The sequence below is a fragment of the Lampetra planeri genome, chromosome 44 (assembly GCF_965212315.1).
Source record: "Lampetra planeri chromosome 44, kcLamPlan1.2.h2, whole genome shotgun sequence".
Lineage (NCBI taxonomy): Eukaryota > Metazoa > Chordata > Hyperoartia > Petromyzontiformes > Petromyzontidae > Lampetra > Lampetra planeri.
In genome coordinates this window covers 9136790-9278374 of record NC_136150.1, presented here as the reverse complement: position 1 = coordinate 9278374, position 141585 = coordinate 9136790, and the positions used below count along the sequence as shown (strand labels likewise).

The following is a 141585-nucleotide window of genomic DNA, read 5'->3' as shown; positions in this document are numbered from 1 at the left end:
ATCATCATCTTTAATTCAAATGTGTAAACATCATAACGGGAAATTCAATGCACACCTCTTGCGTGCTGTTAAATCTCTCATCATCATCTTCACAGCCCCAACTTACAGCGTCTGCCATTCTCGGGCAGTTCCCCCATCGAAGCACCCAACCGGGTTTTCCACTCAGCTTAGCTGTCGACGTCCAATGGCTGAGATCTAGAGCGTGTTCAGGCGCAAACTGGCCACAGGACTTCGGTGTTCGTGACGTCCCCCCAGTGTGAGGGTGGCCTGGGACCGCGACGGAGAAAATGGGTTCACGGCCGCGTGACCCCGAGTACGTGCCGCCCCGGCGTGTCTCGTCATGCACTAAAAAACACGGCGGCCGCCCACTCCCCCTCCTCCTGTGAGACGCGAGACCGCGGGACGTGTCCCACCGCTATCATGGCACCACCCCGACGCGTGTCCCGGGCCACTGCCAATGGCTGGGTGGGGTCGAGTCTCGCTCCCGAACGGACGGCACATCCAGGCGCGCTCGTCAGCACGTAAACAGCACGTTCTGACAGCGTCATGATCACTGAAAGTGGCTAAATGTCGGCTCTGAGAATTAAAACACCTCCGCTGTGATTAGAGGCGATGATGGCCAGTGGCAAATAACTCCCAATGGAGTGGCACCCAAGGGAACTGGAAACGTCTCTGAGAGGACGTCCACAAGAGGGTGGTTTCATTCCGGGGTCGTGAGAGATGGCGACGTTAGGGGGAGGCCTTAATGCAGCAGGGGATTGATCATGACGCATCATAGTGATTATAATGATGGTGGTGGTGGGTTGCAATGCACACTCTTTGCAGGGACATTTGGAAGGTTGTGCCCAGTCTGGATACGAAGGCCTCAGAAAATAGTCACGTGACTTCACCTTCCGGGGCGAACACAAGGAGGTGGACCGCTAGGTACAGGAGAGGACATTCTGTCGTTTATTCACGTCATGTCGCCGTTAGCACGATTGCAATATAATTAGAAGGTATTGACAGCTCAACCACAACACGTATTTACTCCAAGATCCCAGATATTTCCATGGACATGAATTCCCCCGGCTTTGATGAACAGCAAGGGTTCGTTTACCGTTGTTCCCCAGTGCGCATGATTACCGTTAAGCCGCTTATTAACTTCTCTCCTGCATGGATAACTGCATGGCCAGCGACCTTAAATATTAAAAAAAACACACGTTCGGCCACGTTTGCATTATCCCGTCTCCATCTGAATTTCCCAAATTGTCACCTCATGAATGCTGCTGCGGTGTAATGAGCATCGCACTGAACTTGCAATCCAGGGGTCTTCAGTTCGATCTCCCGAGGCGCCAGGTTACATGATGGAAAAGCTTATCGAGCACCCACCACCCCCATCACTCCCACCACCCCAGCACCCCCATCACCACCCCCACCACCCCCACCACTCCCACCACCCCAGCACCCCCATCACCACCCCCACCACTCCCACCACCCCCAGCACCCCCAGCACCCCCACCACAACGCTCTGTCTACCCAATGGGTGCAGCACCACTCTGATTCGATCGGCTGTTCAGGTGTGGTGTGGAATAGTGTGCGGCCTCTCACGTCTTCCACGACGTCTGGCCAGTAGGCCACGCTGGCTCCTCCTAAAAGGATCTCTCTCTCTCTCGAGAGAGAGAGAGCTCCCTCCAGTGTAGGTCCTTCCGCCAGCAGTGTCTTCAGCGAGCAATTGCAGGGCTGCCCCTTTACCTTTATGCCAACGACACAAACGAGGACAGAGGTAAGGTAGTTTTGCAGCCGGCCGCGTTTATGTTTTAACGAGATGTGGTCCACATTGTTACATTTCACCTGCTCCCTCCCATGATGTAAAGTGGGAAGAAAAATCGTGCATAGGCAAAGTTATTCTGTCACGCTTTTCGAACACGCGCTTAGATGTCCTCAGAAGTCTTTAATTTAGTGACAGTAACGTTGGCGTTCGCGCCAGGCGCGTAGCAAGCAACGTGTGCGAGCTAAACATCGAGTCCAGACGTGACATTTCAGGCTGTAAAATGAGATGACTGCACGGTGCGTGAGCTGTCAAGTCACGTGGCGCTTCCCCCTCCATGCAACCAGGTGAGAACAACCCAAGAGGCCAGGGGGAGTCTCATTTGCAAGAGGTGACCCGGGGCATTAGTCTGCCAGTAGGGGGCGTTGCTTGCTTCCTACATAGTCCCAATTGAGAAAACGAGACTGGATGTGAATGCGCTTTTGACCGGGATAATGAGAGGTACTGGAGAGGCCAGAGAACACGGCGAAGTAAAAGCAATGTGAACAAAGTCCTGGAGTGACATCATGGACAGCGACAGTGAGGGAAAAAAGTATTTGATCCCCTGCTGATTTTGTACGTTTGCCCACTGATAAAGAAATGATCAGTCTATAATTTTAATGGTAGGTTTATTTGAACATTGAGAGACAGAATAACAACAACAAAAATCCAGAAAAACGCATGTCAAAAATGTTATAAATTGATTTGCATTTTAATGAGGGAAATAAGTATTTGACCCCCTCTCAATCAGAAAGATTTCTGGCTCCCAGGTGTCTTTTATACAGGTAACGAGCTGAGATTAGGAGCACACTCTTAAAGAAAGTGCTCCTAATCTCAGATTGTTACCTATGTAGGGCTGTTACGGGAGGGCTGTAAGTGCATACGATCCAATGGGTAACAAACACAGTGGGCGGAGTTACGGGAGTACACGGGGGGGGTGCCCGCAGCGACGTCCGCATCAGGCAGCCTGGGGGGTTGTGATCCTGTTGGGGGGTATAAAGGGGGAGGACAAAGAGAGCTCGGGGCTCAGTCTGGGAACGAAGGAGGAAGAGTGAAGATCCTCTAGCTAGAGCCCTGGACTCCCCTCGACGCCGCCCTTGTCAGGGCTGCAGAGGAGCGAGCCAGAGGCGTGGTTCCGTGAACCAGGGTTAGACCCTGGGACTCCGGAGACCGTAGCCCGACTCACCAGTGTCGGGCCAGTTAGCCTCCCCTAGCTCGTTAGAGGAGGACTTGGGGATAGGTGAGATTAGCTAGGGGGTATCCCCAGTTATCCGGGTGAGGGGGCCGCTACCCCCTCTAGTGTTGTCCTGTACCGATAAGCTGAAAATAAATATACGTGTGCCTCAACCTGGGTGTCCAGCGTCTTCACCGGTACTTCATCTGGTGTCAGAAGTACTACGGACATGGAAACACGTCAGACAGCTCGAGCCAGAGTACCGGAGGAGGACACTGCTGAAGTCGTTGAGCCCGAGGCGGCTCACCAAGACATGGCGCAGCCGGGGGCCGACGCCTTCCTACCGGGGCATCGGCATGAAGAGGGGCCGCAGCCAGACGCGCTACGGCTGGCTCACGAGAGACTGGCGGAGCTACTGTACGCCGCTGCCGCCACGCTGGAAAACATCACGCGGCTGGGGGCTGGTGGTCCACCACGGGGCGAGGGGAGTCGTCAACCTGAGCGCCTTCCCGCCATTTCTGAAAACTCAAACTTTGAATTTCCCGCCATCGTCACGGCAGCTGCGGAGGGCGTGGCCGGGCTCAACCTTGGGTCCGACACCGCTCTCGCTGGGACAGCTGCGTCATCTCCAGCGGAGGGAGCGTCATCACATCCGCGACAGGCGATTCCATCTGCCATTCGCGCCGACGCACAGCCGAGTCCCGGGGATAGCAGCCTACAGACGTCCAAGGCGAACGCTGCGCTACAACAACGGCTGCCTCCGCTGAAAGAATTTGTTGGTGCAGAGGGCGACTGGGGCGGCTTCCAGCGACGCTTCATCGCCCACCAAGAAATGGCAAGGTGGTCCGACGATGAAGCCCTCTGCGCGCTGCCGGCGCTCCTCGACGCAGACGCGCTCGCCGCCCTCACATCGGCGCCGAAAGAGAAGCGGTCTACTCTGCCGAAGGCACTACAGCTGCTGGCCGGGGTCTATGGACCTTCAGCGGAATGCAGAGAGCGGTTCTACGAGCGCAAGCGGGGTGAGAAGGAGTCGCCCCTGGCATACAGGACGAGCCTCCTAGCGCTGGCTAAGACGGCTTTTCCCCGTATGGACGACGATGGCGTGGACGCGATGGTCACGGAGAAAATACTCCTCCTGGCAGACGACCTGGACATCGCTGTCGTCGCACAGGAGGACGCCGAGATGACCTCCCTTCAGGCGGCGCGCCTCCTTCACGCCAACCTTCTGTCCCTGCGGCGGAAAGCCAGCAGGGCATCGGCAGGGCGTGCGGTGGCTGCAGCCACCCTTCCGACGGAGGAGCTCTTCGCCGTCGACCATCGACGGCAACAGGCGCAAGAAGTACGGTCGGCCCGGGACGGGTCAAGCCGTTTCAACCGCCCGTCGTCTCCACCGGGGCTCCCGCGGTGTTTCAACTGCGGCGTCCGGGGCCACGTCGCCTCGGGGTGCCGCTCTCCTCGACAGCGCGGGACGACGGCTCGACGGGACGCCGGGCCTCCTCCTCCCAAGCTCCAGCAACATGACCCGGCGAGTCGCGGCACCACACATGTTTGGCCAAAGCACCTACCCGTTGCACGCTCTCGCACCACAACAAACGGGGGGCCGATGTCGCGTTGCGTGGGGCCAACGCGGATCACTGCGGGGACTCAAATCGAGCCCAAACAGTGGTCCGTGTTGGCCCATCGCGTGGTAGCCGCGTCGTCAGGGTCGTCGGCCGTAGTCGGACACATTGACGGGGTAGAAGTACGCATCTTGGTCGATACGGGGGCATCGGCGACAATCATTTCGGAATTAATTTACAATATTCTGCCCGTACAAAGCCGGCCTTTACTGCCGGTTAACGTCCCATTCTATGCCGCTAACGGGGGCTCTCTCGGCATCATGGGACAGATTCGAGCGCAAATTTCTATTGGGGACATCAAATTGTCGGGGCCGATTTTCGTTTCCTCCTCGCTGGCGGTTCCGTGCCTGCTGGGGACGGATTTCTTAGGTAAAATGCCCATTCGTATTTTGATCGACCAAGGATGCATTGAGCTTCCATCGGGGCGGCGCATGGCGTTCCTGCCATCCCCTGCGGCGGCTCGGTCGGCGTTCGCGACGGTACCGGCGTTCGTCGTTGAAACTGTTCGTGTGCCGCCGGGAGCTCAAATGCTAGTGCCTCTCAAACTTCGTAAGCCCTTCGCTAAGGGCATAGGGGATCAGGGTGTTTTGCTGGGACCGTCTAGGGCCGGGGTTAATGGGCCTCATTTGATTCCGGCCCAGACCGTCGTAAGAGGGGACGGGGACCCTTTCATCGCGGTCCTAAATGTGGGATCGCAGACGGTGGTGGTTCCTCAAGGGACGGTGCTCGCTCACGCGACGCCAGTGCCCTGCGAGGAACCTGTCGCGAACCACGTTGGCACTGCTTCCCGGATGCTCCCACATTCGGACAGCGATGAAGGGTGGATCGACGCGCTTTGTGCGGGATCGACGGACCTGACAAATTCAGAGCGCCAACAGCTTAGAACGCTACTGAGGGAATTTTCCGACGTTTTCAGTCGTGATAAATATGATTTGGGTTGCACTCACCTGCTGCGTCACCATATTGACACGGGTGACAGCGCGCCAATTCGCCAAAATCCGTTTCGGTTAAGTCCCGCCGAAAAGGACCATGTCAAATCGGCTGTTGATGACATGTTAGCCGCCGACATCATTTCTCCCTCCACCAGCCCGTGGGGAGCGCCGATCGTCCTGGTTAAAAAGCAGGACGGCTCGTTGCGGTTTTGCGTGGATTTTCGGCGCCTTAATAAAATTTCGGTTGCCGACGCATACCCGCTCCCACGGATGGACGAATCGCTGGACGCTTTGGCGGGAGCGCGATTCTTCTCCACACTAGATTTACTTTCGGGATTCTGGCAGCTTCCTCTGGACGATGATTCTAAACCTAAAACTGCTTTCCGTACACCGCACGGCCTGTTCCAATTCAACCGGTTGCCGATGGGCTTACACTCAGCGCCGGCAACTTTCCAGCGATTGATGGAATTGGTTTTGGCTGGATTGCAATGGGAATCGTGCCTGATTTATTTGGATGACGTTATTGTCTTTGGTAAAACTTTTGATGAACATCTCCAGAGGTTGCGGGCGGTTTTCCTAAAGATGCGGGCTGCTAATTTGAAATTTAAGCCCCAAAAATGCCATTTGTTACGCGAGTCGGTGCGTTATTTAGGGCACATCGTAGGGCGCTCGGGTATTGCTACCGATCCCGCCAAAACGCAGTGTGTCAGCTCCTGGCCGACTCCCACCTCGGTGGGAGAGGTCAGGAGTTTTATTGGCTTCGCATCATATTACCGACGCTTCGTCGCTAATTTTGCAACAATTGCCAAACCCCTACACGCGTTAACTTCTAAAGGGGTTCGGTTCCACTGGGGTCAGGATGAGGAAGCTGCTTTCTGCTCCCTTCGGGACGCGCTGGTGAAGGCTCCTCCCTTGATTTACCCAGATTTTTCGAGGCCGTTTTTGCTCGACACCGACGCGAGCAACACGGGTATTGGAGGCGTGCTTTCCCAGGTGGTTGACGGCGTGGAACGGGTGGTCGCGTACGGCAGTCGGGTGTTGTCTCCAACGGAGCAAAGATATTGTGTCACCCGTAGGGAACTGTTGGCAATTGTCTATTTCATCCAACAGTATCGCCCATATCTGTACGGTCGGCATTTCACCGTCCGCACAGATCATGCGGCACTGCAGTACGCCCTGAAGGTTCAACAGCCATCGGGACAATTGTCCCGATGGCTGGAGGTCCTCCAGGATTTCAGTTTTGAAACCACTTATCGTAAGGGCGTTCGCCACACCAACGCTGACGCTCTGTCACGGATGCCAACCGCCTCCGAATGCGCATGTCTCCTGGGGTCGGGGCGTTGCAAGCCAGTGGGGGACGTGATGGTTCCGGTCCTGGCGGCGGCCGCCGACGATGAAACGGTAGTCCCCATTGATATCGCCGAACAGGGGAGAGATTCCCTGCTTGGATTGCCCGTTGATGAATGGGGGCGCCTCCAGTTGGAGGATGCCTCCCTCCTCGCGTTGCGTCGTCGCGCCGGGGAGAGGGGGCGTGTGACGGGTCATGCCGACGCATGGGAAACCCATGCGGGCTTGCTTATGCATTGGGACGGGAAATCCCAGCGTCACCGGCTGGTGGTCCCTTCTGGCCTACGAGGTAAGGTGGTGTGGGCTGCTCATGAGCGCCTCCTCCACCTAGGTACCCAGAAAACACTCGCCTTGCTTCAGCTGAATTTTTTTTGGCCGGGTATGACAAGGGATGTCGCTGATCTGTTGGCGGCATGCCCTCAGTGTGCGCAGCGCAAACCACCGGCACGGGAGTCGAACCCGCCCTTACAATCCATCCAGGTCTCCAGAATAAATGAACTGGTCGCACTGGATATTCTGGGGCCATTCCCCGCCACCTCCAGGGGAAATAAATATTTGCTTACTGGGGTCGAATATTTTACGCGCTGGCCTATGGCCTGGCCCCTGGCGAATCAGTCGGCAGCAGCCATCGTCGACGCCTTTGTCCAAGGTTATGTCATGGACAAAGGTGCCCCGGAGCGGTTGTTGACCGACCAGGGTAGAAATTTTTCGGGGAAACTCCTAAAACAAGTCTGTGATCTCCTGGGAACGAAAAAAATTCGAACCTCCCCCTATCACCCGCAAACGGACGGGATGGTCGAGCGTCTGCATCGCACCATCACGTCTATGTTGTCGCAGCAAGTTTCGGACTCACAGGCTGATTGGGACTTACAAATTCAAGGGGTTCTAGCGGCATACAGATTGGCTCCCCATGCTGCGACGGGGTTTTCACCTTTCTTTCTTATGTATGGCCGCGAACCCGACCCACCTGTTCGGGCACAGTTGCAGATCCCCGTGCCGCTGGGCAAATCTAAATTGGACGATCACGTAAAATTTAACCTTGACAAACTGACTGAGGCGCGGGATGCGGCGAGGCTAAATTCTGACAGGCGTCAGAAGGCGAACGAGCGCCTCAGACTGGCTCGCGCGCACGTGCTGCAGTGGAAGCCGGGGGACAGGGCATGGCTGCACTGTCCCCAGGTACCACTCGCGACCTCCTCTAAACTCGTACGCCCGTGGCGGGGCCCCGTCGAGGTTATTGAGGTTTTGAGGCCTCAGTGCGTTCGAATCCAATGGGGGAGGCGCCGGTGGTTTGTACACCCCTCTAGGCTGAAGCCGTTTGTTGCGGTGCGGGGGCCCACGCCACGCACGCGAGGCCAAGCATGTGGGGGGTCGACCGACTCGGAGGGTCCGTCGCTGCTCTCGCCTGATGTGTTGCCGGCTGTCCCACCCACAGGTGCACCGGGAATGACGGGCTCACGCCCTGGAACCCCCACAGGTGATGCCGACAGTCGCGCGACTTCAATCGCGACCTCACCTCGCATGGGACAGCCGCCACCGGATGGTCCGCCGTCCGGGGTTGCCCCGTGTGACGGGCCTGCGGCAAGGACGCGCGCTAAAATGCGCAGACTCTTATAATATACAGCAGGAAGAAAAAGAAAAAAATTTATTTTCCTTCACGTGTCATGGTTACTGTATGCTGCGTCGGTGGTGTGCTCCTTGCACACTGAGTGTGTTGTGTTGTGTGGGCGCGGTGTGTGTGTTGTGGGTGCGTTGTGTGTCGTGGGTGTGCTGTGTGTGATGGGGGAGTTCCTGGCTAGTTGTACATACGTGCTTACGGATTTCGTATTTATGCGGGGGGGGGGTGCGTCGGACATTCCCTTCGGGGGTATGGTTGTTGTTCTTGTTGTTGTTCTTCTATTTGCATTTTGTTGAAAAAAAATGAGGCACACACGGGGTCGAGGGGTAATTGTTCCTTTATTTGGAATTGTTGCAGCCGGGACGGCTGCGAGCTGTAATGGGGGGGGTGATGTAGGGCTGTTACGGGAGGGCTGTAAGTGCATACGATCCAATGGGTAACAAACACAGTGGGCGGAGTTACGGGAGTACACGGGGGGGGTGCCCGCAGCGACGTCCGCATCAGGCAGCCTGGGGGGTTGTGATCCTGTTGGGGGGTATAAAGGGGGAGGACAAAGAGAGCTCGGGGCTCAGTCTGGGAACGAAGGAGGAAGAGTGAAGATCCTCTAGCTAGAGCCCTGGACTCCCCTCGACGCCGCCCTTGTCAGGGCTGCAGAGGAGCGAGCCAGAGGCGTGGTTCCGTGAACCAGGGTTAGACCCTGGGACTCCGGAGACCGTAGCCCGACTCACCAGTGTCGGGCCAGTTAGCCTCCCCTAGCTCGTTAGAGGAGGACTTGGGGATAGGTGAGATTAGCTAGGGGGTATCCCCAGTTATCCGGGTGAGGGGGCCGCTACCCCCTCTAGTGTTGTCCTGTACCGATAAGCTGAAAATAAATATACGTGTGCCTCAACCTGGGTGTCCAGCGTCTTCACCGGTACTTCACCTATATAAAAGACACCTGTTCACAAAAGCAATCAATCAATCAGATTCCAAACTCTCCACCATGGCCAAGACCAAAGAGCTCTCCAAGGATGTCAGGGACAAGATTGTAGACCTACACAATGCTGGAATGGGCTACAAGAGTCGCTACGCGGCTCTTGATGCAAAAACACTCTTCGTCACATTGGATCGGCTTTTTCTTGTTTACGAGAATCATCGCGGCTTTCACTCCGTTTTACAAGGACGGACGGAGCAAAATCACGAACGCGGTCAACCTTAGCTCGAGGTGGCGACAGAAAATGTTAACCGCGGACGAAAAAAAATCCTTTCTGGAACATAACAGCGTTGATATTAAATGTTGATTCTACAAGAGAGTGAACTGTACGCCAACGATGCGAAGGAAAAAAAAACCTCTGACAAGATTAAACACGTCCTTGTGATGTTGTTTGGCTTGCAACATAGCATAATATTTTAAGAAATCGTGCACAGAGGCGTGCGTGGTCCGAGAGAATGTGCAGACCGTGTTTATATAACGCGGCGATAGCGAGGGAGTACGCGTGCGTGAGTTGGTTGGGAAGGCGACCGACCCAAAAACAATACCATCTCGCATGCAGAAGAATCAACACTGTGGTGGGGGCACTGAAGCGATGGGCTACACTGGAACGCTGGCGTCGAAGGGAGCAGGTGACATTGATTAAAATAAAAAAAACAACAACACACACAACTGCAGTTCAGACACACCTATGGATAATTTGAAGGTTGAAATTGAAACATCCACATGAATACCGTGCGGCTGGTTCAAACGAAAGTAAAGATACCGCCACTTGGAATTGCGTGCGCACGCCGCTGCTGAGCAGAAGGGTCTCCACTAGAGGGAGCTCGAGAGAGCATCTCTAGCAGGCGCTTCGGTCCACTTATTCCACGCTGGCCAATCGGTGGGAGTAGCCATACTGCACCCCACTGCATGCCGATCAGCTGACCGGTGTACAGACTGAATGTAACCCCGTTGTGAAAGCCGCCGTCTCGGGGAAGAGAAGTCGAACGAGCGACCGCTGGATTGCCAGCCCAGTGGGCCAACCATGACAACCCCCATTGCCAGCCGTGTTCTATCCACTGCTGGATGGAAAGCCTTCCGATGCCATGTTGGTCGTGGTGGTTGTTTGACCATACTTCACCACACTGGTCAATGTGAGTTGGTGAAGGTAGGGGAACTCAGGATCGATGCATATGATATTTAGCGTGACTGTGAATCAAACTCAGATTCCTTGGTTGGTAGCGCAGTGCGCGAACCTCGAATACCCCGCTCCTCAAAGACCAAGATCCCCCGTGAGGGCCGGCATGGCACACGAGGGGATGGGTGGCCAACACTACGCCCGGCCGCCTTTGTATCCCTGGTAGCGATGTTTACACACCGTACCAGGTACTTATTTAATGCTAAGTCGACCTAGGGGAGCCCCAGAACCGGTTCAGATAGTCGTCACCGGTGCTGATCGTGAGCGGGAATCGAACTCGGGATAGCGCTAATCATTGCGCCACTGCTCCCCGTAACAATACAAAGATCCTCCATATATCCTTCAAAAGACTGTTGGGGCAAAAGTGCCGTTCGCTCACCATAAGCACACACACGCACACACGCACGCAGAGAGTGCAATGCTGCAGCTTTGACTGCGGGGAGAGGAACACACGAAGGTCAAAATGTAGCCGGTAGTGTGGCAGGTGCACACCGCCTCTATTTATAACCGCGGCTGGAGCCACAATGCGGCCGAGCCACTTGCCGCTCGCTGAAGGCCACGAGACCCGCCACACAAAAGGCATCATCGGATATGAGCCGACACCGAGCACCAAGCCCCCAACACGGACGTTAAACCGCGGCGTAATGTAACACGCACTATTTTATTCATGCTACAATTATATCCATCATTACACTTGCATGACACATTAAAGGGGCGTTGGAGAACTTTGCAGCGGAGACTGTTGGCGCGCTCTGTGTACTTTGCGTGCCTATTGTCTTCGTTATTGTCCGAATCAGAATATTTATTTGTACCGGAGGAATCCGATGAGCTGTAAAGCTCTTTTTGACAGATGGCCAGTGTTGTGGCGGGAGTGGCAGCGAAAGCGGTTAGCGCGTTCACGGCCAACATCAGACGACGGTTATCCTAACAGATCTGGGCCTCCTCTGGGTCGACTCAGCCTCAAATTAGTACCTGGTGCAGTGTGTGCCAACATCGCCAGCAACTTCATAGCTGCTCGCTAATAGCACTTGCCCCAAAAGTCTGTTATGACTATAAAGGGGATCTTTGTCTTTGTTATAGGTGGACTAAACGAGTATCTGGTGTTGTGTGTCAATACCATCAATGGGGAAACAAAGGCAGGCGGTCGTAGTGCTGGCCACCCACCTCCTCGTGTGCCATGTCGACAATCACAAGGCGCCTACTACCAGCCCTTGCCCCAACAGTCTGGTAAAGGCTACGCGGGGGGTTTTCGTTTTGGTTGTGTCATAGATGCTCGCTAGCAGCACTTGCCAAAACACGAGGGGGCCTTTGTCTTTATCTGTGTGTGCGTGTCTTTGCATGAGCGTGCACCGTGACAGTTCGTAAATAGATTTCGAACACTGCACGTTTGCCGATCACAAAGGATGTGGAAATCGCACCGATGGATTTGCGTAACTGCAGTACATCATCTGCGTTTAAAATACAGCACCGCTCGAGCCAGCCTGGTTGCAAACTGAACATATTGAGGGTAATAATGTTGCAGGGATGCAAGGCCGTAGCCATGGAGTCAACATTGGGGGGGACCAAATCTTCCAGGGTGTCTGGGGGTAAATTCACCTCTTTTAATTAACATTTTTTTTAATAGTAAAATGCATTCACGGCCACTTTGCAGTGTTGAAGAAGAAATGACTTTTGGAGCATTGGAGAGGCAGCCAAAGGCGCGGGGGTGAAGTTGTCAGCGTAAAAATGAGACCACCAAAGATTCACTGGGGTTTTTTTTGTGTTGCATGGCTGCTGATAAGGCTTTAAAAGAGGCATGATACAGGGTTTTGTGTTACAAAAGAGGAGGCTTAGTCGGTACCCCAACACAAAGTTTAAACAATAAAAGGGCGAAGGCTTGGAGGGAAGGGAGGAGATTAGGAAGAGGTAATTACAGATGGAACCAGAGACGCCATTGTTGTGTCCGGTCAGACGCCTCCCCCGAAGCAGGGCACTGCTTTTGAAGGGTGACCGAAATGGGGCACCCACACACAAACAACAAAGGCAAAAACCCCCCGTGTAGCCTTAACAAACTTTGGGGGCAAGTGCTGCGAGCGCACACCTATGAAGACACACCCACGCACGCACGCACGCACACGCACGCACACAGGCGCACACACGTAAAGGTGGCCCACATTCAGAATTACAACTCACCCTGTAGCCTGTACACCCTACCGACTACAGTCCTGCGAACCACTACACCCCCACACACTTTCCACACCCAACCTCCCACGCCCCTTCTCCCACTAAGCCGTCCAAAATTAGCCACCGGTCATCAGCTTCGGAAGCAGCGCAACAGCTCAAACCCCAATTTCTTTTTTCCTTTGACGTAAAAAAAAGTGTTATTTTAACAAGGACACGGCAGAGCCAGTTTCTTGTGGGGGGAAGTGGGGGGGCAGCTTCCTCGCTTGCCCAAAGTGTGCCGCAGATGCTGAGTGGCAGCGGCGGCCGCATCTCAGGAGGAGCTCTGGGTGACGCATGCGACTCCCCCGCCGCACCCGTACCAGGTTCCTGTCGAGCCCCGACCTTCATTTCATTCTCTCGCTCGCTGGCACCGTCGGTAAAAAAAAAAGACACGGGTGGATTTTTCTTTTGTTTTACACACACAGTACAGTAGACTCATCGATTATCCGCGCCAACGATGGGGAGGATGGTCGCGAATCATCCAAAATTGCGGATAATAAAAAAAAAATTCGGCGGACGTCTATGCCAAAATTAACGATCGACCAATCGATGCGCGTGCTCAGCGATCACACTTTGCTGCTCCCGCACAGACGACTCGGCCCACTAAGCGGACAGCAGAGACACGCCATCAATATCAATCAATCTCCGCCCCACTGTTGTAAATAAATGCAACTACTGTACTGTAGAGGCGATCACGTGGATTTCGGATGAACCGGAGCAACGTATGTGTTCAGTTTAAGCATGGACCTTTGAGTAAACATTTCTAAGAATAACAAAGATTATTAATTTGGACTGAAGGGAAAATCCATGCGTTATAAATGTATGTCAAAATATCAGGTGCACGGTTAAGCCACATATCAGATCAAACGCACGCGGATAATCAAGAATCTACTGTAAAAATAAAACAATCGTGGTTTGCTAAGCACACAGGCTCCAAAAACACCAAGCGGCCAGCAGCAAGCAAGAACGATGCAAGATGTAAGAGATAAAAAGTGTAAGACGTTTCTCAACTTGAGCGAGGTTATTATTTTTGTTACTGAGAACTTGGGGGAAAATAGGCGATGGTGCGGAATTTCGCAGTGGAGCGGTGCGAGGAAGAAGCAGAAAGAGAAGCAAGGTGACCCTGCAGTGTGGTGAGTGAGTGGGTGGGTGGGTGAGTGGGTGGGTGAGTGGATGGGTGAGTGGGTGGGTGAGTGGATGGGTGGGTGAGTGGATGGGTGGGTGAGTGGGTTGGCGGGTGAGTGGGTGAGTAAGTGGGTGGGTGAGTGGGTGGGTGAGTGGGTGGGGGAGTGGCTGGGCGGGTGAGCGGGTGAGTGGGTGGGTGGGTGAGTGGGTGGGTGGATAGGTGGATAGGTAGGTGAGTAGGTGGGTGGGTGAGTGGGTGAGTGAATGGGTGGGTGGGTAAATGAGTGAGTGGGTGAGTGGGTGGGTGGGCGGGTGAGTGGGTGGGTGGGTGAGTGAGTGGGTGGGGTGAGTGGGTGGGTGGGTGGGTGGGTGGATGGGTGAGTGGGTGGGTGGATGGGTGGGTGGGTGGATGGGTGGGTGAGTAGGTGGGTGAGTGGGTGAGTGGGTGAGTAGGTGGGTGAATGGGTGGGTGAGTGGGTGGGTGGGTGAATAGGCGAGTGAATTGTTGGGTGGTTGAAGACAGTGTGGATGAGGTGACAGATGCAGCTTCGTAGACTGAGTTCTGGGTGGGGGTGCAGGAATCGATGCGTGGGAGTGAATTCTCTAATTTATATTTCACTGGATGTCGCACAGAGCCCTTTAATGAAGTGTCCAATATCTAAATCTACCAGAATAAACTATTTACCAACCTGCTCGTGCTACTGAAAGCATACCTTTGAGAGAAAACTGCTTTTGAAAATAAAAATGCTAAATTAGAAGAAGAAAAATCTAACGCAGCACTTATGTTAAAATGTAATCCCTTTAGCTCAATGCCAAGGCCGCACGTGGTGGCAGTGACGGTCACCTCTGTGCCGGCAGAGACGACGGTCCCGCAGCTCCGTGGCAAAGGAACCCCGACCCTCAACCCTGACTCTCAACCTTGAACCTTAACACTGCTTTAAACCCTGATTACTATCTCTAAACCTAACCCCCATCCTTAACACTGCCTTAAACTCTGACCCCTATCTCTAACACTGACCCCCAACCTTGACACTCTCTTAAACTCTGACCCCTATCTCTAATACTGACCCCCAACCTTGACTCTGCCTTAAACTCTGACCCCATCTCTAACACGGACCCCAACCTCGACACTGCCTTAAACTCTGACCCCTATCTCTAACACTGACCCCCAACCTTGACCCTGTGTTAAACTATGACCCCTATATCTAACACTAACCCCCAACCTTGACACTGTCTTAAACTCTGACCCCTATCTCTATCACCAACCCCCAACCTTGACACTGCCTTAAACTCTGACCCCTATTTCTAACACTGACCCCCAACCTTGACTCTGCCTTAAACTCTGACCCCATCTCTAACACTAACCCCAACCTTAACCCTGTGTTAAACTCTGACCCAATCTCTAACACTGACCCCAACCTCGACACTGCCTTAAACTCTGACCCCTATCTCTAACACTGACCGCCAACCTTGACTCTGCCTTAAACTCTGACCCCATCTCTAACACTAACCCCAACCTTGACCTTGTGTTAAACTCTGACCCCTATCTCTAACACTGACCCCCAACCTTGACACTGCCTTAAACTCTGACCCCTATCTCTAACACTGACCCCCAAACCTGACCCTGTGTTAAACTCTGATCATATCTCTAACACTGACCTCCAATCTTGACATTGGCCTTAAACTCTGACCCCTATCTCTAACACTGACCCCCAACCTTGACACTGCCTTAAACTCTGACCCCTATCTCTAACACTAACCCCCAACCCCGACACTGCCTTAAACTCTGACCCCTATCTTTAATACTAACCCCCAACCTTGACACTGCCTTAAACTCTGACCCCTATCTCTAATACTGACCCCCAACCTTGACTCTGCCTTAAACTCTGACCCCATCTCTAACACTAACCCCAACCTTGACCCTGTGTTAAACTCTGATCCCATCTCTAACTCTGACCTCCAATCTTGACATTGGCCTTAAACTCTGACCCCTATCTCTAACACTGACCCCCAACCTTGACACTGCCTTAAACTCTGACCCCTATCTCTAACACTAACCCCCAACCCCGACACTGCCTTAAACTCTGACCCCTATCTCTAATACTAACCCCCAACCTTGACACTGCCTTAAACTCTGACCCCTCTCTCTAACACTGACCCCAACCTTGACACTGCCTTAAACTCTGACCCCTATCTCTAACACTAACCCCCAACCCCGACACTGTCTTAAACTCTGACCCCTATCTCTAATACTGACTCCCAACCTTGAACCTGGCTTAAACTCTGACCCCTATCTCTAACACTAACCCCCAACCTTGACTCTGCCTTAAACTCTGACCCCTATCTCTAACCCCCTTGATCCTTGACATTGGCCTTAAACCCTTATCCCCGACTCTAAACCTGAACCCCCTCTAACCCCTGAACCGATATCTAACCTAAGACCATTATAACGCTCTTAACCCTCACCCTTTACCTTAAGAAACCAAAAACCACTCTAACTCTGACATTTACACCTAAACCACTAATCCCAACTCCTAACCCTGGGAGCGGTGGCCCTGAATATTTCAGCAGCCGAAAGCTGAGGAAGGGCTGCGACTGGATGGAAATCTGTGTGGAGACAAGCGGCAGAGGCGCAGCATCTCGCGCCGCATCAGCGGCAACTTGAGTCGCCGGCAACACTGCCAATGTTTCCGACTCTGACCGTTGTTGGGCCAATGTTGGGCCTGATGTCCCATGTTTACCTCGGCTGGTTGCTTGTTGAGTCACACCGGGTGACCGAGCGGCAAGAAATGTGTCCACGTGGAACTTCTCAAATGACCGGGCGAAAGCTTCTCTCTGGGTGTTAGAGGGGGTCAGGCTGATTGACTGGATGAGTAATGCAGCGAGAAGCTGCGCGGTGTGGTGTTCTCTCACACTGGGGCCAATTAAGATGCCACACCGAGCACACTGTGCATTAGTCAGAATCATTATGAAGACGATTGGTATTATTTACAGCCAGTTGTCAATTTTACTGCCAGACGAAGGCCTGTCTGGTCATGCCAATTTGTTAATTGTGGGGTTGTTTTACCATACTTCACCCTGCTGGTCAGTGCAGGTTGATGAGGTGCCAAAACTAGTTCAGATATCACTTAATTACTGACGCTAGCGATAGTCAAGAAACTAAACTCAAATCCTAGGAATTATAACGCAACCAGTCAGATCGTCATGACTGTAACGTCTCTCAGTTCACCAGCATGGATGTAAGTCTGACGCTGCTGATGAGACGCTGGCAATGTCAAATTCGGTCGAGAGCTTTGCTTCTATTTGAATCAATGCTGCTGAAATGATGCACTCCCAGAAGGCTCTACTGTCAATGGATTGTGTCAGAAATTATTTTATATACTTTTAATGTGGAGACAGATGTGGTATTTTAAGGAAACGTAGTGTGCTTAACTATGTCACGAGGTTAATATAGATGTACAGCAGGCATATGCGGATTCACCCTCTTTGCATTTCGTCAATTGTCAGAATTCATGGTCAGCCATTCAACACGAGAATGTTTCATTAATCTCTATTGCATTGTGTCTATTGTATCGTCTCTGCTTTGTTCTGTCTCATTTGTGTAGTCCTACTTTGTCCGTCCATCGATATATATTCTGTAATGTTTGTTAAAGAGCCACATCTTCAGTGCACTCTAATACGGTGCAGATGTGCAGGGAGAGCTGCGAATCGACGTATCCCTGTTATTCCTTGATTTTAGTCATTCGTTTTTTCTCCCCTCGACCGATACACTTTTATTTTGCCACGTACAGTGCCTTGAGCTGTTAGGCATTTATGTAAATGTTGGTTTATGTCAAGGGCTCCGAAACGCTATTTATTATTTAGTGATGCCCAATGTGATCTCCCTAAATATAAGGTGGATTGAACGATCGATGTTGTTACATTACCAAATCAGTCTCCAGCTATTTGTTTTGGCGGTGCGTGTTACTGTCAGGTTTTTTTAACCAGATATTTTCTGTGTGTCGCCGTGATGTCCAAAGTGAAAAGTCCTGGAATCAGCATCTGTGTTCGGGTGGCAAAAATCGATCTGTACCGAGATCTGGTACCAGAAATGTGCTCAACTTTTTTGCCGCGCAGACCTCGTGTTAGCTGGTTTTGTCAGTGTAAAGAGCTGGCAACTCTACAACAAGGCATGAGGAGTCCTTCACCCAGCGGTGAGACATTAATAAGTTAGTATCTCAGTGGGCTTTGCCTGGTAGGATGGGGATGGTTTAGTGTTATTTGTATGTGTTTGGGTGATATGTTTACTTTTCTTGTACTTGGCACGACTATCGTACTTTTGTATTGTTTGTTGTTGGAACGTTTTTAACCGCCCCTACTGGACATCTATGAAAAATAACTTTATAGCTCCTCGGATTCCTCCTCCTGCAGTATAAATACATCGTCTGGTTCTGGGTTGACAAAGAGGCTGCCAATCTGACTTTTTTTTATCAATTCAATGTATATTTTAAATGTTACAACTTTTCAAACAGAACGACTCAGAGATGGATACACTAGGTTGCTTCCTGAAAAAAAGTAATGCATATGTAATAATCCTTCCAAAGACGGCTTCGGAATCGGTCCTTTTATTTCCACTCCACAATACACTTTGCTCACTCACTCTCCGTTGCTGGCAGACAACGGAGAGAGGACAGACCACGCACTAAGTCCCCACCGCGCACGTGGCAACCCCAGCCCCCGTCCGCGCGTGACCCTGCTCTCGTCAGTTCCAGTCTGCTCCCGATCGTTCCCCTCCACTCGCTCTTAATACCTTCGTCACGTGGTTCCCCCAGCCAATCGTACATGGACAGCTTCGACCATTCTCGATGGTTCCCTGTCAATCCCGGGACCACGCCCCTCATCCGGCTCCCCATTGGCTGGGGCCCCGAATGGTTAGGCCAATCACTCCTGATGACCTGTCGTGATGACGCATGGGCCATGGTCCCTATCTCAACCCTTATTGGCTACAAGCAGGACCGGCAAGCCAATCCCCACGTGAACCCTCTATGGCTGTTATTACATCACCCCCCCCCCGGTGAAAAAATTTAGCCGTCTCGGCTGGGAAAAGGGTGAAGAACCAATTCCGCAACATCTTATTAGGGCACCAAGGTGCGTTTAACAATTTGAGGGTGAACCGGCGTTCCCGCGCCTAACAACATTTAAAACAGTCACCCATAATAATACAAAAAAAATCACAACATACATTAGGGCGCCCCTGCAGCGCGGTAACAACAGGGAATCAGCGAAACGATCAAACGTTAACGAAACGGAAGAGATTTGGACCGCGTATGCGACGCGGGACCCTCTCCGCTCCCAGCGCAAGGTCGCTTTGCTTCCGGATGGACAGGAGGTGGCAGGCTCGAAGAAGAAGTCGATTGTTGGTGCTTGGTCACGTCCAGGGCGGGCCCCGTTGGAGGGGGGGCAGCGGGGGCTTCCTCAGCCCTCAGAACCTGTTCATCTGCAGGAGGCACAACACAATCCCCCCTGGGATCAACGGGCGTGTCCAGCGGCATAGTCGGCCCAGCAGAACCCGGCAGGTCAGCTATTGGGGATGAAGGACCGACACGCGCGTCAACATAGGGTTTAAGTCGCGAGGAATGAACATACCACCGACGTTTGCCGTATTGAACGCGGATACTTTGCGAGTTCCGAATGTCTACGAGCGTCACAGGCCCCCGCCATGGCCTGTGCAGTTTAGGGGATGTGCCCGCTGGTACCTGGGGGCAGTGGAGCCACGCCAGGTCTCCCACTGACCAAGGCATGCGAGTATGCGATCGACGTGCGTACCGTTCGTTCCTTGCCTGAGCACGGGCCGTCGCACACCGGGCAGCCTCTCGCGCTTCGTTACTCGTTCAAGCGAGTCACGCACGTGGTCAGGCAGGGAGCGGGACGGTTGTTTACTCGGCGTACCCAGTTGCACATCAATGGGTGGAACATTTTCACGGCCATACATAAAAAAAAACGGTGAGTATCCCGTGGACGTGTGCGGAACCATGCGGTATGCCGCCAAGACGCCTGGTATGTGCAAGTCCCAATCGGTTTGCTTTTCACTGACCGTGTGACAAAGCATAGCGGAAAGGGTACGGTTGAATCGTTCCACCATACCATCTGTTTGTGGATGGTATGGGGAGGTGCGAACTTTCTTTGTACCTAGCGCGTCACAAACTTCCCTAAGCAATTTAGAGGAGAAATTCCGGCCTTGATCTGTGAGCAGCCTTTCAGGTGCCCCCTTGTCCATGACATACCCGTTCAAGAAAGCGTCGGTGATGGACGCTGCCGTTTGGTCGGGCAGAGGCCAGGCCATCGGCCATCGAGAAAAATATTCCACCCCGACCAGAAGGTATTTATTGCCCCTAGCCGACGGGGGAAACGGCCCCAGAATGTCGAGAGCCACTAATTCGTTAATACGGGACACTTCAATGGAACGCAACGGTGGTACATAGTGGTTCCGAGGCGGCTTCCTTTTCGCACAGTCATGGCACGAGCGGACAAAATCATTGATGTCCGCCGTCATACCGGCCCAGAAAAAATCCTTTTGCATCGCGGCCACAGTCTTTTGGACGCCAAGGTGCATCAACTTATCAGCGTGCAGAGCACGGAGCAGGTCGTAGCGAAGCGAAGTAGGCACCACCAAGCGTGGTCGGTCAGACACCCCGTCGGTACACATTAGCAATCCCGACTTACCCCGGAACATCTGCCACTTCCAGCCCGCCAATTGCGATTTCTGTTTCCCAACCAATTTACGTAGTGGAGACAGCGAGGCATCCTGCTCGCGCAACCAGACCGCGTGCGGCAGCCGTAAGGTGTCATCGGTGTCCACCGACACCTGCTGGTCCTCCTCTTTCGCTTTCGCCCCTGCGTCGTCCTCATTCGCTATCGCCCCCATAACCGGGCAGGGCGACGTGGGCGGTGCGGCGCAGCGGTGCGTGCCCGTCAGGCAAGTGCACGGAGGAACGGGCGGCAGCCTTGAGAGCGCATCAGCGTTCGCATGACGGGCTCCCTTTCGGTACGTTATATCGAAGGAAAATTCCTGTAACGATTCCAACCACCGGGCCAATTGGCCTGACGGCTGATCCAATTTGAGGGAATATTGCAAAGCCGCATGATCAGTGCGGACCAGGAATTTCCGTCCATACAGGTACGGTTGGTACAATCGAACAAAATGGACAATTTCCAAAAGTTCCCGCCTTGTCACGCAATATCGCGTTTCCGCAGGGGACAGAACCCTGCTGCCATACGCCACCACTCTCTCAACCCCATCCTTACGTTGCGACAAAACGGCCCCAATGCCGATATCACTAGCATCCGTATCAAGGATGAACGGCTGTGAAAAATCTGGGTAATCTAACGTAGGCGCCGTGGCGAGGTGGTCCCGAAGTGCCATAAAGGAACTTTCTTCCTCCGCCCCCCATTTAAACCTTTGATTTTTGCCAGTCAGAACGTGTAATGGTTTTGCCAACGTCGCAAAGTTCTTAACGAAGCGGCGATAATAGGAAGCGAATCCAATAAACCGCCGAACATCACCCACTGAAGTGGGTGTGGGCCACTCACGTACACACTTCGTTTTCAGAGGGTCAGTCGATACGCCGTCCAAACTGACAATATGACCCAGATAACGGACGGAGTATTGCAAGAGGTGGCATTTCCTCGGTTTAAACTTAAGGTCAGCCGCACGCATTCTTTGAAAAACTGTCTCAAGGCGTTGGAGGTGTTCCTTGAACGTGCGGCTAAAGACAATTATATCGTCTAGATATATGAGGCACGTTTCCCACTGCAGTCCCGCCAACATCAACTCCATGAGCCGCTGAAACGTGACCGGAGCCGCGTTCAGGCCCATCGGCAACCGATTAAATTCAAAGAGGCCTTGCGGCGTGCGGAATGCCGTTTTGGGTTTTGACTCGTCATCGAGGGGAAGCTGCCAGAAGCCCGAGGACAGGTCAAGGGTGGAAAAGAATTTAGCACCCGATAAAGCATCCAATGAGTCATCCATCCTCGGTAAGGGGTACGCGTCCGCTACCGAGATTTTGTTCAACCGGCGGAAATCAACGCAAAACCTCGTACCACCATCTTTTTTCTTAACCAAAACGACGGGCGCGCCCCAAGGACTATTGGATGGCGAGATAATATCCGCCGCCAGCAATTCATCTACCGCCCCACGCACGTGTTCCCTTTCCGCCGGGCTCATGCGGTGAGGGTGCATACAGACAGGTGGCGATGCACCGGTTTCAATATGGTGCGACAAAAGCGATGTGCGTCCGAGGTCCAAATCATTCCTGCTGAACACATCAGCGTACTGCAGCAACAGCAAACGCAAGGCGTTCCTATGTTCATTTGACAAGGAAGAATTCTCTCCGCATAAATCCGCGATCCAGCGTTCTTGTGAACGATCATGCGGAGACCCATCAGCAGGCATCCGAGCGCGCGGCGGTTTTTCACAAGAGGCGAAATCGGTAGTGGCGTGAGCCAGCACCGACCCCTCCGGAACAATAACGCGATCAGGTCCCCCATTCAAGACCTGTATGAAAGGTGCCTGACCTGGGCGCACAATCGTTTGTGCCGCCGCCAAAGAAAAAGATTTCGATACAGAATTCGATGGGGATAATAGCACGCCTTTCGCACCCTTTCCCATTTGAAGCGGTTTTCGGTAACGTAACGGAATGAGCATTTGCGCTCCCGATGGAACTTCCACCGTAGCCGCAACTACAGCAGTAACTGCGTTACCTGTAGGCGCCTTGGCCAGCAGGGAAGGCAGGAACGCCATCTTACGACCCCCCGGCATTTCCAAACAGTCCTGGTCGACCCGTATTCGCAACGGCATCCGGCGCAGGAAATCCGTCCCCAACAAGCATGGAACAGCTAGCGAGCGAGAAATTAACACAGGTCCTGCGGCGGTAATATTTCCGATAGCGATGCTCACATCCACCTGTCCGCAGATACCCATGCTCCCCCCATTGGCGGCAACACACGCATCATTAACCTTGCGTATTCTCGACGCAGGAATGGACAACAAATGAAAAATGACATCCGAAATGATGGTAGCCGATGCGCCAGTGTCCACCAAGATACGGACGTCAACGCCATCGATGGTACCGCGTACCGTCGACGAGCCCGACGCCGCAGCCACAATCCTGCGAGCCAATTTCTTCCACTGCGTAGCAGAGCGTGTCAATGGAGCAGGAGAAGTAAAATTGGCCTTAGGAGTGTAAGAATGAGTGCGAGTGGATGAGTGATGTGACACGACCTGCCGGGTGTCCGATTTGTGCCGACTCGCCCGAGGTTGTTGCAGCTCCGCGGCAGATAGAGGAGATGGAGGTCCCCTTGGCGGAGGAGGCGACAGCAGAGGTCGGCAGCGGCAGTCACGGGCGAAGTGGCCCCGTCTGCCGCACTTAAAACATGCGGCCGACGTCGGCCGGTGGTCGGACGACCCGGCCTTCGCACGCGGTCGGGCCGTGTAGTCGTCCCGCTGGTCGCGCAGCCGCCGGCCCGGAATCCTACGCGGGACAGCAGCAGCCAGCATGTCGTCGTCGGAGCAGTGGACAACCAGTCGTGGAGACCACCCCAGAGGCGGGCCGTCGATCTCGGGTTTCCCCGTCCACACCGCCATCTGGTCCCACCGCTTGATATTAAACTTAGCGTCCAGGCAGCGCGCCACCCACCGCGATGAAAGCGGTTCGTGGCCGCACACTGGTAGAGAGATGTTGAGCTCCTGAGACAACTCCAGCATGCGGGAAAGGATGAGTGGATCCAAATGCTCGGCCGTTGCGTCGGGGTAGGCGGCCATGGCCATCGCCATCAACGCCCCCCGATAGGCCAACGGCGATTCCTCCGGTGCCCGGCGACGCGACATAAATTTTCTGGTGGCCGATGTCAGCGGGTCGTAAAATTCCGCCATCTCTGTGAACGCATCCTGCAGTGTCTTCTTCTTGGACACCGGAATGGAGCGGAAGACTCCCAGAGACACATCATCGAGCAGCGTAGGTAGCGCTCCCAGCGCTTCTTCCTCCGTCCAGTTGACAGATCTAAAAGCCGACTCGAAGCGCCATGTAAAAGCACTCCAATCGCCCCCGGCGATAAATTCTTTTATTTGTGGAAGGCGATGTCCGCGGTGGCAGGCGCGTGCCGCGGGCGTCTCCGGCCACCGTTCCCGCTCTCCGCTCGGTGCAGGCAAAATGGCGTCCGGCGGCCGCGTGGTAGCAGGCGCGCCCAAAATGGCGGCCGACGACTCCGGCGCAGCCGCCCCACCCAAGACGATGGCGTCCTCCCGCGTGGCAGGAGCAATGGCGGGTCCCGCTTCCATAGCAGGACCCCTTCCCGTGGCGTCCAGCTGATCGGCGATCTGGCGACCCACGGCTGGTGAGGACGCCACCGCGGTCACCAGGCTTAGCAGAATTGCGCGCAACAACTCAATCTGCTCCGCCATCAGCCACCATTCATCTCTCGGTCCTGCGGTGGTCGCATCTTCCCGCGAATCGACGCTGAGAGGCGTCGAGGCGAGCGTCGTCAGCCGGCGGCACCAAGGCTGTAGCTCCCAACAGCTCATCTTCCTCCGTCTCGGCCTCTTCCTCCGACAGAGGCACGGGCAGGTTCTTTTTTCTGAGGTGTTTAGACATCTTGACGATCGTCCAAACAGTCGCAGAATTACTTCTGACACCAGTGTAATAATCCTTCCAGAGACGGCTTCGGAATCGGTCCTTTTATTTCCACTCCACAATACACTTTGCTCACTCACTCTCCGTTGCTGGCAGACAACGGAGAGAGGACAGACCACGCACTAAGTCCCCACCGCGCACGTGGCAACCCCAGCCCCCGTCCGCGCGTGACCCTGCTCTCGTCAGTTCCAGTCTGCTCCCGATCGTTCCCCTCCACTCGCTCTTAATACCTTCGTCACGTGGTTCCCCCAGCCAATCGTACATGGACAGCTTCGACCATTCTCGATGGTTCCCTGTCAATCCCGGGACCACGCCCCTCATCCGGCTCCCCATTGGCTGGGGCCCCGAATGGCTAGGCCAATCACTCCTGATGACCTGTCGTGATGACGCATGGGCCATGGTCCCTATCTCAACCCTTATTGGCTACAAGCAGGACCGGCAAGCCAATCCCCACGTGAACCCTCTATGGCTGTTATTACACATATATGGCATGGATTCTCTAAGGTGTTCCAAACTTGTGGAAAAATGCGGGCGAAGCTATTTTGGACACGCTTCAGGAAGGATACGTACCGATCCTCGGTCCTCGGTACGTATCGTGAGCTATGTCACCATGCTTGTGTCACGAAGATCCGTACCGTGCAGCACGAACATCCATACAGACGCAGGACGCCTATGACGTAAGAGCCCGAGCAGCTCACTGGGCCCTTCCTGCTGAAATAAATACAATCCACTGATCATGCGGCGAGCGAACTCGAGCAGCCCAGGCTTGAGGACGAAGAACAAGAAGAGAGAGGGGGGGGACGAAGAAGGGGAGACGTCGCAGTGCTTCAAGATGCGGTGCGCTGACCACGGCGCCGACGCCCCCCCCCCATGCCCAATGAGTGAACGCAGTTTAACGCCACACAGAGGCCTCAGTGTTACGTGTGGCCAGTGGGCCACTTAGTGGTGAGACTGTGCGACGGTAAATCAGATTTGCAAATATTCGTTAGCGGGCCAAAGTTAATGATGTGTGTTAACTCGTAGATTTAAACTGATTCCTGTGCTTGTGATACGTGCATAGAATTCTGCTTGCAAGAATCGGTTTACGATTTGCGATCATTGTGTGTTTATTAGGCTACCTGAGCAAAGAGAACGAGACGGTAAAACATGAGGAAGAAGCTTATGGAATTTTTAATTGAAGCACGTCCCACAATCCGGGACAGTTCATGGAATCGCTACGGAAAGGATGAATAATCATGACGTTACTCATTGGCAAATATCAGTCATCACGTATACATTTAAGCACTTAGGAGCAGGGCTTGGTCTCACAAACAAAAAACACTATTATATAACTTTGTTTGTGATTGGGCCGTGACCATCAGCTCTCTATGCCCAAAAAACTATTTTTACTTCGTGGAATATCCCCCCAATTTTACTCCGATGTTGCTATCGGCATCATGCCACGAGAACAAAGGAAGAATTCGTTTGGAATTCTCACAGCAGTGCAGCCCTTTGTGTTGGGGAACGACCTATAAAAGTGAATTTCGCAGAACTACATTTGAGATCCCTTCTACGTCTGGTCCACACAGCCGTGAGAAGCACTTTTCCCTCCACCCTGCCACAGAGAGTATCGTTCGTCAAATGACAGTTTTAATTCTCAAGGCTAGAACAAACCTGGATAAGATGCGATCTTTTTTTCGGTGCATTTATTGGTGACCGGGATGAGGCCAGCAACCCATTACACTTGAACATGTGCTTTATATAGCGTCATTCATGCACATGGCATCTTACATTCCCAGAGGAACCACAGACAAGCTGCAAGCCAGCCAGGTGGTGAGCCGGTGCCAACAATTGCACAAGCTCTGCTGTCCTCTATACACCAAGATGTTTAATCCAATTAATGAGTGTTTATACATGTGGGAGGAAACCTGAGCACCTGGAGAAAACCCACGTGTGCGAGGGGGCAACACTCTATCCCCGTGCAGAAGGAGCAGATATTATTCTGCACATTGCTGTACCGCCTTCTCCTGAATCTCAACGGTGTCAATTCAGTGCTCTGACCTCTCATCTATAAGCCACCTGGCCACCTCTACACTCAGGAATTTGGTTTAATCACAGACGGACAAAGCTCAGATTCATACCCAAAATATCAGCAATGCACGCTCTGAGCTGTGACACGGCCATTTGAAGCCTGCTCATATCCAGGAACACTCCTCAATTGATTAACTGTTAATCTGTGTTCTAATTATGGAAGTCTAATTGCAGTTGGAAAGCTCTTTTATCTGAGCAAAGCAGATTATTTTTCCAGCAAGCTAACAATGGAATATTGATTGTTCAGAATTTTAGTAACTGTTGATGTTACCGATGTCCAAAATTAATTGAACAAAATTAAAATCAGCAAAAAGGTATTTTTTGCTAGCGGTCAATTATCAATGAGCTGATCATGCAACCTGTCCAAAATCCAATTTAGGAAGGATTAGATTTTACCAGCTCTCCCTCTGTAGAAAATGAGAAACATTCATCACTTTAAAAATAACAAAACTCACAAACGCACACACCTTCACATATTTAAACAATTCAAAATCTGTTGTACTTAATTTGGCTGAACTCCAGGCTGTCAAGAGATAAACATTACTCCATACCTGTCAATCCCTTATCAATGCCTACCTTATTACAGACCAATTCAGACCTTATTGGTCACCTCGTGCCCTTATAAACCTCAAAGTTCATCCTACAAAGTCCCATCACAAGGGAGAAACACAAACAAAGACATTTAAAAAAATATTGTTTTGACCGTATTGAAACGGCTGTACGTCATATGGACCTGAAAACTAGATCTCCCTGTACAAGAATACAGGTAAACCGTATGGGTTCACAGGTATGTTACTTTTCGATTTAAAGCTTTCGTGACTGCATGGATTCATATTCTTGGTTCTTTTGGTAAAGTCACGTAGAAGGGAAATAAAAAAATAAAAAATAAGAAACGTCGTGAGAATTTTATCTTATTATGTTTTATGTGTATTATTTTATTATTTCCCTTCTACGTGACTTTACCGAAATAACCAAGGATAGGTATGTTACTCTCATTGGTAGAGCGTGTGGAGAGGTGCTGCCTCCTCCTACTGTGTACAACTCACTGGAAGGGATCTCAGAGGTAGCTCTGCCATATCCACTTCCATGGGCCCTTCTCTAACACGCAAGGTTGCACAACTGTCCATCTCTCGTGGATGTACCTTGTAAAATAGCTGGGAAACTGGTTAAACGGGACAATGCGTGTTAACAAAGAAAATAACTTTAACCTAATTCCATGACGTAACGTGACACGGATAGCCCATTTGGGATACAATTGTGGGAAACGGGAATAACGATGACAGCGCATTAAAATTGCCTCTGCTAAAATGTAAATAGAGATGATACTGTGCTAACTATTGCAGGCATTACGTGTGGCCAGACAGACAGGCAGAAAGGGCAATGTGATGCGACAGACGCGCTACTATGCAGAGCCGTACAATCAGCGACAAACAGACCCGATGGACTCTGCCCTCTGAGTAGAAATAAGGGAGCGATTGGTGACCATGGCGTTGGTGCTGAGCACTGCAGTAGAAAGTAGTCGTGATGAAAGTATGACAGTGATGTTAGTGACAGTCGTGCTGATGGTGGTCACAGCAGCATTAGGAGCTGTGTTGATGGTGATATTGATGGTGGTGGTGGCAGTAATAGAGATGTTGGTGGTGACTGAAGCGGTAGTAGTGGTGATGATGGTGGTGCTGCTGCTGGTGATGGTGGTGGCGACTGAAACGGTAGTAGTGGCGATGATGGTGGTGCTGCTGATGCTGCTGATGGTGGTGACTGCAGTGATGACGGTGCTGACTGAAGCGATGGTAGTGGTGCTGATGGTGGTGATGGTGGTGACTGCAGCGATGGTAGTGGCGATGGCGGTGGTGGCGTGTGTGGCGATGCCTCTAGCTCGGGGAGACCTGCCCCGGCGCGGACGCCAGGGTCACGCTGGTGGCCGACGTGGAGGCCGCCGTCGCCGACTCCGAGGAAGGCTCTGCCCAGGGGTTGCGTCCGCAGAGCAGGAAGGGCACGGCGCAGTCCCGGAACTGCTCGCGCGCACGACCACCAGGCACCACACGCACACACGCAGCCCACCGTCACCGTACTGAGCATCCGTCCGTCGCTCAGCAGAGCCAGAGGGCCCCCAGAGTCACCTGTTGGCGACTGTTCATCTGTTGACGATATACGGGACATCTCTACTTACGAACGAGTTAGGTTTCAGAGGTCTGTTCCAAAGTCGATTTGTTCGTGAAACTTTACTCCTGTCGATTCCAAACACGTTGTACGGCGTGTACACTTAACACGGGAAATGGCTTTAAAAGTTGTATAATCTCCTGTAGATGTAGATGCCACTGGTTCTTCACGTTCTGCAGATGTAGATGCAACTGGTTCTTCACGTTCTGCAGATGTAGATGCCACCACCGCCATCTATTGCACGGCAGTTAACGTATGATTTTCGGTCTGAACAGGCAACTGGACATACGGACAGGTTTGTTTGTATCTTTGAAAGTTGTAAGTCGAATGTTCGCAAGTAGAGTCCCTGTATGATGAAAAGGAATGCGGCTGCGTGGTGGTGCGGTAAGTGTAATGATTGGCATGCTAGTTATTAGTTCGATCTCCTCCCCCCCCCCCCGTGAATCAATGGAGAGTTGAAAACATGGTGCACGTTTCTTAATCTTCTCCACCTCTGTCAACCAAGCAGCGTCGATGGGTACAACGCAGGCATGGTGGGGGAAAGCGTGGGTACTCTCACCTCTTCCAAGACGTCAGGCCAGTTTGGAAGAGTAGGCCAAGTACTCTCTAGAGCTCCCTCCAGTGGAGGCCCTTCTGCCAGCAGTGGCATGAGCGAGCGATTGCAGGGCTCACCCTTTGCCTCTTTTTCATGCCCCCATGGCCGAATCACTGGGTAGGCCTCGGTAAGATAAGGTAATTTACCATTTTTACCGGGTAAAAGGGTAAAGGTAAAGGGTAAAGGTGTCGACATGCCAAGGGCTAAGGTAAAGGGTAGGGTAAAGGTAACTCGGAAGAATTACCCGGTAGGGTAAAGGTAGCGTGAAGTATTACCCGGTAAATACGGTGCCTTGTTTACCGCTAAAAGCTCCGTGGCGCAGTCCGTGGCCTCCATTTAATAAGTAATATTAAAAAAAAAACTTTTTAAAAACACGCTTTTATTAAATGTACTCGTAATGGCAGAACTTCACGACTCCAGGAAGTGGCCCCGAAGCTTGCCATAACGTAAGGGGCCATGGACAATTAGACCCAAGCCGAAACATAACATATAAAAAAGAATGTTAAGAAATATATATTGGTTTAATGATAAAATAGAGTATTGTCATCAGTATGATATAAGTATACGAAGTTTGCAGTCGATACCACATTAGGAAGTGGGTAAAAATTGAGTTGCAAGATTTGAGGATACAACGTCGACAAAGACGACAACACTGACAGCAACAACGACAACAACAACAGACAGTGAGTTAATAGAAAGCGTGTAAAATTGGAATCATCGAGAGTATTCTATATTAATAAAGCGCTCTACCTAGCATTTACCGTTATAAACCTTTTTGATGTGTAGTTCCCTAGAAATTACCCTGTAATCGGGTAATTTGTATGGGGTAAGGGTAAAAGGTAGGGTAAAAGGTAGGCTCGTTGCTTTTTACGTTTTACCTTTTACCTTACTTGCTGAAGGGTAAAAGGTAGGGTAGAGTGATTGTATTGTGTTAAGGTAAAAGGTAGGGTAAAGGTAGGCTCGTTGTTTTTACCTTTTAACTTTTACCTTACCTTGCCGAGGCCTAGCACTGGGAATGCGCCAAACCACGTTATACCTTGTAAGCTCATCAAGGGCTGAGGCTGGATAGTGATTGGTTGAGCGGTGGAGAGCAGTGCAGCAAAAAATCACTTTTGTACCGTAATGTGCTCCAAAATGTATGCTTACTGCCTTCAACAACCAGCACTGGCCAGTCTGGTCAAAAAACTCCCCACGACCTGCACAGTGCGGAGAGGCCCTCATCCAGCCGTGGGCTGAATAATTTGCTGTACTATTCGTGTGCACATTTCATGAAAAATGAAGCAGCAGCAGCAACAACAACAACGGGGCAGAGAACCAAGGCAATGTGCCGGCCATTTTGTCAAGACGTGAATCTGGAGAGGAGGCTGGGCGACTCAAGAGACATTGAGCGGTAACCTCTGGCTCAGAGCCTGGCTGTGAATACGGGTTTACCCACAGGTTGCAGGGTTCACTGTGGGTGAACCAGGTTCTCGTATGTAGCGGTCTCAGCCCAGTCAGCAACGACCGAACAAAAAATACGTGACTATATTTCAGCTTTGTGAACTGGATGTAAGAATCACTTTGTTTGAATTGTTGCATGACCACCTCAATTGTCTCGTTTCTCAGTTTCCCCGTCTCATCGGGACAGATTTTGTGGCTCCATAGAGCTAAATGCATCGTTAAGCATATCATTTGCATACATCGTAATGAATCAGATAGCATAATGTAATTGTAATTCTAGCTAACGTTGCTGAAATTATAATGAATTATAATAATACCCGAGGTCTGCACCATGCACCACAATTCAATGCTTGGATTATAAGTGCAATAAATGGTTTTAATTCATCAATAAATTACATGGATACTATCAGTAGCAGATCCATGGGGACGCGCAGGGGAAGGGGGTTGCATGGGGGCGATCGCCACCATTGAGAATGTATTGATATATTCAACAAAGAAAATAAATTGCATTAAAAAATATGTTTATAAATGTCCCAATTTAAAAAACTTGGAATTTCGGGACTGCCCGCCCCAACCCCGACTTGGGAAGTTCTGACATCTGCCTCTGGTCTGCCATCAAACTTGAGAATAGAGACCTGTACACATAACAGAGAGACTGTATTTATATTAATTAGAGATCGGCTGAGGCACAGGTTTAAGCAATGCCATTACGAGTGTGCTGTCCAGCTAAGCAGCTTAAGGGCTAACACTTCACAACTTTAACCAGTGTTACGTGACCTCACAGTGCTGGGGATGAGGGAGTGCACTCAACATCACCGGGCAGCCAATCTCTTCTTGCCTTCTTCACTCCAATGCCACCTTCTTCTCCACGAAATTCATCGATGAAATTAGAAACGTCCCTTTGTCACTGAATCGGTCTTGGCACTTTGTCATTATCAATCATGATCTAGCCACTGCTGGATGAGTGCCTCTCCCCAAGCCGTCGCCATTTGTATAGCGTGAACAGGATTCCACCCTGGGTCTATGATGGGCTGGCCACATTGTATATTTATTCAATTGTCCTAAACACGTTCACCAAGATCGACTCCTCAACCTATTGTCATCAGAGGGTGGCGCAGTGGTAACACTCGCACCTCACAGCAAGGAGGTCCTAGGTTAGATTCCTGACTCAAGCATCCTGTCTGTGTGAAGTTTGTATGTTCTCCTCCTGTTCTGCATTGGTTTCCTCTGGGGATTCTCAGATTTCTTCCCATAGCTCTATAAAAACCACATAGAATGTAACTGCTATTGGCCAAACAACATCTCAATGCTGAAACTTTACCGCCAAATTACTGAATTGGAATCACACACACACACAGCAGCAACAACATCGCCCCCAAACGTGAAAACATGGCAAAACCCTCCTGAAAAAACAACAACAAGGATTTACAGATACCACAGGCACCACCATTACCGGCGTGGCCCGTACCTGGCGGTTCATGAAGATGTAGATGATGGGGTTGTAGACCGTGCTCGTCTTGGTCAGGTACATGGGCAGCGTGGCGATGACCGGGTCGATGTACACGTCAGGCTTGGTCACCACGATCATGGCGAAGAGCGCGTAGGGCAGCCAGCAGACGAGGAAGGCCACCACCATGACCACCACCATGCGCGACACCTGCGCCTCCGCCTTGGCGGTGCTGCCGCTCTCGCCCATCCCCAGCTTGGCCACCTTACAAAACAACGGCAGAGGAGCCGCCACCGCCGCCGCCGCCACCAGGCAGGGCCACAGTTGGGTGTACGAGGGGGCCTCAGGCTAATAGGAAGGAAGGGCCTAAGTACGCACTGTTACGTATTGTGAACTATTTCAAGCACATCGTGTCAAATTTAACAAACTTATTCGACTCAAGGTAATTTCATGAAGTGTAAATCGCTCGCGATTACTCCTTTCTTCAAACTAACATGGTTTAACCCGCCCCCCAGCTTTAGCCGTGTGGCAAAGCTAAGAATAATTGTATTTAATAGACAAAACTAGTTCTGATGACCGTGTGCTACCGTCATTCAGCTGTTACCTCAACATGGAATTCAGGGCCTAAAGAGGGACCCACAATATGAGGGCCTAAGGCCTTATTAGCCCGTGGGTTAATTCGGCCCTGGCTGTTGCCGCATCACAAAATTGAAGTCAGTTTAACACGTAGTAGTAGTAGTGGGCTTTAGCGACCAATATTATCAATAACAGTTTTTTTTGGGGGTAGATCGCGTAAATATAAATGTGTCGTAATACCCGCCACCGCCCGACACAGCCAATGAGTAAGGTTTGTCACGTAAACAAAACATGCCAATTAGTTACTAGTTGTGGGTTTCCTCTACAACACACCGGTGTGCTGTACTAGTAACTAATTCGCATGTTTTGTTTACATGCCCACAACTTAATTGGTTGTGTCTGTCAGGTGGTGGCGGATTTAAGGACGCAATTATATTTATGCAATCTCACCAAAAAAACCCCATTACGGAATTGAACTCATTCATTCCGGCCAGGTGGCTCAACAGAAGGGCGAGCAGCTCGCAAGGGGAACAGCACGAGATCACATCCTGGTTGAGGGTTGACTCCGTTCCATCAACCCTCGAGGATTGAGAAATGTAGTTACTACTTGGTGGGATACATCAATATCGTGTTGTTCTTTGGGTAGACTTGTCTCCACCATACGAATGTGGAATTACCACGCCACTGAATCAGGTGCTGTACACTGGATATTAGCACCGCAACAGTGCGACTTTGTGCAGAAAATCACTCTGATTAATTGAAACTGAATCAGTCCGGAACGCTGCTCCGGATATTATTTAGACAGGCCACGTCCATCTCGCCTTATTTTGTCCACATTATATTTATATTCTGTCTTCATCGGGTTATAGGAGTGTAGGGTACAATAATATAGTATTGTTATGGATCGGTGTACCTTGTACTCGTAATAGCCGTGCCTTAAGCTAAGATAATCCTCCCTGACTTGGTTATATTGTTGGCATCGATTACTGATGTCACCCGCACTCAGAGATCAAACAAACTACAACGGCTTCAAAGCAACCCGCCCCACGTCTGATAATTAATCTGCTCAACGCAAACAGAACCAGGACCGTGCTGGTTGAGCGGCATTTTTCCACAGCGGCAGAAGCAGCAGTAGCCATGTCGTACTCTCCCTCTCCCACTGCAGCACACTCAGCAGCAGCAGCAGCATCATCCACATTCCAGCAGCAGCTCAAGGCTCTCACCTGTTCAGGCCTTCACCTATTCAGGCTGTCGCCTGTTCAAGATCTCAGCTGCCCAGGCTGTCACCTGTTCACCTTGGCGTACAAGTGACTTTGAGCTCTGGCCTTAGGGTCTCCGAGTTCTCAATAGGTAAATGAGTCAGTTTCTATTCTATTTTGGATTTAGAAAGTGCCTTTCAAAAAGGCGCTTGACAATGCTTACCGACTACGGTACGAAATGGCAAGATAAGGGAAGGGGATTGGGTAGTGACGAAAATGGAGGGAGCGAGGTGGAGGCTGCGGCGGTGGAGGCGTTAGGGGCGTTAGGTGGTGCTGGTAGGGGTGGCGGAAGAGGAAGGGAAAAGGCAGCAGAAAGAAGAGATAGAAGCTGAGGGCAGTGCAAAAAGAGGAAAGCGAGGGGGAGAGTCGAATTTGTTCCAGTGTAAGGGGACAAGCAGAGAGAAGGAGTGAAAGCGAGGTTGGGCGCCGCATGGAGGGACAGCAAGAAGATAGGCAGCTTGTGACTGGAGCGGGCGTGATGGGACATAAAAGGAAATGAGAGAAGACAGGTAAGGGGGAGGGCCAGTCCGTGCAAAGATTTGAAAACTAAGGTGAGCAATTTAAAGAGGCAGCGGTGATAGGCAGGAATCCAGTGAAGTTGTTGATGGAGAGGGCAGCAATGAGAGGTGAAGGGGAGGTTAAAGACAGCGCGACACGTGCAGCCGAGTTTTGAATTTGGTGTAGAGGGGCAAGGGCGTAGGTAGGGAGACCGACCAGGGGCGAGTTGCAATAACCCAGACGAGTGAAGACTAACAGAGTGCACAAGAAGTTTGGCAGCGGCGATGGTGATGAGTGGGCGAATTTTCCTGGCATTGAAAAGATGGAAGCGGCAACGTGCGAGTGGTGTGATGGCGATGTGGGAAGTGAAGGGAAATGAGGAATAAAAGGAGACGCCAATAATTTGGACGAAAGCCATCGGAGTTAGACTGAGCGGGGGGAAATACATGGAGGGGGGAGTAGGAGGAGAGCGGGAGGCAGGAAACTAGAGCACGGTGGTTATAGAAGGGTTGAGGGAAAGGTAATTTTGTGTCATCAATGCTTGGATGGCCATTAGGCAGGATGAGATGTGGCGAGAAAGGTCGGGGGTGAGAGACTTAAAGGAAAAGAAGATTTAAGTGTCGTTAGCAAATGGGCGATACGAGAGATTGAAAGAAGAAAAGATGGGCTCGGAGAGAACCAAGTACAGAACCCTGGGGGATGCCAACGGTGACGGGGGAGGAAGAACCACGGATTAAAGAGACGGTGGATGAACGAAAAGTGAGGTAAGAGCAGAGCCAATGAAGTCACGTGCCAGTGATACCGAAGTTAGACGGAGTGGATAAGAGGATGGAGTGATCAAGGGTGTCCAAAGCCGCAGGACAGGTCAAGCGGAATTAAGACAGATGAGAGGCCCGAGTGACGTAAGTTAACCAAGTGGCTGTGTACGGGGAGGAGAGCGGTTTCGGTGGAATGGAGTGGACAGAAAGCAGACTGGTGGAGGGCGTAGGGAGAGTGAGAAGAGATGTAGGGAGTGAGTCGGGTGTGAACTAGGCGTTTGGAGAAGTGGGAAAGCAAGGGAATATGGCAATAGTGTGCAGGGATGGAAGGATCTCGTGAAGGTTTTTTGAGAATGGGTAGAATGATGACTGTTTTGAAGGAGTTAGAGAAGAGGCCAAATGAGAGGGAAGAGTTGAAGAGAGCTAGGAGGAACCGGCGGATAGTGGGGATGACAGATGGGAGCAAGGAGGGCGGTAGGGGATCAAGGGAGGAGAATGTCGGGTGAATTTTGGAGACGAAGTTTGACAGCTCCAGGAGTGACACAGGGACAAGGTATTTAAAGTAGGGGAAGAATTGGAGGAGGGAGGAGAGGGGCAGGTAGGTATGCTGCTGACAGGAAGGGAGGTAGTGGGGATGGTAGAACGAATTTGAGAGATGGGGGCAGAAGAAATAGCAGTTGAGGATGGTGAAGGATGTGGCAGAGTGTTTCAGGTAGAAAATAGCAGAGCAGGGTGCACGGAAAGGGAAGAAATGAGGGATAGACAATATGATTGGCAAGCGGCCTCCAGTTCAGAATTGAAATCGTAAAGTACCGAGATGTAATTCAAGTCGGAATCAGTAGTGGGTAGGGTCTAAACATGCGCGCGTTATAAATCGTGTTTATTATGTATCCCTTCTCCAAGAGTGAGAATATGAGCCCTGATAAACTCAACAGGCATTTGATAATAATACTGCCCTAAAAGGAAAACACATATACGAGTGTTGCCCAGAAAGTAATGCCCCACTGACATGGAACACACACACGCTCTCGCTTCTCAATGGCATAAGAGCCATTGGGGTGGAAGAGGGATTATGTGGAAGAGTAGTGATGCGCATGTACGGGAAGGTTTCACTTATCTTCAATACATTTTGTCCAATAACAAAGAAAGTGAGGCATTGCTCTCTGGACAACCCTTGTGTGTTGTACCTAACACGGTTCGTGCGACCTCACGAGTGACCCTCACCTGGTGGAGGGTCCACAGGAGGCGGCCGTACGCCACCACGATGACGAGGAAGGGGATGGCGAAGCAGAAGGCGAAGTAGCTCGTGATGTACGACACGTTGGCGGGGTCGCGGCTGTACCAGTCAGGCGCGCACGACGTCCGCACGCCCTCCAGCTCGTAGCTGCCCCAGCCGAAGAGCGGCGGCGTGTTCCACACGAACGACCAGAGCCAGGCCCAGGTGATGCCCAGCAGCGCGTGGCGCCGCGTGAACATCAGCGTGCCCAGCGGCTTGCACACCACCACGAAGCGGTCGACGGCGATCACGGCGATCGTGCACAGAGCGGCGATGCCTGCGGACCGAGGTGGCAGAGGGGAGGAGGTGAAGATGGGGAGGCGTAGCGGAAAGGGGGTCAGTTGGGGGCCACGGAGTGACGAGCAAAATCCCGACACCTTTATTCAAGGCATCATGTTTGCAATGACCACAACACAAGTAGTCAATAAAGCAAACAAAAAGAAGCAACTCTGATAAGGATAATAATATGCACTGTCCTTGAAGTTGATTGGCCCACACCCGAGACGGCTTTCTTTAGAGCCTAGTCCCCATTGGTGTAGGGCCAGATGACACCAGAAGGCGTACAACTCAAAAACTTCAAGGACAGTGCATATTATTATCATTATCAGAGTTGCTTATTTTTGTTTGCTTTATTGACTACTTGTGTTTTGGTCATTGCAAACATGATGCCTTGAATAAAGGTGTCAGTTTTGTACCAGTTAAAAGGGTAAAAACCTACCATTATATTTTGCCACTGGTAAAAGAGATCTCATAGTGTAAATGTTTACCCCGAACTCTCAATACTCTGATATTGCACTGTTTTTGAGTTGTACGCCTTCTGGTGTCATCTGGCCCTACACCAATGGGGACTAGGCTCTAAAGAAAGCCGTCTCGGGTGTGGGCCAATCAACTTCAAGGACAGTGCATATTATTATCCTTATCAGAGTTGCTTCTTTTTGTTTGCTTTATTGACTACTTGTGTTGTGGTCATTGCAAACATGATGCCTTGAATAAAGGTGTCAGTTTTGTACCAGTTAAAAGGGTAAAAACCTACCATTATATTTTGCCACTGGTAAAAGAGATCTCATAGAGCAAAATCCCATCATAGCACAGGCAAGAAAACCGCATATTTCAAATTACACGCAGGGAAGTGTATACAAAGATCACGGTCACTGTGCATTGTGTATGTGTGTACGTTGCACTTCTTTTGCACCGTACGTAGCCAACCGTGCTAATCGGATATGCGGGGGGACAGGACAGCAAACTATATACAAAAATAAGTTCCAAAAAAATTAGTTTTTAATCTAGATTGTAAAGTGCATAGCTCCATACTCTTTGGGTCTTTCGATCAAATCACGTAAATAGAAATAATAGATCACGACGTTTCGATCGCAACACAAGCATCCTTCACCATCCCTCACCATCCTGAACTATTTCTCAAGATGATTGCTTGTGTTGCGATTGTGTTGCGATCGAAACTTCGTGATCTATTATTTATATCTAGGTGACTTTACCAAAAGACCCAAAGAGTATGCATTCCTGCAGTCACGAAAGCTGCAAATCAAGATTTGCAAAGCTCCAGTGGCTTCCGAGTATCAGAAGAGAGTATCAGAAGGAAGAGCGTTCCAGACGGCCGCAGAAGCGCATCTGAAAGTGTGCGATGGGGTGGCCGTCTTTGTTCAATGGCTATCCAACAGCCGCTGGCAGGATGTCCGGAGTTCGTGTGATGGTTTATGTTCCTTGACGAGATCAGCAAGGCAGTGGTCAAGTTGTGGCAACTACTTTGTGTGCAATGAGTGCGACCTCATCATGTATTCGTTTGACAGCCGGAAGCCAATGCAGCTCAGCGAGCACTTGGAAGGACATGGTCGGATATTGCAGTACCCGTCACGACACGTGGCAGAGAAATAAAAAGACCATCCGCAGTTTCTGAACTGCTATGCGACATCCTCTTGTCTGGGATCACCAATGTAGCAACGACGACGGCTACTGCCGCAATTGCGGGGTGGTGGGGTGCCGGGGGAAATATAAAATCTCACCGAAGAAAGCGACGGCGAACCCTTCGATGACGCAGCCGACGCGGCCGAGGTTGAAGTACCCGACGGCGTTGGTCTCCACGACGAGGCTGGCGCCGAACACCGTGACGCCCAGGTCCGCCACGGCGAGGTTGACGAGCGAGAAGTTGAGCGGGTGGCGCAGCTGGCGGTGGCGCAGGGTGACGATGACGACGGTGCTGTTGAGCACGAGCGAGGCGATGGTGAACACGGCCATGATCACGGCGAGGATGGTGAAGCCGTAGCGGGGCATCAGCGGGACCTCGCCGTTGGGCAGGAGGTCGAGCGAGGTCAGGTTCTCCATGGCTCTGGGAGGTCGCCGTCGTCACGGGGAGAGAGAGTGTCATCATCGACCCCCACCGTCAGCAAGGGTGGGGACATATTTTTTGGTGCTCTGCCCCCAGGCAGCTTCCTGCTGTCACTAAGTCCTGGTGGTCCGTCGTGCGTGTGTCAGCGAGGCCATCGCGATCGTGGCCGTCAGAGTTGTCAGTCATCAGCAGCACCGGTGGAGGTCACCTGCTCGTTACTCGAGTCAACATCGCAACGACGGTGCCACCCGTCAATGACGAGTCGCGCAGCGCCGCGCGCCCTGGGACTCGCGTCCGCTGCGAGCGCTCTCCGTGGAGTCGCTCGTCGCTACTCAACTCATATCCATCCGCACGATAGGGAAAGCAATGACCATCATCATCATCTTATTCACAATTGGCAACAACATTCGAATCACAGTATAACATTACCATCACCCACGATCATAATCAATGTCTCCCATCAGGATCTCCATTATCATTACAGCATCATTAGCAATGGAGAACACGAGAAAAAAAATCGAAATTATGGCACAACAAAAATCAAGTGGCAATGGGGCATGGTACATGTCGTGAGAACAGCTAACGAGAGATGAGAGAGGAGATGAACTCCGGAGCTAAGAGCGAGAGAAGCAGAGAGAAGACAGCGGGAGAGACGGCATCGCCGAGTTCGGAGGAGGGCCGGCGCTAGGCGGGTGCTGGCGTGGGCCCTGCCCCACCACGTGTTCCCCTGGGGCCCCCACCCAAGTTCACTCTACCGAGCGGTGAATCACTGCTCGGTGGCCCCCCACTCAAGAGCCCGACTACCTCCTACCACCCCCCCCCCGAGAGGAGTTGGAGCCAGGCCTTGTGTGGAGGCCACCACTGGACAGGCGCAACGAAGGGAAGTGAGGAATGGCACAAAGTTGGGGATGCTTTGGCCAGCAGTGGCACGTTACATGCCGGTCAGGGTTGGTGGTTCACACAGAGATGGGAGTTTGTATGAGACACCCACCTGCATGGTAACGCGCCCGTGCCCGTAGCAGGCAGCACGGCAGAGTTTGCGGTGCTTGTCGACTGGTCCAAGTTTTGTGTTGTGAGCAATTTCTGCTTCAGGGCATTCTATTTGTTTCAACAGGAGTCACCAATGTATGGGCGGCAGGGTGGTTGTCCAGCGATAGCACTGGTGCCTCGCAGCGATTCCCGGCTCGAGTGCTTTAGCGGAGCGTGTTTTAGCGGAGCGTGTTTTCGCCCCGTTTTGCATGGGTTGCCTCTCATAGCAACAACCAACACACACAATCGAACTAGCTTTGGTCAAGTAATCCAATGCTTCATGGGACCTCCTTTGCCAGTGTCAAAAATAAGAATAGGTTTCCCCCTTTTTTCTGGCAACAAAACAGGTGTTAAGATGTTAAAACACCAAACTGAAACCTTTTGCAAAGAATCATGTCTGCATTAACCAGATACAGATAATGCATATACTGTCAGAGCATGTTTTTTGTTTGTATTTTCACAAGTATCTGTGGTTAATGCAGACATGATTCCTTGCAAAAGGTTTCAGTTTGGTGTTTTAACATCTTAACACCTGTTTAAAGCTTTCGTGACTGCAGGGATTCATATTCTTGGTTCTTTCGGTAAAGTCACATGAATTTACCGAAATAACCAAGAATATCTTGACACCTGTTTTTGTTGCCAGAAAAAAGGAGAAACCCTATTCCTATAACCCAATGCTGAAAATCACCTGCCAAATTACTGAATTAGGATTCAAGATGGCAGGGCCCTCCTGAGAAAATGAGTCTTGGGACTCATTATTGAGGCTTTCGCGGGTTAACACGCATTATCGTAATACACAAGGCAGCAGTAGTGGCTTCTCTCATCTCTTTTTATGTCCTCCATAGTGCTCTTCGTTAACAATCTTGACTTTCTCTCGCTCCTTCTCACTGTGTCCAATTTCGTCTTTGATCTTTCTCCCTCCTTACACCCCCTCCGCTGGAATCAATGTCCCCTGCAAATTGAGCAGTCGCCCTCCTTTAATTCCTCTCGTAAAGCCCCCCCCCCCTCTTCTCCATTGCCCATTCCCTCCCCTCCGTCCCTTCCCCTGTAGCCCTTTCGTGACCCCATGTGCCCTCGGTTACGGTCACTCATTGCTCGGCCCTTGCCATCTGTCTTTGTACATCTTTAAACGATGTAAAGCTCCTTGAGCTATGGGCGCTCCATAAATATAAAATAACATCAGAGAATCGGAATTCACTTTAAAAAAATCAGCAATTTACAATCTGAAATCCAAAATATACACGAATAAGTTAAGGTGTCAAGAGAATGGCTCACTAGACTGCCTGACATTGTACGAGTCGTCTTCACACATTGACATACGAGATTCAAATTGTCATTGCAGAAAAAGTGGGAGAATTTCAATATATTGTAAATCCTGTTATTTTACATCACACAAAATACCACCAAAGAACGGAATTCCACTGGTTGAAATATTCTGCTGAAGGGTCGTATTAGCATGGTTGGCTACGTACGGCACGAAAGAAGTTCAACATACAAACGTACATAACGTAGTTTCACGTCTGCGCCGATTCCAAACAGCTAAAAGGTAGGTAAACAATTAACGTTGGCTTACCTTACTTGACGAACAGACGATCTTCGAATCAAGCACCGAGTTATAAAAATAAACTCACTCGTCACTCACTCGACTGCGGTTGGATCGAGCGATGTGCAGAGTTGGTTTCACGTTTTATTTTAGTGACAAAAAAACACAACAGCGATAAAAACCACAAAGCAAGAATAATTTCCAACCGTTGCACCACGTAAACTGAACAAGTCACAACACAATACCGATGCTTATATTGCAAACGCAACGCAATACGGTCTGTCACAGTATATTGATATTCATTTTCAAGATCCCGCGCAGTCCCACTTTTTGCTGGGGGACACCCACCAATGCGATAGGCGGGACGAGACGCGTGGCATTTTATAGATGGGAATTTGTGGCACTGTGCAAAATAAAGGGGGGGGGGGGGGGGGGAAGAGACGTAAGGCATTTGCTGATAAACCCCAATCTTATTTGGCACGGGAGATTTAATCCAGATGATCTTGACTTACGTCCGCCCTCCTGACTCCCGAGCTGCAGCTCCGTAACCCTGTAGGTGCATCGCTCGAAACGGATATTCCGCTGCTTAATTAACAACTCAGCCGGGTTGCAGGCGGCTCGCTGACGATGCCCGGCATGCGTGCCCCCCACCCCCCCTCTTGCTTTTACGATGGCACCAACTTCAGCAAAAGCACGGCCGGTGGCCGTGGCCATTCGAAGCACTCCACTGACGAAGGTGACATCGTCGTCGCGTTAAGAAAAACAATAAACACCGCAAAACGAGGAGGCACTGTACTCGCCGTGAGTTGGCGAGATGTGCAAAAACAAACTCTCGGGAGGAAACACGGCACGACACGCACACGCGATAATTAATTGTTGCAATGAACGCAGGGAGTGCAAAAATTATATGCGTATTATTTAAAACAATGGTTTGGCAAAATGTAAAACGATAACATGGCAGTGCATGGCATAAAATAGATTACATACACAGAAACGTACAGTTTTACTACGTACATTGAAAATCACGCTTCAATATATACATGCCAATCCTGTATACATTGAAATATTCACGTCAATGTCTGTAGTGCAGTGTTTGATCTGTACAGATTTTTTTATGCATTGTTTTGCTTTGTTCATAACATTCGATTGTAAAGGATACGAAAATTAAGAGAACCCGTATCGTTTAGAATCTCGCAAGTCAGTAAATAAACAAGGACCATCAATTCCTGTCGCTGTGACCCTGTGGCCATTTTAATGCCGACGCTCAGGTCATGGAATATTCAGATTAATTCCGCATCTCCAGCGCAACGCGGAATAATCCGGGGCGCTCAAACCGATTTGCGCGCCCCATATTCTGCATTGCTGCAATTTTTTTTTAATCGCGACGCCTTCATTATCCAGAATTAAAAATGCTTCAGATCTTAATCTATTCCTTTCACCGGGGAATTAATGAGCCAGCGAGCAGGGATACAGATGAGTGGCGATGATATTCAACCGCTCAAAGTTGAGCCACTCAACCAGTAATCAAGTGGCACGCTCTACGTTACTGCTCTCCCATTGGACAGTGGTGATATTGGGCCAAACAGACTCCTTCCACGTACTGAAGCCAATGCGAAGATGAACAGAAAAGTCGCGATAGGTAACACAAAAATGCATCACTTGTAAAAAGGCCGAGCGTGATCTCCGAGTCCACTTTGAAGAGTCGAACGAGCCGTGCCAATTATTCCAGATTTACAATAATTAACAGGAAAGGTTGGTTTCATTGCCAAACAAAATACCTATTAAAATAGAAGTTCCATCGACCAATAGGCCTTCTGAAACCATGTTAACCCAAGAGCAATTGTGTCGAGTGGAAACCCTGCACCGGTTTCCACCTCTCCAAGTCTCATCAGAAAGGCGTTGCCTGGAGTCTTATGCTACGTCCCCACAACCACTCAACATCTGGCTGCGCGGTTTGTGAAGCGAGCACGTGGACCTGGCCCAGATTCCCACGGTGGCCCAATCGGGCCACGCCAGCATCAACCGGGTTGTGCGGCAAACTAACACGGGGTTAACGCAAGAGATGCGAGGTCACGGGGTCAATCGTGACTCTCATCACCTAGGTCAACTTCAGGGCCATGTATTTTTCTCTTTAAAACAGCATGATTTGCTACAACTATATATATAAAGCTCACTTAGGGTGGCATAATGTAACCCAAGCATGCGATAAATATTAATACATAAATAACATTGCTTCTCTCCGGGCGTGGGAGGGGATGAAGCGTAAGAGACAAGCCCCCGGATCTGCGTGGCTCTATAAGCATTGGGAGAAGAAACGAGCTGCGTTGTGTTAGCATTACAAACTACCTCTGTTTTCAACGTCCTATAAACTCGCTCAATCTCAAGAAACGTATTCATTATTGCCTGCTGGTTGCTATCGTTCGTGATTTTGTGCTGCGTTGCCACGGATCTCTCCGTTGCTGTTCTGGGGCCACTTCTGGAAGAGCCCAGCAACAGCTCCGGTCTGTTCCCAGGGGTTGTGAAAACGCAGCAATAGGTGATGAAACTGATGCTTTTCGTGCATTATGTTAGAGCTGACGTGCACCCCCATAAGTCAATGGGGCAACTGGGTAATGTCGGAATAACTTTACATTTGATGTGGAGGGAGACATTGTCTGCTTATCCATCATGTGAAGATGGTGCGATTGAAAAACACTGGCTTATTCAGCCATAAACATACAGTAGCGCTCAAATAACACAAGCGTGGTAGTTAAGGGAGTTCAGTGTAATGACAAGGGGATGTCTGTGCCAGGCATGTCACAACTTCGGCGATTCTATGAATTGTCACGATTCTGGGTCACAATTTGATTCACCAATTCGCTTTGCTTTGCTCGTTTAGTCTGTCTCGTTCGTTCCATTATCTCAAAGGTAGTTATGGCACCTTCGATTAGCACGGTTGGCCTCATACGGCGCAAAAGACGTTCAACATACGTAAGACATTTAATTCACACGTGACTCACATGTACATGAAGAGCCCGTTTGTCAATCCACTGCTGGATGAGGGCCTCCCCACGGCGTGCGGGTCATGGAGGGGGTGGACGGTTATTCGACCATACTTAGCTGCGGCTGCTTCGTGTATGACTCCTGCAACTGCAGTTGGGTCGGCTGCAGCTGCTACAGCAGCTACAACAACAACAACAGCAGCTGCAACAACAACAGCAGCTGCAACAACAACAGCAGCTGCAACAACAACAGCAGCTGCAACAACAACAGCAGCTGCAACAACAACAGCAGCTGCAACAACAACAGCAGCTGCAACAACAACAGCAGCTGCAACAACAACAGCAGCTGCAACAACAACAGCAGCTGCAACAACAACAGCAGCTGCAACAACAACAGCAGCAAGATGGCGGCGGCGTGTGCGGCCGTGTGTTGTGCTGCATGGGTGTGGGCTGTGCGTGAGAGTGGGTGAGGGTGAGCTGCGTGTGAGTGAGCTGTGTGTGTGTGTTTAAATTTAGTGTTTTAAAGATGTCAATTCACCTGCTGTGTATCTTACTACTGTCCCTCCCGGCCATATCTAGTGCCACACTCAACTCTACAAACGGCTACCCGCGTTACTTCGCGTCAATACTTATTGCTAAATTTGCCACTACACCTGCTAATGAAACAACTTATAGACACTTCTACACTCCATCATTGTATCCTTTTAAACCCTATCTTTGTCCCATTACTTCACCAGCACTCCTTCCAAACTTCATTCTGCTCTTAAAAATAACACCATCTGCGAGCTGCTGCTATTCGTCCAAGGTTCGTCGCTCTTCATCCTTTCACAGAAAATACCTGTGCAAACTATTAATTCTACTTTTCTTATTTCTGGGTGGTATTGAGCTTCATCCTGGCCCAAATGTAAAGAACTCATATAATTCTGTAGATTTTTCTGGCAGAAAAGGTGTTGGTGTTCTACATGTCAACATCAGAGGGCTTTTGATTAAATTAAGTCAACTAAAACTAGAAGTAGCAAATCTTGACCCGGACATATTTTGCCTAACAGAAACATTTCTCACTCCTGCCGTCAATGACTTGCAGATTACGATTGACAACTACAACCTTTTTCGGCTTGACCGAGGATCTAAAGGAGGTGGAATTGCCATCTATGTTCGTAATACTATTGCATGTTCACCAGCTCACTCCTTGTTTAAAAAATGTTGCTTTGAAGGTCTGGCTCTCAGAATAACTCTCCCTAATAATCAACACATATTGGTAGTGTGCTGCTATAGACCGCCTAGTGGTAAGGATGTTGAAGCTGCATCTGCACTGAGAGAGCTTCTTGGGGGCCTCCCTAAAGGTGAAATAGTTTTAGTGGGTGATCTAAATTGGAATTGGCTAAACCCGCCGGCCGTGGCCACAAATTTTGCAGATGAATTTAACCTGTTTCAATTAATAAATGTCCCCACAAGACCCAACCTAAAAAATCCGGGACAGTCATCTCTGCTTGACGTCCTATTGACAAATGCCCCTCACAATTTCGCACTGACTGGTGTTCTAGGTAATAACCTTAGTGATCACTCCTTCATTTTTGGGGTGAGATCATCAGCCAGACACAAAGCCCCCCCTAAATTGGTTGAGAAGCACTCCATGAGACACTTCAGCATACAGGCATTTACTAATGATGTGCTTCACTCGGATATTGACAAGGTCTGTGATATTCCAAACCTGACTACGGCTTGGGAGACCTTCAGGTACACGTTTCTACAAATTCTTAACAAACATGCTCCGTTGGTTAAATTTAAAACTAAAGGCAATCGTCCACCATGGTTTGATCCTTTGATTACAAAACTCATGAAAACTAGAGACAAGGCTTGGGCATGTGCTCAGAAAAGTAATTTGGTTAATGACTGGCTAGAATACAGGATTTTAAGGAATAGATGCGTCAAAAAAATACGGCATGCAAAAAATGACTACTTCTCTTCTACTCTCCTTGAATCTCATGGAAATGCCAGGATTTTCTGGAAAACAATCAAATGTATCGAAAAGGCATCCAAAACAGATCATCTGCCCGTTCAGCTTAACCGAAATGGGGAATATTTTTCAGATCCCCAAAAATAGTTGACAATTTTAACCTTCATTTTTCTGAAGCTGGTACCCTATTTGATAATCTATTGGGAGTCACCCCTGCTCATGCAAATTCCTACACCCCTATCCAAACATTAAGCGAATTTAGTTTTCAGCCAATCCACGAAAGTAATGTTCTGAAACAACTGTCCTTCCTCAAAGGGTCCTCCTCTACCGGAGCAGATAGTATTCCCGTCTTTGCTCTACTAAGTGTTGGTCACCTAATATACAAACCTATAGCCCATATTTTCAACCTGTCCATCAAAGAAGCATCAGTTCCTCTAGAATGGAAACATTCCTATGTTCGTCCACTTCACAAAGGGGGCCCTAAAGATGATCCAAATAACTACCGACCTATCTCAATTTTGTCCCCGTTGATGAAAATTTTTGAAAAATTATTGAACTACCAAATTATCAGTTTCCTGTCCGCCAACAATCTATTACATCTAAAACAATCTGGGTTCCGAAAAAAATACAGCACCACATCTGCTGCATTAGACTCTATGAATCACATTTACAGTAGCCTTGATAATAAGCAGTACTGCGCCTGTCTTTTTCTTGACTTGTCCAAAGCTTTTGATACAGTAGACCACAACATCCTGCTTAGTAAAATAAGTTGCCTCGGTTTTTCCGAAAACACAGTAAAATGGTTAAAAAATTACCTCTTTTCTCGCACCCAAACTGTATTCACAGATGGTTGGAGGTCAAACAGTGTTAAGATAACAAAAGGGGTTCCACAGGGTTCCATTCTCGGCCCCCTCTTGTTCTCTCTTTATGTAAATGACTTGGGCACTGAACTGGATTATTCCAGGGTAAATCTTTTTGCAGATGACACGGTACTAATTACTGCTGGCCGCTCTCCGGATGACGTGATTGCTAAGCTCCAGAGTGATTTCAACAAACTACAACATCAGCTAGTTGCTCTTAAACTAGTCCTAAATCCTGCCAAAACCAAGGTGCTATGCTTCTCACCAGGACTAAAGCGGGAAGTTATTTTCCCCAAATTACATTCCTTAAATAATGATCAAATAGAGCAAGTTAAGATCTATAAGTATCTTGGGATCATCCTGGATTCAAAACTGAATTTTGAAGATCACATTGATTATATTGGGAAAAAGACAAAAATTAAAATTGGTTTTCTATATCGACACAAGCACTGCTTCCCCCCTATGTTCCGTTTGGAATTGATTAAAGCTACCATACTGCCTCTACTTGATTACTGTGACATTGTTTATAAATCAGCCCCAAGTACTGTACTGAAGAAGCTTGACTCAATGTATCACTCGGCCTTAAGATTTGCATTGAACTGCCCATATAGGACTCACCACTGTGACCTCTACATTGGGTCAAACTTAACATCTCTGAATGTTCGACGGCTTGTGCACCAGATCTTATTTATTCATGATGTACTTGCAAAAGAATCTGCAGATTACCTGCTGGATCTCATCTCTGTTTCAAAGAACAAATTTGACCTAAGGTCTACACTCATTTACCAGCTTAATATTCCCTATTGCCGTACATATACTGGAGGAAGGGCCTTTGCTATTGATGCCCCCAGGGTCTGGAATGCTGTTGCCAATAAATTGAAACTTGAGTCACTACCTATGAGATCTTCACTCAAAACTGCTCTAGAGGAGTTGTACACCCCTAGCTGCCAGTGCTATTCAGTGACCTAAAATAAAATGTTTCGCTCCGGATGATCGCTACAAAGTATGACCTGTGTTTTGATTTAGTGTGCTGATCTTAAAGGTGGAGTGACTCATGCAGCCAGCTATGGCTGCAGGGTTTTGGTAGTACATGTTGTTTATGCCATTTATTGTGAAAATTCTGTCACAGTTCCTATGATTGCTTTTTCATTGCTTTCATGGCTTTATTTTGGTGATTTCGAAAAGTGTATTGGTTTAGCCATGTTTGTTTGTTGTAGTACATAGTTAGACTGATGGCCTTAATCTAAGCTGTCTTGTGGTTGTTGTTGTTTGACTTGCATCCCACTGGGATTTTTGCACACAGCGTTGGTGTACGGTGTTTTTTCTGCAATATTTTGCTGTCTTTACTTGGATTTTCTGTTTGCACTTAGTCACATATTCACTTTAAGATGTTTTTTGTTCATGTTTTTGTTTTTTGTTTGTTGCGGTTGCACCCGATTCAAGAGCTGAATGGCTCACAGGGCTATACCTAATAAATGAACTTGAACTTGAACTTCCCCAAGCTGGTCAGTGATGGCTTGTAAAGGCAAGAGACGTCGAAATATTAGACAGCACAACGGTGGATGTTGTTGCACTGTCTCTGCTGCCCATCACGTAACCCCCCCCCCCACTGCCCATCACGTAACCCCCCCCCCCTTCATGTAACCCCCACCACTGCCCTTCATGTAACCCCCCCCCCTTCATGTAACCCCCCCCACTACCCTTCATGTAACTCCCCCCACTGCCCATCATGTAACCCCCCCCCACTGTATTCATATTCTTAGGTTTTTTCGGTAAAGTCAAATAGGTAAAACATTAAAATTAATAAAAGTAAAATTAAATAAAAATCACGACGTTTCGGAGGCAACACAAGCTTCCGTCTTCAGGTGGAACCGTCACAGCCACGACAGCATCATGTAACCCCCCCCACTGCCCTTCACGTCACCCCCCCCACTACCCATCATGTAACCCCCCCCACTACCCATCATGTAACCCCCCCCACTGCCCATCATGTAACCCCCCCCACTGCCCATCATGTAACCCCCCCCCACTACCCATCATGTAACTCCCCCCACTGCCCATCATTTAACCCCCCCCACTGCCCTTCATGTAACCCCCCCCACTACCCATCATGTAACCCCCCCCACTGCCCATCATGTAACCCCCCCCACTACCCATCATGTAACTCCCCCCACTGCCCATCATGTAACCCCCCCCACTGCCCTTCATGTAACCCCCCCCCACTACCCATCATGTAACCCCCCCCACTGCCCATCATGTAACTCCCCCCACTACCCATCATGTAACCCCCCCCCACTGCCCATCATGTAACCCCCCCCACTACCCATCATGTAACTCCCCCCACTACCCATCATGTAACCCCCCCACTACCCATCATGTAACCCCCCCCACTGCCCATCATGTAACCCCCCCCACTGCCCATCATGTAACCCCCCCCACTACCCATCATGTAACTCCCCCAACTGCCCATCATGTAACCCCCCCCACTGCCCTTCATGTAACCCCCCCCACTGCCCTTCATGTAACCCCCCCCACTGCCCTTCATGTAACCCCCCCCACTACCCATCATGTAACTCCCCCCACTGCCCATCATGTAACTCCCCCCACTACCCATCATGTAACCCCCCCACTACCCATCATGTAACCCCCCCCCACTGCCCATCATGTAACCCCCCCCACTGCCCATCATGTAACCCCCCCCACTACCCATCATGTAACTCCCCCCACTGCCCATCATGTAACCCCCCCCACTGCCCTTCATGTAACCCCCCCCACTGCCCTTCATGTAACCCCCCCCACTGCCCTTCATGTAACCCCCCCCCACTACCCATCATGTAACTCCCCCCACTGCCCATCATGTAACCCCCCCACTGCCCATCACGTCACCCCCCCTACTGCCCATCACGTCACCCCCCCCCACTGCCCATCATGTAACCCCCCCACTGCCCATCACGTCACCCCCCCCCCTCTGCCCATCACGTCACCCCCCCACTGCCCATCACGTAACCCCCCCCCCTCAGCCCATCATGTAACCCCCCCACTGCCCATCACGTCACCCCCCCCCCCCTCTGCCCATCATGTCACCCCCCCACTGCCCATCACGTAACCCCCCCCCCTCAGCCCATCACGTCACCCCCCCCCACTGCCCATCGTGTAACCCCCCCGCTGCCCCTATGACAAGCTGTTTGCATTGTGATCACCCATCCAAGCACCATACAGGCTCACGCCTGCTTAGCTTTGCGTGATCGTATGAGGTTGGGAGCATGCGGGTGATTTGGTGGGGGGCGTGGTTTACTTTGTAGAGCGATCATTCCTACAACAACTCACAGCCACAACTTGCTTTTAATTATTATTCTTTTTTAACTGCATATCATCGTTTATGTTTACGTTTAACGATTTGATGGCGCTATGGGTGGCAGACAGGCGCCACTAGTTAACCAAAAGATAATTGACTCAACGACTCGTGATGACGATCGCTTGTGTTGTGATCGAAACGTCGTAGTTTTTTGTTATTTTCTTTGAACCTATATCTACGTGACTTTACCGAAAGACCCAAGAACATGAATTGCTGCAGTCACGAAAGCTTTAAGTCAAGATTTACTTTGCAGGGTTCGATGCGTGTGACGTGCGAGTCAATACGAATTGATGAATTCTTACAACCCGAGTTAGTGCTGTATCATTCTATAGTTAAGAAGTGCTCATTTAATTCTATACAAGTATTGCCATATTTGGGAGTACGATGGGTAAAGCTCTGCGTGTGAGAGTGTCCCTGTCTGCGTGTTTGCGTGTGTCATCAGGTTTCACACTTTGACGTCCGTATCTCCCTGGCTTTTGTTACCACATGTGGGTCTCCCGGACTTCAGAGATGACCTGGTTTGCTCGTTGCAATGCCTGTTAAAAGAAAACAAAAGAGATAAATAGACAGTGTAGTAAAGTACGACAATAAAATCGACTGCGTAGGTTTTCGCGGTTGTGCTCCTGTGTGGCTCTCAGATGTTTTTGGGCTGTACCACGTGTTGTCCAGTGCGATGTCCGACGTTTAATTCTACTTGCTGGGAGGCTTTTTCGGGAACTGAGTTGAGCGCTCACTCTCTCTGTTGCAATGTTCGGCTCACGTTAAATAATAACATGGCATAGTATTTGCATTATGTAAACCATAATCTAACACAACTATTCATTGTTTCGAAGTGGATTTTAAAATATCAACCTTTGCTCTCAATGGGCCCTTAAATGGTTCTGGGAGTGGACTCGTCTCGTCGTCGCTGTCGTCTTTGCCGCCTTCGTCGCTGCCGCCTTCATCTGATAATTGCGCGGCCGGACAGTTGTTGGCTGTCTCGGTTGACGACGTCGGTGCCACGCGGTCAGGGTGGTGTCTAGGCCGGGCTGTACGGCAAAGTGGTCGAGATAGGAGGTGATCCTCTGAGTGTGAGCGGCCGCAATGGTGTAACAGAATAAAAGAGAAGGTGCCTCCTGCAACTACCTCGTCTCCGACTGTGTGCGACACACACACCGACCACTACACATGCAAATTGGTACATCTACAAAAATAAAATGGAATTGAGAGCAACAATGGATGGCACAGGTTGGGCGGCTGCCCGGCACGTCACCTGCAGCATGCAGAGGGCCTCGTTACGGCGCTGGGCGATGTCCTCAGACTCCACCAGAAGGTCGCAGAGGATATGCGGTGTGTAGAGCTGCCCTACCAGCTCACTCTGCAGATGATCTGTGGGATGCACGGAGGCACATGGAGACATACGGATACACAAACCAAATGGGGGTCTCCCTACCTAGCCTGACACGGACCGCTGGGGCGAGTACTGTGAGCGAGCACCAACTGAGATCCCCACACACACAGAGACACGCAAGACTAAAGTCCCTCTTCAGCATGGTACACTATAAGGACAAGTGTTGTTCGTGAGCACCAAAGACAAAGGTCCCCCCCGATAGCCTTAACAGATTATTGGAGCAAGTGCTATTAGCGAACACCTATTCATGCCGGCACGGCACACGAGGGGGTGGGTGGCCAGCACCACACCCGGGCGCCTTTGTCTCCCAAGTTGCAATGTTTACACACCACATTAGGTACTCATTTGAGGCTGAGTAGACCTAGGGGAGGCTAAGGACCGGTTCAGATACTCGTCACTGGTGTTGGCCATGAGCCGGAATCAAACTCGGGTCGCTAAGTGTGTAGTGCAGCGCACTAACCATTACACCACCACTCCCACAGTGAACACCTAACAAACGTACATACTCACACCTCTTGTGCAAACTCATTTGTGTTGAACAGCTACAAGAAAAGAGCAGTTCACATTTTGTCTTAATTTCTTTTTTGCAAATGCTAAAATGCATTTGCAAAAAGGCGTTAAAATGCAGTCATCATTTGAATGTAAATGTTTACCTTTGACAAAATTCACCAGGAAATTCATGACGGCTTTCGGAACACTAGGAACACAAGAATAATTAAAATCAATCAATTCTCCACATCTACATAATTTAATTCCTCCAAAAGGTCACTTAGAAGCAAGGTTGGCTATGTACGGTATAAAACAAGTTAAACATACATACGTACTTAGGAAGTGAGTGAATGGTAGTTTGATAAAGTGGATCGAGTTTGGCATAACTACACAAAACATCGTGCTATAATTCCATCTTATATTTTTTATATAGCACCTTATTCCAAGGCACTTTGTAACAATTATACAAGTGTACATAAGATGTTGGTGGTTCAGATAATAAAGAGTGGGGTTATTAAAAGTATTGGTGTATAGTTGTGGTGACAGGAGAACAGGCCGGAGTGGTTAAGGAGGGTTTGGGGTAGTGATAGGGGTTGGGGTAGAGGTTGGGGTAGTGATAGGGTAATGATAACGGTTGGGTTAGGGGTTGGGGTAGTGATAGGGGTAGTGATAGGGGTAGTGGTAGGGGTTGGGGTAGGGGTAGTGATAGGGTAGTGATAAGGGTTGGGGTAGGGGTATGGGTTGGGGTAGGGGTAATGATAGGGGTTGGGGTAGTGATAGGGGTAGTGATACGGGTTGAGGTAGGGGTATGGGTTGGGGGTAGGGGTAATGATAGGGGTTGGTGTAGGGATAGGGGAAGTGATAGGGGTTGGGTTAGGTGTTGGGGGAAGTGATAGAGGTAGTGGCATAGACGGTTACGACTTGCAACCTTTTTCAATGTAAAATTGTCTGCATTTACAGTGATATTCCAAAAGACCTGAATCGCCCAGCTGAGTGGCAGCTCAGTTAGAACCAGCGGTGAAGAAGTAACATGTACAAAGCTCCCGCTATGAAACTTATTATTTCTGTAGAACCACTTTCACCACCGTTTCCCATGCAGAAACATCACGGTATAAGGAACAGCAGCTGTTCTGGAGAGTGCTTGTACACAGGTGTGGTGCTCTGAAAATTCCCGGTACCGCGTACCGTCGTCGTAGATTGGCACAATTCAACAAACGGTTAAGAGGTATCGGGCTCGCAATCGCATGTTACACGAGTGTTCAATCCGAGTCTAGCGTCGACCAAGCCCTTAATCACTCCGCGAGTTGATAAAATGAGTATCAATTTGTCGGGAAGTCAACAGTGGTTGTCCCCTGCACAGACTCATCTCTGCCATATGAATGGGATCACTCAAACCACCGCTGGGCAAAGGGAAGCTCAATTGAACCGCTGAAGAGATCCGCTCTAGTGGAGGGTACTTGGCCTACTCTTCCACGCTGGCCAAACCTCTTGAAAAAGATGGGAGGAGTACCCACACTTTACCCCACCACACGCGTTCTGCCAATCATGCTGCTGTGTGGCTAGAGGCGGCGGGGCGGGGACGGCGGCGTGATGTGGGGGTAATTTGAGAAAAGTGTCGTTTCGACCGCTGCAGCGGGAGATGGAATTTAAGGGGCGACCTCTGCAAATCCAGTGCGCCGCCGGGGACCGTTAGGCCACAGTGGCAGCAGAGCCTGAACGACCTACGGGGTGCTCCCTAAGAGGGCTCTCGTGCAACCGACCGTCCGGCCAGCCAGCCGAGCGCGTCCTCACCTGTCCTGGATGTTCTTGCGCACGATGAGGAAGTAGGACTTGATGAGGTGCTCGATGACCTCGCAGTCGCGCTGCTCGTGCGACGTCAGCTTCCGCGAGGAGGGCACGGGCTGCGCGCACACGGAGCAGCAACGTGGCGGGCCGCGAGAAGCGGAGGAGGAGATTAAGGGTGCGGTTTGGCAAAGTACACGGGGGGGGGGGGCGAGGTGGCCGGGTGACGAGGTGAGAGATGTTGAGCTGGCACTGCTGAGATCCTAGAAGCCAGATTCCAGCTGCATGTGATTCAATCGCGTCCTCAAATCTAGTGTGGTGATGAGCTCTGCTGGGTCACCAATAACTGCACTTAATTAGATTAAATTCTAGCTCCGAGAATGGAAACTATCTGCCATGTGATGAACATTTCTCTCTGCAGCAGGAGCACCGAATATGGGCTTCAGGTGCTTGTGTTTAGTTTGTTGACCTTTCCCCGCACCTCCCATTAGCACGGTTGGTGACATATGGTGCAAAAGAAGTTCAATATACATGCATTAAAAAACAAGATAATCAAGTGAAGCGAGTTTTCTTTTCATATCATCTCAAAAATCCATTGAGCACGTCGAGTATGCAAGGGTGTCCAGGGTATCAACTGATATGTGCCTTGCAAACACGGCATGGCATGAGTTTTAACATTTACGGTCTCAGCCCAGTAAACTGTTTTATTGCCAGAAATGATAAAACCTATTTTTATTTTTTCATACTTTTGATACTGGCAAAAAGTTTCCATTTTGTAGCTGCTCGCCCCGAGCTATAAATGCTCTGATAGTGGCATTGTCCTTGTACTGGTCGCCTTTTGGCATTCTCTGGTCTAACACTGGTGGTGAGACGAGGCCATGAAGAAGGCTGTCTCTCGTGTAGGCCAATCAGTTTCAAAGACAATGCAGATATTATCAGAGCATGTTTTTTTGCATTTTCAATTCAAGTACGTGTGGTGAATTCAGACTTGCAAAAGGTGCTTGAACATCTTAACACCTCTTTGGTTCTTTCGGTAAAGTCACGTATAAAGATAAAATAATAAATTAAATAATAGCATACGACGTTTCGATTGCAACACAAGCAATCATCATCAGGTATAAAGGAAATAGCAACAAAAATCTAACCAGAAACTATAGACAGACATATAAGCAGACAGATATCACCAAGATACATAGAGAGAGAGTAACACAGGCACAGAGAGGGAGAACGTCTCTGTGGCGAGGCCTTAAATAGACAGAGGGGGCGGGGGCGGAGAGAGAGAGGGGTTAGAGAAAAAATGAATATGTCAATGAGTGCGGCGACGCGTGGTCAATTACGCAAGCTTGAACATTAGGGAAGAGGGAGAAAGAACACACTAAATTAAATAACCTAGCAAAATATCGAAATGTTATGTGTTGTATTACATAACATTTCGATATTTTACGCAAGCTTGAACATTAGGGAAGAGGGAGAAAGAACACACTAAATTAAATAACCTAGCAAAATATCGAAATGTTACGTGTTGTATTACATAACATTTCGATATTTTGCTACGTTATTTAATTTAGTGTGTTCTTTCTCCCTCTTCCCGAATGTTCAAGCTTGCGTAATTGACCACGCGTCGCCGCACTCATTGACATATTAATTTTTTCTCTAACCCCTCTCTCTCTCCGCCCCCGCCCCCTCTGTCTATTTAAGGCCTCGCCACAGAGACGATCTCCCTCTCTGTGCCTGTGTTACTCTCTCTATGTATCTTGGTGATATCTGTCTGCTTATATGTCTGTCTATAGTTTCTGGTTAGATTTTTGTTGCTATTTCCTTTATACCTGATGATGATTGCTTGTGTTGCAATCAAAACGTCGTATGCTATTATTTAATGTATTATTTTATCTTTATACGTGACTTTACCGAAAGAACCAAAGAGTAATTCCTGCAGTCACAAAAGCTCCAAATTTAAGATCTTAACACCTGTTTTATTGCCAAAAATGGTAAAACCTATTTTCTTTCAAAACCCACCACGTTAAATTTGGGCCTACACCTAATTTGTCTAAATTCCAACCCTGATAATGTAAAATATCGGGTTGGCTGTCACGCGACAAACATTGCTTTCTGTGGCAAGGTGGGTGGGTGCTTCTTCCCTACTACTGGTGTGAATTAGAGATCTCAGAAGAAGATCCGCGGTGTCTGCTTTTGTGGGCTGTTCTCTAACACGAAGGGTTGCATGCGCTGCTGCTCCGCAGGATCACCGGATGGATTCTTCGCCTCATAAAAGTGACGTCGCGAGTGCAATTCGGACAGGAAGGGAAAGGCAACAAACACTAATACAATAAAACAATAAAACTTTCTCCAAACCCAGCGATAACGCGGGCGGCCTCACCACGTCCATCAGGTTAATGGCGGCTCCTCGATTGCCGTGGCCCGACGGTGCAGCATCCTGCATTTTGAGCCGACTGTCCGTGGCAGAGACGGCGTTCGCAGAGGTTGTGGTGACGGCGGTGGTGGCGGCGGCGTTGGTCTGGTGGCAACCCCACCGTGGTGAACCACGCCAGCCGGGCTCCATCGGAAAATCTAGACTGCGGCTCCCCTGCGCTCGCACGATTCGTTCAAAGAGACTGGTGACGCTGACTTTGCCATAGTCTTGTCATCAGTTGTCCTCACAGTCATTCTTGTAATCCAACAATGCTATCATTGAATGAAAACGCCAAAAGGCAAACAGTACAAAGACATTGTATGTATCGGAGCATTTATAGCTCGGGTTGAGCAGCTACATCATGGGACCTTTTTGGGTGGCATGATACAAAAAGTTCCAACGCTGCTGAGACTAGGCCATAAAGAAGGCTGTCTCTGGTGTAGGCCAATCGGTTTGACAACGCGCATATTATCAGGGCATGTTTAAATGTTCACCACAAGTACCGTGGGTGGTTAATGTAGACTTAATTCCTTGAAAAAGGTTTCTATTTGGTGTTTGAACATCTTAACACCTGTTTTATTGCCAGAGAGGGTAAAACCTATTCTTATTTTGCATACTTTGCTACTGCCAAAAAAGGTCGCGTGATGTTATCACTGTAATCATTACTGCAGGGTTTCCCAATCTCCAGTCCTCGTGACCGCCCACCACCACGCTACGACTTTCCACATTCACCAAATGACTCCTCCCATTTAAATGAACCCGTTCCACATGCTGCACGCGCCCAGCGATTGTTAAACACGTCCCACGTGACGCACTGAGCAATTAACGGTGTCTGCGTGAATATAGGCGATTCAAATTAAATTAAATAATATAATATGACGTTTCGATTGCAACACAAGCAACTATCATCAGGTACAAATGAATGAGAAAATAAACATAGTAAACTTGGAAATATAATACAATACAACACAGAGAGTCGGCCAACAAAACAGTCAACACCCCACCTGGTTGATTACGTTCTTCCAAAGATTGCTAAATTTTAAAATTTGTCTCTCTCTCAAATTTCGCAATCATTGGAAGAACGTAATCAACCAGGTGGGGTGTTGACTCTGTGCTGTATTGCATTAGATTTACAAGTTTACTATGTTTGTTTTCTCATTCATTTGTACCTGATGATGGTTGCTTGTGTTGCAATCGAAACGTCGTATGCCATTATTATTTAATTTAATTTCATATTCTTGGTTCTTTCGGTAAAGTCACGTAGAAATAAGTGTACACGTTTTCTACGTGAAATTTACAAATAGTGCTTTATGCACTGGTTTGTGTCTCCAAGTTTGGGGCAATTCTTTGATAAATTTGGCCAGTTTGTTGTTTGTGCAGAATAAGTCACTAAATAACCAAACGACATGTTATCTCTCCACACAAAACAACAACTATGCTTTACATAGCCCATCAGCCCCACAGCCTTCGAGTAGTGCATAACTTAAGCAGCATTGATTCAGTACAAGCAAACCCTGTACCAGTTGAGACACACAGCATCTCACCAGCACAGACATGATTTCTTAAATTAATGCAAAAGAACTGGCAACTAACGTATAGGTCCCAGTGAGACATAAACACCCTACGGCACAAAATACTGTATTCATGAGCAACGCTTCATAGCGAGAACAACCTTAAACAAAAACATTCAATTCTTATCAGATCATCTTAACGCGGAGTTATTGTGACTTCCTGTTAAATAGACAGAGGGCCAGAGATAATGTAAACAGTTTCAATTTGAGTATGGAAAGCATTAACCTTTTTTTTACATGGACAGCACAAACTGACCTCCAGACTCCTGTCAATCATCGCCGAGATGAGAGACGCATCGACAAAGTCCGGGTGCTTGGTGTTGATGTACGCCAGCTCAATGGCCACCAGGTTGTGGACCTGCGAGAGACGTGCCAACCGAGAGACATTCACTCATTGTGTTTGCCCAGGAAAGGTCTCAACAATGCTCTTGACACTTCTCTCCTCAAATAGGCATCATTTATGCTTGTGTAGGGGTGTTAGAGAGAGAGCCCGTTATGCATGGCAGCTTATGGCAAACAAACACAGTGGGCGGGGCTACGTGAGTGCACGGGGAGATTCTCTCTACGACGTCCGCGCCAGGCACCCCGGGGGGGCCCCACCCCTCAGCGGGGGGTTGGGTATAAAAGGGGATGTATCGGAGGGCTCGGGGTTCTTGTTAAGCTAACCAGTGAAGACTGAAGACGTCTTAGCTAGAGCCCTGGACTCCCCTGGTTCGCCGTCCTTATCAGGGCCGAACAGGACCGAGCCAGCGGCGTGGTCCCGAGATCCAGAGCCGGTGCTCTTGTCAGCGCTGGTCTGGGACTCAAGGTACCGGGCCCGACTTACCAGTGTCGGGCCAGATAGCCTCCCCTAGCCCGTTAGAGGAGGACTAGGAGGCAGGCTAGGAAGTAGCTAGCGCGTGTATCCCCAGCTAGCCGGGTGAGGGGGCCGACACCCCCTCTAGTGTTGTATGCCAGAACCGTGCTGTGTGAATAAAACCCGTGTGCCTCCAACTCCGGCGTCCAAGAGACGTGAACTCTATTACACTTGTATGTTGAACTTCTTTCACACCGTACATAACTAATCGGAGGTAAAACCGTGACGCCGGCACACGACGGCCATCTCTTGCGAATATCATCACGGGATCATCAACATCCACCGTGAAGCAGACGGCGCGTACTGTAATTCTCTACACTGTACACCCACAGTGTTAATCAGGGCGGCCGCGAGATCCGAACCATGCACTGACCATGAGCAGCGAAGGCGCTACAGATAGGCCGTGTCACCACCCTTATAATCAGGTATGGGTCCACTCGGTCAAATTAAAAACACGATAGAAATTAAACAAGACACAGGATCAATAAAATATAATACAGTGCAGTACTCATATTACATAATCATCAGCAGCCTTGATCTATCTACTGGTGAAATCCTCCCCAAGTCGTCGCCAACACGGTCGTGCGTGTAATGGATCCATCGAGCACCTGCAGGCGAGCTCATTTCATCGGCTCCATCTTCCCGAGCCAGATGCAGTTGCCTTCTGAGGCCGCAGTTTCAAGGTTTGGTTCTGGCTCAGCGTGGCAAATGGAAACCCACCTGAACCTTGAGGGCCCTAGGCCAGCATGGCTAAGATGTGCCAGTGGAAAAAGTTGTATTCGCGCCGTGGTAGTTGATATCCAGGGGGAGGGACCCACCATCTCGTTTGTGAAGGGCAGCCGCTTTCTCAGCAGGGAGGTCACCACCTCCACGATGGCATCATGCAGCTTGGGAAACCGCAACAGCTCCTGTCAACACAGCACTCACAGCGAAGGTGGGACTTGGATGTCAAAAAGCCCTTGTGGAATCATGGCGTGCAAAAAAGGGGAATGATTATAAGACTGGCAGGAAAGCATTTGGGCTGTGAACTCATACATATGAACCTTTGGGCGTTACATCTTCTTTTGTAATGGTTTTCTCCGGTTACCTCCCACATAAAGTAAAACATTCAATAAGGTTAATTGGTCAAACAATATAGGGCCACTCCTGCCTAAAAAGTTTTGAGATTCAATGAGACTTTCCTGGGTAAATAAACAGCTCTTGCCCCAAAATGCCATTAAGGCTACACGGAGGACCTTTGTCTTTGTCTCGTAACGAGCGAGTCACCATGCCTGCCCGCACACCTGCGTGCTGTAGTTGCTGCAGTGCTGCACGATCCTCTGCATCTCCTCGTGCACCAGCTCCACGCAGCGTAGCCCCGGCTCCTCCAGCAGCTTAATCTGCCGCTTCACGAGCAGCTCGAACGACACCTCCGGCACGAAGAGCGCCGGCCGGGGCCCCTGAGCAGCGTGAGCGGGGTCGGAGTGCAGGGGACACAGACTGAGCACCGGCGCCGTGGTGGCGCACGACTGTAGTCCAGCGCTATGCAGGCGAGGACAGGCGATTGGCTTCACTCACAGGGTAAGGTCGGCCTACAGTTCCACGTCACTTTAGATCTCGTGTCGAACACGTGCGTATACAGTTGTTGTAATCAGTTAACTAAATTATTAATCTCCAGCGAGGTGTCTTAGCACAGCTGAGAGAAAACACGAATGCCCACTACCAGTTATCAGCACACGTAAATGAACAGGCCGTTTGTTAACCCACTGCTGGATGAGGGCCTTCCCACGCTACGAGGCCTGTGCGGCCTACTTGACGTCTTTGCTCTTCACCTTCACCACACTGCCGAGTGCAGGTTGGTGCACACTTCTCCTTTGGCAAATAAAATACTAAATTAAAATTGAGCCTTAATACTCAAAATGATTGCGTAAAATCATGTGTAAGAAAGGATTACTTTAAATTCATGCAATTTCTATTAGAAAATCTATTTTATGGCATTAAATTGATAAACGGCAAGTTGTGCGTGAATTACTGTAGGGAGCGATAGCGTAGCGATTAGCGTGCTGCGCTATGAACCCGGCGACCTTTTGATTCCTGCTCATCTCAAACACCAGTGACGATTACCTGAAACGGTCTAGGGCCTCCCTGAGGTCGTCTAAGCCTCAAATGAGTACCTGGTGCGGTTGGTAAACATCACCACTGGGGAGACAAAGGCGGTCAGACGTGGTGCTGGCCACCTACCCTCTTGTGTGCCATGCCGGCCTTGATAGGTGCACGCTAACAATAGTGTTAAGGCTATAGGGGGGATCTTTGTCTTTGTTAATGTGTGGGCCGCTAGATGTCATTTGAAAGTCCTGTTCGGGCAAACAGGAAGGAAAGGGTCCACCCCCCCCACCTCCCCTCTATGTCAGGAATCCGCACGATACTCGGATTCGGTTTCGTCGACAGCTAGCGACGTACCGTGGCGTTGCGGATGGCCGTGAGGACGTCCATGGTGGTGAGGCCACCCAAAGGGTGGAGAGACTCCAGCGTTCGTCCGAACGTTTCATGGAAAATGTAGCAAATCCTGGCCCCTCCGCACCTGCAGGTCAGCACGAGACGCAGACGGCGGGCGGCGTCGAGCGTCGCCAAACCTGGGCTCACGATCATCGTTCAGTAACTCCTGGCCTTCCCGAGCGCTGGTGCTCACTCTGCGAGTCAATGCCGCCTCAAACCAATCACGTCGCGGAGCTCAGGGACGCCCTGCAAGGTGATTGTGCCTTCGTCCCACAATGTGCCAGCCAAATATGTGTAGGGGTATAGCGCTTACTGCTGGCCAAAAAGAGTAACTGCGGTGCACGGCAGTACTCGTGTCAGCAGGCCCCAGTATATAGGAGAGGGGGACATCTCGGGGAAAGGTCACAGAAGGGGCCCATGGGGAAGTCCCGGGAACCCGCTAGTAGGTTCCAGTAGGGGGGCGTGGCCGGGGCGGAGCAAGGCCATGCTGAGAGAGCATAAGAGGGGGCCTGAGCGGGAGCCCGGGCTGTTGCTGGAAGTGGAGTCCCGGTCGTGCTGTTCGAGACCATCGTCGTCGCCATCTCGTCGTCGTCACTATCTCCTCCTCGTCGCCTCCGCCTTCACCATCCCGGGGTGCTGTTAGTCAGACAGCCTCGCAACTGTTCTAAGTAGTGCCGCCGACAAAAGACGGCCTTAATTATAATAGTGTGCACCCACGTAGGGTGTGTGTATATCCCGATGGTGCTTGTTAAATAAAGTGTCTCCAAGTAATACTGTCTCCGATCTGCGTCACAACATATGGATGATATTCCTTTATGATATACATGGGTTTATTTGGTGAGGAACACTTTGATTCTTGGATGGTGTGTCTGTTACTCAATAGCCACGATTAGGTAACATATCATCATGGCAATTTAAGAATTGGTCATCAGAAAACAGATTGTTTTATTTAACTGTCATCAGGCCCAATTGAGTTAAGTGCAGTGTACATCCCTTATTAACTCCATCTCTCTGGCCTTTATATTTATGAGCTATGATAAAAGAGTCATTTTCAGAAACGTCACCTAATATTTATTATTTCTGATAAGGCCACACAGTGTTATTGATGAATGTGTTGAGTTTTTTTGTATTAATTCTAACTGCCAACTCAGCATCACCTGAAATGAATTGCCTAAATTTCCTCTATTCTGCGCTATTTCTTCCTCCTGAACTGTTTCCGCTCAGGCCCATGCTCACAGTTGTGAACGTGAGCGCAGTGCTTGCTGCACCCAAGCATGAAGTATGCGTTTAATCTTGATGTCAACAGGAGAAATCCTTAATATTCTTGTCTCATCATTTTCTATGAGGTACTAGCTGAATGGAAAAAATGCAGCAGTTCTATGTAAAATTTGACATTAATAAAACAAATATAAGCACCTTATGACACAATTGAACGTAAAATTTACCAAACTCTGGGGAGAAGCGGTGGTGCAGTGGTTGGTGCTCTGCACTATGGACCTGGTGATCCGAGTTCCATTCCCCTGCCACGGCTAACATCAGTGACGCGTGGTATGTAAATCCGGCGGAAGGGACTCCGTCTGCCCCAATCCACACGTGGTAAAACAAACCTCTTGAGCAACGCTGTCCGCTCACGGCCATGGGTGCACTACCACTCAATCGGGCCCCGGCAGCCCCCGTGCCTCTGACTAGACTCAGAGTAAGTTAACAAGTTCGAGATCTCATGGAAAAGCACGGGTTTTGTAATGCTGGCCAACACGTGTTTGTACTCGAAAGCAATTCATTATGTATGTATGTATGTTTAACTTATTTTGCACTGTACGTAGCCAACCGTGCTAATCGGAGGTGCGGGATTATACAATCAGTGGTATGGGAGCAGACAGACAGCGGTTAGGGAAAAAAAGTCCTTTTACTCTGGTTTGTGTCTCCAAGTGTTGGGAAACGCTTTGCAAATTTTGGCCAGCTTTCTATGTGGTAAGGCCCTAAACAACACAACTTTAGAAGACACTTTGGTTTATATTGGATCGTCTTCACGAAGAGTTATCACGGACCCATGTTACGGACGGACGGATGTTCGGACACAGCTCATGGAATTGATAAACAAAATGCCGACTAAACGACCACTGCTATGGACGGACGCGTCTGTGGTCAAGCGGGGCGACTCACAGCTCAGAGGTCTCGATGTGCTTGGACGTGCCCTCGATGGTATGGCAGTACTCGCTGGCGAACTTGGTGACGATGCTGAGCAGCGTGGCACTGGGGTCGTCCACCGTCTCGCCGTAGCCGCTCAGCAGCGACTGGTACTGCGCCACCAGCACGTTCACGCGCGCCTTCAGCTCGGGCAGGCAGTCGCGGATGTGGTGCATGAGCAGCCTTGGTCAGCCGTGCGCGCGCAGGGTCCGGACCGTGACGTCACGTGCACAAAGGACAAATGCACCGTATTGGAGCCTTGAACAGACTGTTGTGGCAAGCGCTCTGAGCGAGCAGCACCTCTTAAGGTTGACACGACACACAAAAGGGGTGGGTGATCAGCAGAATGCTCAGCTGCCTTTGTTTCCCCAGTTTTTTGTTTAGACACTGCATCGGGTACTCATTGGAGGCTGAAAAAAGAAGTGCAGTGGTGCAGTATGTCGTCACAAACATTAAAACTAGCGGCAGGCCCAGGTCCGGTTCAGATATTCATTACCGACATTGGCATGCGAGTGGGAATTAAACTTTGGTTGCCAGGTTTGTAGGGCAAGTACTAAGTGTGGGTGGTGCAGCACTAAGTGTGGGTGGTGCGGCACTGAGTGTGGGTGGTGCGGCACTGAGTGTGGGTGGTGCGGCACTGAGTGTGGGTGGTGCGGCACTGAGTGTGGGTGGTGCGGCATTGAGTGTGAGTGGTGCGGCACTGAGTGTGAGTGGTGCAGCACTGAGTGTGAGTGGTGCAGCACTGAGTGTGGGTGGTGCGGCACTGAGTGTGAGTGGTGCGGCACTGAGTGTGGGTGGTGCGGCACTGAGTGTGGGTGGTGCGGCACTGAGTGTGAGTGGTGCAGCACTGAGTGTGGGTGGTGCAGCACTGAGTGTGGGTGGTGCGGCACTGAGTGTGAGTGGTGCAGCACTGAGTGTGGGTGGTGCAGCACTGAGTGTGGGTGGTGCGGCACTGAGTGTGAGTGGTGCGGCACTGAGTGTGAGTGGTGCAGCACTGAGTGTGGGTGGTGCGGCACTGAGTGTGGGTGGTGCGGCATTGAGTGTGAGTGGTGCAGCACTGAGTGTGGGTGGTGCGGCACTGAGTGTGAGTGGTGCAGCACTGAGTGTGAGTGGTGCAGCACTGAGTGTGAGTGGTGCGGCACTGAGTGTGAGTGCTGCGGCACTGAGTGTGAGTGGTGCGGCACTGAGTGTGAGTGGTGCGGCACTAAGTGTGGGTGGTGCAGCACTGAGTGTGGGTGGTGCGGCACTGAGTGTGGGTGGTGCGGCACTGAGTGTGGGTGGTGCGGCACTGAGTGTGAGTGGTGCAGCACTGAGTGTGAGTGGTGCGGCACTGAGTGTGGGTGGTGCAGCACTGAGTGTGAGTGGTGCGGCACTGAGTGTGAGTGCTGCGGCACTGAGTGTGAGTGGTGCGGCACTGAGTGTGAGTGGTGCGGCACTAAGTGTGGGTGGTGCAGCACTGAGTGTGGGTGGTGCGGCACTGAGTGTGGGTGGTGCGGCACTGAGTGTGGGTGGTGCGGCACTGAGTGTGAGTGGTGCAGCACTGAGTGTGGGTGGTGCGGCACTGAGTGTGAGTGGTGCGGCACTGAGTGTGAGTGGTGCGGCACTGAGTGTGAGTGGTGCGGCACTGAGTGTGAGTGGTGCGGCACTGAGTGTGGGTGGTGCAGCACTGAGTGTGAGTGGTGCGGCACTGAGTGTGGGTGGTGCGGCACTGAGTGTGAGTGGTGCGGCACTGAGTGTGGGTGGTGCGGCACTGAGTGTGAGTGGTGCGGCACTGAGTGTGAGTGGTGCGGCACTGAGTGTGAGTGGTGCGGCACTGAGTGTGGGTGGTGCGGCACTGAGTGTGAGTGGTGCGGCACTGAGTGTGGGTGGTGCGGCACTGAGTGTGAGTGGTGCAGCACTGAGTGTGGGTGGTGCAGCACTGAGTGTGGGTGGTGCGGCACTGAGTGTGAGTGGTGCGGCACTAAGTGTGAGTGGTGTGGCACTGAGTGGTCTCTGCTGTAGCACTAAGTGTGAGTGGTGTGGCACCGGGTGCGACTGTTACCTGTTGAGAGTCTTGGCGAGGTTCTTGGTTCCGCTGCGGTTGGCTAGAGCCGGGTACTTCCGCTGCAGGAACACATCTTCGTCTCTCAACGAGTCCGTCACGCTCTTGTTCTTGTTAATGTCGAGTTGACTCCTGCGTGAAAGAGCGCGAGAGATGCAGGCAAACACGGACAATTCAAAATATATTCATCAGCGCATTAAACTGATCTCACAAAGTAACTTTGTACAGAGGAATTCGTGTCCTCAAGTGAAGATCTAAGCCTCTATCTAAGTCTTGGTCGCATCATTTGTCTGCATCGCCAAAGTTACATTGCCTTTGCTGCTACTGCTGTTACTTATGCTGCTGAAAAGTGCTGCCCTATGACCAGCTCACCCGGAATGCGACCGATTTCGTCAAATCGTGGAAGCCAAACAGGCTTGAGCCTCGCAAGTGGCTGGATAGCGAGTGGAGCGGTGGGACAGCGGTTAGCATACGGTGCTATGAACACAGCAACCCGAGTTTTAATCCCCGACACGGCCAACATCTGAACCGGTCCCGAGCACCCTCTTCACCAACTCGCACTGACCAGCGTGAAGTACGATCACACAACCTGGCAGTGGTGGATTGAAAAAGGGCTGCACATTAAGGAGTAAGCTGGAGGTGATATGCCAGAAGCACTCAATTCATCCATTTATCCACATTGCTTCACTTGTAATAGGGGTCACCCAAAATTCCAGCAAACTCATCCTTGTTACACGCATTCATCCGCAGGCAACGGTGCGGTCGTCTGCATTCATTTTTTGCGACCCAGGTAGCGGATAATAGAATCCGCCAACACGGATAAGGGGGGTATAATTGCCCCTGTGGCCGCACCGTATCCCGTGGCCGCACCGTATCCGCAGCGTGACGGTGGGAGGAGGGAGCCTCACCGGTTGACGACCCCGACGATCCCCAGCTTGACGGGCACGACGCGTCCCAGCAGCACGTCCGTGGCGTCCGTGCCGGCATCCATGAGGTCCAGCTTGCTGACGACAGCCAGTGTACGGCGCCCTGCGCCAGCAGGTCGGCACGCACGCACGCGTACCCGTGAGGATTTGGTAGTGAATTCAATCATAACGATTGGCTCCAGATGCTTTTGACTGAAATTGTTTGGTATGAATGTTTAATATGGATGACAATGCTTTTATCATCATCATCATCAGCTGTGACCTGTCCACTGTTGGATGAAGGTCTTCACTTGCGATGCAATAATTAATCTGGCACCTGCACATGAGTTGCTTTCATCGCTTTCTCAGCTCGTGCGTGGAAGGACTGTGGAATTGTGGGACCACTAGCGATGGCGGCCTTGGGTAGCCTTCATCCAGCAATGGATGATGGCTGACGATGATGGTGATGATCACGAATCCAAACACTGATGCCCCGCTGACACGGTCAGAAAGCTCCCATTCCAGGCACGTACCGTCAGGGTCCACCTCACGAGCCATCTTGAGGGCCTCCGACGTAGCCATGTCCGTGTTGGCGGGCGTGACCGCCAGGATGATGGAGTTTGGGTTGGAGATGTAGCTGAGCACCATCTCTCGCACCTGCAATTCAATGTCCGGCGGCTGGTCGCCCACTGGAACCTGCGGGGAGGGGTCAAGGGGACGTTGAGTCCCACTGCCGGGTGAGGTGCCGACCCCCGTGGGGAGCGTGGTGACCCGGAGATATTTATCTCGTCCGCTAGAAATCCCGGTTGGATAGGAGGGAGAAGACGGTCATTGGGGGTGCGTGGCTTTCATGAGGATGGGGTGGAATCTCCGGCTCGTGTTTTTCAGGCTCGGGCTGACACACTGAATAATTGGAATGCCGCCAGACTCCCCACGAGAACCCACAAACGAGAAGCTTCTTGGCCATGACCGCGATCGCTCCGCCGGCTCCCAGTCCAATTCTGGACCAAATACCAAATCGCGCTGTCCTTCAAGATTTCAATCTACTCCCCTCCATACACTCTCCTATATATCCCCTTGTACCTCAACCCTCTGCGCTCCACGCACTCTCTTGTCCCACCCCTCTCAACTCGCTCTAAATCCCTCCACACAGCCTCTTACCTCTCCCCTCCTCCTAAACTGTTCCTCCCCTTGCACTCTCTGATCCAGCAATAAAAGGGTTTCTTTGATGAACCCACCCAGTTGGTCTCTGCTGAGCAGGTGGCTAATTCTCGTCTGCTGCCCCCCACCCCCCCCCATAGTCTTGAAATCTCGACCACCCAACTGTCCATACTGTCGGCCACTGCAACTATTTAAGTTTTGACTCAAGCCTTCTCTCTTCACCTCCAACATACGACCAACTTGTCGCTTTTTTTTTCTCTATAAAATAAGCACGCTCGCCGTGTCCGCGCGGCATCTTGAGATGCGGTCGCATTTAGACGCAACACACATGCACATTGCATTGCACCGTGCAACCAATGCGTCGTCACACGCGTACTGCATTTACAGGTAGCCACCAACCACACTTGCCAATGGATGTGCACAATATGTCCGACAGTTCCAAGCTCTTAGAACCCAAGAGACACATGAACGGATGAATGGCTGAACAAACAAGATCTGGCCGACTGAGGCTGTGTGCGGTGATTGCCGAGGACCTCTGTTGTAGTAGCATTGTGATCAAACGCCCACCTTCGTGATTCCTGGCAAGTCCACCAGGGTGAGACTCAGGACGTGTGGAGAGAAGATCTTGAGGTGGATAGCTTCTGAACAAATTCCCTGCATTTCAAAATGAAAGATTTTACATGGAAAGGTATTGTTATTTGGAGCACGTTACGTATATCCATGGCTATTTACTATAATTATTATGTGCGGGATAACCATATAACCTTGAATATGGCAGATCGTATTAGATGATTACAACAAGAAATAGCAACTTATATCCAGCCGTGACACAGTGAGCCATGGCAAGGGCGTGGGAAGCGAATGAGGGTTGAGCGTGGATAGTGCGTGGATAGTGCGTGGATAGTGCGTGGATAGTGCGTAGATAGTGCGTGGATAGTGCGTGGATAGTGCGTGGATAGTGCGTGGATCGGCAATCACCGTGTATGATTGGTGTCATAGGCTGTCGGGGGACAAACTGGGTGGGCAGCAGAGGGCAGTGCCACAAAATCCAGTTGTATTGCATTTCCGTGATCCCCGTCACCATCAACATGCGTGACGAGGTGAAATAAGCCGCACCAAACGTATGGCACTGGGACACCTTCATCCAGCAGTGCATCGACAAAGGGCTGCACGTGTGCCATGTGCAATCGTACAAAGTCTAACAATAAATTCATATTTCACGGGGCCTTTTTGCCAGTATAAAAAATAAGAATAGGTTTTACCCTTTCTGGCAATAAAGCAGGTGTTAAGATGTTCAAATACCAAATAGATACCTTTTTGCAAGGAATCGAGTCCTCATTAAATACACATAGTTGTGGTGAAGGCTGCCTCTGGTGTAGGTCAATCAGTTTCAAAGAATGCAAATATTATTAAAGCATGTTTGTTTGCATGTTCACCATAAGCATGTGCGGTTAATGCTGACTTAATTCCTTGCAATATGTATCTATATGGTGTTTGAACATCCTAACACCGGTTTTATTGCCAGATAGGGTAAAACGTATTCTTATTTTTCAATAAACTCATGTATTTGGAGATAATTAGTGTATCTCTCCAGCTAGGTTCCTTCCACGCATAAACGTTCACCAAACCCGAGTGACTGAAAAGAGAGTGAGGTAACACTCTTTGAATACTTTTAATGAATGCAGAGAGATCCACTTGCCTTGTTCGAACCCGTCACACGCTCGGTCTCATTTTCGATCTCCCTGCGGATCTCATCGAAGTCTGTGAATATCTGATCGAGGGAAAGACATTTTTGTTCAACAAAATATATACTGTACAGTAGATTTAGTAGACAATCAGATATGTAAGTGGGTGAGTGGAGAAGGCAGGTAAGTGGGTAGGCAGGTAGGTCGATGGTTAACCAGGTAATGTATGTATATATGTTGAATTCCTTTCTCACCATACGTAGCCAACCGTACTAATTCAAGATGCAGGTAAGTGGGGAGTTAGTTAAGTGGTAGATGGGATAGGTAGATAAATGGGAAAGTAGGAAAAATGGTTGGTAGGTAGGTAATTGGGTAGGAAGGTAGATGGGAGGGTAGGTGGGTGGGGAAGTTACCATGTTTTTGGTATGCAGAAATTTCCCCCATTCTTCTGCGTCGATCCCTAATGGGAAGAAAATGCAAAGCATCCTTTAAACAATATGCACAGCAGCTTACCGTCCAGTAACTTGCAGTTATTATATTTAGAACTGCAATATAAAAAGTTGCGAGTAATCATGTGCTCAAGTACAGTTGTACAAATGTGTGCATAATACAAAGCGGTAATTATTAGGTTGCGTTCATACATGTGATGTAAGGCTGCCATAGCACCAGATTCGTGAGGAAACACTCAGCTTGAGAAAGTAATAACTTTAAGAATATAAAATACAGTGAAAGAAAGGAAAGAGACCTTTATAGAGGTGGGCGTTCTTTCGGAAATGAACGTCTGTCGGCATTAATAATTTACAGAGGGAGAGAAAGAGACAGAATTATGACCACCTGTCAGCACAGAATCAAAAGATAACATCACAAACTCTTTATTAAGCTTACAAACCACTAGGTTTTTCAATGCTTACTCAACCACAATATTGCATTTTAACATATACAGTACTATAAAGTGTGTACAGTGAAGTTTCCTTGAAAGTATCAGACAATAACACGTTTTACAGGTTCAAGACAAAATCATTTACTTTACCAAGAACAAAGTCAGACCATTTGAATACTGAAACCTTGATGATGCAAAAAATAGAAGGGGTATAAAAACTACCGAATAAAACATAGACTAAAATTTGTTTGTAAAGTTAGTTTCTCTTCCGTATGGCTGCTGATGTAGATGCAGAGTAACAAGTACAATTTCACATTCAGGTGGTCAAGCCAGATAACTGCGTCAGGAGCAGTGGAGTCTATCGCTGTAATCTCTTCTTCATATTTGTGGGTCGGGCATTGCGTCATTATACGTTGTTTGGTCTGTTTAGGATGGATGACCAAAGCCACACGTGGAACAGTTTTTAATTTTCCATTTGTGCATCAGGTATCCGCATCTGCCATGGTTTGTGTGGATGTGGTTTAGGGTGGACAAAGAGCTTCGTGGAAGATCAAAACCAGGGATCTTCTGTGTTAGCTCTTTCACAAGGTGTTTGCTTTTGAGTTCTTTTTAACTCCATTCAGCTCTCCAAGCTTCATCGCGGTTTAACTTACAAACTAAGCAAACACTTACGTTGTTTCAAGAAGTTACAAATCTTTAAGCTGATTTTTTTCACTCGTTACTTCGAGGCGGCAGGGTAGGTTGGAAAGTGCTGCCCCCTAATGTAAGGCGCCGAGGTAATTTGGATGGATCTGAGAGGTAGCTCTGCAATATCCACTTCCGAGAACCATTCTCTAATACAAAGGCCTGCGCTGCTGTGCAAGAGACGGAATGAATACTTCGGCTATTGACACTATATGGATTGCACAACTCAAATACAATTGGGGGGAAAACAAAACACATATGAAAGTATATTTCTCACTTGCATGTAAGCAAATTTCACTGACATTGTAAGTAAGAAGCAGGGCCAACTGCAGATTGCAGGGCTGATTGCAGATTGCAGTGCCCTAGAGACTTGGCTGTCAGGAGGTGAGGTGAGGTTGTGAGGACTCGGGTGATTGTGTAGATTCTGGTGAGATTGTGGAGATACTGGTGAGACTGGAGATTCTGGTGATTGTGGAGATTCTGGTGAGATTGTGGAGATTCTGGTGAAATTGTGGAGATTCTGGTGAAATTGTGGAGATTCTGGTGAGACTGTGGAGATTCTGGTGAGACTGTGGAGATTCTGGTGAGATTGTGGAGATTCTAGTGATTGTGGAGATTCTGGTGATTGTGGAGATTCTGGTGATTGTGGAGATTCTAGTGAGATTGTGGAGATTCTGGTGATTGTGGAGATTCTGGTGATTGAGGAAATTCTGGTGATTGTGGAGATTCTGGTGAGATTGTGGAGATTCTGGTGAGATTGTGGAGATTCTGGTGATTGTGGAGATTCTGGTGAGATTGTGGATATTCTGGTGATTGTGGAGATTTTGGTGAGATTGTGGAGATTCTGGTGATTGTGGAGATTCTGGTGAGATTGTGGAGATTCTGGTGAGACTGTGGAGATTCTGGTGATTGTGGAGATTCTGGTGAGATTGTGGAGATTCTGGTGATTGTGGAGATTCTGGTGATTGTGGAGATTCTGGTGATTGTGGAGATTCTGGTGATTGTGGAGATTCTGGTGAGATTGTGGAGATTCTGGTGAGATTCTGGAGATGCTGGTGATTGTGGAGATTGTGGTGATTGTGGAGATTCTGGTGAGATTGTGGAGATTGTGGTGATTGTGGAGTTTCTGGTGAAATTGTGGAGATTCTGGTGAGACTGTGGAGATTCTGGTGAGATTGTGGAGATTCTGGTGATTGTGGAGATTCTGGTGAGATTGTGGAGATTCTGGTGATTGTGGAGATTCTGGTGAGATTGTGGAGATTCTGGTGGGATTGTGGAGATTCCGGTGAGATTGCGGAGATTTTGGTGAGACTGTGGAGATTCTGGTGAGATTGTGGAGATTCTGGTGAGACTGTGGAGATTCTGGTGAGATTGTGGAGATTCTGGTGATTGTGGAGATTCTGGTGAGATTGTAGAGATTCTGGTGAGACTGTGGAGATTCTGGTGATTGTGGAGATTCTGGTGATTGTGGAGATTCTGGTGATTGTGGAGATTCTGGTGAGATTGTGGAGATTCTGGTGAGATTGTGGAGATTCTGGTGATTGTGGAGATTCTGGTGAGATTGTGGAGATTCTGGTGATTGTGAAGATTCTGGTGATTGTGGAGATTCTGGTGATTGTGGAGATTCTGGTGAGATTGTAGAGATTCTGGTGAGATTGTGGAGATTCTGGTGATTGTGGAGATTCTGGTGAGATTGTGGAGATTCTGGTGATTGTGGAGATTCTGGTGAGATTGTAAAGATTCTGGTGAATTGTGGAGATTCTGGTGAGATTGTGGAGATTCTGGTGAGATTGTGGAGATTCTGGTGAGATTGTGGAGATTCTGGTGAAATTGTGGAGATTCTGGTGAGATTGTGGAGATTCTGGTGAGATTGTGGAGATTCTGGTGAGATTGTGAAGATTCTGATGAGATTGTGGAGATTCTGGTGATTGTGGAGATTCTGGTGATTGTGGAGATTCTGGTGAGATTGTGGATATTCTGGTGAGATTGTGGAGATTCTGGTGATTGTGGAGATTCTGGTGAGATTGTGGAGATTCTGGTGAGATTGTGGAGATTCTGGTGATTGTGGAGATTCTGGTGAGATTGTGGAGATTCTGGTGATTGTGAAGATTCTGGTGATTGTGGAGATTCTGGTGATTGTGGAGATTCTGGTGAGATTGTAGAGATTCTGGTGAGATTGTGGAGATTCTGGTGAGATTGTGGAGATTCTGGTGATTGTGGAGATTCTGGTGAGATTGTAGAGATTCTGGTGAGATTGTGGAGATTCTGGTGATTGTGGAGATTCTGGCGAGATTATGGAGATTCTGGTGAAATTGTGGAGATTCTGGTGAGATTGTGGAGATTCTGGTGAGATTGTGGAGATTCTGGTGAGATTGTGAAGATTCTGATGATATTGTGGAGATTCTGGTGAGATTGTGGAGATTCTGGTGAGATTGTGGAGATTCTGGTGAGATTGTGGAGATTCTGGTGAGATTGTGGAGATTCTGGTGATTGTGGAGATTCTGGTGATTGTGGAGATTCTGGTGAGATTGTGGATATTCTGGTGAGATTGTGGAGATTCTGGTGATTGTGGAGATTCTGGTGAGATTGTGGAGATTCTGGTGAGATTGTGGATATTCTGGTGAGATTGTGGAGATTCTGGTGAGATTGTGGAGATTCTGGTGATTGTGGAGATTCTGGTGAGATTGTGGAGATTCTGGTGGGATTGTGCAGATTCTGGTGAGATTGTGGAGATTTTGGTGAGACTGTGGAGATTCTGGTGAGATTGTGGAGATTCTGGTGAGACTGTGGAGATTCTGGTGAGATTGTGGAGATTCTGGTGATTGTGGAGATTCTGGTGAGATTGTAGAGATTCTGATGAGACTGTGGAGATTCTGGTGATTGTGGAGATTCTGGTGATTGTGGAGATTCTGGTGATTGTGGAGATTCTGGTGAGATTGTGGAGATTCTGGTGAGATTGTGGAGATTCTGGTGATTGTGGAGATTCTGGTGAGATTGTGGAGATTCTGGTGATTGTGAAGATTCTGGTGATTGTGGAGATTCTGGTGATTGTGGAGATTCTGGTGAGATTGTAGAGATTCTGGTGAGATTGTGGAGATTCTGGTGATTGTGGAGATTCTGGTGAGATTGTGGAGATTCTGGTGATTGTGGAGATTCTGGTGAGATTGTAAAGATTCTGGTGAATTGTGGAGATTCTGGTGAGATTGTGGAGATTCTGGTGAGATTGTGGAGATTCTGGTGAAATTGTGGAGATTCTGGTGAGATTGTGGAGATTCTGGTGAGATTGTGGAGATTCTGGTGAGATTGTGGAGATTCTGATGAGATTGTGTAGATTCTGGTGAGATTGTGGAGATTCTGGTGAGATTGTGGAGATTCTGGTGAGATTGTGGAGATTCTGGTGAGATTGTGGAGATTCTGGTGATTGTGGAGATTCTGGTGATTGTGGAGATTCTGGTGAGATTGTGGATATTCTGGTGAGATTGTGGAGATTCTGGTGATTGTGGAGATTCTGGTGAGATTGTGGAGATTCTGGTGAGATTGTGGATATTCTGGTGAGATTGTGGAGATTCTGGTGAGATTGTGGAGATTCTGGTGAGATTGTGGAGATTCTGGCGAGTTTGTGGAGATTCTGGTGAGTTTATGGAGATTCTGGTGAGATTGTGGAGATTCTGGTGATTGTGGTGATTCTGGTGAGATTGTGGAGATTCTGGTGAGATTGTGGAGATTCTGGTGATTGTGGAGATTCCGGTGATTGTGGAGATTCTGGTGGGATTGTGGAGATTGTGGTGAGACTGTTAGAGATTGTGGTGAGGCTGTGGGGTGAGGGTGAGGCTGTGGAGCGAGGGCTATACCGTCGCCATTGGACAAGTCTGCGGCGCGTCGCTCCTCGGGCGAGACGTGCGTGAGCTGCAGGACGAGCGGGCGGCGCGTCACAATGCCCGTGCCACGCGGAAGGAACCCACGCCCCACCAGCCCCTCCAGCACCGAGCTCTTGCCGCTGCTCTGTACCCACAAAGACCCCCCACGCAGCCACTGACTGATCAGAGCACGAGTGATCAATGACCTCAGGACGAATGATCAATTATGGCATTGTCAATAATCGGTGACACTCGTGTTAATTTCTCACAAGGCCCATGGTTAAAGACCACATCTTTAGTGATAAATAGTAAGATGACCGTAATTATGGGACTTGTGATCAATGATTAAATTATAAGTACTGTGCCATGATTCCTTATTTATAACCGATAATGCACGACCATCACTCGTGTTGAGTGATTAGAGGATCCATTATATTATCAATGATCATGAGGGCCATCATTAATGACTCATCATCAGATCTGATCAAAGGGAAATTACAGGACTGATCAACCACGTATTAAAGGATATTAAAAACACGCTCTTGGTTAAACAAACCCACCACCAGACGACGCAATTCTTGACACTCTTATCAAGAGAAAATACTCGCATTGCGTTAAACACAAGTTGTACACATTCAGCCCACTTAATGCTCTAATCTCTAGGTCTCCCTTGCTAGGTAGCCTCAAATATAAATGCCACTTCAGCAGGTTTAAGAGTCAACATAACGTGACATATTTAAATTGAGTCTATCCACTGCCGGATGACGGCCTCCCTCATGCCGTGTCGGTCGTAGGGATTGCGTTACCATCCTCTCACCTCGCTGGTCAGTGCGAGTTGATAAAAGGGGAAGTCCCAGGACCAGTTTCAACACTCGCCGTCACCGCCTGTTCGCCGTGGATATGTATCGATGTTCGCCGTTCGCGAACCACTGCTCCACTGCGGTCGCTTTGCGTGCGCGCGAACGTGCAAAGTTACCACGGGATGCGGGCTGACTCAAAGCAATGCGGGAGGTTATTTGACCATACTTCACCCCGCTGGTCAATGCGTGTTGGCGCGCTGGCACGGCGGGCAGCATAGGTATCCAGCACAACAATAGACGCTTGCTCCAAAGCCCACGGCCATCACCTTCTCCGCAGTCGTCCACTGATTGTATGCAGGAGTGGTAAAACCATTGCACTCAAGATAAATCAAGGCAACGCTGTAAATGCAGTCCTCACATCGCGGGTCATTACCTGCGTTCCTATGACCACAATCTGCGGCAATTGAATCGTCTCGGCTCCAACGGCGTTGAACACATCCTGTAGTTTATTAATCACCGGTATCAGCGCTTGCATTTTGTTTAATAAAATGAATATTTTAAATTTTATCAGCTTCTAATTTAAAAGGGTGGTGGTGGTGGGGGAGGCAAATGATAAAACAACCCCGTGCACACAAACTAACAGCGCCGCCGCATGCACCGCAATGCCATCCCACACGCAGCAGTCGCTGGGAGGGCACGCGCGTCGTGCACTGTACCGTACAGTGCGCGCGGGAGGATCTCAACATTTTACAAACGCGAACCGAGGGGAGGGGGAAAGCGGCGACCCGTAGCCCCGGGGGGTGAGGGTAGGTGAGGGTGGGTGGGGCACGAACTTTGACCGCCAATAAAAACGAATTCTAGATTTGAAGCTTTCGTGACTGCAAGGATTCATACTCTTAGGTGTTTTTTCGGTAAAGTCACGTAGGTAAAAATAAATAATAAAATAGTAATAGTAGAAATACAATTATTTTATTTCGATTATTATTTATTTTTACCTACGTGACTTTACCGAAAAAACCTAAGAGAATAAAAACGAACCCTAAAATCGCCTTCCAGAAGTCAAAGCGAATGGAATTCAAACTCCGCACCCAATCAAATCAACTCGAGGTCGTCTTCCAGAAGCGCTCCAAAACGACGTTTCAGTTGGTAAACCCCCTTTCCCCACTATCTTCCAGAAGCGGAAGGGACGTTCAGTTGGTCACCACCTTACCAACCGTCTTCCAGAAGAGACGTTCAGTTGGTATCCCCAGCCCCACTATCTTCCAGTAGAGGAAGGGACGTTCAGTTGATCGCATACACCCCGACCATCTTCCAGAAGAGGAAGATAAACAACCACGCCTTTACCGCGCTCATTTTGTGACTAACGAGCGGAGGGCGAAGCGCGGTCCCCCAAGCAGTGCGATTCCGGTCTCCAGCATACAACGACGACAACGACGACGACAACAACAACGACGACAACAACAACGACGACGACGATGAGCACCAGATCGGGTGGACGGCGCAGCGCCGCGTCAATGGGGGCCGAGCTGTCGGACGCCGATCTCCGGGCGCGCCTCCTGGAGCTGGGCCAGTCGGTGGGGCCCGTCACGGCCACGACGCGCGGCGTGATGCTCAGGAAATTGGCGGCGCTCGAAGCGGGATCCGCCAAGGCCAAGTCCAGCACCACTACCACCACCTCCAGCAGCAGCAGCAAGGTGACCAGGGCACGGGGCGGCGGCGCGGGCAATCGGCGAGTTGACGCCTTTATGTTCAGCTCCGACAGTGACGACGACGACGGCGGTGGTGGTGGTGGTGATCGAGGAGGGATTGGACTGGCAGGCAGAGGAGGAGAAGGACGACTGCCTGCCCCAAAGAGAACCTCGCTGGGGGTCGGGTTCGTGGCCGGTCGGCCGCGACCCCAAGACGGGGCCGTGAGGACTCGAGAAGTGGGCACCGACCCGCGCAAGAAGGCGGCCTTCAGGCAGCAGCAGCAGCAGCAGGAGGCGGTGGCCTACTCGGACGACGATGTCGTCTACGCCCGTGGCGGCGGTGGACATGTTGATGGAGCAGCAGAAGAGGAGGAAGAGGAGGAGGAGGAGGAGATGGACACGCGTGATGATGTCTACTCTCGAACCGCGCCTGTGTCGGGCTTGGGGTTGTTCCAGTCGGAATTCGCCCGGCATTTGGAGGCGGGAGGCGGCCGTCCAATGCCCACGAAGCCAATCGCCGCCTCGTCGTCCCCGTACGGCAACGGCAGGCGAAGCGGCCTGGACATCGGTTACCCTTCGTCGTCCTACTACTCGTCCTCCTCAAAATCATACTCGTCCACAACAGCCGGAGCCGCTCCATCTCGGGATCTTCTCGCGGGTTTCGACACCAGCAGCAGGATCGGCAGCAGCAGCAGGATCGGCAGCAGATACTCGAGCGGCGACTCGGGCGGCCTGCGAAGCAACCCGATCGCCAGCTCGTCGTCCGGCTTGAGCCTGAGACACGGTGGTCTTGGCGGAGGCGACGATGGTGCTCGCGGTGGCATTGGTGGGGGCGGCGAACAGCGCTCGTCCGCACCTCAAGAACTCGACAGACCGAGGCGCAGCCGCTTCCCAGAGCTCTCCTCGGGCCGCTCGGACACGACCGGCATTGATGCGGCCACTTCGTCCGGCTACTTCCCGTCGACCTCCGGCTGGTTCTCATCGCGAGGAGGAGGAGGAGATGGAGGAGTGGGTGGTGGAGGAGGTGGTAGTGGAGGTGGCGGTGCAGGCAGCTCGGCTGGCACCGCCGGGTCGAGGGACGTCCCCTTCGCCCCCTCCTCCTCGCAGCTCTACTCGAGGAAGAATTTCGCCTCCCACCGCGAGCCGGATGGCGACAGCGGCCTCGGCGGCGGGTCCTCCTTCAAACTTGGACTGGGCAGAGCGGAGATGGGCAACTTCGACTCGTACCTCCGTGGTGGAGGAGGAGAAGGGAGAGTGGAGGCCAAGCGTGAGCCCCTCGTCTCGTCGGCCGCGTTGAGAAAGCGCGGAGGCGGAACGACGGCCAAGAGAGCGGCGGCTGTCGACAAGACGACGGCGGCAGACTCGTTCTACGTCCGATACAAGTCCAACCTGCTGCGCATCGGCCTGGGCATGCTGCTGGTGTGGATGGCCATCATCTACCTGCTGACTTGCGGAGAGAACAGCGGTGATGACGAATGCTTAGACATTCACACGTCTTGTGTGTCGAGCCATTGATGCGTGCACACGCGGTCGTAATTGTGTTGTGTTGCATTTACCGCGTGGTTCGTGTCGGTGGAGCGAGCCAATTGGAAATTGTGAAGGTTGTGGATGTCGAGATTCAGTCCTGGTTAGGTGGTTGACTCGGCTCATCATCCTTCCGGGGACGATAAAATGAGTGCCACTATGTAAGGAAGTTGTCAACGGTGGTTTTCCAATGGATATAGACTCTTAACCCCGCCATAGGAATGTGTAATTTCTACTGCTGGCTCATGGCAGTCGACAGGAGAGTAGCACCACCTAAATGCCCCATTGAGCTGGACATTTCTTTGGCATTGTGTATATGAAAGGTGAAGCATTTATAAATATCACACCGAGGTAATAGGAAAAGTTACGGATGAAATAATTCGTTTTTTAAGCCTCTAGATTTCTCCCTCCAATATCAATGCGTGCACTTACTGAATATTTTTAGCACTCTGGTAAATAGAGGCATCACTTTGACAAAATCTAACCATCTCTTGAGAAAAAAAGTGTCATAAATCCGTGGGTTTGATGTGAATGGATAACCCTGTACAGTACTTTAAGCACATATAACTTTTCATTCTCAATGCGTTTGTGACTAATGTGGAATTAAGTCCATAAGAGCCCTCCTGTGCTATATTGTCTATTGAAAAACAAATGAATGTTTCTCTAAGCTTGCAGTGTTATTCATACGTGCAATGGATTGACTAACGTCTTGTCAAATGTCTCCTTTTACAGATGAGTTTAAGGCCCCCTGCGAAACGACGGTAAGCAGGTTCTCTTTTCGTTTGCTCAAATATGCGACTTGCCCATAAGTTGAAAAAGTCAAAGAATTTGTCCATAACACTCCCTGGAAGGGTAAGAACGCAGTGTATATCGGGGGTCACGTTGGGAATTGACCCTACTTCAGGCACATGCGCCCAAAGCGTCACCTGGACATTTCTCCTTTTTTATGGCAGTGCTTTTTTTGGACGAATGTGAGTTGTCTGTTTCTTTATTGCTGCCAACACACCTAAATAATCCATAAGTTGAGTTGTGCCAATATACACTTTTTGCCTTCTGGCAGCGTATCCTTATTGCTCATGGCGGTTGTCTCATTCCTGCGGTTTCTTCCACCTAAGCTCAAATTACTGTACCAGGAAAAGATACAGGTTCCGTCACGTCTAGAAAGCTAAGCATTATTAAGGCTGATTTATGCTTGAGTGGGATACTGCCTGGGAAAACAGCCAGGTGTTGGAAAACAGCCAAGTGTTGCAGAACTGGGCTCAATGTGGCAAGGATGCTGCATCGCATCAATGGATCCTTCTTGTGTGTGAAGCTTCAACAGTCTTATACCTAGTCGGTAATCTAGTTTACTTTGAGTGCATCTGATGATATATCACGCAATTGGCCAAACATCCCAAATACAGTAGCCCCTGAAAAAATGGGAATTGATATTTCATGAGGCCTTGTTGGGCAAATAAAGGCAGTAATTTGTAATCTCCCTAAAATTATAAAGGGGATGTTAAATTATAAAGGGGATGTTAACCTGTGGGGTAGTTCCATGGTTCCAAACACTTTGAAGATGTGGGTAATCTTTAATGTAAGCTTGAAGTATTCTATGGGTCTTTCAGTAAAGCCACATAGATAGAAAAATAATAAAAAATTACAAATGTGAGTTTTAACTTGAGTGTGTGCACTGTCTGCTGTGTTTGAAGGAATGTGAAAAGCGAGGTGTCGACGAGATCTGCGGAAATATGCATTCTTTGCTCGCCATTCGTGCAGGCAAGTAGCTCGCTCGCGTTGTGCCCTGCGGTGCGGTCATGCCACACGTTACGATCTCATCTTGATCTTAGCTGTCCATCTGGGATTCTTACCCCAAAAAAATCCAGCCCAGTCAGAAGCCCCGGCATGTTGTCTTTGGTGTACATGCTCCAGTTTATTGTATGACCTGATAGAGGACCGTTAACATGTTGTTACATAACGACATCAATTATTAATGTCTTGTAAGCAAATGCAGTTTTCCTTCACTTTATGCAGGTTCGGTTTGCGATTTTTTTTTTATGTGGCTAACCTATTTCTCCCCAAAATTAGCTCTGTGGTTTTAATTCACTCTGCATGCGGCTATGCAGTCAGATGTGGGACAACGTTGTCTGTGGACCGTATGCGCTACTCGGCAGGCAGCTGTTGCCTGTAGTTTTTGCTTTGTGCTCAGTTTTTTTTGGAACGCATCTACTTCCGCATAAAACGAGCAAAACCTGTACTTAAGTTCGGGTACGAAGATTCCTCCAGACCCAGTCACGGGAAAGGTGTAGAACAGTGGTTCACTGTTTCTGGATCACTGCCAACACAAAATTTTTGTGCGTCTTGTGAGAAATGTCTGCAGCAGTTCCGCGTACCACTTTGCACGGCCTTGCAGACCACTGCTTGTCTGCGGCCTACAGGTTGGGAACCACTGGTGTAGAGTATTTAAAGGCTCCATCTTCGGGTTCATATGTGCCATTTCTACACTGACGTTAGGAACCTATAATTGTTCACATTATTGATTCAAATGCGGCCCGTATCAAAACCTGGTGTGAATTAATGTGTGGTGGAAAACATTTTAAATGCAATAATCTAATGTGCCCATTTATTATAGACTTATTTCTCACACTGGGAAGTACAACATAATTCCTTTAAGACCAAAGTCTCTTATTCAAAGAAAACCTGGGTAAAATTAAACTTTAATACAATACTGATGATTTAGCAGAGCTTTTGCAAAATAAAAAGCATTTAATTACACGTTCAAAATTCGTATTTAACATTGTTTTGAAATCCAGTAAAAAGTGGGTGAATACATTGCCAGTTCCCAGGGGTTTGAAAAATAAGAATAGGTTTTACCCTTTCTGGCAATAACACAGGTGTTAAGATGTTCAAACACCGGATACCTTTTTCAAGGAATCAAGTATTGCATTAACCACACTAACTTGTGGTGAACATGCAAACACACATGGCATGCTCATATAGTATAAATATATGCATTGTCTTTGAAACTGGCCGACACCAGAGACAGCCTAGTGTCGTCAGTGTCGGAGCAGAGAACACCAAAAGAAGAATAGTGTTGGTTGTTATTGTAACCGTCACATTAAACTGTCTTGTGTGTTTTCTCGCACAGGTGAATGTGATTGTGGGTATTTGAAGGGTCAGAAAGCTGAATTGCCTGTTGAAAAGGTGAAGGAGGACCCAGAAATAAAGGTGAACAAGCGGTCAACATTACATACATTTGTCAGTGAGGCAATGTGGTTTCCAGGTGACTACGGAAACTATGGCCAATTGACCTGGAATGCACCTGATGCCAGGTCTCGAAGCTAAGCGGAATTGAGTCTGGTCAATGCTCGTATGGGTGACCACCATTCATAAAATTAGTTTTCTTGGCTGCTGCAAAGCTAGGTTGTCAGCAGAGGGCAGTGCATCAAAAACAATGCATTGTATTACGCTCCAAACATATATTCTGTCAATCTTCGCTAGCCTCTACTGACGAGTATGAAGTATGGTCAGGAGTTGACACAAAGGCTGCTCCACATGTACAATTCGGTGCCAGGGAAGACAACTAATTCTTCTCCGTGCCGGTCACGTGAGCGGCCAGAGTATGACATCGACAGTGGAGTTGTCCAGAAGAGTTGTACATTTCCAAGTGAAGCAACATGCCCGGACCGATAGTGAAAATATCCACGGCCACATTTAACCTGCACAGGCTCACCGTGTAGGGTTTTTTGGTGCATTATGATTATGGATTCACGTATTCACCAATGCTTTTTTTTGTTTTCAGAGCTACGATGAAACCGTGTTTCACAAAGCACTGGAAGCAATCGTGAAGAATGAAGCTCGCTTTGGAATAAAGTAAGATGAAGGCAAATGTTTAACTCTGATGTCTTTAGAATGACTGTGCAGGATGGTGTGTGTGTGTATACAGTGTCTTCAATGCTGGGCTTATTCAGGGATGGTCCCTTGTAAATCTGTTTTCAAACAAAAAACCGCAAACAGCGAATGTCTCTCGTATGCAGTTTGTCACGTTACGTGGATTGCTTTTTTATATTTTATTGAGAGAAAAAATGTAAACAAAACAGCGAAACCACTTTCGGTCATGAAACCAATTCTGGAACTCTCAATCGAATGCTGTAGTAGGTACTGCACGGTACAGCACTAAACTGAGATTGTCTGGCGTGGGACATTTTTAGGTGTAAAGGGGCAGCTATAACACCAAGTCGACGTTTATGAGTTTGGGGAGTGCAATATGAATTCCTGGTTTACATATGTTGTGGTCTGCCGAAAAAAACCTGTTATAAGGCCAAACAGTATATTCACCCATTGTAATGTTTCCCTTACACATACGTATGGACAAGATTGGTAGTACCATGATTTTCTCGCTGCTCAATGGTTTCCTTTCATAACTCGTGTATGACGACATGCAATCGGCCTATATGTTCCTATATCCGTTAGAATTTTAACAGACGTAGTATTGTACGATTTTATGCTCATGCTGTATCTGCCAGCGTGGCTGTTACCATATCACACGTTGTTCATCCATCGGTTTTCTTGGACAGCTGCCCTCCCGTTGGTCTGTAGTGACCACTCTTTATGAGCTTGCCTCAAGTCTCATCTCCCCTTTGTCCACCGGCACATCCGAGCCAAACCAGCGCTGAGCTTTCGCCGTGCAGGGTAGGTGAGAGTGGCAGCGTCAGGCTCAAACCGGGCTGGCAAGGGACGTCTGTCTGACCTGACATCCGTGGCCAGCTTTGAGGGCTTCACGATGTCAGTGGGGCAGAGGGTTTAGGGATTCCTGAACAGGGGTGGATTCGTGCGAGCGTGTTAGGTGTCGAAACACCGCGTCGTCGCCGTCTGCCTGACATGTCGGTGATGAAGGCGTCAATTAACACGTCCACGTTTTCAATCCCGTCGCGTGCGGTGTGTCTGTTTTACAAATGCCAGAGTGCGTGGGCTCGATGCGAACCTGAAGGTGGTGAACGCGTCTGATGTGAAGTTCCTCGAGTCCATTCATCTTCAGCGCTCCTTTGTGTGCCGCCTGCGCAACGCCGTCGTGCAGACCGTCGTCCGTCTGCTGATCATCTTCTTGGGTAAGCTGTTGGGTGTCGCGAGGGGGGCAATGGTGAAGTTTTAATAATACACGATACGTGATCGTATTCACCTAAAGAGTAGTGTTCTGGAAACAAATCCTGGTAACTCGTGCATATATATCGGTGAGCCTTTAACCAGAACAACCAGAATGTGTCTTATTTCGTAATTTCTTGGACAATGAGCAGGATTGAGCCTGGAGAGTGGCAACGCCAGGGCTTAGAGACTGCTGCGGGGCTACATGGTGTTCACCGGTGGTGTCGTGCAGCAACATCTATTCTTGTTCTGTGCTCCCAGATCTATGCTCTGCCAACCAGGACTGACCGGTATAGTGAAATATAATCTGATATGCAGCATAACCCACAGAGTGTGTGGAGTCATCCTCATCTCGCATTGGATTGACAGATGTTGCATTAAGGTGGCTCACGCTGGATTAATTGGAACATATGACAAACCAATTTTGACCTTTTTAGTTTCTCGATAAGCGTGCAGTAAATTCTGTCGACGCGGAGCGTGCGTTTACAACCAAGGTCCGTAACGTTTAAAGTGCATGTATTTTTACACGCTTTCTTTTAACTCTCTCTGTCTGTTTTTGTCGTTGTCATTGTATCCTCAAATCTTGTAACTCAATTTTACCCCACTTCCCAATGTGGTATCGAATGCAAACTTGGTATAGTTATGTCGTACTGATGACAATACTATAAAATAACAAATATATATTTTTAAACATTATTTTTCATATGTTATGTTTCGACTTGGGTCTAATTGTCCACGGTCATCTGACGTTGGCTGTAATTGGCCACGGTCCCTTACGTTATGGCAAGCCTCGGGGCCATTTCCTGGAGTCGTGGAGTTCTACCATTGCTAGTACGTTTCATAAAAGTGTGTTTAGAAAAAAAAGTGTTTTTAATATTACTTATTCATCTTCCACTGGTGCTATTTCAGCGATCGCTGTCCTCTGGGGGCTCTACCTCTACGCAAAGTTGTGGCTGAAGCAAAAGGGGGAAAGGAAGAAGCAGGTGTTCGAGCTTGTGGAAAAGATCTCGGGTATTGCTTGCTTTCCCCATGCTTTGTTGCGTTCGAGAAACACGCACCTCGTTTAAGCGTTTGCATTGTTCCATCGCGATGACAAGCAGCCAAGGATTTGTGTCGTCACCAACGAAAGTAAAATTAAGTAATGATTAGGTTTTCCTGGTCTTCTCTACCCATGTGTTCTATCGGCGTTCAGTTAAGGTACAATTGCCAACATACCCTTACCTGATCTCTCGTATATTGTTTTGCCCCCTTTTGACCGAGTAACTGTAATGAGGGATGTCATGTAACTGCTCACACGAGTGTCCGCTCTGGTCGCAGAGCTGGTTCAGCAGCAGATGCTCGACAGCCAGACCAACTGGAGGGTGCAGCCCTTCCTCCCCATCCCACATGTGCGAGACAGCCTCATCAAGCCCCAAGACCGGTGAGTCGACAAGTCGAGTGGTGCCTCGTGCTTGAACGGCAGGTGTAGTAGACTTGCCGTGTCGCGTGCGCTCTCTCTTTTTGGTGCCCTAATCTTGGGTAATCTTTGGAGGGATGTTGCTTCAAACCCTGCTTAGCTTCCAACGTCTGACCAAGACAGCTTGCCGTGCATGTGCCATATATTATTGACACTGCGTTGTGCGTTGATACTGTGATGCACGACACGTGGTTTATACTTTGGTGTACGTGCAACATTGTCTCGGTACACTGCGGGGCACCTGGGTGGAGGAGCGGTGGTGCAGCGCTGAGTGCACAGCGCCTGCGAATCTGGAATCGTACGTTCAGTTCTCAGCCGTAGCTAATATCGGTGCGAAGTGATGTCTCAACTGTTCCTTGGGCACGTCCCCCTTCTCTGACCCACACTGACAAGCAGGCTTCAGTATGGTCAAACTCCCCACTGACGACGGAAATGGCCTGGGAAAGCTTTAATCCACCCTTTCGTATAGGCCATTGAAGAGCAACTGGTAGAGGTTCAGTACCAAGCGAATTGGCTGTCCAATTGCTTTCAGAGTTTGTGAATTGCAGATGCATGCATCCCCACCCCCCTTCACATTTATATTTGGGGCATTGCGGATAGATTGGGGGTGGTGGGAGAATTGGCATGCCCCTCACCAATTTTTAATAACTAGACTTAAGAGAATGACTAAGCAAAATCCATAGGCTCAGACTTGACTAAAATTCCTCAGTTGTCGTCTGCTAGACTAACGCTATGGCTACAATAAAAAAAACCACAACAATGCTGACTCCACGGACATTGCTGCCCCCTTGCAGGGACCGCATGCGGCCTGTGTGGGAGCAGGCGGTGCAGTTCATCGACGCCGGCGAGTCACGCATCCGCACCGAGAACCAGCTGCTGCATGGGCAGGATTGCGAGGTCTGGCGATGGACGTCATTGCCCACGAGCCCAGGATCGTCGCCCGCCGCGTCCCCGTGACCCGGGCCCGAGCCGCGTGACCCGGCCCGGGGTCACGTGACCCGGCCCCGAGCTGCGTGACCCGGCCGCCTTGCAGACGGCAGTGGCGAGATGTTAACTACCTCGCCTGGTGTACACGAGGTTGTGGGTTCGATCTCCCAGCCCTGACATCTGTATATTTGAAGTTTGCATGTTCTCTCCATGGTCGTGTGGATTTTTCTGCTAGTCCTCCGGTCTTCCCCTCCACATTTTAGATACATGCATTTAGTATTTGGCTACTGCTATACATTTACACGTGTTAAGCCTCTTCGTTGAGCTATAATTTGTAGCCAGATTGCTTCTGAAAATGAGCTGCATAGCTGAGTGGGCCTTACCTGGTAAACTAATAATCGTTTAGTTCATAGTTTAGTTGAGAGATGTAAAAACTCCCTGTGCCCGCATTCCCCATCTTGTCAAAGGAGCCTCCTCCTTTGCTTTCTTTCATTTGTCGTTTTTTTTCCATTGGTGTCTTGTCATGAGGTGAGGCTTGATGCACCTTAAAAGCACTGCTTAACCCATTGTTAGAGGTTTGCCTGTGGAAGGTGATATCACAGAACACTTTCTGAGATCCCTTAAAGTGGCTTTGTCCCTTGACAGTCAAACACAAATGGTTTTTTATGAGCTGGAATGTTATTTTTCTAAATTGAAAAACGTAATTTTAGGGGTGTTTTGTTGTTGTTTGTGTAGTGATTGGTAACCCAACTGAGACAAACAATTGAAACGCTCCACCTGATAATCCAGTTAAATCACGAGTGGCTGGAACCCAGCTTTGAAAGCAGATGGCACGGCGATCTCCGCAATCTTATTTTTTTTAGATAAAGTATCTCCCAATCCTCGATCACTGGTCAACTATAACGGTAGTTCCTCGTTGCTTGTGGAAATTACAAATTTCTGCTTAGAAGGGGTTGTGATTTTTTTTTACCATGTTGGTGCAGCCTCGTTTTAGGGAGGTGCTGGTTTTTTTCCCATTCCCATTGGGCTAATTGCTGATGATATTCGAGCTGAGATTTAAACTGGCTCATCTCACGCTCGTGAGACCTGCTGTTTAACCAAATGATGTAAGTTATCTGGCTTTTATACTTGCAGAATACTTTTAATTTTGTAAATTAATAGATGAAATAGTTCTTTATTTTTGTACTTATCGTTTTTTTTTCAAAGTGTTGTTTTGTCAAGATGGGAATGGGACCCTGTGATGGATTGAACACTACCTACTCTAGAACATGACTTGCCCCTGTGAGGCAACTAGAGAAATATTGGGATGAGCTTACATTTTTGGAGGTATTTTCAATGGTATTGTAAGAAAGAAATGTCTTTGCAGTTCTTAAGCCATTAGAGTCGTGAAATATTTCCACATAAATCATTGTAGCATGGTGAGCTCTGCAGGGGCACTTGTGCAGGGCGTGTGGGGCGCACAATGCCTTAGGATGGCACTTAAATGAGTTTGTTAAACCGGACCTCTGCCATTCGGTTATTACGAGTTTGAATGTGTGTTGTTGGCCATCTATCAAATACTTTTACCTGAAAACACATGCTCTCTGAAAACACATGCTCTCTGAAACAAGCGTCGGGTTGATAACCCATATGAGCTTCATAATTTGAAGTTCTATGTTATCTTAATGAATTTCGCTAAATGAAAGAACGGAACGATGTACAATTCGTGTTGGAATTTTCCCCAAACATTTGGAGCTTTGAACACAATTCTGTGTAACTGCACCAAAGGGTGTTCATTGTTTCCAGGTTGATGAAAAATGTTCGGAGGCACCAGTAAAATTCAGGCAAACAAGTGATCCCACCACAGTGTGCAGGCAATTTAATAATACGGTAACATGCTGGTCCACATGTGCAAGGAATCCTAAATTATACCCAACTCATGTTGGAGTAATTCACTCTGCAGTTACCCTTCTGCCGCGCTGAGTAATCGATTCAAACAATAATACTTGTGACTTCTAATTCAGGAATGTTGTATTACTTGAAGAAAAAAACAACCAGAATAAAAAATGTTTGCAGCTTTTGTAGGCGAACTCTTGGGAAATGCTCGTTTTCCCCAGGAAAATTGCTTCAGGCGACGGCTGCTGGGCAGCTTGGCTGTTTTCCGCACTTGGGCGGCCAGGCGTGTGTTGGGCAGGTCTACTGAGGACACGGGCACAGCGCCCTGAAATCCCCCGCGGCTGCGCATGTGCATTTTGACATTGCGGGCAATTTGATACTGGCCAGGGCTTCGGAAACGCAGCATAGCTAATGCAGTATCCCATGCCACTACAGCAGGTGTGGCTGCCTTAGATATTGCCTTAGATACTGCCTTAGATATTGAACACTGCATCGGTAACTGGGTGACCCCACCAAACCCTGGTTTCCACACGTGCGTGAAAAAGTGTCGCCTTGAATTCTCAGCTCGACATTTCACTGCCTGCGAATGGCGCCTGTGGCTAATATGCTGGCATCGATAGAATGCTTCAGCAGTTATGCGGTCAAGTTCAGCGAAATCTGTTTGAAAGACTTTTCAACAAAAACAAAACTGCATTCGAATTAATTTTAAACAGTTGAAGCAACCGCGGGTAGTCAGTGTCCGCTTGTAAGATTTATAGCGAGCGGCGGAATTCGTATAAATGAGCACAATTTTGTTAGGGTCAGGGGGTCGTAATAGTTTTTTTGGTAAAAAAATAATTTCAACATCTGGTTAGGGAGATGTGGAGAAATGGGTAATTGTTAGCACTATTCATAAAAATGCTTGTACTGAAAATAGACATTTTGTTAAAAGCATTGGTAAACAATACACCAAACTAAAGCAATAACTTGAACTTTTTTTTAGGGCTTCAGCGCTATAAACATGCGAGTCCGTGAACGGGTGCTTGCATGTGTGTTTTTATCTTGCGTATTTTAGTTGCATGTCATTATTACCATTTTGTAATACGACTATATACACGTGTTTTGTTTCTCTTATGATTTTGAAATGTGATATGATTAAATATTTTGAATAGGGTACCGAAAATGTTGACGGTTTCTGCCCCTGTTTCATTAAACAGCGTTCCTTCTGTAATGGGGTCTATAGACACGAACAAGCAGTACAGCGGCGACGACGAACATTCGACTTACGAAATTTCAGAGATGCGAACAAAGCTGTCCGTATGTCCAGTTGCCTGTTCGGGTCGAGAGTCGTAAGTTCAACCGCCGCGCATTAGATGGCGGTGGTGGCATCTACAGAACATGAAGATCCAGTGGCATCTGCAGGAGATTATACAACTTTTAAAGCCATTCCCCGTGTTTAGTGTACATGCCGTAACAACGTGTTTGGAATCGACAGGAGTAAAGTTGTACTCAAGTACTCGACTTGCAAACAGACCTCTGGAACCTAACTCGTCCGTAAGTAATTACGGAACATCAATTCTGTTAAACTGCTGGTAAACATTGGGCAAGTCGGCCGTGGCCGTGGAAGGGCCGCATGGGACTGCTGTTTGGATAAAAGTTGACCCATTGCTTGTTATGAATGCAGCACGAACTAAAATTTGTGCTTATTTGAATATAATTACATTTTATCATCGCCTATTTTGAAAGAAAATAGTAATAGAAGTACTCGTGTTTCTTAATAGGTAAGTGGTGTTGTGTAAGGTGTGTGCACAGTTAAATACATTCTGTGCTAAATTTGTCGGCTTCATGATTTGGCGCAGTCTTGTAGGTAATAGGAATGTAACTATTTACTCCATCTAACAATTTGCTACGAATAAAGATGCCTCAATAAAGAAAGTATTGTCCTGTACCATCTCAATTGTTTATAATTGTCTCCTTTGTAATCTTGTTATCGGTCCTGTTTGTCTAAATGTCAACATTTGCATGTCTTTTGCATAAAGTGTAAATAATGTATGCTTAACAAGTGTGGTTCAAGGCATCTTGTTTTAATCGCAACACTTTCAGGTATGATACATACGAGTTAATGGGTATCTTGAATTTAGCAAGGTTACAATCATAACTTGGGAAGAGAGACGATGGGAGGAGGGAATTATAAAGTGGAGCAGTGAGGGAAGAAGCAAAAATAGAATGGTTTGTGACCTGCAGCGTGGTTTGGTGAGTGTGTTGTGACCACCAGAGTGTTGGTTTGGTTAGTGTGTTGTGACCACCAGTGTGGTGGTTTGGTGAGTGTGTTGTGACCCGCAGTGTGGTGGTGTGGTGAGTGTGTTGTGACCACCAGTGTGGTAGTTTGGTGAGTGTGTTGTTACCTGCAGTGTGGTGGTCTGGGGAGTGTGTTGTGACCACCAGTGTGGTGGTTTGGTGAGTGTGTTGTGACCCGCAGTGTGGTGGTGTGGTGAGTGTGTTGTGACCACCAGCGTGGTGGTTTGGAGAGTGTGTTGTGACCTGCAGTGTGGTGGTTTGGTGAGTGTGTTGTGACCACCAGTGTGGTGGTGTAGTGATTGTGTTGTGACCACCAGTGTGGTAGTTTGGTGAGTGTGTTGTGACCTGCAGTGTGGTGGTCTGGGGAGTGTGTTGTGACCACCAGTGTGGTGGTTTGGTGAGTGTGTTGTGACCACCAGCGTGGTGGTTTGGTGAGTGTGTGACCACCAGCGTGGTGGTTTGGTGAGTGTTGTGACCACCATCGTGGTGGTGTGGTGAGTGTGTTGTGACCTGCAGTGTGGTGGTGTGGTGAGTGTGTTGTGACCACCAGCGTGGTGGTTTGGAGAGTGTGTTGTGACCTGCAGTGTGGTGGTTTGGTGAGTGTGTTGTGACCACCAGTGTGGTGGTTTGGTGAGTGTTGTGACCACCAGTGTGGTAGTTTGGTGAGTGTTGTGACCACCAGCGGTAGTTGTGTGGTGAGTGTGTTGTGACCACCAGCGTGGTGGTTTGGTGAGTGTGTTGTGACCACCAGCGTGGTGGTGTGGTGAGTGTGTTGTGACCACCAGTTTGGTGGTTTGGTGAGTGTGTTGTGACCACCAGCGTGGTGGTTTGGAGAGTGTGTTGTGACCTGAAGTGTGGTGGTTTGGTGAGTGTTGTGACCACCAGCGTGGTGGTGTGGTGAGTGTGTTGTGACCACCAGCGTGGTGGTTTGGTGAGTGTGTTGTTACCACCAGCGTGGTGGTGTGGTGAGTGTGTTGTGACCACCAGTTTGGTGGTTTGGTGAGTGTGTTGTGACCACCAATGTGGTGGTGTGGTGAGTGTGTTGTGACCACCAGTTTGGTGGTTTGGTGAGTGTTGTGTCCACCAGCGTGGTGGTTTGGTGAGTGTGTTGTGACCTGCAGTGTGGTGGTGTGGTGAGTGTGTGTGACCTGCAGTGTGGTGGTTTGGTGAGTGTGTTGTGACCACCAGCGTGGTGGTTTGGTGAATGTGTTGTGGCCACCAGCGTGGTGGTTTGGTGAGTGTGTTGTGACCTCCAGCGTGGTGGTGTGGTGAGTGTGTTGTGACCTCCAGCGTGGTGGTTTGGTGAGTGTGTTGTGACCACCAGTTTCGTGGTTTGGTGAGTGTGTTGTGACCACCAGCGTGGTGGTTTGGTCAGTGTGTTGTGACCTGCAGTGTGGTGGTGTGGTGAGTGTGTTTTGACCACCAGTGTGGTGGTGTGGTGAGTGTGTTGTGACCACCAGTTTGGTGGTTTGGTGAGTGTGTTGTGATCACCAGCGTGGTGGTTTGGTGAGTGTGTTGTGACCTGCAGTGTGGTGGTGTGGTGAGTGTGTTGTGAGCACCAGTGTGGTGAGTGTGTTGTGACCTGCGGTGTGGTGGTTTGGTGAGTGTGTTGTGACCACCAGCGTGGTGGTTTGGTGAGTGTGTTGTGACCACCAGCGTGGTGGTGTGGTGAGTGTGTTGTGACCACCAGTTTGGTGGTTTGGTGAGTGTGTTGTGACCACCAATGTGGTGATGTGGTGAGTGTGTTGTGACCTGCAGTGTGGTGGTGTGGTGAGTGTGTTGTGACCAGCAGTGTGGTGGTTTGGTGAGTGTGTTGTGACCACCAGCGTGGTGGTTTGGTGAGTGTGTTGTGACCACCAGTGTGGTGGTTTGGTGAGTGTGTTGTGACCACCAGTGTGGTGGTTTGGTGAATGTGTTGTGGCCACCAGCGTGGTGGTTTGGTGAGTGTGTTGTGGCCACCAGCGTGGTGGTTTGGTGAGTGTGTTGTGACCACCAGCGTGGTGGTGTGGTGAGTGTGTTGTGACCTGCAGTGTGGTTTTTTGGTGAGTGTGTTGTGACCTGCAGTTTGGTGGTTTGGTGAGTGTGTTGTGACCACCAGTGTGGTGTTTTGGTGAGTGTGTAATATCGTTGAGGACTCTTGGACGCCGGGGTTGGAGGCACACGTATTTATTCCGCGTCAGTTGGCACAATCACGGACATACAACATTGGAGGGGGTATCGGCCCCCTCACCCGGCTAGCTGGGGATACACTTTCTAGCTATGCCTAACCTACCTCCTAGTCCTCCACTAACGGGCTAGGGGAGGCTATCTGGCCCGACACTGGTAAGTCGGGCTTACGGTACCCGGAGTCCCAGAGCACTGGCTCTGGCTCTCGGGACCACGCCGCTGGCTCGGTCCTGTGCGGCCCTGATAAGGGCGGCGATCCAGGGGAGTCCAGGGCCCTATCTGGACGATCTTCGGTCTTCACTGGTTTAGCTTAACATATCTCCCCGAGCCCTCCGGCTCATCCCCTTTTATACCAAACCCCCCGCTGAGGGGTGGTGCCCCGGGGGATCCCAGCTCCGAGTCAGCCCCCCAGGCTGCCCGATGCGGACGTCGCTGGGAGCACCTGCCCGTGCACCGACATAGCCACGCCCACTGTGTTTCTTTCCCATCGTATCCCATTGTATACAGCTCTTCCGTAACACCCCTACATCACCCCCCCCTGTACAGCTCGCAGCCGTCCCGGCTGCAAAAATCAACAATAAAAGTGTATTTACCCCTTGAACCCGCGTGTGCCTCACAATTTTTTTCAACAATAACAAGAACACCAACAAGAACCGCAACAGCAAGAAGAGAATTAACCCGGCGCACCTCCCCTGAATAAATACGAATACCGTAAGAGCACCCTATATTCAATATGTAGGAGAACACACCACACACACAACACACAATGAACACAACATATGTACATTTCTCCGGGCCTCACAAAAGTCTGCGCATTTTTGCGCGCGTTCTTGCAGCGGGCCCGTCACACGGGGCAACCCCGGATGGCGGACTGTCGGGTGGCAACTGTCCGTCTCTGAGTGTCTTTTTGATGCCGCGAGACCCTCGGCATCCCCAGGAGGGGTTGTCGGGCGTGAGCCCGTCACTCCTGGTGCACCTGGGGGCGGAACAGCCGGCAACACGTCAGGTGAGAGCAGCGGGGACAGACCCTTTGAGTCGGTCGACCCCCCACATGTTTGGCCACGCGTGTGTGAAGTGGGAATTCATACCGCAACGAAGGGTTTTAATCTGGACGGGTGCACAAACCACCGCCGCTTCCCCCATTTGATGCGTACGCACTGAGGCCGCAAAACCTCAACCACCTCCACAGGGCCCCGCCACGGCCGCACCAGTTTAGAGGAGGTTGCAAGTGGTACCTGTGGACAGTGCAGCCATGCCTTGTCCCCTGGCTTCCACTGCAGCACGGCGCCCGACCCAGTCTGAGTCTCTCATTAGCTTTCTGACGGAGGTCGGAATTTTGCATGGCAGCATCCCGTGCCTCTGTTAATTTAGCAAGATTAAATTTAACATGGTCGGCCAATTTAGTTTTACCCTGCGGCGCGGGAATCTGCAGCTGGGCCCGAACAGGCGGGTCAGGTTCGCGGCCATACATCAGTGAAGAAGGGGGAAAATCCCGTTGCCGCATGGGGGGCCATTCTATATGCTGCAAAGACCCCTTGAATTTGCAGGTCCCAATCGGTCTGTGAGTCCGAAACCTGCTGTGACAACATCGACGTGATGGTTCGATGCAGACGCTCGACCATCCCGTCAGTTTCCGGGTGATACGGGGAGGTACGAATTTTTTTCGTGCCCAGGAGCTCACAGACTTGTTGGAGTAGTTTGCCGGAAAAATTTTTGCCCTGGTCGGTCAGCAGCCGCTCCGGAGCACCTTTTTCCAGGACGTATCCCTGGACAAAGGCCTCCACGATGGCTGCTGCCGACTGGTTGGCAAGGGGCCAGGCCATAGGCCAGTGCGTAAAGTACTCCACACCGGTCAACAAATATCTATTGCCCCTGGGGGTGGCGGGGAATGGGCCCAGAATATCCAGCGCGACAAGCTCGTTGACTCTGGAGACTTTGATAGATTGCAAAGGCGGGTTAGACTCCCGTGCTGGTGGTTTCCGTTGCGCACACCGAGGGCATGACCCCAACAGATCCGCGACATCCCTTGTCATGCCCGGCCAAAAAACATCAAGCTGGAGCAAGGCGAGGGTCTTTTGGGTCCCCAGGTGGAGGAGGCGCTCATGAGCGGCCCACACCACCTTACCCCGCAACCCAGAAGGGACCACCAGCCGGTGTCGATGGGATCTCCCGTCCCAATGCATTAGCATACCCTGGACCATTTCCCATGAGTCGGCATCACCCCTCCCCCGCCCAGCATCCCCGACGCGACGACGCAACGCGAGGAGGGAGGTATCCTCCATCTGGAGGCGCCCCCATTCAGTGACAGGCAACCCCAACAGGGAATCTTTTCCCTGTTGTGCGATCGAATTCGTCATTGACGCTGCGTCGTCGGCGGCCGCCAAGACCGGAACGGATATCTGACCCGGAGGCCTGCAACGTCCCGACCCCAGGAGGCATGCGCATTCGAAGGTGGTTGGCATGCGCGACAGAGCGTCCGCATTGGTGTGGCGAACGCCCTTACGGTACGTAGTTTCAAAATCAAAGTCCTGGAGAATCTCCAACCATCGAGACAATTGTCCCAATGGTTGTTGAACTCGCAGGGCGTACTGTAGTGCCGCATGATCTGTACGGACGGTGAAACGCCGACCGTACAGATATGGGCGGTACTGTTGGAAGAAATTGACAATTGCCAACAGTTCCCGACGGGTGACACAAAATCTTTGCTCCGCTGGAGACAACACCCGACTACCGTACGCGACTACCCATTCTACGCCGTCAACCACCTGGGAAAGCACGCCCCCAATACCCGTGTTGCTCGCATCGGTGTCGAGCAAAAAGGGTTTAGAAAAATCGGGGTAAACCAAGGGAGGAGCTTTCACCAGAGCGTCCCGAAGGGAGCGAAAAGCAGCCTCCTCCTCCTGTCCCCAATGAAACCGGACCCCCTTTGACGTCAAAGCGTGTAGGGGCTTCGCAATTGTCGCAAAATCCGCGACAAACCATCGGTAATACGACGCGAATCTATCGAAACTCCTGACCTCTCCCACAGAGGTGGGAGTCGGCCAGGAGCTGACGCACTGCGTTTTGGCGGGATCGGTAGCAATACCTAAGCGTCCGACAATATGTCCCAAATAACGCACAGATTCGCGTAACAGATGACATTTTTGGGGTTTAAATTTCAAATTAGCAGCCCGCATTTTGAGGAAAACCGCCCGCAACCTCTGGAGATGTTCGTCAAATGTTTTGCTAAAGACGATAACGTCATCCAAATAAATCAAGCACGAGTCCCATTGCAATCCAGCCAAAACCAATTCCATCAATCGCTGGAAAGTTGCCGGCGCTGAGTGGAGTCCCATCAGCAACCGGTTGAATTGGAACAGGCCGTGCGGTGTACGGAATGCAGTTTTAGGCTTTGAATCATCGTCCAGAGGAAGCTGCCAGAATCCCGAAAGCAAATCCAATGTGGAGAAGAATCGCGCTCCCGCCAAGGCGTCAAGCGATTCGTCCATCCGTGGGAGCGGGTATGCGTCGGCAACAGAAATTTTGTTGAGGCGACGAAAATCGACGCAAAAACGCAACGAGCCGTCCTGTTTTTTAACCAAGACGATCGGCGCTCCCCAAGGGCTGGTAGAGGGAGAAATGATGTCGGCGGCTAACATGTCATCAACGGCCGATTTGACATGGTCCTTTTCGGCGGGACTTAACCGAAAAGGATTCTGGCGTATTGGCGCGCTGTCACCTGTATCAATATGGTGACGCAGCAGATGAGTACAGCCCAAATCGAATTTGTTCCGACTGAAAACGTCGGAAAATTAACGCAGCAGTGTTTTAAGCTTTTGACGCTCTAAATCCGACAGGTCCGTCGATCCCGCACAAAGCGCCTCGAGCCACCCTTCATTGCTGTCCGAATGTGGTCGCGGCAGAGGGACAGTGCTTACGTGATTCGCGACGGGTTCCTCACAGGGCACCGGCGTTGCGTGAGCAAGCACGGTCCCCTGTGGAACCACCACCGTCTGCGACCCCACATTGAGGACGGCGATGAAAGGATCCCCGTCCCCTTTAACGATGGTCTGGGCCGGAATTAAATGAGGTCCGCTAACCCCGGCCCTAGACGGCCCCAGAAGAACCCCCTGGTCCCCAATGCCATTAGTGAAGGGCCGACGAAGTTTAAGAGGCACCAACATTTGTGCCCCCGGCGGTACGCGTACCGTTCTATCGACGAACGCCGGTACCGTCGCGAACGCCGTCCGACCCGCAGCGGGGGACGGCAGAAACGCCATGCGTCGGCCCGACGGGAGCTCAATGCAGCCCTGGTCGATCAAAATACGAATCGGCATTTTGCCCAGGAAGTCCGTCCCCAGCAGGCACGGAACCGCCAGCGAGGAGGAAGCAAAAATCGGGCCAGATAATTTGATATCACCGATACAAATTTGCGCTCCAATTTGTCCAATGATGCCAAGTGAGCCCCCGTTAGCAGCATAGAATGGAACGTTAACGGGCAGCAAAGGACGGCTCTGGACAGGAAGAATATTGTAAATTAGTTCTGAAATGATGGTCACCGATGCTCCCGTATCGACAAGGATGCGCACCTCAACCCCGTCAATGTGCCCCACAATGGCTGACGATCCCGACAATGCGGCCACAACGCGATGGGCCAACACGGACCACTGGCTGGGTTCGATATGAGTCCCCACAGTGGTGCGTGTTGGCGTGACGGTGTGCAATGTCGGCCCCCCGTTCGCTGCGGTGTGCGAGTGTGTGACGGGTGTGTGCGTGGGCCAAACATGAGGGGTGCCGCGACTCGCCGGGTTATGTTGATGGAGCTTGGGAGGAGGGCCGGCGTCCTGTCGACGCGTCGTCCCGCGCTGCCGAGGAGAGCGGCACCCCGAGGCGACATGGCCCCGGATGCCGCAATTGTAACAGCGCGGGAGCGCGCATGACTACCAGTTTGGTGGTTTGGTGAGTTTGTTGTGACCACCAGCGTGGTGGTGTGGTGAGTGTGTTGTGACCACCAGTGTGGTGGTTTGGTGAGTGTGTTGTGACCACCAGTGTGGTGGTGTGGTGAGTGTGTTGTGACCACCAGTGTGGTGATGTGGTGAGTGTGTTGTGACCACCAGAGTGTTGGTTTGGTTAGTGTGTTGTGACCACCAGTTTGGTGAGTGTGTGACCTGCAGTGTGGTGGTTTGGTGAGTGTGTTGTGACCACCAGCGTGGTGGTGTAGTGATTGTGTTGTAACCACCAGTGTTGTAATTTGGTGAGTGTGTTGTGACCTGCAGTGTGGTGGTCTGGGGAGTGTGTTGTGACCACCAGTGTGGTGGTTTGGTGAGTGTGTTGTGACCTGCAGTGTGGTGGTGTGGTGAGTGTGTTGTGACCACCAGTGTGGTGGTTTGGTGAGTGTGTTGTGACCACCAGCGTGGTGGTTTGGTGAGTGTTGTGACCACCAGCGTGGTGGTTTGGTGAGTGTTGTGACCACCATCGTGGTGGTGTGGTGAGTGTGTTGTGACCTGCAGTGTGGTGGTGTGGTGAGTGTGTTGTGACCACCAGCGTGGTGGTTTGGAGAGTGTGTTGTGACCTGCAGTGTGGTGGTTTGGTGAGTGTGTTGTGACCACCAGTGTGGTAGTTTGGTGAGTGTTGTGACCACCAGCGTGGTGGTGTGGTGAGTGTGTTGTGACCACCAGCGTGGTGGTTTGGTGAGTGTGTTGTGACCACCAGCGTGGTGGTGTGGTGAGTGTGTTGTGACCACCAGTTTGGTGGTTTGGTGAGTGTGTTGTGACCACCAGCGTGGTGGTTTGGAGAGTGTGGTGTGACCTGAAGTGTGGTGGTTTTGTGAGTGTTGTGACCACCAGCGTGGTGGTGTGGTGAGTGTGTTGTGACCACCAGTTTGGTGGTTTGGTGAGTGTGTTGTGACCACCAGCGTGGTGGTGTGGTGAGTGTGTTGTGACCACCAGTTTGGTGGTTTGGTGAGTGTGTTGTGACCACCAATGTGGTGGTGTGGTGAGTGTGTTGTGACCACCAGTTTGGTGGTTTGGTGAGTGTTGTTTCAACCAGCGTGGTGGTTTGGCGAGTGTGTTGTGACCTGCAGTGTGGTGTTTTGGTGAGTGTGTTGTGACCACCAGTGTGGTGGTTTGGTGAGTGTCTTGTGACCTGCAGTGTGGTGGTTTGGTGAGTGTGTTGTGACCTGCAGTGTAGTGGTTTGGTGAGTGAGTTGTGACCTGCAGTGTGGTTGTTTGGTGAGTGTGTTGTGACCTGCAGCGTGGTGGTGTTGTGAGTGGGTAATGACCACCAGTTTGGTGGTTTGGTGAGTGTGTTGTGAACACCAGCGTGGTGGTGTGGTGAGTGTGTTGTGAGCACCAGTGTGGTTGTTTGGTGAGTGTGTTGTGACCACCAGTTTGGTGGTTTGGTGAGTGTGTTGTGACCACCAGCGTGGGGGTGTGGTGAGTGTGTTGTGACCACCAGTGTGGTGGTATGGTGAGTGTGTTGTGACCACCAGTGTGGTGGTTTGGTGAGTGTATTGTCACCTGCAGTGTGGTGTTTTGGTGAGTGTGTTGTGACCACCAGTGTGGTGGTGTGGTGCGTGTATTGTGACCTGCAGTGTGGTGGTTTGGTGAGTGTGTTGTGACCTGCAGCGTGGTGGTGTTGTGAGTGTGTTATGACCACCAGTTTGGTGGTTTGGTGAGTTTGTTGTGACCACCAGCGTGGTGGTGTGGTGAGTGTGTTGTGACCACCAGTGTGGTGGTTTGGTGAGTGTGTTGTGACCACCAGTGTGGTGGTGTGGTGAGTGTGTTGTGACCACCAGTGTGGTGATGTGGTGAGTGTGTTGTGATCACCAGAGTGTTGGTTTGGTTAGTGTGTTGTGACCACCAGTTTGGTGAGTGTGTGACCTGCAGTGTGGTGGTTTGGTGAGTGTGTTGTGACCACCAGCGTGGTGGTGTAGTGATTGTGTTGTGACCACCAGTGTTGTAATTTGGTGAGTGTGTTGTGACCTGCAGTGTGGTGGTCTGGGGAGTGTGTTGTGACCACCAGTGTGGTGGTTTGGTGAGTGTGTTGTGACCTGCAGTGTGGTGGTGTGGTGAGTGTGTTGTGACCACCAGTGTGGTGGTTTGGTGAGTGTGTTGTGACCACCAGCGTGGTGGTTTGGTGAGTGTTGTGACCACCAGCGTGGTGGTTTGGTGAGTGTTGTGACCACCATCGTGGTGGTGTGGTGAGTGTGTTGTGACCTGCAGTGTGGTGGTGTGGTGAGTGTGTTGTGCCCACCAGCGTGGTGGTGTGGTGAGTGTGTTGTGACCACCAGTTTGGTGGTTTGGTGAGTGTGTTGTGACCACCAGCGTGGTGGTGTGGTGAGTGTGTTGTGACCACCAGTGTGGTGGTTTGGTGAGTGTGTTGTGACCACCAGTGTGGTGGTGTGGTGAGTGTGTTGTGACCACCAGTGTGGTGATGTGGTGAGTGTGTTGTGATCACCAGAGTGTTGGTTTGGTTAGTGTGTTGTGACCACCAGTTTGGTGAGTGTGTGACCTGCAGTGTGGTGGTTTGGTGAGTGTGTTGTGACCACCAGCGTGGTGGTGTAGTGATTGTGTTGTGACCACCAGTGTTGTAATTTGGTGAGTGTGTTGTGACCTGCAGTGTGGTGGTCTGGGGAGTGTGTTGTGACCACCAGTGTGGTGGTTTGGTGAGTGTGTTGTGACCTGCAGTGTGGTGGTGTGGTGAGTGTGTTGTGACCACCAGTGTGGTGGTTTGGTGAGTGTGTTGTGACCACCAGCGTGGTGGTTTGGTGAGTGTTGTGACCACCAGCGTGGTGGTTTGGTGAGTGTTGTGACCACCATCGTGGTGGTGTGGTGAGTGTGTTGTGACCTGCAGTGTGGTGGTGTGGTGAGTGTGTTGTGCCCACCAGCGTGGTGGTGTGGTGAGTGTGTTGTGACCACCAGTTTGGTGGTTTGGTGAGTGTGTTGTGACCACCAGCGTGGTGGTTTGGAGAGTGTGGTGTGACCTGAAGTGTGGTGGTTTTGTGAGTGTTGTGACCACCAGCGTGGTGGTGTGGTGAGTGTGTTGTGACCACCAGTTTGGTGGTTTGGTGAGTGTGTTGTGACCACCAGCGTGGTGGTTTGGTGAGTGTGTTGTGACCTGCAGTGTGGTGGTCTGGGGAGTGTGTTGTGACCACCAGTGTGGTGGTGTGGTGAGTGTGTTGTGACCTGCAGTGTGGTGGTGTGGTGAGTGTGTTGTGACCACCAGCGTGGTGGTTTGGAGAGTGTGTTGTGACCTGCAGTGTGGTGGTTTGGTGAGTGTGTTGTGACCACCAGTGTGGTAGTTTGGTGAGTGTTGTGACCACCAGCGTGGTGGTGTGGTGAGTGTGTTGTGACCACCAGCGTGGTGGTTTGGTGAGTGTGTTGTGACCACCAGCGTGGTGGTGTGGTGAGTGTGTTGTGACCACCAGTTTGGTGGTTTGGTGAGTGTGTTGTGACCACCAGCGTGGTGGTTTGGAGAGTGTGGTGTGACCTGAAGTGTGGTGGTTTTGTGAGTGTTGTGACCACCAGCGTGGTGGTGTGGTGAGTGTGTTGTGACCACCAGTTTGGTGGTTTGGTGAGTGTGTTGTGACCACCAGCGTGGTGGTTTGGTGAGTGTGTTGTGACCACCAGCGTGGTGGTGTGGTGAGTGTGTTGTGACCACCAGTTTGGTGGTTTGGTGAGTGTGTTGTGACCACCAATGTGGTGGTGTGGTGAGTGTGTTGTGACCACCAGTTTGGTGGTTTGGTGAGTGTTGTTTCCACCAGCGTGGTGGTTTGGTGAGTGTGTTGTGACCTGCAATGTGGTGGTGTGGTGAGTGTGTTGTGACCTGCAGTGTGGTGGTTTGGTGAGTGTGTTGTGACCACCAGCGTGGTGGTTTTGTGAATGTGTTGTGGCCACCAGCGTGGTGGTTTGGTGAGTGTGTTTTGGCCACCAGCGTGGTGGTTTGGTGAGTGTGTTGTGACCACCAGCGTGGTGGTGTGGTGAGTGTGTTGTGACCACCAGTGTGGTGGTTGGTGAGTGTGCTGTGACCACCAGTTTGGTGGTTTGGTGAGTGTGTTGTGACCACCAGCGTGGTGGTTTGGTCAGTGTGTTGTGACCTGCAGTGTGGTGGTGTGGTGAGTGTGTTGTGACCACCAGTGTGGTGGTGCGGTGAGTGTGTTGTGACCACCAGTTTGGTGGTTTGGTGAGTGTGTTGTGACCACGAGCGTGGTGGTTTGGTGAGTGTGTTGTGACTTGCTGTGTGGTGGTGTGGTGAGTGTGTTGTGAGCACCAGTGTGGTGAGTGTGTTGTGACCACCAGCGTGGTGGTTTGGAGAGTGTGTTGTGACCTGAAGTGTGGTGGTTTGGTGAGTGTTGTGACCATCAGCGTGGTGGTGTGGTGAGTGTGTTGTAACCACCAGTTTGGTGGTTTGGTGAGTGTGTTGTGACCACCAGTGTGGTGGTGTGGTGAGTGTGTTGTGACCACCAGTTTGGTGGTTTGGTGAGTGTGTTGTGACCACCAGCGTGGTGGTGTGGTGAGTGTGTTGTGACCACCAGCGTGGTGGTGTGGTGAGTGTGTTGTGACCTGCAGTGTGGTGGTGTGGCGAGTGTGTTGTGACCTGCAGTGTGGTGTTTTGGTGAGTGTGTTGTGACCACCAGTGTGGTGGTTTGGTGAGTGTCTTGTGACCTGCAGTGTGGTGGTTTGGTGAGTGTGTTGTGACCTGCAGTGTAGTGGTTTGGTGAGTGTGTTGTGACCTGCAGTGTGGTGGTTTGGTGAGTGTGTTGTGACCTGCAGCGTGGTGATGTTGTGAGTGTGTTGTGACCACCAGTGTGGTTGTTTGGTGAGTGTGTTGTGACCACCAGTTTGGTGGTTTGGTGAGTGTGTTGTGACCACCAGCGTGGGGGTGTGGTGAGTGTGTTGTTACCACCAGTGTGGTGGTGTGGTGAGTGTGTTGTGACCACCAGTGTGGTGGTTTGGTGAGTGTATTGTGACCTGCAGTGTGGTGGTGTGGTGAGTGTGTTGTGACCACCAGTGTGGTGGTGTGGTGCGTGTATTGTGACCTGCAGTGTGGTGGTTTGGTGAGTGTGTTGTGACCTGCAGCGTGGTGGTGTTGTGAGTGTGTTATGACCACCAGTTTGGTGGTTTGTTGAGTTTGTTGTGACCACCAGCGTGGTGGTGCGGTGAGTGTGTTGTGACCACCAGTGTGGTTGTTTGGTGAGTGTGTTGTGACCACCAGTGTGGTGGTGTGGTGAGTGTGTTGTGACCACCAGTGTGGTGGTTTGGTGAGTGTGCTGTGACCACCAGTTTGGTGGTTTGGTGAGTGTGTTGTGACCACCAGCGTGGTGGTTTGGTCAGTGTGTTGTGACCTGCAGTGTGGTGGTGTGGTGAGTGTGTTGTGACCACCAGTGTGGTGGTGTGGTGAGTGTCTTGTGACCACCAGTTTGGTGGTTTGGTGAGTGTGTTGTGACCACCAGCGTTGTGGTTTGGTGAGTGTGTTGTGACTTGCAGTGTGGTGGTGTGGTGAGTGTGTTGTGAGCACCAGTGTGGTGAGTGTGTTGTGACCACCAGCGTGGTGGTTTGGAGAGTGTGTTGTGACCTGAAGTGTGGTGGTTTGGTGAGTATTGTGACCACCAGCGTGGTGGTGTGGTGAGTGTGTTGTGACCACCAGTTTGGTGGTTTGGTGAGTGTGTTGTGACCACCAGCGTGGTGGTGTGGTGAGTGTGTTGTGACCACCAGTTTGGTGGTTTGGTGAGTTTGTTGTGACCACCAGCGTGGTGGTGTGGTGAGTGTGTTGTGACCACCAGCGTGGTGGTGTGGTGAGTGTGTTGTGACCTGCAGTGTGGTGGTGTGGCGAGTGTGTTGTGATGTGCAGTGTGGTGTTTTGGTGAGTGTGTTGTGACCACCAGTGTGGTGGTTTGGTGAGTGTCTTGTGACCTGCAGTGTGGTGGTTTGGTGAGTGTGTTGTGACCTGCAGTGTAGTGGTTTGGTGAGTGTGTTGTGACCTGCAGTGTGGTGGTTTAGTGAGTGTGTTGTGACCTGCAGCGTGGTGGTGTTGTGAGTGGGTAATGACCACCAGTTTGGTGGTTTGGTGAGTGTGTTGTGACCACCAGCGTGGTGGTGTGGTGAGTGCGTTGTGACCACCAGTGTGGTTGTTTGGTGAGTGTGTTGTGACCACCAGTTTGGTGGTTTGGTCAGTGTGTTGTGACCACCAGCGTGGGGGTGTGGTGAGTGTGTTGTGACCACCAGTGTGGTGGTGTGGTGAGTGTGTTGTGACCACCAGTGTGGTGGTTTGGTGAGTGTATTGTGACCTGCAGTGTGGTGTTTTGGTGAGTGTGTTGTAACCACCAGTGTGGTGGTGTGGTGCGTGTATTGTGACCCGCAGTGTGGTGGTTTGGTGAGTGTGTTGTGACCTGCAGCGTGGTGGTGTTGTGAGTGTGTTATGACCACCAGTTTGGTGGTTTGTTGAGTTTGTTGTGACCACCAGCGTGGTGGTGTGGTGAGTGTGTTGTGATTTGCAGTGTGGTGGTGTGGTGAGTGTGTTGTGAGCACCAGTGTGGTGAGTGTGTTGTGACCACCAGCTTGGTGGTTTGGAGAGTGTGTTGTGACCACCAGTTTGGTGGTTTGGTGAGTGTGTTGTGACCACCAGCGTGGTGGTGTGGTGAGTGTGTTGTGACCACCAGTTTGGTGGTTTGGTGAGTGTGTTGTGACCACCAGCGTGGTGGTGTGGTGAGTGTGTTGTGACCACCAGCGTGGTGGTGTGGTGAGTGTGTTGTGACCTGCAGTGTGGTGGTGTGGTGAGTGTGTTGTGATGTGCAGTGTGGTGTTTTGGTGAGTGTGTTGTGACCACCAGTGTGGTGGTTTGGTGAGTGTCTTGTGACCTGCAGTGTGGTGGTTTGGTGAGTGTGTTGTGACCTGCAGTGTAGTGGTTTGGTGAGTGTGTTGTGACCTGCAGTGTGGTGGTTTGGTGAGTGTGTTGTGACCTGCAGCGTGTTGGTGTTGTGAGTGGGTAATGACCACCAGTTTGGTGGTTTGGTGAGTGTGTTGTGACCACCAGCGTGGTGGTGTGGTGAGTGCGTTGTGACCACCAGTGTGGTTGTTTGGTGAGTGTGTTGTGACCACCAGTTTGGTGGTTTGGTGAGTGTGTTGTGACCACCAGCGTGGGGGTGTGGTGAGTGTGTTGTGACCACCAGTGTGGTGGTGTGATGAGTGTGTTGTGACCACCAGTGTGGTGGTTTGGTGAGTGTGTTGTAACCACCAGTGTGGTGGTGTGGTGCGTGTATTGTGACCTGCAGTGTGGTGGTTTGGTGAGTGTGTTGTGACCTGCAGCGTGGTGGTGTTGTGAGTGTGTTATGACCACCAGTGTGGTGGTTTGTTGAGTTTGTTGTGACCACCAGCGTGGTGGTGTGGTGAGTGTGTTGTGACTACCAGTGTGGTGGTTTGGTGAGTGTGTTGTGACCACCAGCGTGGTGGTTTGGTGAGTGTTGTGACCACCAGCGTGGTGGTTTGGTGAGTGTTGTGACCACCATCGTGGTGGTGTGGTGAGTGTGTTGTGACCTGCAGTGTGGTGGTGTGGTGAGTGTGTTGTGACCACCAGCGTGGTGGTTTGGAGAGTGTGTTGTGACCTGCAGTGTGGTGGTTTGGTGAGTGTGTTGTGACCACCAGTGTGGTAGTTTGGTGAGTGTTGTGACCACCAGCGTGGTGGTGTGGTGAGTGTGTTGTGACCACCAGCGTGGTGGTTTGGTGAGTGTGTTGTGACCACCAGCGTGGTGGTGTGGTGAGTGTGTTGTGACCACCAGTTTGGTGGTTTGGTGAGTGTGTTGTGACCACCAGCGTGGTGGTTTGGAGAGTGTGGTGTGACCTGAAGTGTGGTGGTTTTGTGAGTGTTGTGACCACCAGCGTGGTGGTGTGGTGAGTGTGTTGTGACCTGCAGTGTGGTGGTTTGGTGAGTGTGTTGTGACCACCAGCGTGGTGGTTTGGTGAATGTGTTGTGGCCACCAGCGTGGTGGTTTGGTGAGTGTGTTTTGGCCACCAGCGTGGTGGTTTGGTGAGTGTGTTGTGACCACCAGCGTGGTGGTGTGGTGAGTGTGTTGTGACCACCAGTGTGGTGGTTGGTGAGTGTGCTGTGACCACCAGTTTGGTGGTTTGGTGAGTGTGTTGTGACCTGCAGTGTGGTGGTGTGGTGAGTGTGTGGTGACCACCAGTGTGGTGGTGTGGTGAGTGTGTTGTGACCACCAGTTTGGTGGTTTGGTGAGTGTGTTGTGACCACCAGCGTGGTGGTTTGGTGAGTGTGTTGTGACTTGCTGTGTGGTGGTGTGGTGAGTGTGTTGTGAGCACCAGTGTGGTGAGTGTGTTGTGACCACCAGCGTGGTGGTTTGGAGAGTGTTTTGTGACCTGAAGTGTGGTGGTTTGGTGAATGTTGTGACCATCAGCGTGGTGGTGTGGTGAGTGTCTTGTGACCTGCAGTGTGGTGGTTTGGTGAGTGTGTTGTGACCTGCAGCGTGGTGATGTTGTGAGTGTGTTGTGACCACCAGTGTGGTTGTTTGGTGAGTGTGTTGTGACCACCAGTTTGGTGGTTTGGTGAGTGTGTTGTGACCACCAGCGTGGGGGTGTGGTGAGTGTGTTGTTACCACCAGTGTGGTGGTGTGGTGAGTGTGTTGTGACCACCAGTGTGGTGGTTTGGTGAGTGTATTGTGACCTGCAGTGTGGTGGTGTGGTGAGTGTGTTGTGACCACCAGTGTGGTGGTGTGGTGCGTGTATTGTGACCTGCAGTGTGGTGGTTTGGTGAGTGTGTTGTGACCTGCAGCGTGGTGGTGTTGTGAGTGTGTTATGACCACCAGTTTGGTGGTTTGTTGAGTTTGTTGTGACCACCAGCGTGGTGGTGTGGTGAGTGTGTTGTGACCACCAGTGTGGTTGTTTGGTGAGTGTGTTGTGACCACCAGTGTGGTGGTGTGGTGAGTGTGTTGTGACCACCAGTGTGGTGGTTTGGTGAGTGTGCTGTGACCACCAGTTTGGTGGTTTGGAGAGTGTGTTGTGACCACCAGCGTGGTGGTTTGGTCAGTGTGTTGTGACCTGCAGTGTGGTGGTGTGGTGAGTGTGTTGTGACCACCAGTGTGGTGGTGTGGTGAGTGTGTTGTGACCACCAGTTTGGTGGTTTGGTGAGTGTGTTGTGACCACCAGCGTGGTGGTTTGGTGAGTGTGTTGTGACTTGCAGTGTGGTGGTGTGGTGAGTGTGTTGTGAGCACCAGTGTGGTGAGTGTGTTGTGACCACCAGCGTGGTGGTTTGGAGAGTGTGTTGTGACCTGAAGTGTGGTGGTTTGGTGAGTATTGTGACCACCAGCGTGGTGGTGTGGTGAGTGTGTTGTGACCACCAGTTTGGTGGTTTGGTGAGTGTGTTGTGACCACCAGCGTGGTGGTGTGGTGAGTGTGTTGTGACCACCAGTTTGGTGGTTTGGTGAGTGTGTTGTGACCACCAGCGTGGTGGTGTGGTGAGTGTGTTGTGACCACCAGTGTGGTGGTGTGGTGAGTGTGTTGTGACCTGCAGTGTGGTGGTGTGGCGAGTGTGTTGTGATGTGCAGTGTGGTGTTTTGGTGAGTGTGTTGTGACCACCAGTGTGGTGGTTTGGTGAGTGTCTTGTGACCTGCAGTGTGGTGGTTTGGTGAGTGTGTTGTGACCTGCAGTGTAGTGGTTTGGTGAGTGTGTTGTGACCTGCAGTGTGGTGGTTTGGTGAGTGTGTTGTGACCTGCAGCGTGGTGGTGTTGTGAGTGGGTAATGACCACCAGTTTGGTGGTTTGGTGAGTGTGTTGTGACCACCAGCGTGGTTGTGTGGTGAGTGCGTTGTGACCACCAGTGTGGTTGTTTGGTGAGTGTGTTGTGACCACCAGTTTGGTGGTTTGGTCAGTGTGTTGTGACCACCAGCGTGGGGGTGTGGTGAGTGTGTTGTGACCACCAGTGTGGTGGTGTGGTGAGTGTGTTGTGACCACCAGTGTGGTGGTTTGGTGAGTGTATTGTGACCTGCAGTGTGGTGTTTTGGTGAGTGTGTTGTAACCACCAGTGTGGTGGTGTGGTGCGTGTATTGTGACCTGCAGTGTGGTGGTTTGGTGAGTGTGTTGTGACCTGCAGCGTGGTGGTGTTGTGAGTGTGTTATGACCACCAGTTTGGTGGTTTGTTGAGTTTGTTGTGACCACCAGCGTGGTGGTGTGGTGAGTGTGTTGTGACTTGCAGTGTGGTGGTGTGGTGAGTGTGTTGTGAGCACCAGTGTGGTGAGTGTGTTGTGACCACCAGCGTGGTGGTTTGGAGAGTGTGTTGTGACCTGAAGTGTGGTGGTTTGGTGAGTATTGTGACCACCAGCGTGGTGGTGTGGTGAGTGTGTTGTGACCACCAGTTTGGTGGTTTGGTGAGTGTGTTGTGACCACCAGCGTGGTGGTGTGGTGAGTGTGTTGTGACCACCAGTTTGGTGGTTTGGTGAGTGTGTTGTGACCACCAGCGTGGTGGTGTGGTGAGTGTGTTGTGACCACCAGCGTGTTGGTGTGGTGAGTGTGTTGTGACCTGCAGTGTGGTGGTGTGGCGAGTGTGTTGTGATGTGCAGTGTGGTGTTTTGGTGAGTGTGTTGTGACCACCAGTGTGGTGGTTTGGTGAGTGTCTTGTGACCTGCAGTGTGGTGGTTTGGTGAGTGTGTTGTGACCTGCAGTGTAGTGGTTTGGTGAGTGTGTTGTGACCTGCAGTGTGGTGGTTTGGTGAGTGTGTTGTGACCTGCAGCGTGGTGGTGTTGAGTGGGTAATGACCACCAGTTTGGTGGTTTGGTGAGTGTGTTGTGACCACCAGCGTGGTGGTGTGGTGAGTGCGTTGTGACCACCAGTGTGGTTGTTTGGTGAGTGTGTTGTGACCACCAGTTTGGTGGTTTGGTGAGTGTGTTGTGACCACCAGCGTGGGGGTGTGGTGAGTGTGTTGTGACCACCAGTGTGGTGGTGTGATGAGTGTGTTGTGACCACCAGTGTGGTGGTTTGGTGAGTGTGTTGTAACCACCAGTGTGGTGGTGTGGTGCGTGTATTATGACCTGCAGTGGGGTGGTTTGGTGAGTGTGTTGTGACCTGCAGCGTGGTGGTGTTGTGAGTGTGTTATGACCACCAGTTTGGTGGTTTGTTGAGTTTGTTGTGACCACCAGCGTGGTGGTGTGGTGAGTGTGTTGTGACTACCAGTGTGGTGGTTTGGTGAGTGTGTTGTGACCACCAGTGTGGTGGTGTGGTGAGTGTGTTGTGACCACCAGTGTGGTGGTGTGGTGAGTGTGTTGTGACCACCAGTTTGGTGGTTTGGTGAGTGTGTTGTGACCACCAGCGTGGTGGTTTGGTGAGTGTGTTGTGACTTGCAGTGTGGTGGTGTGGTGAGTGTGTTGTGAGCACCAGTGTGGTGAGTGTGTTGTGACCACCAGCGTGGTGGTTTGGAGAGTGTGTTGTGACCTGAAGTGTGGTGGTTTGGTGAGTGTTGTGACCATCAGCGTGGTGGTGTGGTGAGTGTGTTGTGACCACCAGTGTGGTGGTGTGGTGAGTGTGTTGTGACCTGCAGTGTGGTGGTGTGGCGAGTGTGTTGTGATGTGCAGTGTGGTGTTTTGGTGAGTGTGTTGTGACCACCAGTGTGGTGGTTTGGTGAGTGTCTTGTGACCTGCAGTGTGGTGGTTTGTCGAGTGTGTTGTGACCTGCAGTGTAGTGGTTTGGTGAGTGTGTTGTGACCTGCAGTGTGGTGGTTTGGTGAGTGTGTTGTGACCTGCAGCGTGGTGGTGTTGTGAGTGGGTAATGACCACCAGTTTGGTGGTTTGGTGAGTGTGTTGTGACCACCAGCGTGGTGGTGTGGTGAGTGCGTTGTGACCACCAGTGTGGTTGTTTGGTGAGTGTGTTGTGACCACCAGTTTGGTGGTTTGGTCAGTGTGTTGTGACCACCAGCGTGGGAGTGTGGTGAGTGTGTTGTGACCACCAGTGTGGTGGTGTGGTGAGTGTGTTGTGACCACCAGTGTGGTGGTTTGGTGAGTGTATTGTGACCTGCAGTGTGGTGTTTTGGTGAGTGTGTTGTAACCACCAGTGTGGTGGTGTGGTGCGTGTATTGTGACCTGCAGTGTGGTGGTTTGGTGAGTGTGTTGTGACCTGCAGCGTGGTGGTGTTGTGAGTGTGTTATGACCACCAGTTTGGTGGTTTGTTGAGTTTGTTGTGACCACCAGCGTGGTGGTGTGGTGAGTGTGTTGTGACTTGCAGTGTGGTGGTGTGGTGAGTGTGTTGTGAGCACCAGTGTGGTGAGTGTGTTGTGACCACCAGCGTGGTGGTTTGGAGAATGTGTTGTGACCTGAAGTGTGGTGGTTTGGTGAGTATTGTGACCACCAGCGTGGTGGTGTGGTGAGTGTGTTGTGACCACCAGTTTGGTGGTTTGGTGAGTGTGTTGTGACCACCAGCGTGGTGGTGTGGTGAGTGTGTTGTGACCACCAGTTTGGTGGTTTGGTGAGTGTGTTGTGACCACCAGCGTGGTGGTGTGGTGAGTGTGTTGTGACCACCAGCGTGTTGGTGTGGTGAGTGTGTTGTGACCTGCAGTGTGGTGGTGTGGCGAGTGTGTTGTGATGTGCAGTGTGGTGTTTTGGTGAGTGTGTTGTGACCACCAGTGTGGTGGTTTGGTGAGTGTCTTGTGACCTGCAGTGTGGTGGTTTGGTGAGTGTGTTGTGACCTGCAGTGTAGTGGTTTGGTGAGTGTGTTGTGACCTGCAGTGTGGTGGTTTGGTGAGTGTGTTGTGACCTGCAGCGTGGTGGTGTTGTGAGTGGGTAATGACCACCAGTTTGGTGGTTTGGTGAGTGTGTTGTGACCACCAGAGTGGTGGTGTGGTGAGTGCGTTGTGACCACCAGTGTGGTTGTTTGGTGAGTGTGTTGTGACCACCAGTTTGGTGGTTTGGTGAGTGTGTTGTGACCACCAGCGTGGGGGTGTGGTGAGTGTGTTGTGACCACCAGTGTGGTGGTGTGATGAGTGTGTTGTGACCACCAGTGTGGTGGTTTGGTGAGTGTGTTGTAACCACCAGTGTGGTGGTGTGGTGCTTGTATTGTGACCTGCAGTGTGGTGGTTTGGTGAGTGTGTTGTGACCTGCAGCGTGGTGGTGTTGTGAGTGTGTTATGAACACCAGTTTGGTGGTTTGTTGAGTTTGTTGTGACCACCAGCGTGGTGGTGTGGTGAGTGTGTTGTGACTACCAGTGTGGTGGTTTGGTGAGTGTGTTGTGACCACCAGTGTGGTGGTGTGGTGAGTGTGTTGTGACCACCAGTGTGGTGGTGTGGTGAGTGTGTTGTGACCACCAGTTTGGTGGTTTGGTGAGTGTGTTGTGACCACCAGCGTGGTGGTTTGGTGAGTGTGTTGTGATTTGCAGTGTGGTGGTGTGGTGAGTGTGTTGTGAGCACCAGTGTGGTGAGTGTGTTGTGACCACCAGCGTGGTGGTTTGGAGAGTGTGTTGTGACCACCAGTTTGGTGGTTTGGTGAGTGTGTTGTGACCACCAGTGTGGTGGTGTGGTGAGTGTGTTGTGACCACCAGTTTGGTGGTTTGGTGAGTGTGTTGTGACCACCAGCGTGGTGGTGTGGTGAGTGTGTTGTGACCACCAGCGTGGTGGTGTGGTGAGTGTGTTGTGACCTGCAGTGTGGTGGTGTGGCGAGTGTGTTGTGACCTGCAGTGTGGTGTTTTGGTGAGTGTGTTGTGACCACCAGTGTGGTGGTTTGGTGAGTGTCTTGTGACCTGCAGTGTGGTGGATTGGTGAGTGTGTTGTAACCACCAGTGTGGTGGTGTGGTGCGTGTATTGTGACCTGCAGTGTGGTGGTTTGGTGAGTGTGTTGTGACCTGCAGCGTGGTGGTGTTGTGAGTGTGTTATGACCACCAGTTTGGTGGTTTGTTGAGTTTGTTGTGACCACCAGCGTGGTGGTGTGGTGAGTGTGTTGTGACTACCAGTGTGGTGGTTTGGTGAGTGTGTTGTGACCACCAGTGTGGTGGTGTGGTGAGTGTGTTGTGACCACCAGTGTGGTGGTGTGGTGAGTGTGTTGTGACCACCAGTTTGGTGGTTTGGTGAGTGTGTTGTGACCACCAGCGTGGTGGTTTGGTGAGTGTGTTGTGACTTGCAGTGTGGTGGTGTGGTGAGTGTGTTGTGAGCACCAGTGTGGTGAGTGTGTTGTGACCACCAGCGTGGTGGTTTGGAGAGTGTGTTGTGACCTGAAGTGTGGTGGTTTGGTGAGTGTTGTGACCATCAGCGTGGTGGTGTGGTGAGTGTGTTGTGACCACCAGTTTGGTGGTTTGGTGAGTGTGTTGTGACCAACAGTGTGGTGGTGTGGTGAGTGTGTTGTGACCACCAGTTTGGTGGTTTGGTGAGTGTGTTGTGACCACCAGCGTGGTGGTGTGGTGAGTGTGTTGTGACCACCAGCGTGGTGGTGTGGTGAGTGTGTTGTGACCTGCAGTGTGGCGGTGTGGCGAGTGTGTTGTGACCTGCAGTGTGGTGTTTTGGTGAGTGTGTTGTGACCACCAGTGTGGTGGTTTGGTGAGTGTCTTGTAACCTGCAGTGTGGTGGATTGGTGAGTGTGTTGTGACCTGCAGTGTAGTGGTTTGGTGAGTGTGTTGTGACCTGCAGTGTGGTGGTTTGGTGAGTGTGTTGTGACCTGCAGCGTGGTGATGTTGTGAGTGTGTTGTGACCACCAGTGTGGTTGTTTGGTGAGTGTGTTGTGACCACCAGTTTGGTGGTTTTTTGAGTGTGTTGTGACCACCAGCGTGGGGGTGTGGTGAGTGTGTTGTGACCACCAGTGTGGTGGTGTGGTGAGTGTGTTGTGACCACCAGTGTGGTGGTTTGGTGAGTGTATTGTGACCTGCAGTGTGGTGTTTTGGTGAGTGTGTTGTGACCACCAGTGTGGTGGTGTGGTGCGTGTATTGTGACCTGCAGTGTGGTGGTTTGGTGAGTGTGTTGTGACCTGCAGCGTGGTGGTGTTGTGAGTGTGTTATGACCACCAGTTTGGTGGTTTGTTGAGTTTGTTGTGACCACCAGCGTGGTGGTGTGGTGAGTGTGTTGTGACCACCAGTGTGGTTGTTTGGTGAGTGTGTTGTGAAAACCAGTGTGGTGGTGTGGTGAGTGTGTTGTGACCACCAGTGTGGTGGTTTGGTGAGTGTGCTGTGACCACCAGTTTGGTGGTTTGGTGAGTGTGTTGTGACCACCAGCGTGGTGGTTTGGTCAGTGTGTTGTGACCTGCAGTGTGGTGGTGTGGTGAGTGTGTTGTGACCACCAGTGTGGTGGTGTGGTGAGTGTGTTGTGACCACCAGTTTGGTGGTTTGGTGAGTGTGTTGTGACCACCAGCGTGGTGGTTTGGTGAGTGTGTTGTGACTTGCAGTGTGGTGGTGTGGTGAGTGTGTTGTGAGTACCAGTGTGGTGAGTGTGTTGTGACCACCAGCGTGGTGGTTTGGAGAGTGTGTTGTGACCTCAAGTGTGGTGGTTTTGTTGAGTATTGTGACCACCAGCGTGGTGGTGTGGTGAGTGTGTTGTGACCACCAGTTTGGTGGTTTGGTGAGTGTGTTGTGACCACCAGCGTGGTGGTGTGGTGAGTGTGTTGTGACCACCAGTTTGGTGGTTTGGTGAGTGTGTTTTGACCGCCAGCGTGGTGGTGTGGTGAGTGTGTTGTGACCACCAGCGTGGTGGTGTGGTGAGTGTGTTGTGACCTGCAGTGTGGTGGTCTGGCGAGTGTGTTGTGATGTGCAGTGTGGTGTTTTGGTGAGTGTATTGTGACCACCAGTGTGGTGGTTTGGTGAGTGTCTTGTGACCTGCAGTGTGGTGGTTTGGTGAGTGTGTTGTGACCTGCAGTGTAGTGGTTTGGTGAGTGTGTTGTGACCTGCAGTGTGGTGGTTTGGTGAGTGTGTTGTGAACTGCAGCGTGGTGGTGTTGTGAGTGGGTAATGACCACCAGTTTGGTGGTTTGGTGAGTGTGTTGTGACCACCAGCGTGGTGGTGTGGTGAGTGCGCTGTGACCACCAGTGTGGTTGTTTGGTGAGTGTGTTGTGACCACCAGTTTGGTGGTTTGGTGAGTGTGTTGTGACCACCAGCGTGGGGGTGTGGTGAGTGTGTTGTGACCACCAGTGTGGTGGTGTGGTGAGTGTGTTGTGACCACCAGTGTGGTGGTTTGGTGAGTGTATTGTGACCTGCAGTGTGGTGTTTTGGTGAGTGTGTTGTAACCACCAGTGTGGTGGTTTGGTGAGTGTGTTGTGACCTGCAGCGTGGTGGTGTTGTGAGTGTGTTATGACCACCAGTTTGGTGGTTTGTTGAGTTTGTTGTGACCACCAGCGTGGTGGTGTGGTGAGTGTGTTGTGACCACCAGTGTGGTGGTTTGGTGAGAGTGTTGTGACCACCAGTGTGGTGGTGTGGTGAGTCTGTAGTGACCACCAGTGTGGTGGTGTGGTTAGTGTGTTGTGACCACCAGTTTGGTGGTTTGGTGAGTGTGTTGTGACCACCAGCGTGGTGGTTTGGTGAGTGTGTTGTGACTTGCAGTGTGGTGGTGTGGTGAGTGTGTTGTGAGCACCAGTGTGGTGAGTGTGTTGTGACCACCAGCGTGGTGGTTTGGAGAGTGTGTTGTGACCTGAAGTGTGGTGGTTTGGTGAGTGTTGTGACCATCAGCGTGGTGGTGTGGTGAGTGTGTTGTGACCACCAGTTTGGTGGTTTGGTGAGTGTGTTGTGACCACCAGTGTGGTGGTGTGGTGAGTGTGTTGTGACCACCAGTTTGGTGGTTTGGTGAGTGTGTTGTGACCACCAGTGTGGTGGTGTGGTGAGTGTGTTTTTACCACCAGTGTGGTGGTTTGGTGAGTGTGCTGTGACCACCAGTTTGGTGGTTTGGTGAGTGTGTTGTGACCACCAGCGTGGTGGTTTGGTGAGTGTGTTGTGACCTGCAGTGTGGTGGTGTGGTGAGTGTGTTGTGACCACCAGTGTGGTGGTGTGGTGAGTGTGTTGTGACCACCAGTTTGATGGTTTGGTGAGTGTGTTGTGACCACCAGCGTGGTGGTTTGGTGAGTGGGTTGTGACTTGCAGTGTGGTGGTGTGGTGAGTGTGTTGTGAGCACCAGTGTGGTGAGTGTGTTGTGACCACCAGCGTGGTGGTTTGGAGAGTGTGTTGTGACCTGAAGTGTGGTGGTTTGGTGAGTATTGTGACCACCAGCGTGGTGGTGTGGTGAGTGTGTTGTGACCACCAGTTTGGTGGTTTGGTGAGTGTGTTGTGACCACCAGCGTGGTGGTGTGGTGAGTGTGTTGTGACCTCCAGTTTGGTGGTTTGGTGAGTGTGTTTTGACCACCAGCGTGGTGGTGTGGTGAGTGTGTTGTGACCACCAGCGTGGTGGTGTGGTGAGTGTGTTGTGACCTGCAGTGTGGTGGTGTGGCGAGTGTGTTGTGATGTGCAGTGTGGTGTTTTGGTGAGTGTGTTGTGACCACCAGTGTGGTGGTTTGGTGAGTGTCTTGTGACCTGCAGTGTGGTGGTTTGGTGAGTGTGTTGTGAACTGCAGTGTAGTGGTTTGGTGAGTGTGTTGTGACCTGCAGTGTGGTGGTTTGGTGAGTGTGTTGTGACCTGCAGCGTGGTGGTGTTGTGAGTGGGTAATGACCACCAGTTTGGTGGTTTGGTGAGTGTGTTGTGACCACCAGCGTGGTGGTGTGGTGAGTGCGTTTTGACCACCAGTGTGGTTGTTTGGTGAGTGTGTTGTGACCACCAGTTTGGTGGTTTGGTGAGTGTGTTGTGACCACCAGCGTGGGGGTGTGGTGAGTGTGTTGTGACCACCAGTGTGGTGGTGTGGTGAGTGTGTTGTGACCACCAGTGTGGTGGTTTGGTGAGTGTATTGTGACCTGCAGTGTGGTGTTTTGGTGAGTGTGTTGTAACCACCAGTGTGGTGGTGTGGTGCGTGTATTGTGACCTGCAGTGTGGTGGTTTGGTGAGTGTGTTGTGACCTGCAGAGTGGTGTGTTGTGAGTGTGTTATGACCACCAGTTTGGTGGTTTGTTGAGTTTGTTGTGACCACCAGCGTGGTGGTGTGGTGAGTGTGTTGTGACCACCAGTGTGGTGGTTTGGTGAGAGTGTTGTGACCACCAGTGTGGTGGTGTGGTGAGTGTGTTGTGACCACCAGTGTGGTGGTGTGGTGAGTGTGTTGTGACCACCAGTTTGGTGGTTTGGTGAGTGTGTTGTGACCACCAGCGTGGTGGTTTGGTGAGTGTGTTGTGACTTGCAGTGTGGTGGTGTGGTGAGTGTGTTGTGAGCACCAGTGTGGTGAGTGTGTTGTGACCACCAGCGTGGTGGTTTGGAGAGTGTGTTGTGACCTGAAGTGTGGTGGTTTGGTGAGTGTTGTGACCATCAGCGTGGTGGTGTGGTGAGTGTGTTGTGACCACCAGTTTGGTGGTTTGGTGAGTGTGTTGTGACCACCAGTGTGGTGGTGTGGTGAGTGTGTTGTGACCACCAGTTTGGTGGTTTGGTGAGTGTGTTGTGACCACCAGCGTGGTGGTGTGGTGAGTGTGTTGTGACCACCAGCGTGGTGGTGTGGTGAGTGTGTTGTGACCTGCAGTGTGGTGGTGTGGCGAGTGTGTTGTGACCTGCAGTGTGGTGTTTTGGTGAGTGTGTTGTGACCACCAGTGTGGTGGTTTGGTGAGTGTCTTGTGACCTGCAGTGTGGTGGATTGGTGAGTGTGTTGTGACCTGCAGTGTAGTGGTTTGGTGAGTGTGTTGTGACCTGCAGTGTGGTGGTTTGGTGAGTGTGTTGTGACCTGCAGCGTGGTGATGTTGTGAGTGTGTTGTGACCACCAGTGTGGTTGTTTGGTGAGTGTGTTGTGATCACCAGTTTGGTGGTTTGGTGAGTGTGTTGTGACCACCAGCGTGGGGGTGTGGTGAGTGTGTTGTGACCACCAGTGTGGTGGTGTGGTGAATATGTTGTGACCACCAGTGTGGTGGTGTGGTGCGTGTATTGTGACCTGCAGTGTGGTGGTTTGGTGAGTGTGTTGTGACCTGCAGCGTGGTGGTGTTGAGAGTGTGTTATGACCACCAGTTTGGTGGTTTGTTGAGTTTGTTGTGACCACCAGCGTGGTGGTGTGGTGAGTGTGTTGTGACCACCAGTGTGGTTGTTTGGTGAGTGTGTTGTGACCTGCAGCGTGGTGATGTTGTGAGTGTGTTGTGACCACCAGTGTGGTTGTTTGGTGAGTGTGTTGTGATCAACAGTTTGGTGGTTTGGTGAGTGTGTTGTGACCACCAGCGTGGGGGTGTGGTGAGTGTGTTGTGACCACCAGTGTGGTGGTGTGGTGAGTGTGTTGTGACCACCAGTGTGGTGGTGTGGTGCGTGTATTGTGACCTGCAGTGTGGTGGTTTGGTGAGTGTGTTGTGACCTGCAGCGTGGTGGTGTTGTGAGTGTGTTATGACCACCAGTTTGGTGGTTTGTTGAGTTTGTTGTGACCACCAGCGTGGTGGTGTGGTGAGTGTGTTGTGACCACCAGTGTGGTTGTTTGGTGAGTGTGTTGTGACCACCAGTGTGGTGGTGTGGTGAGTGTGTTGTGACCACCAGTGTGGTGGTTTGGTGAGTGTGCTGTGACCACCAATTTGGTGGTTTGGTGAGTGTGTTGTGACCACCAGCGTGGTGGTTTGGTCAGTGTGTTGTGACCTGCAGTGTGGTGGTGTGGTGAGTGTGTTGTGACCACCAGTGTGGTGGTGTGGTGAGTGTGCTGTGACCACCAGTTTGGTGGTTTGGTGAGTGTGTTGTGACCACCAGCGTGGTGGTTTGGTGAGTGTGTTGTGACTTGCAGTGTGGTGGTGAGGTGAGTGTGTTGTGAGCACCAGTGTGGTGAGTGTGTTGTGACCACCAGCGTGGTGGTTTGGAGAGTGTGTTGTGACCTGAAGTGTGGTGGTTTGGTGAGTATTGTGACCACCAGCGTGGTGGTGTGGTGAGTGTGTTGTGACCACCAGTTTGGTGGTTTGGTGAGTGTGTTGTGACAACCAGCGTGGTGGTGTGGTGAGTGTGTTGTGACCACCAGTGTGGTGGTGTGGTGAGTGTGTTGTGACCACCAGTTTGGTGGTTTGGTGAGTGTATTGTGACCTGCAGTGTGGTGTTTTGGTGAGTGTGTTGTAACCACCAGTGTGGTGGTGTTGTGAGTGTGTTATGACCACCAGTTTGGTGGTTTGTTGAGTTTGTTGTGACCACCAGCGTGGAGGTGTGGTGAGTGTGTTGTGACCACCAGTTTGGTGGTTTGGTGAGTGTGTTGTGACCACCAGCGTGGTGGTTTGGTGAGTGTGTTGTGACTTGCAGTGTGGTGGTGTGGTGAGTGTGTTGTGAGCACCAGTGTGGTGAGTGTGTTGTGACCACCAGCGTGGTGGTTTGGAGAGTGTGTTGTGACCTGAAGTGTGGTGGTTTGGTGAGTGTGTTGTGACCTGCAGTGTAGTGGTTTGGTGAGTGTGTTGTGACCTGCAGTGTGGTGGTTTGGTGAGTGTGTTGTGACCTGCAGCGTGGTGATGTTGTGAGTGTGTTGTGACCACCAGTGTGGTTGTTTGGTGAGTGTGTTGTGATCACCAGTTTGGTGGTTTGGTGAGTGTGTTGTGACCACCAGTGTGGTGGTGTGGTGAATATGTTGTGACCACCAGTGTGGTGGTGTGGTGCGTGTATTGTGACCTGCAGTGTGGTGGTTTGGTGAGTGTGTTGTGACCTGCAGCGTGGTGGTGTTGAGAGTGTGTTATGACCACCAGTTTGGTGGTTTGTTGAGTTTGTTGTGACCACCAGCGTGATGGTGTGGTGAGTGTGTTGTGACCACCAGTGTGGTTGTTTGGTGAGTGTGTTGTGACCTGCAGCGTGGTGATGTTGTGAGTGTGTTGTGACCACCAGTGTGGTTGTTTGGTGAGTGTGTTGTGATCAACAGTTTGGTGGTTTGGTGAGTGTGTTGTGACCACCAGCGTGGGGGTGTGGTGAGTGTGTTGTGACCACCAGTGTGGTGGTGTGGTGAGTGTGTTGTGACCACCAGTGTGGTGGTGTGGTGCGTGTATTGTGACCTGCAGTGTGGTGGTTTGGTGAGTGTGTTGTGACCTGCAGCGTGGTGGTGTTGTGAGTGTGTTATGACCACCAGTTTGGTGGTTTGTTGAGTTTGTTGTGACCACCAGCGTGGTGGTGTGGTGAGTGTGTTGTGACCACCAGTGTGGTTGTTTGGTGAGTGTGTTGTGACCACCAGTGTGGTGGTGTGGTGAGTGTGTTGTGACCACCAGTGTGGTGGTTTGGTGAGTGTGCTGTGACCACCAATTTGGTGGTTTGGTGAGTGTGTTGTGACCACCAGCGTGGTGGTTTGGTCAGTGTGTTGTGACCTGCAGTGTGGTGGTGTGGTGAGTGTGTTGTGACCACCAGTGTGGTGGTGTGGTGAGTGTGTTGTGACCACCAGTTTGGTGGTTTGGTGAGTGTGTTGTGACCACCAGCGTGGTGGTTTGGTGAGTGTGTTGTGACTTGCAGTGTGGTGGTGAGGTGAGTGTGTTGTGAGCACCAGTGTGGTGAGTGTGTTGTGACCACCAGCGTGGTGGTTTGGAGAGTGTGTTGTGACCTGAAGTGTGGTGGTTTGTTGAGTATTGTGACCACCAGCGTGGTGGTGTGGTGAGTGTGTTGTGACCACCAGTTTGGTGGTTTGGTGAGTGTGTTGTGACAACCAGCGTGGTGGTGTGGTGAGTGTGTTGTGACCACCAGTGTGGTGGTGTGGTGAGTGTGTTGTGACCACCAGTTTGGTGGTTTGGTGAGTGTATTGTGACCTGCAGTGTGGTGTTTTGGTGAGTGTGTTGTAACCACCAGTGTGGTGGTGTTGTGAGTGTGTTATGACCACCAGTTTGGTGGTTTGTTGAGTTTGTTGTGACCACCAGCGTGGTGGTGTGGTGAGTGTGTTGTGACCACCAGTTTGGTGGTTTGGTGAGTGTGTTGTGACCACCAGCGTGGTGGTTTGGTGAGTGTGTTGTGACTTGCAGTGTGGTGGTGTGGTGAGTGTGTTGTGAGCACCAGTGTGGTGAGTGTGTTGTGACCACCAGCGTGGTGGTTTGGAGAGTGTGTTGTGACCTGAAGTGTGGTGGTTTGGTGAGTGTTGTGACCATCAGCGTGGTGGTGTGGTGAGTGTGTTGTGACCACCAGTTTGGTGGTTTGGTGAGTGTGTTGTGACCACCAGTGTGGTGGTGTGGTGAGTGTGTTGTGACCACCAGTTTGGTGGTTTGGTGAGTGTGTTGTGACCACCAGCGTGGTGGTGTGGTGAGTGTGTTGTGACCACCAGCGTGGTGGTGTGGTGAGTGTGTTGTGACCTGCAGTGTGGTGGTGTAGCGAGTGTGTTGTGACCTGCAGTGTGGTGTTTTGGTGAGTGTGTTGTGACCACCAGTGTGGTGGTTTGGTGAGTGTCTTGTGACCTGCAGTGTGGTGGATTGGTGAGTGTGTTGTGACCTGCAGTCTAGTGGTTTGGTGAGTGTGTTGTGACCTGCAGTGTGGTGGTTTGGTGAGTGTGTTGTGACCTGCAGCGTGGTGATGTTGTGAGTGTGTTGTGACCACCAGTGTGGTTGTTTGGTGAGTGTGTTGTGACCACCAGTTTGGTGGTTTTTTGAGTGTGTTGTGACCACCAGCGTGGGGGTGTGGTGAGTGTGTTGTGACCACCAGTGTGGTGGTGTGGTGAGTGTGTTGTGACCACCAGTGTGGTGGTTTGGTGAGTGTATTGTGACCTGCAGTGTGGTGTTTTGGTGAGTGTGTTGTGACCACCAGTGTGGTGGTGTGGTGCGTGTATTGTGACCTGCAGTGTGGTGGTTTGGTGAGTGTGTTGTGACCTGCAGCGTGGTGGTGTTGTGAGTGTGTTATGACCACCAGTTTGGTGGTTTGTTGAGTTTGTTGTGACCACCAGCGTGGTGGTGTGGTGAGTGTGTTGTGACCACCAGTGTGGTTGTTTGGTGAGTGTGTTGTGACCACCAGTGTGGTGGTGTGGTGAGTGTGTTGTGACCACCAGTGTGGTGGTTTGGTGAGTGTGCTGTGACCACCAGTTTGGTGGTTTGGTGAGTGTGTTGTGACCACCAGCGTGGTGGTTTGGTCAGTGTGTTGTGACCTGCAGTGTGGTGGTGTGGTGAGTGTGTTGTGACCACCAGTGTGGTGGTGTGGTGAGTGTGTTGTGACCACCAGTTTGGTGGTTTGGTGAGTGTGTTGTGACCACCAGCGTGGTGGTTTGGTGAGTGTGAGTGTGTTGTGACTTGCAGTGTGGTGGTGTGGTGAGTGTGTTGTGAGCACCAGTGTGGTGAGTGTGTTGTGACCACCAGCGTGGTGGTTTGGAGAATGTGTTGTGACCTGAAGTGTGGTGGTTTGTTGAGTATTGTGACCACCAGCGTGGTGGTATGGTGAGTGTGTTGTGACCACCAGTTTAGTGGTTTGGTGAGTGTGTTGTGACCACCAGCGTGGTGGTGTGGTGAGTGTGTTGTGACCACCAGTTTGGTGGTTTGGTGAGTGTGTTGTGACCACCAGCGTGGTGGTGTGGTGAGTGTGTTGTGACCACCAGCGTGGTGGTGTGGTGAGTGTGTTGTGACCTGCAGTGTGGTGGTGTGGCGAGTGTGTTGTGATGTGCAGTGTGGTGTTTTGGTGAGTGTGTTGTGACCACCAGTGTGGTGGTTTGGTGAGTGTCTTGTGACCTGCAGTGTGGTGGTTTGGTGAGTGTGTTGTGACCTGCAGTGTAGTGGTTTGGTGAGTGTGTTGTGACCTGCAGTGTGGTGGTTTGGTGAGTGTGTTGTGACCTGAAGCGTGGTGGTGTGGTGAGTGTGTTGTGACCACCAGTTTGGTGGTTTGGTGAGTGTGTTGTGACCACCAGCGTGGTGGTGTGGTGAGTGTGTTGTGACCACCAGTTTGGTGGTTTGGTGAGTGTGTTGTGACCACCAGCGTGGTGGTTTGGTGAGTGTGTTGTGACTTGCAGTGTGGTGGTGTGGTGAGTGTGTTGTGAGCACCAGTGTGGTGAGTGTGTTGTGACCACCAGCGTGGTGGTTTGGAGAGTGTGTTGTGACCTGAAGTGTGGTGGTTTGGTGAGTGTTGTGACCATCAGCGTGGTGGTGTGGTGAGTGTGTTGTGACCACCAGTTTGGTGGTTTGGTGAGTGTGTTGTGACCACCAGTGTGGTGGTGTGGTGAGTGTGTTGTGACCACCAGTTTGGTGGTTTGGTGAGTGTGTTGTGACCACCAGCGTGGTGGTGTGGTGAGTGTGTTGTGACCACCAGCGTGGTGGTGTGGTGAGTGTGTTGTGACCTGCAGTGTGGTGGTGTAGCGAGTGTGTTGTGACCTGCAGTGTGGTGTTTTGGTGAGTGTGTTGTGACCACCAGTGTGGTGGTTTGGTGAGTGTCTTGTGACCTGCAGTGTGGTGGATTGGTGAGTGTGTTGTGACCTGCAGTCTAGTGGTTTGGTGAGTGTGTTGTGACCTGCAGTGTGGTGGTTTGGTGAGTGTGTTGTGACCTGCAGCGTGGTGATGTTGTGAGTGTGTTGTGACCACCAGTGTGGTTGTTTGGTGAGTGTGTTGTGACCACCAGTTTGGTGGTTTTTTGAGTGTGTTGTGACCACCAGCGTGGGGGTGTGGTGAGTGTGTTGTGACCACCAGTGTGGTGGTGTGGTGAGTGTGTTGTGACCACCAATGTGGTGGTTTGGTGAGTGTATTGTGACCTGCAGTGTGGTGTTTTGGTGAGTGTGTTGTGACCACCAGTGTGGTGGTGTGGTGCGTGTATTGTGACCTGCAGTGTGGTGGTTTGGTGAGTGTGTTGTGACCTGCAGCGTGGTGGTGTTGTGAGTGTGTTATGACCACCAGTTTGGTGGTTTGTTGAGTTTGTTGTGACCACCAGCGTGGTGGTGTGGTGAGTGTGTTGTGACCACCAGTGTGGTTGTTTGGTGAGTGTGTTGTGACCACCAGTGTGGTGGTGTGGTGAGTGTGTTGTGACCACCAGTGTGGTGGTTTGGTGAGTGTGCTGTGACCACCAGTTTGGTGGTTTGGTGAGTGTGTTGTGACCACCAGCGTGGTGGTTTGGTCAGTGTGTTGTGACCTGCAGTGTGGTGGTGTGGTGAGTGTGTTGTGACCACCAGTGTGGTGGTGTGGTGAGTGTGTTGTGACCACCAGTTTGGTGGTTTGGTGAGTGTGTTGTGACCACCAGCGTGGTGGTTTGGTGAGTGTGAGTGTGTTGTGACTTGCAGTGTGGTGGTGTGGTGAGTGTGTTGTGAGCACCAGTGTGGTGAGTGTGTTGTGACCACCAGCGTGGTGGTTTGGAGAGTGTGTTGTGACCTGAAGTGTGGTGGTTTGTTGAGTATTGTGACCACCAGCGTGGTGGTGTGGTGAGTGTGTTGTGACCACCAGTTTAGTGGTTTGGTGAGTGTGTTGTGACCACCAGCGTGGTGGTGTGGTGAGTGTGTTGTGACCACCAGTTTGGTGGTTTGGTGAGTGTGTTGTGACCACCAGCGTGGTGGTGTGGTGAGTGTGTTGTGACCACCAGCGTGGTGGTGTGGTGAGTGTGTTGTGACCTGCAGTGTGGTGGTGTGGCGAGTGTGTTGTGATGTGCAGTGTGGTGTTTTGGTGAGTGTGTTGTGACCACCAGTGTGGTGGTTTGGTGAGTGTCTTGTGACCTGCAGTGTGGTGGTTTGGTGAGTGTGTTGTGACCTGCAGTGTAGTGGTTTGGTGAGTGTGTTGTGACCTGCAGTGTGGTGGTTTGGTGAGTGTGTTGTGACCTGAAGCGTGGTGGTGTTGTGAGTGGGTAATGACCACCAGTTTGGTGGTTTGGTGAGTGTGTTGTGACCACCAGCGTGGTGGTGTGGTGAGTGCGTTGTGACCACCAGTGTGGTTGTTTGGTGAATGTGTTGTGACCACCAGTTTGGTGGTTTGGTGAGTGTGTTGTGACCACCAGCGTGGGGGTGTGGTGAGTGTGTTGTGACCACCAGTGTGGTGGTGTGGTGAGTGTGTTGTGACCACCAGTGTGGTGGTTTGGTGAGTGTATTGTGACCTGCAGTGTGGTGTTTTGGTGAGTGTGTTGTAACCACCAGTGTGGTGGTGTGGTGCGTGTATTGTGACCTGCAGTGTGGTGGTTTGGTGAGTGTGTTGTGACCTGCAGCGTGGTGGTGTTGTGAGTGTGTTATGACCACCAGTTTGGTGGTTTGTTGAGTTTGATGTGACCACCAGCGTGGTGGTGTGGTGAGTGTGTTGTGACCACCAGTGTGGTGGTTTGGTGAGTGTGTTGTGACCACCAGTGTGGTGGTGTGGTGAGTGTGTTGTGACCACCAGTGTGGTGGTGTGGTGAGTGTGTTGTGACTACCAGTTTGGTGGTTTGGTGAGTGTGTTGTGACCACCAGCGTGGTGGTTTGGTGAGCGTGTTGTGACTTGCAATGTGGTGGTGTGGTGAGTGTGTTGTGAGCACCAGTGTGGTGAGTGTGTTGTGACCACCAGCGTGGTGGTTTGGAGAGTGTGTTGTGACCTGAAGTGTGGTGGTTTGGTGAGTGTTGTGACCATCAGCGTGGTGGTGTGGTGAGTGTGTTGTGACCACCAGTGTGGTGGTTTGGTGAGTGTGTTGTGACCACCAGTGTGGTGGTGTGGTGAGTGTGTTGTGACCACCAGTTTGGTGGTTTGGTGAGTGTGTTGTGACCACCAGCGTGGTGGTGTGGTGAGTGTGTTGTGACCACCAGCGTGGTGGTGTGGTGAGTGTGTTGTGACCTGCAGTGTGGTGGTGTGGCGAGTGTGTTGTGACCTGCAGTGTGGTGTTTTGGTGAGTGTGTTGTGACCACCAGTGTGGTGGTTTGGTGAGTGTCTTGTGACCTGCAGTGTGGTGGATTGGTGAGTGTGTTGTGACCTGCAGTGTAGTGGTTTGGTGAGTGTGTTGTGACCTGCAGTGTGGTGGTTTGGTGAGTGTGTTGTGACCTGCAGCGTGGTGATGTTGTGAGTGTGTTGTGACCACCAGTGTGGTTGTTTGGTGAGTGTGTTGTGACCACCAGTTTGGTGGTTTGGTGAGTGTGTTGTGACCACCAGCATGGGGGTGTGGTGAGTGTGTTGTGACCACCAGTGTGGTGGTGTGGTGAGTGTGTTGTGACCACCAGTGTGGTGGTTTGGTGAGTGTATTGTGACCTGCAGTGTGGTGTTTTGGTGAGTGTGTTGTGACCACCAGTGTGGTGGTGTGGTGCGTGTATTGTGACCTGCGGTGTGGTGGTTTGGTGATTGTGTTGTGACCTGCAGCGTGGTGGTGTTGTGAGTGTGTTATGACCACCAGTTTGGTGGTTTGTTGAGTTTGTTGTGACCACCAGCGTGGTGGTGTGGTGAGTGTGTTGTGACCACCAGTGTGGTTGTTTGGTGAGTGTGTTGTGACCACCAGTGTGGTGGTGTGGTGAGTGTGTTGTGACCACCAGTGTGGTGGTGTGGTGTGTGTATTGTGACCTGCAGTGTGGTGGTTTGGTGAGTGTGTTGTGACCTGCAGCGTGGTGGTGTTGTGAGTGTGTTATGACCACCAGTTTGGTGGTTTGTTGAGTCTGTTGTGACCACCAGCGTGGTGGTGTGGTGAGTGTGTTGTGACCACCAGTGTGGTTGTGTGGTGAGTGTGTTGTGACCACCAGTGTGGTGGTGTGGTGAGTGTGTTGTGACCACCAGTGTGGTGGTTTGGTGAGTGTGCTGTGACCACCAGTTTGGTGGTTTGGTGAGTGTGTTGTGACCACCAGCGTGGTGGTTTGGTCAGTGTGTTGTGACCTGCAGTGTGGTGGTGTGGCGAGTGTGTTGTGACCTGCAGTGTGGTGTTTTGGTGAGTGTGTTGTGACCACCAGTGTGGTGGTTTGGTGAGTGTCTTGTGACCTGCAGTGTGGTGGTTTGGTGAGTGTGTTGTGACCTGCAGTGTAGTGGTTTGGTGAGTGTGTTGTGACCTGCAGTGTGGTAGTTTGGTGAGTGTGTTGTGACCTGCAGCGTGGTGGTGTTGTGAGTGGGTAATGACCACCAGTTTGGTGGTTTGGTGAGTGTGTTGTGACCACCAGCGTGGTGGTGTGGTGAGTGCGTTGTGACCACCAGTGTGGTTGTTTGGTGAGTGTGTTGTGACCACCAGTGTGGTGGTTTGGTGAGTGTATTGTGACCTGCAGTGTGGTGTTTTGGTGAGTGTGTTGTAACCACCAGTGTGGTGGTGTGGTGCGTGTATTGTGACCTGCAGTGTGGTGGTTTGGTGAGTGTGTTGTGACCTGCAGCGTGGTGGTGTTGTGAGTGTGTTATGACCACCAGTTTGGTGGTTTGTTGAGTTTGTTGTGACCACCAGCGTGGTGGTGTGGTGAGTGTGTTGTGACCACCAGTGTGGTGGTTTGGTGAGTGTGCTGTGACCTCCAGTGTGGTGGTGTGGTGAGTGTGTTGTGACCACCAGTGTGGTGGTGTGGTGAGTGTGTTGTGACCACCAGAGTGTTGGTTTGGTTAGTGTGTTGTGACCACCAGTTTGGTGAGTGTGTGACCTGCAGTGCGGTGGTTTGGTGACTGTGTTGTGACCACCAGCGTGGTGGTGTAGTGATTGTGTTGTGACCACCAGTGTGGTAATTTGGTGAGTGTGTTGTGACCTGCAGTGTGGTGGTCTGGGGAGTGTGTTGTGACCACCAGTGTGGTGGTTTGGTGAGTGTGTTGTGAGCTGCAGTGTGGTGGTCTGGTGAGTGTGTTGTGACCACCAGTGTGGTGGTTTGGTGAGTGTGTTGTGACCACCAGCGTGGTGGTTTGGTGAGTGTTGTGACCACCAGCGTGGTGGTTTGGTGAGTGTTGTGACCACCATCGTGGTGGTGTGGTGAGTGTGTTGTGACCTGCAGTGTGGTGGTGTGGTGAGTGTGTTGTGACCACCAGCGTGGTGGTTTGGAGAGTGTGTTGTGACCTGCAGTGTCGTGGTTTGGTGAGTGTGTTGTGACCACCAGTGTGGTGAGTGTGTTGTGACCATCAGTGTGGTGGTTTGGTGAGTGTGTTGTGACCACCAGCGTGGTGGTTTGGTGAGTGTGTTGTGACCACCAGCGTGGTGGTGTGGTGAGTGTGTTGCGACCACCAGCGTGGTGGTTTTGTGAGTGTGTTGTGACCACCAGCGTGGTGGTGTGGTGAGTGTGTTGTGACCACCAGTTTGGTGGTTTGGTGAGTGTGTTGTGACCACCAGCGGCGTGGTTTGGAGAGTGTGTTGTGACCTGAAGTGTGGTGGTTTTGTGAGTGTTGTGACCACCAGCGTGGTGGTGTGGTGAGTGTGTTGTGACCACCAGTTTGGTGGTTTGGTGAGTGTGTTGTGACCACCAGCGTGGTCGTTTGGTGAGTGTGTTGTGACCACCAGCGTGGTGGTGTGGTGAGTGTGTTGTGACCACCAGTTTGGTGGTTTGGTGAGTGTGTTGTGACCACCAATGTGGTGGTGTGGTGAGTGTGTTGTGACCACCAGTTTGGTGGTTTGGTGAGTGTTGTTTCCACCAGCGTAGTGGTTTGGTGAGTGTGTTGTGACCTGCAGTGTGGTGGTGTGGTGAGTGTGTTGTGACCTGCAGTGTGGTGGTTTGGTGAGTGTGTTGTGACCACCAGCGTGGTGGTTTGGTGAATGTGTTGTGGCCACCAGCGTGGTGGTTTGGTGAGTGTGTTTTGGCCACCAGCGTGGTGGTTTGGTGAGTGTGTTGTGACCACCAGCGTGGTGGTGTGGTGAGTGTGTTGCGACCACCAGCGTGGTGGTTTTGTGAGTGTGTTGTGACCACCAGCGTGGTGGTGTGGTGAGTGTGTTGTGACCACCAGTTTGGTGGTTTGGTGAGTGTGTTGTGACCACCACCGGCGGGGTTTGGAGAGTGTGTTGTGACCTGAAGTGTGGTGGTTTTGTGAGTGTTGTGACCAACAGCGTGGTGGTGTGGTGAGTGTGTTGTGACCACCAGTTTGGTGGTTTGGTGAGTGTGTTGTGACCACCAGCGTGGTCGTTTGGTGAGTGTGTTGTGACCACCAGCGTGGTGGTGTGGTGAGTGTGTTGTGACCACCAGTTTGGTGGTTTGGTGAGTGTGTTGTGACCACCAATGTGGTGGTGTTGTGAGTGTGTTATGACCACCAGTTTGGTGGTTTGTTGAGTTTGTTGTGACCACCAGCGTGGTGGTGTGGTGAGTGTGTTGTGACCACCAGTGTGGTTGTTTGGTGAGTGTGTTGTGACCACCAGTGTGGTGGTGTGGTGAGTGTGTTGTGACCACCAGTGTGGTGGTGTGGTGTGTGTATTGTGACCTGCAGTGTGGTGGTTTGGTGAGTGTGTTGTGACCTGCAGCGTGGTGGTGTTGTGAGTGTGTTATGACCACCAGTTTGGTGGTTTGTTGAGTTTGTTGTGACCACCAGCGTGGTGGTGTGGTGAGTGTGTTGTGACCACCAGTGTGGTTGTGTGGTGAGTGTGTTGTGACCACCAGTGTGGTGGTGTGGTGAGTGTGTTGTGACCACCAGTGTGGTGGTTTGGTGAGTGTGCTGTGACCACCAGTTTGGTGGTTTGGTGAGTGTGTTGTGACCACCAGCGTGGTGGTTTGGTCAGTGTGTTGTGACCTGCAGTGTGGTGGTGTGGCGAGTGTGTTGTGACCTGCAGTGTGGTGTTTTGGTGAGTGTGTTGTGACCACCAGTGTGGTGGTTTGGTGAGTGTCTTGTGACCTGCAGTGTGGTGGTTTGGTGAGTGTGTTGTGACCTGCAGTGTAGTGGTTTGGTGAGTGTGTTGTGACCTGCAGTGTGGTAGTTTGGTGAGTGTGTTGTGACCTCCAGCGTGGTGGTGTTGTGAGTGGGTAATGACCACCAGTTTGGTGGTTTGGTGAGTGTGTTGTGACCACCAGCGTGGTGGTGTGGTGAGTGCGTTGTGACCACCAGTGTGGTTGTTTGGTGAGTGTGTTGTGACCACCAGTGTGGTGGTTTGGTGAGTGTATTGTGACCTGCAGTGTGGTGTTTTGGTGAGTGTGTTGTAACCACCAGTGTGGTGGTGTGGTGCGTGTATTGTGACCTGCAGTGTGGTGGTTTGGTGAGTGTGTTGTGACCTGCAGCGTGGTGGTGTTGTGAGTGTGTTATGACCACCAGTTTGGTGGTTTGTTGAGTTTGTTGTGACCACCAGCGTGGTGGTGTGGTGAATGTGTTGTGACCACCAGTGTGGTGGTTTGGTGAGTGTGCTGTGACCTCCAGTGTGGTGGTGTGGTGAGTGTGTTGTGACCACCAGTGTGGTGGTGTGGTGAGTGTGTTGTGACCACCAGAGTGTTGGTTTGGTTAGTGTGTTGTGACCACCAGTTTGGTGAGTGTGTGACCTGCAGTGCGGTGGTTTGGTGACTGTGTTGTGACCACCAGCGTGGTGGTGTAGTGATTGTGTTGTGACCACCAGTGTGGTAATTTGGTGAGTGTGTTGTGACCTGCAGTGTGGTGGTCTGGGGAGTGTGTTGTGACCACCAGTGTGGTGGTTTGGTGAGTGTGTTGTGAGCTGCAGTGTGGTGGTCTGGTGAGTGTGTTGTGACCACCAGTGTGGTGGTTTGGTGAGTGTGTTGTGACCACCAGCGTGGTGGTTTGGTGAGTGTTGTGACCACCAGCGTGGTGGTTTGGTGAGTGTTGTGACCACCATCGTGGTGGTGTGGTGAGTGTGTTGTGACCTGCAGTGTGGTGGTGTGGTGAGTGTGTTGTGACCACCAGCGTGGTGGTTTGGAGAGTGTGTTGTGACCTGCAGTGTCGTGGTTTGGTGAGTGTGTTGTGACCACCAGTGTGGTGAGTGTGTTGTGACCATCAGTGTGGTGGTTTGGTGAGTGTGTTGTGACCACCAGCGTGGTGGTTTGGTGAGTGTGTTGTGACCACCAGCGTGGTGGTGTGGTGAGTGTGTTGCGACCACCAGCGTGGTGGTTTTGTGAGTGTCTTGTGACCACCAGCGTGGTGGTGTGGTGAGTGTGTTGTGACCACCAGTTTGGTGGTTTGGTGAGTGTGTTGTGACCACCAGCGGCATGGTTTGGAGAGTGTGTTGTGACCTGAAGTGTGGTGGTTTTGTGAGTGTTGTGACCACCAGCGTGGTGGTGTGGTGAGTGTGTTGTGACCACCAGTTTGGTGGTTTGGTGAGTGTGTTGTGACCACCAGCGTGGTCGTTTGGTGAGTGTGTTGTGACCACCAGCGTGGTGGTGTGGTGAGTGTGTTGTGACCACCAGTTTGGTGGTTTGGTGAGTGTGTTGTGACCACCAATGTGGTGGTGTGGTGAGTGTGTTGTGACCACCAGTTTGGTGGTTTGGTGAGTGTTGTTTCCACCAGCGTAGTGGTTTGGTGAGTGTGTTGTGACCTGCAGTGTGGTGGTGTGGTGAGTGTGTTGTGACCTGCAGTGTGGTGGTTTGGTGAGTGTGTTGTGACCACCAGCGTGGTGGTTTGGTGAATGTGTTGTGGCCACCAGCCTGGTGGTTTGGTGCGTGTGTTTTGGCCACCAGCGTGGTGGTTTGGTGAGTGTGTTGTGACCACCAGCGTGGTGGTGTGGTGAGTGTGTTGCGACCACCAGCGTGGTGGTTTTGTGAGTGTGTTGTGACCACCAGCGTGGTGGTGTGGTGAGTGTGTTGTGACCACCAGTTTGGTGGTTTGGTGAGTGTGTTATGACCACCAGCGGCGGGGTTTGGAGAGTGTGTTGTGACCTGAAGTGTGGTGGTTTTGTGAGTGTTGTGACCACCAGCGTGGTGGTGTGGTGAGTGTGTTGTGACCACCAGTTTGGTGGTTTGGTGAGTGTGTTGTGACCACCAGCGTGGTCGTTTGGTGAGTGTGTTGTGACCACCAGCGTGGTGGTGTGGTGAGTGTGTTGTGACCACCAGTTTGGTGGTTTGGTGAGTGTGTTGTGACCACCAATGTGGTGGTGTGGTGAGTGTGTTGTGACCACCAGTTTGGTGGTTTGGTGAGTGTTGTTTCCACCAGCGTAGTGGTTTGGTGAGTGTGTTGTGACCTGCAGTGTGGTGGTGTGGTGAGTGTGTTGTGACCTGCAGTGTGGTGGTTTGGTGAGTGTGTTGTGACCACCAGAGTGGTGGTTTGGTGAATGTGTTGTGGACACCAGCGTGGTGGTTTGGTGAGTGTGTTGTGACCATCAGCGTGGTGGTGTGGTGAGTGTGTTGTGACCACCCGTTTGGTGGTTTGGTGAGTGTGTTGTGACCACCAGCGTGGGGGTTTGGTAAGTGTGTTGTGACCTGAAGTGTGGTGGTTTGGTGAGTGTTGTTTCCACCAGCGTAGTGGTTTGGTGAGTGTGTTGTGACCTGCAGTGTGGTGGTGTGGTGAGTGTGTTGTGACCTGCAGTGTGGTGGTTTGGTGAGTGTGTTGTGACCACCAGAGTGGTGGTTTGGTGAATGTGTTGTGGACACCAGCGTGGTGGTTTGGTGAGTGTGTTGTGACCATCAGCGTGGTGGTGTGGTGAGTGTGTTGTGACCACCCGTTTGGTGGTTTGGTGAGTGTGTTGTGACCACCAGCGTGGGGGTTTGGTAAGTGTGTTGTGACTTGCAGTGTGGTGATGTGGTGAGTGTGTTGTGAGCACCAGTGTGGTGAGTGTGTTGTGACCACCAGCGTGGTGGTTTGGAGAGTGTGTTGTGACCTGAAGTGTGGTGGTTTGGTGAGTGTTGTGACCACCAGCGTGGTGGTGTGGTGAGTGTGTTGTGACCACCAGTTTGGTGGTTTGGTGAGTGTGTTGTGACCACCAGCGTGGTGGTGTGGTGAGTGTGTTGTGACCTGCAGTGTGGTAGTGTGGTGAGTGTGTTTTGACCTGCAGCGTGGTGGTGTGGCAAGTGTGTTGTGACCACCAGTGTGGTGGTTTGGTGAGTGTATTGCGACCTGCAGTGTGGTGGTTTGGTGAGTGTGTTGTGACCACCATTGTGGTGGTGTGGTGAGTGTGTTGTGACCTGCAGTGTGGTGGTTTGGTGAGTGTGTTGTGACCTGCAGTGTGGTGGTTTGGTGAGTGTGTTGTGACCACCAGTGTGGTGGTGTGGTGAGTGTGTTGTGACCTTCAGTGTGGTGGTTTGGTGAGTGTGTTGTGACATGCAGTGTGGTTGTGTGGTGAGTGTGTTGTGACCACCAGCGTTGTGTTTTGGTTAGTGTGTTGTGACCACCAGTGTGGTAGTTTGGTGATTGTGTTGTGACCACCAGCGTGGTGGTTTGGTGAGTGTGTTGTGACCACCAGTGTGGCGGTTTGGTGAGTGTGTTGTGACCACCAGTGTGGTGGTGTGGTGAGTGTGTTGTGACCTGCAATGTGGTGGTTTGGTGAGTGTGTTGTGACCACCAGTGTGGTGGTGTGGTGAGTGTTGTGACCTGCAGTGTGGTGATTTGGTGAGTGTGTTGTGACCACCAGTGTGGTGGTTTGGTGAGTGTGTTGTGACCTGCAGTTTGGTGGTTTGATGAGTGTGTTGTGACCACTAGTGTGGTGGTTTGGTGAGTGTGTTGTGACCACCAGTGTGGTGGTTTGGTGAATGTGTTTTGACCACCAGTTTGGTGGTTTGGTGTGTGTATTGTGACCACCAGTTTGGTGGTTTGGTGTGTGTATTGTGACCACCAGTTTGGTGGTTTGGTGAGTGTGTTGTGACCACCAGTTTGGTGGTTTGATGAGTGTGTTGTGACCTGCAGTGTGGTAGTGTAGTGAGTGTGTTGTGACCTGCAGCGTGGTGGTGTGGCAAGTGTGTTGTGACCACCAGCGTGATGGTTTGGTGAGTGTGTTGTGACCACCAGTGTGGTGGTTTGGTGAGTGTATTGTGACCTGCAGTGTGGTGGTGTGGTGAGTGTGTTGTGACCTGCAGTGTGGTGTTTTTGTGGGTGTGTTGTGACCACCAGTATGGTGGTTTGGTGAGTGTGTTGTGACCACCAGCGTTGTGGTTTGATGAGTGTGTTGTGACCACCAGTGTGGTGGTGTGGTGAGTGTGTTGTGACCACCAGTGTGGTGCTTTGGTGAGTGTGTTGTGACCACCAGCGTGGTGGTGTGGTGAGTGTGTTGTGACCACCAGTGTGGTGGTGTGGTGAGTGTGTTGTGACCTGCTGTGTGGTGGTTTGGTGAGTGTGTTGTGACCACCAGCGTAGTGGTGTGGTGAGTGTGTTGTTACCTGCAGTGTGGTGGTTTGGTGAGTGTGTTGTGACCACCAGTGTGGTGAGTGTGTTGTGACCACCAGTGTGGTGGTTTGGTGAGTGTGTTGTGACCACCAGTGTGGTGGTTTGGTGAGTGTATTGTGACCTGCAGTGTGGTGGTGTGGTGAGTGTGTTGTGACCTGCAGTGTGGTGTTTTGGTGAGTGTGTTGTGACCACTAGTATGGTCGTTTGGTGAGTGTGTTGTGACCACCAGCGTTGTGGTTTGGTGAGTGTGTTGTGACCACCAGTGTGGTGGTTTGGTGAGTGTGTTGTGACCACCAGTGTGGTGGTTTGGTGAGTGTATTGTGACCACCAGCGTTGTGGTTTGATGAGTGTGTTGTGACCACCAGTGTGGTGGTTTGGTGAGTGTGTTGTGACCACCATTGTGGTGGTGTGGTGAGTGTGTTGTGACCTGCAGTGTGGTGGTTTGGTGAGTGTGTTGTGACCTGCAGTGTGGTGGTTTGATGAGTGTGTTGTGACCACCAGTGTGGTGGTGTGGTGAGTGTGTTGTGACCTGAAGCGTGGTGGTGTTGTGAGTGGGTAATGACCACCAGTTTGGTGGTTTGGTGAGTGTGTTGTGACCACCAGCGTGGTGGTGTGGTGAGTGTGTTGTGACCTTCAGTGTGGTGGTTTGGTAAGTGTGTTGTGACCTCCAGTGTGGTGGTTTGGTGAGTGTGTTGTGACCACCAGCGTGGTGGTTTGGTGAGTGTGTTGTGACCACCAGTGTGGTGGTTTGGTGAGTGTGTTGTGACCTGCAGTGTGGTGGTGTGGTGAGTGTGTTGTGAACACCAGTGTGGTGGTGTGGTGAGTGTTTTGACCTGCAGTGTGGTGGTTTGGTGAGTGTGTTGTGACCACCATTGTGGTGGTTTGGTGAGTGTGTTGTGAACTGCAGTTTGGTGGTTTGGTGAGTGTGTTGTGACCACTAGTGTGCTGGTTTGGTGAGTGTGTTGTGACCACCAGTGTGGTGGTTTGGTGAGTGTGTTGTGACCACCAGTTTGGTGGTTTGGTGTGTGTATTGTGACCACCAGTTTGTTGGTTTGGTGAGTGTGTTGTGACCACCAGTTTGGTGGTTTGGTGAGTGTGTTGTGACCTGCAGTGTGGTAGTGTGGTGAGTGTGTTGTGACCTGCAGCGTGGTGGTGTGGCAAGTGTGTTGTTACCACCAGCGTGGTGGTTTGGTGAGTGTGTTGTGACCACCAGTGTGGTGGTTTGGTGAGTGTATTGTGACCTGCAGTGTGGTGGTGTGGTGAGTGTGTTGTGACCTGCAGTGTGGTAGTTTGGTGAGTGTATTGTGACCTGCAGTGTGGTGGTGTGGTGAGTGTGTTGTGACCTGCAGTGTGGTGTTTTGGTGAGTGTGTTGTGACCACCAGTATGATGGTTTGGTGAGTGTGTTGTGACCACCAGCGTTGTGATTTGGTGTGTTGTGACCACCAGTGTGTTGGTGTCGTGAGTGTGTTGTGACCTGCAGTCTGGTGGTTTGGTGAGTGTGTTGTGACCTGCAGCGTGGTGGTTTGGTGAGTGTGTTGTGACCTGCTGTGTGGTGGTTTGGTGAGTGTGTTGCACCCACCAGTGTGGTGGTTTGGTGAGTGTGTTGTGACCACCGGTGTGGTGGTGTGGTGAGTGTGTTGTGACCACCAACGTGGTGTTTTGGTTAGTGTGTTGTAACCACCAGTGTGGTGATTTGGTGAGTGTGTTGTGACCTGCAGTGTGGTGGTGTGGTGAGTGTGTTGTGAACACCAGTGTGGTGGTGTTGTGAGTGTGTTGTGACCACCAGTGTGTTGGTGTGGTGAGTGTGCTGTGACCTGCAGTGTTGTGGTTTGGTGAGTGTGTTGGGACCACCAGTGTTGTGGTTTGGTGAGTGTGTTGTGACCACCAGTTTGGTGGTTTTGGTGAGTGTGTTGTGACCACCAGTTTGGTGGTTTGGTGAGTGTGTTTTGACCTGCAGTGTGGTGGTTTGGTGAGTGTGTTTTGACCTGCAGTGTTGTGGTGTGGTGAGTGTGTTGTGACCACCGGTGTGGTGGTGTGGTGAGTGTGTTGTGACCACCAGCGTGCTGGTTTGGTGAGTGTGTTGTAACCTGCAGTGTGGTGGTGTGGTGAGTGTGTTGTGACCACCAGCGTGGTGTTTTGGTGAGTGTGTTGTGACCTGTAGTGTGGTGGTTTGGTTAGTGTGTTGTGACCACCAATGTGGCTTTTTGGTGAGTGTGTTGTGACCTGCAGTGTGGTGGGGTGGTGAGTGTGTTGTGACCACCAGTGTGGTGGTTTGGTGAGTGTGTTGTGACCACCAGTACGGTGGTTTGGTAAGTTTGTTGTGACCTGCAGTGTGGTGGTGTGGTGAGTGTTTTGTGACCTGCAGCGTGGTGGTTTGGTGAGTGTATTGTGACCACCAGTGTGGTGGTTTGGTGAGTGTGTTGTGACCACCAGCGTGGTGGTTTGGTGAGTGTGTTGTGACCACCAGCGTGGTGGTTTGGTGAGTGTGTTGTAACCACCAGTGTGGTGGTTTGGTGAGTGTGTTGTGACCTGCAGTGTGGTGGTTTGGTGAGTGTGTTGTGACCACCAGCGTTGTGGTTTGGTGAGTGTGTTGTAACCACCAGTGTGGTGGTTTTGTGACTGTGTTGTGACCACCAGTGTGGTGGTGTGGTGAGTGTGTTGTGACCGCCAGTGTGGTGGATAAACGCCGTATGGACTAGTTGAACCCGTCTGGCTCTCGTAATCGGTGGCAGAATAAAGCAATGTTGTGGGCACGATTATTTGTGTGAATACCCGAATCGGTGAAACGTCCCATTCCTATTTGAGTTGGCTCTGTGAAAGAGACGAATGCTGCATTCTGCACACATCCTTCTCCTGCAATGTCCTGCTTAACTGTCGCCACCGTCGACGGTCTTGGGGTTTGAGTCGTCCTCGTAAAAGAGCTGCTTTAGCCCAGTAAGATTTGACCAGTCGAAATCAAGCCTTTGGGTCTTGTCTCCCTCTCCACTGGAGTCCACCTGGACTCCATGAAGGGGGTACGCGTGTAGCGTGACGCCTCAGACGCTAGAGAGTGCTGTTGTCCCACCGTTCCCACGAGGCTCTGCAGCGGCCTCTCTCGCTTCAAATGACATCGACTCCTCGACTTACGAACGAGTTGGGTTCCAGAGGTCTGTTCGCAAGTCGATTTGTTCGTAAGTTCAACTTTACTCCCTGTTGATTCCAAACACGTTGTCCGGCATGTGCACTAAACACGGGGAATGACTTTACAAGTTGTATAATAATCTCCTATAGATGTAGATGCCACTGATTATAACGTTCTGCAGATGTAGATGCCACTGGTTCTTCACGTTCTGCAGATGGAGATGCCACTGATTCTTCATGTTCTGTAGATGTAGATGCCACTGGTTCATCACGTTCTGCAGATGTAGATGCCACTGGTTCATCACGTTCTGCAGATGTAGATGCCACCACCGCCATCTATTGTGCGGCGGTTGAACTTACGACTCTCGGTCCGAACAGGCAACTGGACATATGGACAGGTTTGTTCGTATCTCTGAAAGTTCGTAAGTCGAATGTTCGTAAGGAGAGGAGTCCCTGTACGCACGGGAGCTGAACTAACCACACACGCAGCGTCGCCCTGTGATGGCAAATGCGGTCTCAGATTTAAAGCTGCGAAGCGCATTGCTGTGTGGCTAAAGAGAGCGCGCTCACCCGAGTGATGTAGCGTATGGAATGTAAAAACGACACGTCCAATGCTCTTCTCAATCCGCTGCTGGCTTAGGGCTTTCCCCACGACACGCAGGTTCATGGATGCTGTTTGACCATACTTCACCGCGCCAGTCAATTCGGGTTTGTGAAAGTGGTAAGTATAGCGGTGAGCGCGCTGCGCTACGCACCCCGGCGAGCCAAGTTGGATTCTCGCTCACGGCCAACACCGGTGACGATTATCTGAACCGGTCCTGGGCCTCTCCTAGGTCGACTCAGCCTCAAATGAGTACCTGGTGCGGTGTGTAAACATCGCCACTCGGGAGACAAAGGCGGTCGGGCGTGGTGTTGGCCACCCACCCCCTCGTGTGCCTTCCCGTCCTTCATAGGTGCTCGCTAACAGCACTTGCCGCAAGGGTTTATTAAGGCTGTAGGGTGATCTTTGTATTTGTGAAAGCAAGGAGCACAGTGTGGTGGTGATTTTGTTACAGGCAGTATCTGAAATATGCACAGCCACGAAACATGCAACGTTGAGCCAACGTTGGGAGAACGTTCCATGTTTGCTGGGCATACACACATTTTAGACACGATCCGGAAATGTATAATACTGTGTGGATTTGTTTAACCATTTGTGTTATATTGTTTCGATATTATTATATTACTATACTCATTGGTTCTTTCGCTAAAGTCACGTATGTAGAAATAAAATACAATTTAAATAAATCACATATAAAATACAATTACAATAAAAATATTTTAATTTATTTCATTTGTGATTTATTTAATTTGCATTAGTAGTCACGAAAGCTTCAATTCTACATTATTATTTTATTGTTTTGTTCGAGTTCATGTATAATGGAGAGTATGTATGATAGCGTTTAAGTATTATTTAGTTTTTTTTAATTATAGCGTTTATGTATGTGAAGTACCGTTGAGGACGCTTGACACCGAGGTTGAGGCACACGTATATTTATTTGTACAAGTGGTCACAACAGGACAGCACTAGAGGGGGTATCGGCCCCCTCACCCGGATAGCTGGGGATACTCCGCTAGCTACCCCTGACCTGCCTCTGAATCCTCCACTAATGGGCTAGGGGAGGCTGTCTGGCCCGACACTGGTTAGTCGGGCTACGGTACCCGGAGTCCCAGAGACTAACTCTGGTTCACGGGACCACGCCGCTGGCTCGGTCCTGCACGGCCCTGACAAGGGCGGCGTCCCAGGGGAGTCCAGGGCTTCTAGCTAGACGATCTTCAGTCTTCCTCCTTCATCCTAATACTGAGCCCCGATCTCTCCGGCTCATCCCCCTTTATACCCCTCAGAGGATCACAACTCCGGGCAACCCCCCAGGCTGCCCGGTGCGGACGTCGTTGCGGGCACCTCCCCGTTAGCACTCACGGAGCCCCGCCCCCTGTGCTTGTTTCCCGTGTGATCCCATGCATACAGCCCTACACATACAGCCCCTCCGTAACAGCCCTACATCACCCCCCCCTACACAGCTCGCAGCCGTCCCGGCTGCAACAATTCCAATAAAGGTATATTAACCCCTTGAGCCCCGCGTGTGCCTCAATTTTTTTCAACCATAACGAGAAGAGAACAACAATAACAACAACAACAATAAAAACCAGAAAACCCCGAAGGGAAAATAACCCGACGCACCCCCCCCCGAATAAATACGAATTCCGTAAGAGCACGTATATACCAATCGCAAGGAACCCACGAACACACACACAAGACAACACAACACAATGTGGCAGGAGCACACCACCGACGCAGCGCACAAGAACCATACGCGTGAAGAATAAAAAAAATAAAAATAAAAATCTTCTTTTCGTGCATTACAAGAGTCTGCGCATTCTTGCGCGCGTCCTTGCCGCAGGCCCGTCACACGGGGCAACCCCGGATGGCGGACCATCCGGTGGCAGCTGTCCCATTCTTGGTGAGTCTGCGCTTGATGTCGCGAGACCCTCGGCGTCCCCCGTAGGGGTCGTCGGGCGGGAGGCCGTCATTCCTGGTGCGCCTGGGGGTGGAACAGCCGGCAACATGTCAGGCGAGAGCAGCAGAGACGGGCCCTTTGAGCCGGCCGACCCCCCGCATGTTTGGCCACGCGTGTGCGGAGTGGGCCCTCGCACCGCAACGAAGAGTTTAAGCCTAGAGGGGTGTACAAACCACCGGCGCTTCCCCCACTTGATGCGAACACACTGAGGCCGCATAACCTCGACCACCTCGACGGGGCCCCGCCACGGCCGCACCAGTTTCGAGGAGGTCGCGAGCGGTACCTGGGGACAGTGCAGCCATGCCCTGTCCCCCGGCTTCCACTGTAGCACGTGCGCGCGACCCAGTCTGAGGCGCTCGTTCGCTTTCTGGCGCCTGTCGGAATTTAGCATGGCAGCATCCCGCGCCTCAGCCAATTTCTCAAGGTAAAATTTAAGATGGTCGGCCAATTTAGATTTTCCCAACGGCGCGGGGATCTGCAGCTGTGCCCGAACAGGTGGGTCAGGGTCTCGGCCATACATGAGGAAGAATGGTGAAAACCCCGTCGCAGCATGGGGGGCCAATCTGTATGCAGCCAGGACCCCTTGAATTTGCAAGTCCCAATCTGTCTGTGAGTCCGAAACCTGCTGCGACAACATAGACGTTATGGTTCGGTGCAGCCGCTCGACCATCCCGTCAGTTTGCGGGTGATAGGGAGAGGTACGAATTTTTTTCGTTTCCAATAGCTCACAGACCTGATGGAGGAGTTTGCCGGAAAATTTCTCCCCTGGTCGGTCAGCAGCCGCTCCGGAGCACCTTTGTCCATGACGTAACCTTGGACAAAGGCGTCCACGATGGCTGCTGCCGACTGGTTGGCCAGGGGCCATGCCATAGGCCAGCGCGTAAAGTATTCCACCCCGGTCAACAAATATCTATTGCCCCTAGGGGTGGCAGGAAATGGGCGCAGAATGTCCAGCGCGACAAGTTCGTTTACTCTGGAGACCCTGATGAACTGCAAGGGGGGGTTTGACTCCCGCGCCGGCGGTTTCCACTGCGCACAACGAGGGCATGATGCCAACAGATCAGCGACATCCCTCGTCATGCCAGGCCAAAAAAAATTAAGCTGGAGCAAGGCGAGGGTCTTTTGGGTACCCAGGTGGAGGAGGTGCTCATGAGCAGCCCACACCACCCTACCCCGTAACCCAGAAGGGACCACCAACCGGTGTCGACGGGACCTTGCGTCCCAATGCATTAGCAACCCCGCGTGCATTTCCCATGCGTCGGCATCGCCCGTCCCTCGCCCCGCCTGTCCGGCGCGACGACGCGACGTGAGGAGGGAGGTATCCTCCATCTGGAGGCGCCCCCATTCATTAACGGGCAAACCCAGCAGGGAATCTTTCCCCTGCTGTGCGACAGAGTCAGTAAGCAATGCTTCGTCGTCGGCGGCGGCCGCCAGGACCGGAACCGGCATGTCCCCTGCCGGCTTGCAACGTCCCGACCCCAGAAGGCATGCACATTCGGAGGCGGTTGACATGCGCGACAGAGCGTTCGCGTTAGTGTGGCGAACGCCCTTTCGGTAGGTGGTTTCGAAATCAAAATCCTGGAGGATCTCCAACCATCGGGACAATTGACCCGATGGTTGTTGAACTCGCAGGGCGTACTGCAGTGCCGCATGATCTATGCGGACGGTGAAATGCCGACCGTACAGATATGGGCGATACTGTTGGATGAAATAGACAATTGCAAACAGTTCCCTACGGGTGACACAATATCTTTGCTCCGCTGGAGACAACACCCGACTGCCGTACGCAACCACCCATTCCACGCCGTCAACCACCTGGGAAAGCACGCCCCCAATACCTGTGTTGCTCGCATCGGTGTCGAGCAAAAATGGTTCCGAAAAATCGGGGTAAAACAAGGGAGGAGCTTTTACCAGGGCGTCCCGAAGGGAGCAGAAAGCAGCCTCCTCCTCCTGACCCCAGTGGAACCGAACCCCTTTCGCTGTTAAAGCGTGCAGGGGTTTGGCGATAGTCGCAAAATCAGCGACAAAGCGTCGGTAATACGACGCGAAGCCAATGAAACTCCTGACCTCTCCCACCGAGGTGGGAGTCGGCCAGGAGCTGACACACTGCGTTTTGGCGGGATCGGTAGCAATACCTGAGCGCCCCACGATGTGCCCCAAATAACGCACCGACTCGCGTAACAAATGACATTTTTGGGGCTTGAATTTCAAATTAGCAGCCCGCATCTTTAGGAAAACCGCCCGCAACCTCTGGAGATGCTCGTCAAAAGTTTTACTAAAGACGATAACATCATCCAAATAAATCAGGCACGACTCCCATTGCAATCCAGCCAAAACCAATTCCATCAACCGCTGGAAAGTTGCCGGCGCCGAGTGTAAGCCCATCGGCAACCGGTTGAATTGGAACAGGCCGTGCGGTGTACGGAAAGCAGTTTTAGGCTTTGACTCATCGTCCAGAGGAAGCTGCCAGAATCCCGAAAGTAAATCTAGTGTGGAGAAGAATCGCGCTCCCGCCAAGGCGTCCAGCGATTCGTCCATCCGTGGGAGCGGGTATGCGTCGGCCACCGAAATTTTGTTAAGGCGCCGAAAATCAACGCAAAACCGCAACGAGCCGTCCTGCTTTTTAACCAGGACGATCGGCGCTCCCCAAGGGCTGGTAGAGGGAGAAATGATGTCGGCGGCTAACATGTCATCAACAGCCGATTTGACATGGTCCTTTTCGGCGGGACTTAACCGAAACGGGTTCTGGCGAATTGGCGCGCTGTCACCCGTGTCAATATGGTGACGCAGCAGATGAGTGCAACCCAAATCATACTTATCCCGACTAAAAACGTCAGAAAATTCCCGCAATAGCGTTCTAAGTTGTTGGCGCTCTGAATTTGATAGGTCCGTCGATCCCGCACAAAGCGCATCGAGCCACCCTCCATCGCTGTCCGAATGTGGGGGCGGCCGGGGAACAG

General features: G+C 50.9%; 3 protein-coding genes across 4 annotated transcripts; 1 reads left to right on the top strand and 2 right to left on the bottom strand.

The window, feature by feature from the left end:
* Window positions 1-25701: 25701 nt before the first annotated feature.
* Window positions 25702-39072, bottom strand: LOC144732917 (parapinopsin-like). Its single transcript, XM_078614585.1, has 4 exons — window positions 38718-39072; window positions 36648-36976; window positions 32354-32596; window positions 25702-28702 (listed from the first exon to the last, which is right to left on the bottom strand). Exons 1-4 carry the CDS (start codon window positions 39034-39036, stop codon window positions 28562-28564), a joined length of 1032 nt encoding a protein of 343 aa, XP_078470711.1. The 5' UTR covers window positions 39037-39072; the 3' UTR covers window positions 25702-28561.
* An 11466-nt stretch (window positions 39073-50538) lies between these two features.
* On the bottom strand, window positions 50539-76851 carry LOC144732916 (dynamin-1-like protein). Of its 2 annotated transcripts, XM_078614583.1 has the most exons (19): window positions 76372-76851; window positions 75133-75283; window positions 70463-70498; window positions 70131-70177; window positions 69732-69803; window positions 68600-68686; window positions 67405-67567; window positions 66875-66995; window positions 65967-66098; window positions 63902-64108; window positions 61703-61823; window positions 60547-60702; window positions 60082-60171; window positions 58664-58765; window positions 56804-57010; window positions 54436-54545; window positions 52809-52852; window positions 52018-52133; window positions 50539-51301 (listed from the first exon to the last, which is right to left on the bottom strand). In XM_078614583.1, exons 1-19 carry the CDS (start codon window positions 76471-76473, stop codon window positions 51245-51247), a joined length of 2121 nt encoding a protein of 706 aa, XP_078470709.1. In that variant the 5' UTR covers window positions 76474-76851; the 3' UTR covers window positions 50539-51244. The 2 variants fall into 2 exon arrangements, with proteins under 2 accessions (XP_078470709.1, XP_078470710.1); XM_078614584.1 differs by lacking the exon at window positions 70463-70498.
* Window positions 76852-77258: 407 nt separating this feature from the next.
* Window positions 77259-90465, top strand: LOC144732915 (uncharacterized). The gene is made up of 9 exons (XM_078614582.1): window positions 77259-79091; window positions 79883-79911; window positions 80842-80908; window positions 82278-82357; window positions 82932-83002; window positions 84092-84237; window positions 85181-85282; window positions 85589-85691; window positions 86522-90465. The coding sequence occupies exons 1-9, from the start codon at window positions 77414-77416 to the stop codon at window positions 86682-86684; spliced, it is 2439 nt and encodes an 812-aa protein (XP_078470708.1). The 5' UTR covers window positions 77259-77413; the 3' UTR covers window positions 86685-90465.
* The last annotated feature ends 51120 nt before the right edge of the window (window positions 90466-141585 follow it).

Coding starts and splice junctions, on each gene's coding strand:
- LOC144732917 (XM_078614585.1), bottom strand. CDS start 39,036: ATGGAGAACCTGACCTCGCTCGACCTCCTGCCCAACGGCGAGGTCCCG. Junction 36,977..38,717: donor GTTCGCCGTCGCTTTCTTCG/GTGAGATTTTAT, acceptor CTCGGTCCGCAG/GCATCGCCGCTCTGTGCACG. Junction 32,597..36,647: donor TCCTGTGGACCCTCCACCAG/GTGAGGGTCACT, acceptor TTGTTTTGTAAG/GTGGCCAAGCTGGGGATGGG.
- LOC144732916 (XM_078614583.1), bottom strand. CDS start 76,473: ATGCAAGCGCTGATACCGGTGATTAATAAACTACAGGATGTGTTCAAC. Junction 66,099..66,874: donor ATCGTCGGGGTCGTCAACCG/GTGAGGCTCCCT, acceptor TCTTTCACGCAG/GAGTCAACTCGACATTAACA. Junction 52,853..54,435: donor CGCAAGAACATCCAGGACAG/GTGAGGACGCGC, acceptor TTGTGTTCCTAG/TGTTCCGAAAGCCGTCATGA.
- LOC144732915 (XM_078614582.1), top strand. CDS start 77,414: ATGAGCACCAGATCGGGTGGACGGCGCAGCGCCGCGTCAATGGGGGCC. Junction 82,358..82,931: donor AGGAGGACCCAGAAATAAAG/GTGAACAAGCGG, acceptor TTTTGTTTTCAG/AGCTACGATGAAACCGTGTT. Junction 83,003..84,091: donor GAAGCTCGCTTTGGAATAAA/GTAAGATGAAGG, acceptor TACAAATGCCAG/AGTGCGTGGGCTCGATGCGA.